This window comes from Anabrus simplex, chromosome 13 (genome assembly GCF_040414725.1).
Source record: "Anabrus simplex isolate iqAnaSimp1 chromosome 13, ASM4041472v1, whole genome shotgun sequence".
Lineage (NCBI taxonomy): Eukaryota > Metazoa > Arthropoda > Insecta > Orthoptera > Tettigoniidae > Anabrus > Anabrus simplex.
In genome coordinates, this window is record NC_090277.1 from 33972624 (window position 1) to 34116802 (window position 144179).

Consider the following 144179-nt stretch of genomic DNA (forward strand, 5'->3'; position numbering starts at 1 on the left):
GTTTTATTCTGCTTCTAACTAATTTATTTATTTTTTCTCCTCTGCAGGTGTCTCCTCATAGTGGGATCAACAACAACAACAACAACGACGTCTGAGCTTGATATTAGTTACTATTTCATCAATTATTAAGGTAAAGAAAAAAAATAGTTTCCTTTTTTTTTCTTGCTTGCTTTTTCTGTTTTATGCTGCTATCAACTAATTTTCCTTTCTTTTTTTCCCCTCTGCAGGACTCTCCTCTGGTGGCGGTAGAAGATTCAGTCTCTGCAGATCTCTCCTCGTGGTTGCAGTTACAAATTCAATCAGAAGTTTATATTTTGAAAAACCTCTGTAGTTTCCTATTCAATAAACTTGATTGTAAAAAAGAAATATGTTCTCTTTTTTTTTCATTCTCCTACTCCTACTTTAGTTAAGAGTACAAGGAATAAAAGGAGAGGCTGCGCAGGATAGTTTGAAAGAAAATCAAACTTTTTGATCATGTAGTGTAGAGTTTTTATTTTTTTCGAAAAAGAAAAAAGATTAAATAAAGGTTTACAATGCACTTTAATATATAAATGATAGAAAATTAACTTACAGTACAATACTAGTTAGTACAATAGTATACAATGTACTTAAACAGCAAGTGTAATTCTATAAGATTCCTTTTTTTTTCATAATTAAATAAATATAATAGTATGCAATGTACTTTAAAAGTATAAATACAGTACAATACATTGAATAAAAGAAACAGCGAGTGAAATGTTTATCTAGTTTGAAATTCTATAAGCTTACATTTTTTTCATTAATTACAGAATGAAACAAAAGTTTCTCTAAAATAAAAAATGATTAAAGTAATCATAGGAGCTTCTCCTCTTATTACTTAATATTCACCTTCAGAGAAAATTACATTATTTTACATACAGAGGGGTAAACTGATGACAAAGTAGAGGAGGTGTTCACAAAAAAAGCAAACCTACTTTGCATGATAGCTATACATTAGTTATACTTCTTTTCTCTGCAAGACTGTAATGTCCAAATGGTAATGTATTAATTTTGTTATCTGTGATGTACCTTTTGTCATCATTAGCTGTGAGTGCTAGTTTGTATTGACGAACCGTGAACACAGAATGAGAATTGGAAGTAATGCACACTTGTAGTTTGGTCACTTGTTCACCTTCATACAGACAACGTCTATACTGATCAATTGTAAGGTGATCGACAACATTTTTTTGACACCCTTAGCTTTACATGTAGGTTTCTCTTTTTCACACAACTTAATAGCATACATCTTTGGTCTCAAACCTACAAATTCTTCAACAATACTTCCACCGTTTTCATCCTTCATCAAACCTATTTCACCTGAATTTTTTTCTTTCAATTTGGAAAGGATTATTTTCATCATAATTTCCTGTATCAAACAAAACTGAATTTTCCTTCATAAACTCATATATATCAAATGAAAAATTGTATATTAAACTGTCGGTGTCAGTGTAGAGTAGTTGTGAGTTTGATTCTGTGTTTCTCAAAATAACGTTGTAGTGAAAATCGTTCATTTTCATTTTTGACAAATCTAAAATTGTAGCACCGAGGTAAACCGGTTGATTGTGATGAATTTGAAGTTTCTTCATTTCGATAACCATACACTGTTCGTCTACTATAATACGACGTTTGAAGTTTGCTCTTGGGATCAACGTACCAGCACCATAACGTCCCTTCCACTGTGTGACCCATCTGACGTCGCGCAGCTTCCTTACGTTCATTAATGAACGACCAAAAATTGCGTTATTCATTAATTTATAGAAACTTTTCTCGAACTCATTTTTTGCTAACTTTCGTTTCTCTGTGTTCAAATCAATGTAGCATTTTAACCATGCGCTCTGATTAAACTGAATCGCTCTGTAAATGTGAGCTACTTTCATACCTAATTCTACACACTGTTTTAATAGCCTATAATGAAGAACATACCGTTCCTTGTTGTAAAGAGTGCTCATTAGTTTCGTAGATTTTTCAGGATACAATGGATAATCGGCATGTTTATCATGAAGTTCTAGCGGGTAGATTAAATCAACTTCTACCATAAACCCAACATCTGCTTCATCTCCTACATTCATAATGTCTAAATTCTCAACGTTTTCGACCCATTGAAAGCCGCCCGTTGGAAGAAACTGTTGCATAGCGAATCCATACAAATTGTTCACGTCAAAGTACATTATGTATGATTCCGGTTTGGACTCATCGTATGTTAACATGTACTTGTTATTTGCTACTGCATGCCGCGTAACGCATTGCACATTACCACCGCGTATGGAGCGTTCGAAAAACTGCAGCATGTCGATATCCTGAAGTAATTCTAGCTGGACAGCTGTTATTTTCTTCATAGCACTCCATGCCATAGACGGTACCGTGTAGAAATGAGCGGCATCAATACCATATGTCTCTTTTCCACTCAATCTAAAGTTTTCAAATACATCGGCCAAGAGTAAAGTATCGATTTTCAAGTAAAGATCAGAATATTCACCCAACGATTTACAGTTAAACTTATTCCAAATAAGCTGAGCAAACGCGTAGTTTTCTTCCGAAACAGTTTCACCCTTTAAAGAGCTAAAGAATGAACTCCTTGACGGTAAACTAGTGTCGTCTAACACCTCCATACTAGTAACATATTCGTATGGAAATATCCCTTTCCGAGAAGCGAGTTTAAACTGTAAATCATCGGTGAAATACCGTCTCGTTACAAGCTTTGACTCGTCACTAAGTAATAGCGACATTTTGTCCAGCGAAAAAGGAATAAAGTTGTAAGTGTCTATAAATCTTAGTTCAACACACTGTCTTTGGTTATAACGTATAAAGTTTGAAAATCCTTTGTATCGTTCCATGTTCACTGCTAATAGTTTAATGTTCGTTCTGTGATTTGTCACAACATCCCCTCCCTTCCTATGCAGTTCTCTAATTATGAAATGACCATCATAGGCTGTCAAATTATGGAATGCTACCGGCAAGATAGAAATTTTACGATACTGTAAGTTACACAATTGATGTGCTGATCCCCTGTAAACACCCGTTAAATGACAATGATCGCGAACTTTAATTTCATTATCTGCAATTTCCTTCTCACATATGTGACATAATGTAGACGAAAGAAATTCATTTTCTTGCTCAACAGTTAATGCTAACATTGGTTTCGTATCAAAATAATAGGGCGCAAGCGTGTCCACCAAGTTATACATCTCATCTACGAACCATTTTACACAATCACTACCTCGATAGAGTTTGAAAGAGCACAAATCTCTGTCAAAACTACAGTGTAAATAATATGCTACGCTGTATGGCACATGTTCGTGAATTGGAGTTGAATGTGAGGTGTCATCACTTGGAAAACAAGTAGACACAGGTTTCAGTATGCATTCTGTGTCAGCATACACAATAAAAGGCACTGGCTCTTTAACCTTATACTCGGTAAAGTACACTAGCCGTTCGCTATCCGAAGGCATTATACTTTTGCCCACCGGAAATTGTATACAGTTATTAGTATGCAAAGCTAATTTTTCCTTATTAGAAAAGTAAGACAAACACCGTCTGCAAATATAAATTCTATTATGGTTCTTCGTAAGAGATGAGCGCACAAGACGTGGAAGATTCTTAATCAAACAAAAGTGATACTTCTCACTGTCGCCAATCTGAAGCATTAGAAGATCTACGATCTTTTCACACGTTTTATGTGAAATGTACAATGGTACAAGAGTAAACTCTTTTTTGTCATCATTCCGTCCTATGCACACCCAGTTGTTCTCGTCATACTGCGCTCCGAATACATTCACGGAGATTTCGTTTTGATCTTCAAATTTTCTCATGTATCTCATTTCCATCGGGATTGGTATATCTTTTAAATTTAAAATTGCATTATAATGTGGATAAGAAGAAATGCGATCTACATGATGTTTAGCTGGAACTAAGCCAGCAACTACACTCCACGCAAAGCAAGCATCTCGTGTGTTCCGCAGATTAATAACTGCTTTCTTGTTTCGAATTGCTGTAGGCAACGTTAGACTAGTTGGCGACTTGCCCACGTGAAAACCTACATTTTTATTAATGTTTATCCGCAATTCGCGAATTCGTAGCAGAGACCATCCCGAATCACGAGCCTCGAACTCTGATAATTTTTTTCAGAATCGGTCTCGTTACATGTTCGTTGTACCATTCTCTTAAATTAGTACCTTCAGTAATTTCAGCGTTCCTTGAATGAAAATAATTGTTATCGATTTTATCGTGAAGGACATGTTGTGTGCAGAGAACGGTATTTACTTTTAATGCTTGTGTCTTGAGTGCTTCCTTCACGTATTTATTAAACCACACGTAAGATTTATCTAGGAACTCTTCGGGGAGTAAGAAATCATTGTTAACATTTACCACCGCTAGTGTGTACACTCTGCGCCGAAAAGCTTCCTCGATTTGTTTACACTGGAAAGCAGACAAATCTTCTATCTGAAAAGTTAGTCCATTAACAGCGCGAGCGTGAAAATAAATTTCTAACATCTGATTACGCATTTCCTCTAGCTCGTTAAGATTTTCAATCAGCTTGAACTGAGCTTCTTCTCGCTCGTCGCTAGGTTCGAACCGATATGAAATTAGTATTGATCCATTTACCTCCCTCATAAACGCGCGAATGCGTTCAAACGCTCTATCAAAATGAGTTTGCATTCTACCCGCATCTTCATCTGTCTGTAAATTAATGTCTAGTTTCCTACGTTTGCTGCTCGAAGGATACTCCATGACTACAAAAAAAAAAATTACGATTTGGTGCTAAATTTTTCAGCAATCTCATGACAAGTCCAGCAGTTGCTGTAGCAACGACTTATCAAGAATGTACAATCCGTCATTACACAGTATAACCATCGAGCTAGGTCACTACCTTCTGCATCGCGTGAACAGTGTACAGCTTCGCTAGGAAACTCCTCCTGAAGCTTCCCTAGCAATGTATTACGGTAATAGGAAATGTTATTTGAATTTTGTGACGAAAAGGAAAATTCAATTTTATAAATTTCTTCGAATGTATTATAGCCAAGAAATAGTAGAAAATGTTCATTACTTGAAAGTTCACTCAAAAGAAATCGCACTACAGCAGCTGTCACTTCCTGCTGGCTTTCATAAGCTTTACTCAGGTTCGTCACATATACTGTATAATTAAAAAGAGAACCCCCTCTGTTCCATAGTTCAATACAATTAGCACTCACTTCTTGTTCTTGTTGTGCGCTCAGTTGTCCCGCTTCATCTTCAACAGGCTGTGAAGTAGCGACCACATCCTCCTCTCGATGTACTTGAAGACGACGACTCTGTATGCTTGGATATGCTTGATGTTCAGTTCCTGGTTTAATCTCAACTTTCTTCCACTTCATCATATTACCACCTCGGACCTGAAAAGAAACACCACATACTATTTTCAATTAACAAAACAATTATGCGAATACGGCGAAAAAAAAAATTACATTAAGAACGAAAATACTCTCTGCATACTTACTTAGTTAAAATAGATGTCGTAACTGATGACATTCTACTGTAGGAAGCACACTTGATGGTAGCCCCTCTCCATGCCTCTGTACATCATTTTCAAGTTGTTTTTTAAAGAATTTATTTCTTCTATTTCTTCTGCTGTAAGTTTTGAGAATTGCGCCGGCAGGAAAACACTCACAGTCTCCTCATCTTCCCCTTCTATATCAACGATTATTTTCCTCCCAAATCTTGTTTCTACCGCTCTCAGCACTTTAACCTTAAATGGATGGTTAAGTTGCAACTCACTTAACTTTCTATTATGAAATTGTGGTGCCTTGGCAATTTTGTTTAATTTCATTAACATATCCATTTTGTTGAAACTGCTATATCTTTTTTAAAATTAACAAACTAAATAAACTTACACTTACCGAAGAGGAAAGAAAAGTAGTAGTAGTAGAGAACTCTTCCCACTAGATGATAGTTTTCATGTTGTGCTCTGCTCCTTAAATACTCCCTGCCACCACCTTCACTCCTCACCAGTAGGCTGGACTTGTCATTAGTTCACCTTCACTCAAAATTACAACCTACAATAAACATCCTGTTCGTGACAGAGATAACCTTCAACAAGTTAGAAAGCGGATCTTGCCTAGTAACAGCTGCACTGTAGCACTCCTTAGTGTTTCCCCCTCACCCCTCTAGTAAGAGAGGAGTGAGGGATCATTTTTTTTTTACATAAACTAACATCCTGTTCAGCTTTCACCAGCAAGTGACCTATTAAAGCAAATCCAGTTGCCACATAGTTACTGTACCTTGCCCACAAGAGTAACCTTTCAAGAAAATTAATTACCTCTTACATAAAGACCTCTGAGTGTGTTGTCCTCATTCTACATGTGGTTGACCCCCTTAGCCAGTGAAAGCTACTCCAGCAAAATCCAGTCACAGCACCTTGCCCCCCCCACACCTTTCAAGAATTAATTACCTCTCACATTAAGACCTTGCAGTATGTGTAGTTAACATTCCACACACGCCTTGCCAAGTGAGAGGCCCCTTCAGGGAGTGAAGCGCACGGGGCATGCGCAGTGGCTGCCGCTGGTCCAGAATTCTTCTATCGAAACTCTGGTCCAGCTTTCTTCTAGGTACTCTACTCCCATCAACGGACGGAGGGACAAAAGACTGACAGAGTTGCGTCATGTCTGAGTTATCTGCAGTTGTACCACGTGGAAGAGTATCCGTTTCTATCCCGTATCGTAACAGGGGACGAATCATGGTGCCAGCATTTCGAGCCCGAGAGGAAACTGCAAAGCCAACAATGGAAACTTCGCAATTCTGCAACGCGAAAAAATCCAAAGCTGTTCATACAACTTCCGGTAAAGTCATGATGACCTTCTCCTTTGATTGTAGGGCACATCTGCTTGTCGACTTCCTTGAGCGTGGAACACCGCTTGCGGCGCGCCATAAAGTCAAAACGCCCCGGAATGCTGTCGGACGGAATCCTCCTGTTGTATGATAATGCTCGCGCCAATCTGGCGAAGGCTACGCTTCAGCGATAAATTGAGAAACAATTCAACTTCCTCCATACAGCCCAGATCTTTCGCCTTGTGATTTTCACATTTATGGTGACGTGAAGAAAGATATTCGTGTACTTCGGCTTCATTCGAACGAAGAAATGCAAGAGTGGGTGCTGTTGTGGATTCGTGAGCCACATGCCTCTTTGTACGTAACTGGAATTGATCGACTCGTCTCTTATTTAGATACATGTATTCACGTTTTTCAAAATTACTTTTGAATAAAACCATTCCATGCTCACGTTGTAGCAGGTGTTCGGTGTTCATTAGACTGAACCTTATATAACGACCTACCTATTTTGCAATTCGTGTAAAATTGCGAAATGTGATATACAATTTTCTTTGAGGGCAGGCTGTAGTCCCTGTTTCCCAGTATCGCGACCACCCATGTTCGAACTATATCACTTTGATTACGGTCCACACATCGAGCAAATGTCCTTCTTGGTATACCAACGCTCACATGTCGACATAGCACGTCGTGCCATCCCGGACGCCCACTACACTGCTTTGAACACACCTCAAATTTTTCCACTCTAGTGCTACAATTTCAACTCTCATTTGAACGTGATGTTCCGCCCTTATGTCTACGAGTGTTATGAATCTTTGTGACTCCTTTTTCTTGTACCATAGAAAGATGAACTTTTGCTCAGAAGTAAAGAACAAGACATTATTTCCAGTTAACTTTGGCAAAAGGTGTCCCCCCGCAAGACAAAATATCGGTTTTACAATTACTGACACACGTATAAGTTAACAAATTCGAAATAACTTTTTTAGCAGCGAGGTAAGTTATTTAAATCGTAATGATATAATTGTATAACACGCAGTTTTGAAGCAACTAACAATTTATTGTTAAAAAACAAAATTACAAAGAATCACAAAACCACAAACTTGCATATCGATTGTAGAAGTACCAAGAGTTGTATTGTGCTGTAATAGCTGCAAATGAGTATTTAACATAATAATAACATAATTTAAAGTCTTTAATTTTTGTTAGATAAAGTGAATCTAAACTGTAGCTTGTCTCTTCTTTTCCAAATGTCATAAATATCTTGAAGACAATTGAATGACCAATCTGCACACTGATTTGAACTCGGAATATCCAGTCTTGATGGTTCTAGATTACGAGACTTTTGCACTCCATTTAATGCTTTTTCGTGAATGAATCTAACAGTTTGGGGTTTACAAATGTGTCAAAATGCAGTCTCAGAATATGCGAGTAAGTGGTCCCTGAAAATCAACTGTAAGAAGACGAAGGTGTTCGTAGGCCGAAAGAACAGAACGAGGAAGAAAAGGAGGAAATGGGTGGTTCAGAAAGAGACTATTTAAGAGGGAGAAAAGTTTTAATATTTGGGGTCATTATTAACAGGAAAGGAGGAAGGGAGGATAATATTAAGTGGGCGACGCAGAGGGGTTGGCGGCTCTTTCAGTTGTCAAGATTTCGGAGAACAAATACCCGGGAATAAATTGTAAGATACAAAGGATGGTGGGCAAAACGTTGATAATAAGCAAAGTACTCTACGGAGCTGAATTGTGGTGTTCGGAGAGAGGAAAGGATACGATAAATCAGATAAGTAGTAAATTTAGCAAAACATTTTTGTGGCTTCCCGAGTGGACAGCTAACGATGGGGCGACAGGAATTTTTGGGGAGTGTATTTTACCAGGCAAAATTGATTTCAAAGAGCATGACGTTGTTCTGAGGGCTGCCTAGTCCTTAGGAGAAGATGCAGAGAGGATCGCAAGGCGAAATAATAGATGTTATAACTTTCCTCCATTTATTCAATCTATGAAAGGTTACCCTATCATATCGCTGAATTGTAGTGATCAGAGACATTTATTGGAAAAAATACCCCAATTCCAACAACAAAACATCGAAAGAAATTATGTTAATCGTATAAAATCCAACTGATAATTATTATTCTTTTCAATGAGTTATGTCCATCATGACTTTCTTGATGTAAATAATAAAGCATGTTGTAAGTAAGTAAGAAATCCTAATGTCCTTTCCATTATCACTTGTGATTTCAGAGTGTATTTTCTACGTAAATTAAATAGTGTAAATTTTATGATTTCTCCTTGGTGAACACACCAAACTATTTATACTCAAATACAAAACACTTAAAATTAAATCTGATCTTCTGGTAGAAAGTTCTTAGTATTGTCCTATTTTACGTAACTTATTGTACACTTTATGTGAATATTGCAAATTAAGAGTTTATGGTACGCTTTCACTATAGATGAAGCACTGAATTGAGATTCTAAAGTTCCAACAAGTGAGAACATGTGATATTACGAGAGCACACTGTCTTCTAAAAGTCTGTCTTTACGTTTAACTATTGTAAAGCGCTAATTTTCCAAGGTTATAAAAATATTAAGTAAGTGAGCTTTTGAATTGAGTTAATGTTCTTTGTCATCAATGACACTGTCTATAAGAATTCTGTTGAAAGTCAGAATTATGTTTCTGAATGAAAGGACACTTATATTACCTGAAATATGTCTTCTTGTTGAGCTCGAATTGATGAATACTGCTCCGCAAACAACAATCTGGAACTCAGCTAACAGCAAGCACCACATTGTTCCATAGTACCACGTCCCTGAAACTATCCCCGTAGTACCAAGTCCACGTTTCACGTTGATCTGCATCAAATCTCCATCGATCTCCGTTGGTCTCCGTCGATCTGCGTCATTCTCCGTCGGTCTATGTCGTTCTCCGTCGTCTAGAGTCGGGATTTCTCACGTTAACAAACCCGTGGCTTTAACACGAGAAAGTCCATCTGACTAGGCCACTGATATAGTGTCCTATGTTGAAACGTGCACCATTTGATTTGTGCTGTTAGAACTGATTATAACTGTCTCAGAAATAATCACCATTCAGTAGATTAGAAATGTGTCGAAGCACTGTTCCTTCTTGTCAGTTGCGATAATTGGAAAATGAGAAAACACACTTCAATGCATAGTTCATCTTTACACTTACAGCACACCGTTCGTATTGTCAGAAGTAACTCTCATTCGAAGCACAGTTCATCATGACTCACTTTCATAGCAAAGAAATAAATAAATAGCTCTCTCTCGTAATATATCGTAAAGTTCCTTCTCACTATCATAGTTCCTCAAGTATTCGTGTACGAATCTTATAATTCACAATGTCACTGAATTACGAAGTATGCGTAATGTATTACGGAATATTCATAGTTCATTATACAGTGTTTTTACACGGATTGTTTCAAATGGTACAGTCTGTTACGATGATTAGCGAAAAGTCTTCATGCACAAGTTAAAGTGTTTAAGGCTTTGATAATACTCAAAATCGCCAATGTGTTGCAAACCTTCACTCAGGATGTTCTAGGTTGAAACAGTTCAAGACCATTACAATTTAAAGTAGTCGTGCTAACTTCACGTGTGTTAACGTTATTCAGACGTAAATCGAGAAATTTGGTAAGTTCAAATATTGGCGAAATATTACAAGTCTTATGACTTCGATGTTGTAAACACGTTAATTTCCGAAGTTCGAATGTCCCTGACGAATTGTAAGTCCAACAATTTATGGATTACTCACTGGTATTCACATAAACCAAGTGTCAACTTGCTGCCGAAATTTATATAAATATTACGACGTTCCAGCAGAATGAACACTGAGTTCGAATTCACTCGTCGCTATCAGCATGACAGGCGATCCAGCTGTGAAAGATTTGAACTGGTTTGCTACGGTCTGGTCGGCTGCTTATATTCTGTAAGTTCAAGGTTACTCGCCACGTCACGAGGAGAAATGTGGTTTCTTTTTCGGTTATATCTCTTGAACGCCTTGATGGAATTTATTGAGATTGACATATGTTTGCCTTAGAACACTAGCTACACGATGAGGTATGTCTGATTTCTGTATCTTCATCGGTTAAAAGGTCATAAACTTTTCCCAGTATATTCGAGAGAAAGGCATACAACATGGGGCACTGACGTCACCCGCAGGTTCATCGCTCGTGACGTGCCCTGTTTGCCACAAGGAACTTCGTATCGAGCTCACATAAGTTGTCGGGCAAATGAACATATATTATTGCCGCCCTCTTCCAAATATTCCGAACTTTAAAATAATGTACCTGGCTAAAACAGTTCCTGGTACAATATGGAAGTGGAAATTGTGAAGAGAGTACTTGATTACTAGATGATATTAAAGAGAAGAGAAGGTGGCATACTGCTGCGAGCTGCTTATCAGCGACAGCTCAAAAGTATATATGGGGAGATTTGGTTGGTGAAGGTCAAAATCCACGAGGAACTGGCTAAGACTAGCGTACATATGGTACGAGGATTGGAATAAAATGGGAAGAAGGTTTTGGAGAATTATTATAAAGAGAGTAAAGGATATCCAAATGCAAAGTGAGATGGAGGAATGTCGGAGGAGAGCGTCCCTAAGTATGTTTAATAGGATAAGCAAAGTAACGAGGACAAGTATTAGTAATATAAATAGAGCTGCGAGAGGAGGTTTATTATGGTTGATGTTGGGTTTATACAAGAACAAGGGATGGATCCGGAAAAGGAAAATACCTTGTGTATACTGTGTGGTGAAGTGAGGGAAGATCTGCATTTGTTAGCAATATGTCAAGTTTGCAAAATGTGAGAGAGAAAATATTGAGTGAGAGTCATCGGGAATTGTTAAAGCAGCCTGGTAATGAACGGAACATTATTGGATGTGTGGTAAAGAGTGGATTAGGATAGGTAATTTAAGTTTGTATTTAAGTGCAGTGAAGGAATTATGTACAAAGAAAATAAAGTGGACATGTGATTAATGCACAAGAGACACATGGACACAGAGGGGAGTTATCGTGTGTGAGTAGGCTACTGCAGTTGTATTAGTGCAATGGTGTAATTATGTTTAATGGTAGTGTACATAGGGGTCTATTATGTTTTGTTTTGTGTTATTGTTTAATATTTTGGATTCCGGGTAAATAAAGAAAGATGAAATGAGACATTGGGGCACTGAGGCTCAGCAAGCATATGGGAGGGAAGCTGGTTGAATCAGCAAATGGTCTTAGATAACGGCAGAGATCTGCACATGACATTGAGACGAGTCAAGACAGCGAACATGCAGCCTTGTCGAGAATCAGTGAAATGTGGTTCAAGAACGGGTTGATGCATTGTTCTAGGTCGTGGCTTGTGAGTCTGGAGTTGGATGACAAGACACGCTGATTCAACCAAGGCTTAACAGGTACATAACATTTGCCGTTTGCCGGATGATCAGTCATGTAACCACTAACCAAGCATTTATTCAATTCATTAATTAATTCATTTATTCAGTTCATTCATAGGTCTGTTGTAAATGGACGATAACTCTGTACAGACTGGCTATATAAATAAATAAAAATGCTTATTCATGAAACTGCAAGATGCAGCACAGCTTAAGAGAATTTTCTGAATTGTACATTTAGTCAGTAAACAAATGGTCTGTCCAACTGTAAGAGTTATACCTACAAATTTTGAGTAGTGACGTTCTTCTTTCTGGCAAAAGGATAAAATGCTTGGGAATTCCATCTTGAAGTACCGGTACGTAAGATAGGTAACGAAATTACTTGCTACATTACACAATTATTAAGAAAAGCACCAGCTTATATAGTTACATATGTTTTTAAATTATTAATTTTCCAAGACATTTTTGGACAATTCCATTAAACTACAGAATGTTCAATACCAAAATAAACAAATCCTACATAAGTACGCAAACTCGATTAGAGCCACATATGTTTATTTATCTAATCCCAGTTTTCCGCCAAATTACATTGGCCTCCATCAGAGCATGTGAAAGTCTGCCTCCGACACTGAGCAAAGAAATTCTTCAAAGAAACGTGGAAGTCACGACCAAACTATCCACGCCCAATCCCACCCCCTCCAACAGTATTCAGGAATCGTCGCGCTGTCCTGTGGTGTGTGGGAGGAAAGATGGTGATCCACCGCCCTCTGTTGGCAGTTTCTTGAGTGCGTCTCACCGTGCCATGGTGGTGTTATGCATATATTTCTTAGGTACAGGTCTCCATGCATTTCATAACAGAAAACTAAGTCCTTCTCTTCGGAAGTATTTTTTTCAGTCAATCACTACTGGTCTGCATTTGGGGCAGTCGTCCAGGTGGCAGATTTTCTATTTGCTTTCCTGGACATTTCTTAAATGATTGAAAATAAATTGGAAATTTATTGAACATCTCCCTTGAAAAGTTATTCCAATCCCTAACTCCTCTTACTATAAATGAATATTTGCCCCAATTTATTTTCTTGAATTTCTACTTTATATTCTGAACATTCCTTCTTTTAAAAACACCACTCAGACGTATTCATCTACTAATGTCATTCCACGCTATCTCTCCACTGACAGTGCGGAACATACCGCTTAGTGGAGCAGAACGTCTCCTTTCTCCAAAGTCTTCCCAACCCAAACTTTGCAACATTTTTGTTACGCTACTCTTTTGTCGGAAATCACCCAGAACAAATCGAGCTGCGTTTCTTTGGATTTTCCAGTTCTTGAATCAGGTAATCCTGGTGAGGGTCTCATACACGGAAACCGTACTTAGTTGTGGTCTTACCAGGTATTTCTATGCCCACTCCTTTACATCCTTATTACAACCCCTAAACACCCTCATAACCATGTGCTGAGATCTGTACCCTTTATTTACAATCCCATTTAAATGAATACCACAATGAAGATCGTTCCTTGTATTATCATCTAGGTACTTACAATGAATCCCACAACGATCTTTCACCGTATCAACGCAGTAATGAAAACTGAGAGGACGTTTCCCGTTGTGAAACTCACAACCTGAATTTTAACCCCATTTATCATGACACCATTGCGTACTGCCCATCTCACAACATTACTGAGTTCATTTAGCAGTTTCTCGCAATCTTGTAACTTATTTATTACTCTGTAGAGAAAACATCATCCACAAATGGTCTTCTATTCGATTCTACTTCTTTACTCATATCATTTATATGTATAAGCAAACATAAAGGTCCAATAATATTGCCTTGAGGAATTCCCTCTTTTCTAGAAATATAACCACCCATCCAGTTATTATTCTGTCTAGTCCAATTGCACTCATTTTTGGCAGTACTCTCCTATGATCCACCCTATCAAATGCCTTAGACAGATCAATGGCAATACAATCCATATAGCCACCTGAATTGAAGATATTTTTCTTTCTTTTATTTATTTGTCTTTAGTAGTGGCGAAGTTAAGACTCATGGTTCTCTCTTACACTTAACCACATCATCGTACAGAAAAATCGTGGAGATATTAGATATGTTAAAATAAACTAATTTGCAATATACATTTCAAATAAATGCAACATAATAATTATAACAATAAGTACATATCATTTGTGAAATTACTGAATTAAATTTAATTAAAATAAGTTAAATTAATTTAAAGAAATTTCACTAAATTATGTACACACACACACACACCGTCAATCACTCATCTACACCGTCGGTTTATGCATCTAAAAGGTACTTTCTGTAGAAAGACCTGAACGTCTCTAGTCAGTTACTGCTGCGGGTGTTATTTGGAACAGAGTTCCATAATCGAGTTCCCGTCGCGATAAATGTTCGGTTAAGCGGATCTAAAGGGAAGGGCAATTGTAGTAACAGAGCGTGTATTGTGCTGGTGAAAAGAGGAACGGTATGTAAAGTTTGATGACAAATACTGGGGAGTATGAACACCAACACGGCTGCATGAAGATTTCTGAGTTCTTAAAATTTCAGCAGGGAAAGTTGCTTATAATAAGGTGTGACATGAATGTCGTAGCGACGCAAATATAAACCTGATGCAGGAATTCACGGTCATTTGTATCTTTCTAATTTGTTCTTTCGTAGCATGTATGAATACAGCATCAGCGAGACCTAACGTTTTCAAAAGCCTGAATTTCATATGTAACGGTGTAACGTTGTGGTGGTATTTCAGAGGTTGGAGTGAGGCACATACTCTGTTAAAGATACGTGTGAGGTGTTCATTCCAATTTAAGTTTTCATTTGTAACAATGCCTAGATTATTTACAGAACTTTCATACGGAATTTTGGTACCACATAGAGTGAGTGATGGGATGTCTATTGTCCAACTATAATAGCTTTTGTCTTGGAGGGATATGTTTGTATAGAGTTTCAAGTCAGCTTCAATTCTACCAGTTGCTGTACGAATATCTCCCAGTTTTGTGTGATAATATATTTGGAGGTCATCCTCATGTATATAATAATTGCAATACTTCAATCGAAATGCTATGTCGTTTATGTACGAAATAAAAAGCAATGGTCTAGGTACAGAACCTTGGGGTACTCATGTGTGTTTCATTGCCCATTGAGAAGTCTTGATATTTATTATGACTCGTTTTCTGCGGTTTGTGAGATAAGAGCTAAAGAGTTGTAAAACCGTCTGATTTAGATGAAGGGATTTTAATTTGGCAGCAATATGTCTATGTTTACGGTATTAAATGCACAACTAAAATGAAGAAAAGTAATGTGACCTTCTGTTCACTCATTGCATATCTAATGCCATGTGAAACCTTCAGTATAATAGTGGTCGTGCTGTGTTCCTTTTTTTAAAGCCGGACTATAATGGGTGAAACAAGGAATAATTGTTGAGGTACTCAGTTAGTTGCCGATGGACTCTCCGTTCGAAGGGTTTGGAGAGAGATAAAAGTATACACAACGGTCGATAGTCTTACAGGGAAACATCTGGAGACATTTTTTGTACTGGATTTATGACTGCATCTTTCCATATCCGTGGATATGTTCCCAAACTGAGGCAGAAATTATATATGAGAGTAATTACTAGGCAAATATTATCTAGAATACGTTTAATGATATTGGAACCGAGCTCGATAGCTACAGTGGCATAAGTGCGGCCAGTATCCAGTATTCGGGAGATAGTGGGTTCGAATCCTACTCTCGGCAGCCATGAAGATGGTTTTCCGTGATTTCCCATTTGCACACCAGGCAAATGCAGGGGCTGTACCTTAATTAAGGCCACAGTCGCTTCCTTCCCTCTCCTAGCCCTTTCCTATCCCATCGTCACCATAAGGTCTATCTCTGTCGGTGCGACGTAAAGCAACTTGTTAAAAAATGATTATGATGGGGAGGTCATCTACTCCAGTGGCATTGGACTTGATCGAGAGTATTTAACGCTTCATATCAGTTTCGTGAACAATACGGAATTTGCGCATTGGGCAATTTGATGGCGGTTAAGTCAGTAATTTATTAATTGTATGAGTTATAATATGTGGTTGGTGCTTAATTTTAACGTCAGAGAAGTGTTTTTTAAGTCATCATGTGATATATTTGGATTACAATGGTTAGGTGCAAGTGTCCCTATTCCCATGGACGAGAACTCCCTCCATGTACTTCGTGCATTCAGATTATTATTGGCCAGCTGTTGGTAGTGAAATAATTCTTTACTTCGGATCACTACCTTAATTTTGTTGCGTTGAGACCGATACTGTTCAATTACATCAGGAGAGCTGCTTCGTCTATATAGCCGATGTATTGAATCTCGATGGGACATCATGCGTTTAACGTAATCAGTTAGCCATGGGGAGGGAGGTCTAGATACTTTAACTCTGGTTCATGCGTCCATGAACGTACGATTTGTTGGTTTTTTATTATTTTTGGTACCTCTCTTATTTGTCTAATTTATGTTATATGCTGTTCTTACCTTAATTGTTTCGGTCTGGTTACTTTTCGTTAATTTATAAGTTTCCTTCGACGTTCAATCATGTCACAGGTTGCACGAATACTGCTTGCCTATTTTTCTTTCCCCTCTTCGCTGCCTTACGTCATTCTTTCTTGCTTATTGATTGGTTGCATCACCTTGACATGACTGTTTACCTCACCTGCAACTTTCTTTCTGATTGGTACCGAAAGTGTATCCTTCCGCCCTTTTCTGTCTTTTCATTGGTCATGTTTGTTATTTGTTTTTAGCCTTTGTTATATTAATTAATTGGAAATGTTTAACATATTATTTCTGGGCTCCACTTCCCTCACTATTTCGTACTTTTTTTTAAGATTTCCATGTACTGGTTTTTAATTATTTTCATTAGTCTTACAGCACTATATTGCGTCCTATCTGGAAATTTCTACAGCGCTATTTTAGGGATACCTCAATCCAGTTCTACAGGAATGCAGCCCTCACTCTCAACAAGATTTCACCGTAATCGCTGCTCCTCGGCAGTCTGAATGGGCTCTTTCCGTCCAGGATGAACTTCGCCACACACACTGAAGCCGGCAGCCTTAGAGCATTAATACTATAGAGTGCGCTTAGCGCCACCTCGTCCATGTTGCGGCTTGAAGCCAACATCTCGATCAGCTGACTGGGGGGTAGTTCGATGCAGAGTCCGAGAGGATATAAGGAAATTGTCAAACAGTGACATTCGAAAAGGCAGCGAAATCGGAATATGTGATGTACCCTGCTTAGCTGTTGTGGTTAAGCGTGATTTACAATAAAAACTGTGGTCATAAATGCGTAATTATGACGGAAATGTTTAAAACCAAGAGACCTACGATAGGATACACCCTCATTATGATCGTATTTTTTTCAAATATTAATCCCCGTGAGTAACACTAATTGTTTAATGTTAACTGTTTATTATAATGTACGAGACAAGTAATTTTTTTCCAATTACCGCATCATATTGGGATTAATAGCTGAAAGGTAACCCCTGAAAGTTGTCCTTAAGGAAGTGTAGCCTAATTTTAAATATTAATGCGACTGACATCTACAATAAACACTTCATAACTTCCAGAAACAACTTTAAAATACTGTATTTACCGTGCTTGGTGTACTTTTGACTGAAATAGGCCTACTTCAAACCAATGCCGAACAACACAAGATGCAAAGAGTGACACATAGCCTACAGGACCTTTATGGAAAGAAAGAACACAGGTATCATACTTCAGTGAACCATACACCACCAACAGATGGCAACAAAAATGAACTCTCCAGGGTAAAGGATAAACAGGCACCATAACAAGAAATATTCACTTATCATAAGTTATAAAAATTCACAATACAGTAGGGTCAACTGCATATCAATTGGCACTGGTTGCAGTACCTATTTATGCCCATGAATCAGGGATCTGTTATAGTTTGCCGCTTCAAAATAATAATAATAATAATAATAATAATAATAATAATAATAATAATAATAATAATAATAATAATAATAATAATAATAATAATAATAATAAAGGGATACATAAAATGCTACACAGGTAAAATTTCACTCCACTGCCACCTAATAAATTAAGCTTAGTTTAAAGCCCAACATAAACTAATGTACATGCCACATTTGAAGTAGGCCTAAAAATAGGAGGTCACATCTGAAGAAAAGAAAACATCCTGCAGCATTCAGTAATGTTGTTCCCAAAGTACAGAAACAAGACATGCCTGTATAAACGTAATTTAAGAATTAATTTCTGTAAAAATCAACCTGACTCATAGTCAGAATGATTAGAGGGAATATGCCTAAAAGTAGAACACTAATATAAATCAGTGAAACCAGCATACCACACCAGCATCCTCTTACATAAGCAACTTGAGTCTATACAAATATTACAGTCACAGGAAGCATAGAAATCCTCATATAGGCCTACACACTCTAACACGTGTATATAGCAAATGCAATAATTATATTATAAAGCCCTCGTACTGTGGATATTCTCTGCTTTCAATGGTTACTGCCATCCCTTTGAACAAAAATTACGGCTGTTCAAGATATCAAATATATTGTTCATGAGCCTAACAAATTTTACAGTCTCCTCACACCCTTGAAACTGAGGAAGATTTAAGTCTCTGTCACAATATGTCATTGCACTTGCAACACTTTCACTGAATGTTTGTGTGGTGAGGTTTACTTTCATGGGTTCCTTCTCCCAGTGAATGTGCCTCTTGGTAAGTTTTGTTCCTAGGTGAAGGCCTCGATACTCTGAAGTTTCTCTAACTCTTCTATGTACCTCCAATCTATGAGATTATTACCCCTGGCAAAAGTTCTCTTAGCTCCTAAAGTATTCCTCACTAATTTTATAGCATGGCAAGCATCCAGAAGAATAAACACTTTAGAATCATTTCAGGAATTTTCAAACCAGTTCACCATATTATTTTCATCAAAAGAAGCTCCCAGACAACGGGCCATGGATAAATTAGAAGCAGGACCATCAAAAGTATGTGACACTACAATTACATTTAGGTCATTTAAAAATTTAAGGCACTCAATCACTAGATTTGCTCTCTCCGAGCCACTTAAACCGTTAATCAAAAAACAACCCACTGGAATTTTCCAGTGTCCATTTAGTGAGACCACCATAAACACTAAAGCCTCCTTGGCTTCTGGTAAATCCTGATCCTCAATTTCAGTACCACAATTCACATAAACAAGAAATTGTTTTCCATCAAATTCAATGTGCTTCCGGATGCACATTTCATCCATCATCAGTGCACACACTAGGGGCTTTCCATTGATAGCCATCTCCTTCCCTTTCAAAATGAGAGCAGTTGCGGCCTCTGAACTGAATCCTGCCTTACCATTCACCGACTGATACCATCTCCGCAGTGTACTTGGATGGGGCAAACCTTAAGTTCAGGAGGATACTCTGCTCTTGTATCACCATCCTTTGTTACATCAGAAGTTGGGCAGCAGCAGGAGAAAGACATTTCTGGAACAATGGAAGTTGAAAGGTGCATTATGCTTTTTCACAAGTTAATTTATGGTATTACATTATTTTTGAAATATTTGTTTAACAGAGATTGTGATACAATAAAAACAAGTTACAGACTTCTAAAGGCTCCAAATTTTATGTATGTATGTCTGTCTGTTAGGTCATCAACCCAGAGACTGGTTGGATCCTCAAATAGCACCACCAAAGGCTAGCAGATATAGGGAAACCGAAAAAAATTATTTATGCTGTTGTTTTCTTACCTCAAGCGTGCAAACAGCATCTTCAGTTATCATAATTTTCTCCTTCAGATGGTTTACTAAGGCTTTCCCATTCTGCAACTGATGAATAGCTCGCCGATACTTCTGCCTTTCCAATTTTAGCTTCTTATGGGATTTATGAATAATTTCCCTGGCAACCTGCATGAAGGTCTGGGCTTTCCTTGGTGACTTTACCATTTCCTCAGTGTAATCACCAAAATAAGATTTTCTGAACACCTTTGTTTTAGGAAGAGACTCATTCTCCTCTTCCTGAGGAACACTGAAAAAATATGAAAATTATAAGGGTCAACAACAAAAATGTCTTACCTATGTGTAATATAGTAACCTGATATGCTGCAATAGATGTTGCAGTTGAACAGTATGTTAAATGTCTTAAACACAAATATTTTACATAAGGATGACAGGACACATTCCTGCATAAATCTATGGAAAATAATAAAAAAAATAAGAAAATCTGCTCACACACAACTTGTTGATGCAACAGGATCCACTTGAAGTTTCCTCTTCACAGGAGGTTTTCTCCTCTTCTCAGCTGGTAAAAGGTGGGGTGGAAATTTGAAAATTGTTGGTCCTGCATTTGACTTCAGTTTAACTCCCACACCAAATGCTTCATTATCAAAACATTCCGGTGAAAAATGCTTAGAGCATAATCTTGAATGCTTTCCAGGCAAGAAATTCTCTCTTCTTAATGCAACTACCCATTGCTTTTTTCTTGTCTCATCAGCAGGAAAACTGAAATCAATAAAAGCACAGTATTCAAAATTGCTGTAACCGGGAAACTGGAACTGTAACCAATAAAATAAATTACATGTAATTGTACGTATTCTACAGACACCTGACAACAACTGTATGAAACCCCTTACATCATCATCTTTACGTAAATATTTACTTACCCTTGAAAGGAAATGCCAGATCCTTTTTTGAAGGTCTCCTTGCATCCATACGCTACGCAATAGTGCACCATCGCTTCATTAACAGTAGCTAAAAGTCACTTTTAAGTACGCTGATCACTATTCTTGCCTATAACACAATGTTCAAAACTCTCGCTCTACCCACCAGTCAGCTGATCGAGATCCTTGCTTCAAGAATGTGACGTCATCAGCCATCTATTGGATATATGATCGAAGCCGGCAGCTTGTTGACGCAATCAACATGTACAAGGCCCTAATTAGGCCAATAATAACGTACGCAGCCCCCGCCTGGGGCTACACTGCTAAGACAAATCTGGATAAGCTGGAGCTAATACAAAACAAATGCATTCGAGCAGCGGCTAGACTCCCGTACGACACGCCAATACGCCAACTACGCTCTATTGCGAAAGTCAGCTCGATAAGGCAACACATTCGAAAGCAAACACTCCGAATGTACAAGAAGTCATGGGGTAGTAAGGTCAACCCACTTGTTAGTGGAATCGGACGCTATGACGTCGACCTATACACAAAATACCCCACGCCGAAACACATTCTGTTCAGCCACAGGGTTGGGGGGCCAAAGCCGCCCTCGCCCCTAAGCTGACACCTACCCACTACACCGCTCCACTTAACACTACGCCCACACACCACACTGCAGCACCTGTATATATGTACATACCTGATCACCTATATCCTAGATTAAGCTATACTAAAAATATTTGCTATGCTATGTTATGTTTTTGCTATGTTATGTTACAGACCTAGCCACCACCGGTAATCAAGCGAGGGAGGATTGAGATAAGAAATACATCTAGACGAAGGCAACTCAGCCTTAATAAGGGACGACCCAATCCACCCCCGCCCCCAGCCAGCGACAAGGGAGTGGACAGATAACCACCCCTGATAATATCATTTAATTATACGATGTACTTGTTTTACAGGACAAGAGAGCGGAAGAGAGCGGCCCGCACTTTAAAGTTTTAAATATTAAATGTATATATGTACAAATTGTTGCAGAGACAAGTGTGTTCCAATAACACCGCATAGAGGGACATCGACAGGCGGAAGAAGATAGCCCCTTGCATTACGTAAGGCTTGGCTTTATTCCCCCCTCTCCAAAAGGAGACTTGGCACCAGGGACTGCTGGCTGCTGGGCAATGGGACGAACCTGTGGCCCAGAGCCCAGACGCTACCAGACCCGAGCCGCACCAGGCAGTGACAAGAAGGACTGATCCCCTCAATAACAGAAAATGGCAAGGAAATGGTTATGTTTGCATGACACATAATCCTAACTAACACAACCTCTGGTCTATCTGCAGCCCACATCCTTGCATGTGCTATCAAAAGAAGTCAGGTTTTACATGTAGGCTCTTTCTTCTTTCTGCCTATGTGGTTTTTCCCTGACCCTTCAATACCATACTTCAACACCATATACCTAACACAATCTCGCCTGGTAACGTGTCTGACATGGAAACAGGCAGATACTCCTTGTATCACTTCCCACTCTACCCAGCTATCTCTTTTCTACTTAGAAATTAATAGCATGTCGGAGGCCATGTAGATTGAGTCGATGGTCACGGCGGGGGAGCGGGCTACGGGGGCCCCCCGTAAAACAAAACAAAAAAAAGCTTGTTGACATGTGTCTCGCTTCACCTTGCTAAAGGCCGTATCTCCGGGCCTGGCTTGCTTATTCGATCTGCGGCATGTCAAGACGAGCGCTATTTCTGCACTACTGAAGCTGGCATAACCGGCGCGTTTAATTCTCTATGGAATTATAGTTATTGTAGCCTGGACATTGTATTTTTCCCGAAGCTGTGATCCAAACTCATGAATTTTGTACTACTTTTGGTCAGCCATGTCTATTTCTCGAAGACGACTATTTTATGTGGCTGGTTTGCCTTTCAAGAATTCCAATAGCACTGCAGTGCGGGACTCTTTAATTGCTGGTCTCATATTTGGAAACCATTATATAATCATAACTCTCTTGTGGATAATTCGGTGCTGTAAAATCTTGCTTAAATTTAGAATCTTTGTTAATTTATTGGTCTTGAGGGCCACTTTTTTACAATTCTTGATAGCTTTAATATCTAGTCATGACTATTTAAGTAAATATCGGTCTAGCTTGGACTAGCCTTCAATATATATGTAATTATTGCAGATACTCTGAATTTTTCTCCGATTTCATAAGACAGTAGTCTTATTTATATTCATTATCTTGTGCACATCCGGTGACCTTTTATCGGCTCATGGATATGTGGACACTGTTCTGACCTTAAAACTTATTTATGGCTAATGTTCAAAATCATTCGAATTATTTATTGTTATTTTTTCAAATTCTAATAAAAATATTGTAACTTCTGATCCCTCTATTCTAATTTCCCGAGAAGCTTGGAAACCCTCTCCGGTCGTTCCTTGTTTTCTCCAAACTCTAAGTTTCGGAGCATGCTTATCGAGGAGACCAAGTAAGAGGGAATTGAACTTTTGTAGCTTAATATCAATATCATCCAGTTTAATTATGTCCTCCCAAGGAGAATTTGAAGTATCCAGTATAAAGTCTCGCACAGGTTTTAGTGGCAATAATGTCATATTACACATCTGGGATATGTTTAGCACTTGCTTCGTTTCAATTGTCTGCTGTAATATGTCAGTATGTAGTCCCCGAATATTAATACATGTTCTTAAGTTGGTAAAAGTCGATATAGAATGTCTTCAAACTCAGTCCCCTACTCTAGGGGGCCTTAGACAACACCAATTAATACCTTTACCGGGGAATAATTTGCCTCCGCGAATATGACTCGGGTCTCGGCTTAACGGAGTGGTCAGATGTGTAAGCTAATTTACAGCTGATATCGTCTCTACAGTATAAAGCTATTCCTCCTCCTCTCCTGTCAACTCTGCCATGCTCGTATAGACGATATCCGTTTAGGTATATCAACCATGCTACTAGGAATGGACTTCCTTAAACAAGTTTCACTCAGTGCGGCAATTTGCACGTTGCTGTCTTGAAGTAGAGCTCTAAGCTCGTCAATATGGCCTAGCCACAAAGGCTGTGAATTTGTATGAATGCAGTTCGAAAAATTGGCTATAGTCACATATCCATTTTCTAGCATGTTACAAGGCGATGGATGGGAAGGGAGCAAGTCCCGGGAGGGTGGGATAGGGGAAAGAACAGGCCCACTGTCTAGCTGAAGGTCATTGCTACAATGTCCGACTCGTTGGCTGAACGGTCAGCGTACTGGCCTTCGGTTCAGAGGGTCTCGGCTTCGATTCCCGGCCGGGTCGGGGATTTTAACCTTAATTGGTTAATTCCAATGGCACGGGGGCTGGGTGTATTTGTTGTCTTCATCATTATTTCATCCTCATCATGACGCGCAGGTCGCTTATGGGAGTCAAATAGAAAGACCTGCTCTGGCGAGTCGAACCCGTCCTGGGATATCCCGGCACTAAAAGCCATACAACATTTCATTTCATTGCCACAATTAGGGGGTGGCATGACGCTACTCTGTAATAAAGGCATTAGCTAGGAGAGAAAGTAGGCCTATGCTTCTTACCTTCGTTTCTCTATAGATGAATCTCCAACTTACACTTGCATTCAAACACACACACAAACAACACAAAAATTAACTGAATTAAGGCACACGCACTATAATAAAACCCTATCCTAGGACTACTATAATATACACTGACTGACAGAGCAAATGCAACACCAAGAAGGAGTGGTCAGAACTTTATGCCAATTGCAGGGTAGACTGATGTCACTGAGGTATGCTCATGATGTGAAATGCGCCGCTGTGCTGCGCACGTAGCGAACGATAAATGGGATACGGCGTTGGCGAATGGCCCACTTCGTACCGTGATTTCTCAGCCAACAGTCATTGTAGAACGTGTTGTCGTGTGCCACAGGACACGTGTATAGCTAAGAATGCCAGGCTGCCGTCAACGGAGGCATTTCCAGCAGACAGACGACTTTACGAGGGGTATGCTGATCGGGCTGAGAAGGGCAGGTTGGTCGCTTCGTCAAATCGCAGCCGATACCCATAGGGATGTGTCCACGGTGCAGCGCCTGTGGCGAAGATGGTTGGCGCAGGGACATGTGGCACGTGCGAGGGGTCCAGGCGCAGCCCGAGTGACGTCAGCACGGGAGGATCGGCGCATCCGCCGCCAAGCGGTGGCAGCCCCGCACGCCACGTCAACCGCCATTCTTGAGCATGTGCAAGACACCCTGGCTGTTCCAATATCGACCAGAACAATTTCCCGTCGATTGGTTGAAGGAGGCCTGCACTCCCGGCGTCCGCTCAGAAGACTACCATTGACTCCACAGCATAGACGTGCACGCCTGGCATGGTGCCGGGCTAGAGCGACTTGGATGAGGGAATGGCGGAACGTCGTGTTCTCCGATGAGTCACGCTTCTGTTCTGTCAGTGATAGTCACCGCAGACGAGTGTGGCGTCGGCGTGGAGAAAGGTCAAATCCGGCAGTAACTGTGGAGCGCCCTACCGCTAGACAACGCGGCATCATGGTTTGGGGCGCTATTGCGTATGATTCCACGTCACCTCTAGTGCGTATTCAAGGCACGTTAAATGCCCACCGCTACGTGCAGTATGTGCTGCGGCCAGTGGCACTCCCGTACCTTCAGGGGCTGCCCAATGCTCTGTTTCAGCAGGATAATGCCCGCCCACACACTGCTCGCATCTCCCAACAGGCTCTACGAGGTGTACAGATGCTTCCGTGGCCAGCGTACTCTCTGGATCTCTCACCAATCGAACACGTGTGGGATCTCATTGGACGCCGTTTGCAAACTCTGCCCCAGCCTCGTACGGACGACCAACTGTGGCAAATGGTTGACAGAGAATGGAGAACCATCCCTCAGGACACCATCCGCACTCTTATTGACTCTGTGCCTCGACGTGTTTCTGCGTGCATCGCCGCTCGCGGTGGTCCTACATCCTACTGAGTCGATGCCGTGCGCATTGTGTAACCTGCATATCGGTTTGAAATAAACATCAATTATTCTTCCGTGCCGACTCTGTTTTTTCCCCAACTTTCATCCCTTTCGAACCACTCCTCCTTGGTGTTGCATTGTCACTGTCAGTCAGTGTAATACAGCCATTGTGGACTAATCAGTTCATCTCAGCACCAAGCCTTTGTAGAGCAGAATCTAGTTCAGGAGGTGTATTTACAAGATATTTTTTGCCGACACTGTCCATTAAAATGACACAGTCATGTTTTGACAAAACTCGCCTGCCCACACATTGCTTAGTTTCCGCATCTGAGTCCCTGTTATTTACAGTTGAGTACTCCTTAGAGCCCGTTCAGCACACCACACTGCGTCTCCCACTGTCCTCCTACGACCTCCAAGTCTGTGACACCTGTTAATGCTGACCATTGTCAGTTCTATTTTCAGTTTCCCTTTCACGGTGTTTAGAACCTTTACAGCAGTATCCTCATTAGGGCACTCACTGACACCGTGAAGAAGACAATAAATTCCTCCTGGAGTATTTCTGTTGATCGTCCAGTATATCGTCTTGCTTGTTAGCTCTCAAGTGAAGTGCTAAGAGTTCTTGCTTAATGGATTCAAGCTCAAGTCTGAAATTCACGTAAATCCGAGTGCAGAGCGTCCAGTTGTTCCGTGTGGTTGGTTGCTTGTTCCAGTCGTCCTGAAACTCATTCATTCCTTCGACTGTACTGCCTTCAGAGTCATGATGTTCACTCAGGACGGTGACGTTACACTTACTCAACTTGCAATAACTAATTGATAGTTAACGTGAGTAATCGGCTGGTGTTAAGCGGTGAACTACACTATGCGCCATTTTACTGTATCCGCTGTGTCTTCTATATCATGCTGGAGTCCTACAAGTTGAACTTCAGTGGAATACCCTTTCTTAAATCCAAAATGCCTCCTATCGAACCAATTATAAATTTCACAAACATGTCTAATATAATCAGAAATAATGCTTTCCCAAAGCTTGCATGCAGTGCATGTCAAACTGGTTGGCCTGTAATTTTCAGCTTTATGTCTATCACCTTCTCCCTTATACACAGCGGCTTCTATAGCAACCTTCCATTCATTTTGTATAACTGCTTCGTGCAAACAATAATGAAATAAGTACTTCACATATGGTATTAATTCTAACCCATTGTTTTTAGTATATCCTCAGAAATCTTATTAATTCAAGCCGCTTTTCTAGTTTTGAACTTTTGTATGTTATAGTAAACGTCGTTCCTGTCATAGGTAAATTTTAATAATTCTTTAATATTAGTCACCTTCTCTATCTGGACGTTATGCTTGTAACCAACAATCTTTACATACTGCTGACTTAACACTTCTGCCTTTTGAAGATCCTCACCTACACACTCCCCTTGTTCATTAATAATTCTTGGAATGTCCTTCTTTTAACCTGTTTCTGCCTTAAAGTACCTATATATACCCATCCATTTTTCATTAAAATTTATATGACTACCAATTATGCTTCCCATCATGTTATCCTTAGCTGACTTATTTGCTAGATTCAATTTCCTGGTAAGGTCATTCAATTTCTCCTTACTTCCACAGCCATTTCTAACTCCTATTTATTTCCATTCTGCACCTCCTTCTTAGTCTCTTTACTTCTCTGTTACAATATAGTGGGTCTTACCATTCTTTACCACCTTTTAGAGGTGAAAACCTGTTTTCACATACCTCAACATTTGCTTTAAACCCATTCCAGAGTCAGTTTACATTATTATTTACTGTTTTTCACCGATCACTTTTCCTTTTTAAGATCTCCCTCATGCCTGTTTTATCAGCCATACGGTACCACTATTTTTAAGAACTTTCTATCACAATTATTTTTAACTACGAGAAAAACAGCTTCTTGATCACTGACACCATATATTACTTCGGTTTCTCTGTAAAGCTCATCTGGCTTTACCAGCACCACGTCCAGAATATTCTTCCCTCTAGTTGTTTCCATCACTTTCTGAATCAGCTGCCCTTCTCATATTATTTGCTATTTGATGTTCATGCTTCCCGTCGTTTGCATTACCTTCAAAATTGACATTGGGTAAATTGAGATCTCCGGGTACAATCACATTCATTTCTATATCGTTTCCCACATAGCTGATTATCCTATAAAATAATTCTGAATCAGCATCAGCACTACCCTTTCCCTGTCTGTACACTCCAAAGACATCATGTTGCCTATTATCTTTGAAATGAGCCTTACACCTAGAATTTAATGTACGTCATCTTTAGCTTTTTCATAGCTTACACATTCTTCTTTCACCAGAATGAATACTCCCTTTTCTTCCATTCCTATCCTTATTTCTACGAAACACACTCCAGTTCCGTGAGAAAATTTCTGCGTCCATTATATCATTTCTCAGCCATGATTCAACTCCTATTACAATATCTGGTAAATATATATATCTATTAAATTAATTAATACTTTTCCTTTCTTTACGATACCACTACAGTTCAACACCAACATTTTATGTCATCCCTACTTGACTTCCAGATCCCTGTGCCCTTATCATCGCTCCCTAGACCTCCCTGTTTCCCTGAATATGTCACTATAACCCTTCTAAACAATTTCCCTAACTTATATGTATCACTGCGGTTCAAGTGAAGTCCATCTGAACGCAGATCCCTATCTCTTAACCGACAATTAGGATCTAGAAATCTCACTCCATTACCCACATACCCACTCCATAGCCTCATTTAAATCCCCAATCCCATTCCAGTCAGTATCACTCCTACATAGTATTCCACTGGTAGCAATCTCTGCTTCCTTTAACTTCACCCATGCTGCATTTACCAGATACCACACATCCCCTCCTATGATGATACTGATACCTGCTTGCCTCACATTGTTGGTACCAATGTGAAACACTACCACCTTCTCCTTTCTTTCCTCCTTCTCTTCTACTTTCCTCAACATCTGAATTAATATTATTCCTGGATAAAACTCTACCTGGTTCCATTTCCTCCACACACTTTCCCCACGTGTCTTTCTTCCCCCAAAGATACGGTTTTAGATCCTTATCATCAACTAGAAACTACGAAATGATAAGTACTTTCTTTAAAGAAATCAGAATACAAGGGTGAATTGAGTTTAATATCAGTGCGTCTTTAAATGTAACCTCAAATCTTTTCAGTCTTAGAACGCACAAGTCCAATGTAAGTCTTTCACTACAGCATACCTATGAAAGCACACTATTAAACAAATTATGACGTTAAAAGGACAGTAGGATGTCAATAATACCGAAGGAGAACAAAATAGTATATTTTTCAAAGGAACAACTAAACTGATCACTCCACTGTCTTAGCCACTGGCAAACATTGGTAATTTATCATAATGCAATGAAAATAATGAACTAAAGACATTCGAATTATATTAAAACTCTCAGTAGCAAAATGTCTGAATTTTAAGTACTTCGAGTCTTTTTCCTCTGGCACTGAAAACTTTCATTGCAAAAATTGACAATGTAATATAATCTTTTACAAATAATTTCACCAGTAATGGCTTAGTACTCTCACAGTAGGTATTCATGTGGAAAAATCCAGTATTTCCATTTGTCTATTAACAGTGTACCACATCCAAGCTTGTGAGCATCTTAAATATACAGGAAACTCCTATCAACAGCCCCTGTTCTCTCAATGCTTCTCGATTTCCATCAAGACAATTTCTGCTCTTTTGACATGGGTTGATCATCTCTAAGCAATAACTTTCGTTTTGAAGAGATCCATGGGGGCTTATTTGAAATGGAATCCCACTCCATACTAATTTCTTCTTCCCTGCTGTCTTAAGCTTCTGATATTGACAGGCCCAATTCTACACGTTGAAAACTAAAACACTGCTACGTGTTAAATGTGATGATTGCGTTAAAAAGTTGTTATATTTCATAATTAGTAAGATTTCACATTGATTTGTATTTCTGGATCTTTGACAAACGAAACACCTACTTGTTTTATGTTACTTTCCTACACTTTCACACTTGTTCTATTACATCTGATGTAAGCAGTAGTTCAAGATTTACTTTTCAGGATCTTTAGGAAACCTAAAGAATGAATCATTTGATATCTTATTGCAGTTGAGCAGTGCACATGTCTCCTTTCTTAAACATCTTCTTCTTTTGTGAATCTTTCTTCAGACAGTTAACTACTGGACAGCCTCCATTATTCACTGTCCTGAGCATCATGCTTAATTTTTTATAGCTTCTCTCTTGTTTGACATCTGTTAATATTTGAAACTTTCTTCTTCCTCTTCCTTTTCCTCCATCTAATCTTCCCTCCGTCACCCTCTGTTGAAGACAATTTCTACATAGTATGTGTCCCAACCAGGATATTTCCCTCGTCCTTTAACTTTTCGTCCGCCGTCCGTTCCTTCTTGCTATTCTTACGTTACTCTCACACGTTATCTCTCCACTTCACTTTTTCCATCCTTCTCGAAAACGATTTTTCAAGACTTTCCAAATATTTTGTTTCTTTATTTCTTTCTTAATGCCTTTGTTTCAGCTCCATATGACACTACACTTGACGTAAATACCAAGTTAATTTAAATTAACAGAAAACCATTCATCCATAATATAATTACTACACGCTTGCTGGCGACGTAGTGTGCTGCAGTTGCATGGATGACAAAAGATAGACGAACTTCGTGGCTGTCGCTGTTCCCAGGTCTGCCGACAGCGCTGCTTTCCTTACCCGCCTCATTTGGTGGCGACGATCAACAGCGTCATACGCTACCGTGATTTCCTGATTTTAGTGATATTTAACCGTGACGTGATCTCAATCAGTGGACCGCTCGTGCTGCTTCTGATCTTGAGAGTGTCTTGAACCTTTTATCAAAATATTTGATAATGTTTTAGTGCTCGTAAGTGTTTGATACCTTTTCCAATTCCTGCCTGGTAGCACTCACTGCTGCTCAGCATGAAAATATCCTAAAACTGATAACACTAGCGATGACGAGGTTTAAGTTATTTTTATGTTCGGAATCAATGGACACAAAAGTTATACTTACAATAATTTGTTTCTGTAAAATAAATCTACAAAAATCCATATTGTTGGCAACCATGGTGATGCTTCTGCCTTCCATTGAATACCGTTACGTCAGCACACGGCTGATCACAGTGACTGGGTAGAAATTTAGAGCTGTTGCTCGTGACTTTTAGGGCCGCTTCACACTAGGCGACAGGAATCGGCTACAGAGTAGCTCAGATAAATTCCGTGTCGCCGTGCGGTAGCTGGTCGCGCTACTCAGTCACCTTCCCCTGCCTAGTGCCAATTTTTTAACGAGTCCTCAGGCAGAAGAGTGTCTCTTGCTGCTCATATTATTGTCGAAAAGAAAGAACGAAAGCTTCGTAGGTTTCATTCACAATCTATGATGTAAGATCGTTTGGAAGAAGGACTTTTCTATAAACTATCCCATAATTTATGTGATAATGGTACCAAGTTTTTTATAGTTACCGGTGCTTCACTTTTTTCTGTAGACTACTGAGAAGACGGTACTATAGTTGTTCGTGCAGTCTCAGTTTGAAAATTGTTGGTTGATTCCCTTCAACCTTCATTTTAAAAGTAAAATCAAGAACGCTCGCAACAAGGTGCCTTATGTATTGTTCTCTCCACAACTTAATTAATAAAAAATTTCCTGCTTGTCCTTGTATGGGCAAAGTCTTCTCCATTATTTTTTTATTCTGCCTGAATTTTTCCCAATCAATTGAGGTCGGCATCGGTCCCAATTGTAAGTAGCGATGTATTTAATATTGCGTGTGGTGTGTATAGACGAACAAAAGTACCCAGTCCCCGAGGCAGTAGCATTAACCATACGAGATTAAAAAATCCCCGACGGAGCAAACGGCCGCGCGGTTTGTGCTACGGAGCTATCATCTTAAATTCGGGAGATAGTCAGTTCGAACTCCACTACAGGTAGTCCTGAAGAAGGTTATCCGTGGTTTCCCATTTTCACACCAGACAAGTGCTAGGGCTATACTTTAATGAAGGGCACAGTCGCTTCCTTCCCACATGTATCCCTTTCCTGTACCCTCGACGCCATTAGACGCATATGTCGGTGCTACCTAAAGCAAAATGTAAAGATATCCCCGGCTCGTTCGAGAATCGAACCCAGGACCCTCTGGACCGAAGGACGCTGTGCTAAGCATACCGGTACAGTCAAACAAGTCGGACAGCAAAATCTCAATTAGATTGAATATTTAATAAACGTGTTGTCACTTATATTTGTAATATTTTAATTACAAAGCTCGTTCCTTTCCTGGAATGTTCTTTCTTTAAAGTCGCTGAAAAACTGTGGCATAATTTCATACCATGTATTTCTCTTCTCAACTTCATTACTATAGCCTATTCGTCAGAGTTTAAGTTCCAGCTGGACGCTGCTCAGTTTATATGATTAAATTATTCATACTGAATGTAACATATTTATTTAGTACAGTTTGTAATATTCTGAAACGGAGTACGCAACGGGAAGGAACTTGAAATGCACAATGACACTGAAGGGTGTTTTGAATGGAACGCAAAGAGGACGAGTAGCTGGGCTACAAAGTCGCCCAGTGTGAAGAGCTCCATTTAAAACAATGTTTCACAAGCACGGGCGGCTGGTCGCCGATTCCAGTCTCCTAGTGTGAAGCGGCCCTTAGATATCACTGAAAATACACAGTTCGTGAAATATCGCCCAACACACTACAGGAATACTGCAGAGAGGTTTGGAATTGAATCCAAGCTTTAGACACGCAATCTAGTGATTAGGAATTGTATACCACCAGCTCTCCTATACTCTGGCCAATATTCTGAATGTGAATTTCTTTCGACCAACGGGATTCGAACCGTGTGAGACCATACATATTTGACGCCTTAACGATCATGGCCACAAGGCGGGCTAATAATAATAATAATAATTATTATAATAATTATAATATATATATAATATATAATATATATATAATATAATTATATTATTATTATTATTATTATTATTATTATTATTATTATTATTATTATTATTATTATTATTATTATTATTATTATTATAATCGCTTACTTACTTCTGTCAGGTGCGGCATCTTATTACCTGCTGCCTTCCCACAACCTCCAGCCACTGTCTGTACGTGTCAGGCCTTACTACAGGAAATGGGAGGAAAAGCACATGCTGCTGCCGAATCCCTTCGACAATGGCACCCATTCCTCAAATTTGAGAACTGTCATGCATGCTCTTATGAGGAAACGAAAATACACAGAATAGCAGTCATCAGATTCCTTTCTCACTGCTAATCTATCATATTTCTAACTTGATACTTAATGAATTTTCTAATAAAATCTTTATTTACTTCACACCACCGCTTTGGTGGAGGTTGAGGCCTGTTCTATGATTCTCTAACGTCGTAGGATATCTGAAATGTTTTATTCAGTGTTAAGTTCATGGAAGCTTTATTCAGTATATCATGCCGAAAACTGTGTATGCCCTGCGCACTGCGGGTGTTCGACCCATGGTTTATACTAAGAAGAAAATAAATCAAGAGCAAGGGAATTGGAGGAAGCTTACCAAATGACCAAGCAAACTTGTATTATGAAGAGTCTCCTGATCCAAACAAAATTCAGGCGTTAGAAGACGGTAATTAAAGCAGAGTATGTGTTATCCATGAAAACAGCAGAAATAGAAGAGATTGAGAAAAAGGTGAGAAAGATTCTTTAAAAATCTGGGGCCCATTAAAGACTGAAAATGCAGGGTTCAGACACAGGTAGAATGAAGTAGCTCTAGAAAAATAAAAGAACTGGGAGAATGTCTCATAGGATCAGGAAGAGGAGAGTGAAGTTCTTTGGTCACATGACGAGGATGAATATGCCAAACTCACGACACAGAGGATGGATATGCCAAACTCACGAAACATACATTTAATCATGTTTACAAGAGTAAGATTGGCAATCAGTGGATGTAAAGTGTAAAGAGAGCGGATATAGTAGAGTCAATAATCAGGCTGAATTACTGTTATCTGAGAAATTTCTTACTGAGTTTACAGAACGCTCCTGACATGGGGCTGTAACAAATCCAAAGTTCGCACGGAAAATATATTATTCTTAGCATAGAAATCATAACTATGTGAGACCAAACGTGATAGACTGGAACATTCAAAATTATCTTCACTTCCCATAATTTTCAATGTCCGGTTGGCTGAATGGTCTCGACCGGACTGGACATTTTAAAACTTAAATGGTTAATTTCCTTATCTCAGGGACAGTGCGACTCACACAATTATACGCAGTTTCCCATACAATACCCACATTACATTATTATTTTTACTGACATGGAGCCTTTCAAATCATTTGCCACTTACTTCACAGTCAAAATTACCGGTACTTAAATTTCTCATCATCACTTATTCCCCCCCCCCGTTTCTATTTCCGTGCGATGTATAATCAATTACTAGAAAGTAACGATTCATGACTGGACTACACTGAGACCAGGACGAGTAGAGAGACCTATTTTGACGATTCCTTAAGTATCACGTTTCAACAGGCACGACGTGAATGTTCTCCGCCACCTACAGCACTGCTGTCGCTGTAAAGGCAAGCAGGCGTGCGTTTTGTCGAGTTAAAGCCGAAATGAGTAAATATTTTTCGATCTCTTTCGGTAGTCGTAACTGCGCGAAGTATCTGGAATTAACATTTCGTGAACTGAATAGTGGAATTATTAAGTATTTGAGGAGTAGGACGTATACTTCGCCTTATGTTCAAAAATACTTTCGCATGTGGATATGCCTACAACTTATGTTCCAGGTTTCAAGTCGGGTTACGATAAACAGTCGAATGGAAAATGACCCTTCTTTTCGGTCACAAAAATCCCACTCAATTGTCCAAAATCACTAGTACCGGTAAAACCCAGAAAAAAATTCGCAGCAAGCTGACTTTTGATCAGCCGCCATTATCGAGATGGGAAGATGAACCAATAGCTTCTTTAAGCAATTCAAAGATGAGTGTAATTCATCACTTTGGTGGATATGTTATTAAACATACAAGCAAAGTGACCGACTGTGCAGCATGAGACGGTCATTTTATGAGTCCTATGTTGACCAAAGCAGAGAAAATAAATTATTATTATTATTATTATTATTATTATTATTATTATTATTATTATTATTATTATTATTATTATTATTATTATTATTATTATTATTATTATTATTATTATTATTTAGGAAGGGTCGACTTGTGCCGGTAACATAATGGAGTACAGATATCTACAAATATTAACAACAGAAATAATTTTAGCATATATATACAATACGGTAAATGTGCATAGATGATATTATCCCTGAACAACTTTTTATCTCCCCGTTTTGGAATCTGCCCTTCAGTATCACCGGAAGTACGGCATGAATCGTCATGCTGTTTGGTGCTACTCAGTGGAAAAGTCATTCCTAGAAACTTTCTCACTATGTGGCAGGTGCTCATTGGTTGGCCTTTTGTAGTTCAACGTAGTTCACTTAAACCGCAATGGTACATATAAGTTAGGAAATTTGTTTGGAAGTTTTATAGGGAGGTACATTCAGGGAAACGGGGTGGTCTAGGGAGCGATTATGGGTAGAGGGATCTGGAAGTCAAATAGGGATGCCATAAAAAATTAGTGCTGAACTGTAGAAGAATTACAAAGAAACGAATAGAATTAAGTATATGTACTTCCTAGATATTGTAATAGGAGTTTAATCATGGCTGAGAAATGATGCAGAAATATTCTCACAGAACTTGAGTGTGTATCGTAGAGATAGGATAGGAATGGTAGGAGGGGGAGTATTCATTCTGGTGAAAGTAGAATTTGTAAACAAGGGAAAACATAAAGATGACGAACATGAAATTATAGATGTAAGACTCATCACTAAAGATAATAGGCAACTTGATGTCTTTGGAATGTAGGCGCTACAGATGGGGAAAGGGTAGCACTGATGCTGATTCAGAATTATTTGACAAGATAATTAGCTATCTGGGAAACGAAATGGAAAGGAACTCGGTTGTAGGGGGTGATCTCAATTTACCAAATGTAATTGGGAAGGTATCCTCGCCGCTAGAAGGGGCTTCCTGACCCGGTCAAATGACCGGAAACAGGCTGTGGATTTTCATTTTCAATTGGAAAGGTAATGCAAATGACAAGAAGCATGAACAACTAAAGGTTAATAAGCTAATATGGGAAGGGCACCTGATTTAAAAAGTGATGGAACCAACTAGAGGGAAGAATATTCTGGATGTGGTGCTGGTGAAACCAGATTTGCTCTATAGAGAAACCGAAGTAAGAGGTAGTATTATTGATCACGATGTTGTTTTAGTTGTAGTTAAAAATAAATATGATAGAAAGGAAGGTATTAAAACTAAGACTATTAGGCAGTACCATATGGCTGATAAGAGAGGTACGGTATGAGTAAGTTTAAAAAAAGTAACTATGATTAAAACGGTAAATAAAATGTACTCTGGGATGGGTTTAAAGCAATTGTTGAGGAATATTAAAACAGGTTTGTACTTTTAAAGGAAAAGACCCACTATATTATAACAGACAAATAAAGAGACTAAGGAGGAGATGCAGGTTGGAAGGAAATAGAGTTAGAAATAGCTGTGGAAGTAAGGAGAAATTGAATTATCTGAATAGGAAGTTGAATCTAGCAAAGAAGCCAGCTAAGGATAACATAAAGCAAGCACAATTGGCAGTCATAAATATTTTTGTCAAAATGGAAGTGTATATATATATAGGGTTCCCATATGTCCTGAAAAGCGGGAATGTCCTGAATTTGAACATGTGTCCCGACGTCGTGGCTGAATTTTTAAAATCACCTAAATGTCCTGAATTTTAAAAATCAGAGCAAATTACTTAAAATTTTGCTCAAATTCTTTTGAAAGGGAATACCCATCTGTTACTTAAAAATATATGCAAACAACATTTAATATTATTTAATTTTGGAGTGGTCTGTAAAGTAAGTATTTTCATTGAAGTATAATTTTTTTGTTATTACTATATTTCATCTTGAACATTAACATCATATAACAAGTGTGTGTCTTGGTAATGGATGGGACAGTTCAATTGGAATACACTTGTTGTAGGAGCAGAAACACGACTGTGTTCCCGTACCACTTATGCATGGGGGCAAGTGCTACCGTGGAGTCATCACCTATGTTTGGAACTTGTCGATATTGGTGTCCTGAATTTCATCCTGAACCTTATGGCAACCTATATATATAGGTACTTTAAGGCAGAAACAAATTCCAAGAGGGACATTCCAGGAATCATGAATGAACAAGGGAAGTGTGTATATGAGGATCTTCGAAATCCAGAAGTATTAAGTCAGCAGTATGTGAAGATTGATGGTTACAAGGATAATGTCCAGATAGAGAAGGTGACTAACACTGAAGTAGTATTCAAATTTACCTATGATAACAATGACATTTACAGTAAGATACAAAAGTTGAAAACTAGAAAAGCAGCTGGAATTGGTAAAGTTTTGTGGAATATACTAAAGACAATGGGTTGGGATATCGTACCATATCTGAAGTACTGTACCGGTACTTATTTGATTATTGTTTGCATGAAGGAGTTATACCTAATGAATGGAGAGTTGCTATAGTAGCCCCTGTGTACAAAAGAAACGGTGATAGACATAAAGCTGAAAATTACAGGCCAGTCAGTTTGACATGCATTGCGTGTAAGCTTTAGGAAAGCATGTTTTCTGATTATATTAGACATGTTAGCAAAATTAATAACTGGTTCAATAGAAGGCAGTTTGTGTATAGGAAAGGTTGTTCCACTGAAGCTCAACTTGTAGGATTCCAGCAAGATATAGAAGATATCCTGGTTTCAGGAGGTCAAATGGTCAGTATCAAGATTTACCTATCTAAGGCATTTGATAGGGTAGATCCACGGGGACTACTGGAAAATGTTTGTAATTGGACTAGACAAAAGTGTGACTGAATTGGTGGCCATATTTCTAGAAAATAGAATTCAGAGAATTAGAGTAGGCAATGCTTTATCTGACGCTGTAATAATTAAGAGGGGAATTCCTCAAGGCAGTATTATTGGGTCTTTATGTTTTCTTATGTATATGAGTGATATTAGTAAAGAAGTGGAATCAGAGATAAGGTTTCTTGCAGATATTCCGTACGGTACAGAGTAATACATAAGTTAGAAGATTGTGAGCAACAGCAAAATGACCTCCATAATTTTTTGAGATGGACGCTAGGCAATGGTGTGATGATAAATTGGGTTAAAAGTCAGGTTGTGAGTTTAACAAATAGGAAAAGTCCCCTCAGATTTAATTACTGCATTGATGGGATGAAAGTTGATTTTGGGAATCATTGTAAGTGTTCGTCACGGCTGCCATCTTTATTCTTACTTACTACAACCCCGTACAAAACAAAAGCATAAATACAAGCGATATGGCTGTTCCAAGTAGCTCCGCTAGATAGCAGGAGCTCATATTTGAAGTACTAAACTAAGTACAGTGAGATTGCATATTCAAATCACATAACGCCGTTAGAGTGTGTACGAGTCCTTTTCTATGCATCTCCAACATCCTCCCCACCCTAGTCTATCTCGAGTGGGATGACCAGCTGGACAGGTCGTGTCACATGGTTTCCGTTCGAGGTGCGAAGAATAACCGTTCTAGTTCTCCCGTCACGTCCTTCGCGTAATTCTTCGACCGGTGCTTTATTCCACATGCGTCTTGGGCGTGTATCCTCTTGTAGTAAAACTACGTCACCGACCCTGATTCTTGAGCCATGCTCTCGGGGCTGGCGAACTTCGTGAAAATTCCGTAATAGTAGCAAATACTCTTTACTCCAACGCTTCCAGAAGTCGTCAGTCATTCGCTGGAGTAGTCTGAAGGTTCTAAGAAGGTCTCGCCTAGGTGGTTATGGTCCAGTAGGTATCCTGGTGAGTCGATCGCCAACGAGGAAGTGTACTGGAGGCAATACACCACCACTGTCATCGTGCTGCGTTAAGGGTCTTGTGTTTAATACAGCTTTAATGCTGATCAAAACAGTCCGTAGCCCTTCATCATCGACAGTGGAACGTCCAAGTGTCTTCCGTAGACATCGCTTGGTGAGGCCGATTAGTCTTTCCCACCATCCTCCCCACCAAGCGGCACGTAAAGCTATGAACTTCCATGTAATACCTTGCTGGGGCATATAGTGGTGTGTCCGTGCCACTGTCAGTTCTCTCCACAAGTCTGTTAACTCTGCGTTCGCTGAATGGAATGTCTGAGCGTTGTCGCTGTAGATCGTGTGTGGTATACCACGTCGGCCTATAAAACTCTGCAAGGCCTGTAGGAATTTTTCTGTTGATATGTCACCGCACAGTTCCAAATGTAAGGCACGCGTTGTTGCACAGGTGAATTATGCAATGTAGGCTTTCTTCATGAGGTTGCCGAAAGTAACGTACAGTGGTCCTGCGAAGTCTAGTCCCGTTACTTCGAATGGTCTGGAAGGACGTAGACGATCCAGGGCAAGTGGTGCTTCTAATTCCGTCGGTCTCCTCCTCTGAACAACTTTACACGGAAGGCAAGTGTGTAAGACCTTCTTGATTGATTGGTGTGCTCGCAAGATCCAGAATTCTGTGCGTAGTTCAGTTAGGATAGCTGGGACACCTAGATGGTGAAGTCTTATGTGAGTTTGTTTTATCAGAAGTTTATAGAAAGCGTGTGAGCCATCCAGAAGTATTGGGTGTTTTTCGTTGCTCGAGATGTCTGCGTGTTGTACCCGTCCGCCTAGTCGGAGGATACCATGTTGTAGAAATGGATTGTAGGGAAAGATCTCCGACGCTGGTGCTAGTGGAAGATTATTCTTCAGGGCTTTCAGTTCAGAAGCAAAGCATTCCTGTTGAACTCGCTTTATCCAGTACGTTCTTGCTTCTTCCATTTCTGAGGCTGTGAATTTGTGACAATACTTGATTTTCTTCTTCAAGCATTTCACGAATCGTAGAATCCACGCAGTAACTCGTAAATATTTCCAGTATGTACTAAATCGTGAGGCAGCAAACAATGGTTCTGGGGTGGGGGTTGCAAGAACATGAGTGGTCTTCCTTTCCTCAGGTAGACTCAGATTAGTGGGGATGACATCTCTGGGCCATGAGTAGGAAGGTCCATTCAACCACGAAGGTCCGTACCACCATGAGTCTGAAGACTCTAGTTGGTGTGCTTGAAGTTCTCTTGAAAGGTGGTCAGCTGGGTTGTTGATTCCGGGACAGTGTCTCCACTGACTGGACGTGGTATGAGTCAAAATTTCAGTCACCCGGTTACAGACAAATGTCTTCCAACGGTTGGGATTACTTATTATCCACCCCAGTGTGACTGTAGAATCGCTCCATAACGTGGCAGGGATGGACGTTACTCCAGTGGCTTCGTAAAAATAATGTAGAAGCCGGAATCCGACCAAGGCTACTAACAATTCGAGCCTGGGAAGGGTCACTTTCTTCACAGGGGACAGTCTGGCCTTGCTGCAGACTAAACGAACAGTGTAAGCGTCGTCGACAAGTGACCGGGCGTACAATGCGGCGCCGTATGTTCTTTCGGAAGCGTCGCAAAACACGTGCAGTGATAAGTCTGTGCCGGAATTTGAAATGGCAATCCATCGTGGTATCCGGATTGGAGAGAGGTACTGTAAGTGCGAGAGCCAATCGTTCCATCGATGGGCGAGATTAGGTGGTAAAGTTTCTTCCCATGCCAGTCCTTGGCACCAAGTATATTGGAAAAGGATTTTGGCAGTGATTGACACGGGTAAAAATAGTCCAAGTGGGTCGTAGCAGCGTGCGGTGGCTTTCAGTAACTTTCGTTTAGTTGCTGGCTGTGTGGATAGTTTTGCAGTGACGTCACTTGGGGTTGTAAAGAGTTCATCTGATTCCGCATTCCAGTCGATACCTAATACTCGTGTCTGCAGTACGACTTCTCGAGTTTCTGCTTTCCAAATGTTCATTAATGGCAAAGAATTCGTGACCCATTTGGAGAGTGTGAGTCGACTGTGGCGCAGGAGGGCTGTTACTTCATAATAAGGAGTATCGATCGTATTGTCGTCTTTTACGCTGGCAGTGAAGTTATCCATAAATGTGCAAGCATCTAGGAGAGGCACTGCCGTGGGATAAGTGTTGTAGTGTAGGCTAGCTAGTTCACGGAGAGTGGCTGAGAGGAGGAACGGGCTACAGGCGAGGCTAAAGGGTAGGCGGGTGAATCGGTACGTTACAACGTCCTCTGTTGTCGTGTAGGTTCCATCTGTAGTAGTTTCGATCTGGTGAGATCTCTATCTTTTTCGTCGATGGCTAGCTGGAGGAACGCCTGGGTACGTCTCATGCGATGGCCTTTCGATGCAATCGAAACCTTAAGAGGGTGCAAAATTTTCGGGTAGGAGATTTGGACCCATGTGGAGGGCATCGTTGAGGGATGGGAATCCTGGTTCTTGAGAGGAAGCGTCGTACACTATTATCCATTCAGTGGCATCTCGTTTCTCCTTCTTGACGGCATGGTGTGGAAGATAAAACATATTTCCAGGGATTGCGGTATCGGAGTCTAGTTCCACTTGCTCTCGAAGCACGTAGTCCAACATTTGCTTGTGATACATGTTCTTGAAGGATTCGTCTTGATGTAGCCGTCTCTGTAGTGTTCGAAACCTTGCCTCGGTTGTTGCCAAATTATCGGACTAGACTGTATCCCGTTTGCGAGGAAGGGACACGACTCTTCGTCCGTCGTGGATGCGGTAATTGTCGTGGAACTCTTGAAGAATAGCAGCATCTGTGTCGTCTAGCTGTCTGTGTTTCGTCTCTCGAATGCCGATTGTCTCCAGGTCCCAAAAACGTCGCATGGAGTTGTCAGATATCTCGTCATTGTTGACGGAGACGTGGTTCGTCATGACATGATTGACAGTGGTACCAGAACGGTTGCCTGTGAGGACGCAACCGAAGATTGTTGGAAGTAGGACTAAGGAGCTGTGGTGGATCTAGTTTCACGATTTTCCAATAATTGTCTGCACCAGTAAGGATTTCAATGGGAAAGTCATCTGCGTCGTTGGTTTCTGGATCAGCGAGTGTCAGATTGCTGTGGTTAAGAGTGACTGCTGGCTGAGATGAATAAGTGTTGGCACTTACGAAAGCTGTGATAGTGACGGCGGTTTTTTTCGAAAATCCGATCAGTTTGAATTGGGTGAGTCGACGTGGCTGAAAAGTATTGCTAGTTGTTTCGAAGGCTGTGACTGCCAGGTCTCAAGAACAGATTACTGGCAGCTGTAGAGTGTCCAATAATGACGTGGAAATAAAAAACTTGATTGACTTCCAGCGTCTAGGAGGCATCGTGTGATTTTGTGTGCCCCTGTTGGTCCTTGTATCTGAACACGGGCTGTCTACAGAAATGAAAAATGGGTGGCCCAATTTCAATCTTTCCGACAGAAGTTGACTGGGATTGGCTCTGGTTTCAGATGGATTCGTGGTGAAGTTGTTTGCATTTAGAACATGACCCTCGTCCCTTCTTGTTGCAGTTCTGGACGCTGTGACCTCGATTGAGGCAGAGAAAGCATATTTTAGAGATTTTCAGCTTCTCCAACCTAGCTTGGGGTAGAACTACTTGTGTGCATGCCTGTGCCCAGTGACCCCTCCTTTCGCAAAAGACACAGAATGGTGTTATTGCGGGCTTGTTCTGCTCCCTCCGAAAATTTTGTGGCCTAGTACTGACTTGGAGAGCAGCTGCTGTAGGTGGGTAAAATGATAGAAGTGCGATGCTGGTCTCTCCCCTGAGTTTCTGACAAGGGAACATCCACAATGGTGAAGTCGCCAATCGCGATGAAACTTACAAAACACATTGAGGTACATGTAAAAACAATGCCAGCATCAATTGTAGGTGCCAACATTCATTAGCGCGTTAACTAAGGGGCCTAAAAGTTGCGACATTTCAAGTTCCGCGCGAACAGCGATGAATTCATCCTGACCAATGCTTAGCCGGAACACTGCTTTGTGCCACACCTCTGCTCCTCCTCCCCTCCGCCCCGCCTGGTTCAGCACCACTCGTTTACCTCTCCCCGCGCTGCCGTCTGCTTAGCTGTCGAACAGAACCTGTGCTACACTGCGTACGCTATCAGCCTTCCTCATAGCTCTCCCTTGGAATTTCCACATTGTATAGGCAGTTTACATTTTATGAAATATTTATGAAAGCGTACACAAAATGGGGGTAGGGGAGTGGACATGAAAAGAAGGTCTGGACCTGTAACCATATTTTGATATCCCGAGGTACAACATCTCATTACATTCATTGCGATCCTCTACCCGGGCACGTAATTTCTTTAAATAAAAGGATACTTAACGTTGTTTCAAGGTGGGTGGTTTATTTTAATAAATTTCATATGTATGCCCACTCTAAATGACACTACCGACAGCTTCAAGGTGTTTCAGAAGTAAATAATAATTTAAGCCTAGGTCGGACGCGGTACCTTATACCACGTTTGTCCACGCCCGATGGTGCTTAACTCGGGGTTGTACCCACGAATTGACAACTCACCGGAATTAGCAGGAATGAAAATATAAAATTTGCATAAAATATGAGTAAATACGTTTAGGTTATTTCTTATCATTATGTGTGAAACGGAACGTGATTTAAAGAATTTCAATAATTATAGTACGTAAAGAAGCAAAATATAGCGCCGGTCTCGTTCCACAGCCAAGCAGCCGGCAAGCGCGAGGAGAAGGGAGGGGAACGTGCCGGGGAGAATCACTTGGGGAGTAAAAGGCGGTGCAGAGGGTGTGTCTCCAGACGGGAAGTGTGTGTGCTGGCTTAGCATTGGCCAGCAGGTATTCATCGCTGATTGCACGGAACTTGAAATGTCGCAACATTTAGGCCCCTTAGTTAACGCGCTAATGAATGTTGGCGCCTAAAGTTGATGCTGGCATTGTTTTTACATGTACCTCAATGTGTTTTCTAAGTTTCATCGCGATCGGCGACTTCACCATTGTGGATGTTCCCTTGTGAGTGCTAAGGGCCGCTTCTACCTCCTCACGAAGAAATTCTATCAGAGACATAATATGACCTTCGGAGATTTTGTTGCGCTTTGCGTGAATTAGCCAACGTGTGCAGATTGCCGCCTGAAAAGCTCGTAAAATCTTCGGGGCAATCACGCGTCCGTAAACATTGATGTCTTCGCCGAGCGCTCTGAGGGCTCGAACTCTACGGTGGCACTCCAGGTATGTCACGTTGAGATCTTCAGGATTCTCTGATAAGGTGGCTGGTAAATTCTCCGGGTAGTTCAAATGAGCCTGAATTGTTTTATCCTTGTCGCCATAACGTTCAGTGAGTAAAGCCTTGACCTGGGCGTACGTTTCTGAATTAAGTGCTATACCATCGACGAGTTGCTTGGGTTCCCCTCGTAGATACCCTCGTAATAACACGTGCTTGCTAATCTCTGGAATCGTGGTGTTGTTGTCAACTGCTGTCACGAACTGTTTTCAGAAACGAGAACAGGACTCTATGTCACCTGTGAATGGCTCATTGTGTATTGTCGGGAGTTTAACTTGTGGAACAACTGGGGGTGGAAGATAATAGCTAGAACTGGGAATGGATGCTGACGCATTTGTCTCTGCTGGTTTCCGTGTAAGAATTTTGTTGGCATGCTGTATAGCTCTTGTTACACTATCGACATAGTTTTCACATGCCTATACATCTGTTTCATAATCTGTGTCGGGTTATTGGTCGTGTATAACATCGTCTGAGAAAACTAATAATTGCAAAGTGTTCTGAAGTCTATCACGAAGATATTCTATTTCGTCATAGTCTGAAGTATTTGTTTTGTCTTTTAAAATATTGACAAAGCGCGTTAAATTTGTTCGCTTTCTTTTCAGAAGGGACAGGTCTCGTATAGACATCGCTGAAGGTGTGACAAACGGGTGATCTCGGTGAAAGTGATCTACAACGGCTGAGGAGGGGGTACAGGTGAACGTGCTGCAGGCAGTGCTTCGTTCCCGTGACAGTAGGTAGTTGGCCGGTAATAGTCCGCCCTGTTTCCAGTAGGTGGCAGCACTAGTCACACAGACCGGCGTGGAATCGTTTTAGAAATATCGATAGTCTTGAAGCATGCAGAAATAATATCTACACCAATGCAATAATGCCGTATAATCCCCATATAGCATGCTACGTTAGTGATTCAGTTCATTATATTCCAGAAGTAATAACTGCTCTACTCATCGTGATCCTGGGTCGAGTGGCGTGATGAAACATTCCTTTTACAGAAGATCCGTGGTTACTTGGTGTGAAAGTTCTCCAAACCTGGAAAGTTCGTGATGAAACGTATCGCAACTTGAACACATGGGTTATTTCGGCACCATAAATGTTGGGAATATCACTAATAAATAAAACACTGAATCACTTTACTTCGTCACGGCTGCCATCTTTATTCTTACTTACTACAACCCAGTACAAAACAAAAGCATAAATACAAGCGATATGGCAGTTCCCAGTAGCTCCGCTAGAGAGCAGGAGCTCATACTTGAAATACTAAACTATGTACAGTGAGATTGCATATTCAAATCACATAACGCCGTTAGAGTGTGTACGAGTCCTTTTCTATTAATTTCAAACAGTAAGTACCTAGATGTTAATGTAAGAAAAGATCTTCATTGGGGTAATCACATAAATATTATTGTAAATAAAGTGTACAGATCTCTGCACATGGTTATGAGGGTGTTTAGGGGGTGCAGTAAGGATGTAAAGGAGAGAGCATGTAAGTCTCTGGTAAGACCCCAAATAGAGTACGGTATGGTTCTAGTGTATGGGACCCTCATCAGGATTACTTGATTCAAGAACTGGAAAAAATCCGAAGAAAAGCAGCTCGATTTGTTCCGGGTGATTTCTGACCAAAGAATTGCATTACAAAAATGTTGCAAAATTTGGGCTGGGAAGACTTGGGAGATAGGAGACGAGCTGCTCGACTAATTGGTATGTTCCGAACTGTCAGTGGAGAGATGGCGTGGAATGGCATCAGTAGACAAATAAGTTTGTGTGGTGTCTTTAAAATTAGGAAAGAACACAATATGAAGATAAAGCTGGAATACAAGAAGACATATAGGGCCAAATATTCGTTTATAGGAAGGGGAGTTAGGGATTGCTATAACTTACCAAGAGTGACGTTCAATACATTTCCAATTTCTTTGCAATCATTTAAGAAGAAGCTAGAAAAACAACTGATTGGGAATCTGCCACCTTGGCGACTGCTCTAAATGCAGATCAGTAGTGATTGATTGATTGATTGATTCATTCATTTATTGATTGATTTAGGTGTGATGATGGAGGTTTAATGCGGTCAGAGAGCTGTGATATTATTATTATTATTATTATTATTATTATTATTATTATTATTATTTAGAAATGTATTTTGATGGACATAGAATTGTATTGTTTTTTCTAGTTGTAGCCATATGTTTGTTTATTCTCATATTTACATTGACGTATTTAATTCAATTTTCACCTTATTTTATATGTATCCAATGAAAACTGCTCTTCCAGCAACGTTTTATTTCAGAAAACATCATTGAAGGTTAACTTCCCATATGTTACAAGTAAGACTCCAAGGAGTAACAATACAGTGTTGCCAAGTTTCAGTGTCACGGCCTTTAGTGTAGTCTGGCCATGGTGTAGTACGTTATGACGTAGGCTACTTTCTCCGTGAACCTAGGACTTGGTGAATGTGTTCGCCATACACCGTGACCGTGTATATAAAAAGTTATACCTAAACAGCTGGTAATTAGAACTTCATATAACGTAGAATACATTGGTAGTATATTCACACTTGTCGATCTGTAAGCTGAACATAAATACACTTTTGTTAATTAGACTGTAGTGCAATGAATGTTCGAACACTGTCAGCAGTGCGATGTTTGAGAGGCTTCATTTGTGTAAAAAAAAAAAAAAAAAAAAAAAAAAAAAAGGCTGCGCATTTGACATTGTGCATGCATTACCAGCAGTCTGTTTCTCATTGTGTAGAATATTTATTTCCTTTGGTTTACTTGTCGTTACACAATGTTTGAGCTGTGATTTATACTCCAGTGATGCTTACTTTGGTGCTCAAATACCGTTATCTGTTTTCTTTAGCATTGCCCAACTTCATACTGGATTTTATTACTACTAAAAGCGATTAGTACCGAGGGTATACTGTATATTGTATGGCCCAAGCGTACCGTAATAGTTTTAAATTTCCAAATAAGGCAAATACCTATATCCGGTTCGGTTTCGAAATGGTAGCGTTGTTGGTTAATATCGAGTTTTTTGTACGTATCGCCATACATAATGCAGTTTTACTCCCACCATTTTTTTTTCTATCTGTGGTTCGTTTCATTACGGAATTGTGGTGTTTCTATTTCCCCTTTTTCTGCAACCTTTCACTGCGAACATCAAACCTTCTCTGCTATCATACGCAGGAATTTTGATTTAGGCCTAACTCTATTTTGACTGTCTGAATGCCAGTTTCTTGTTGATGCCGACATCATATTACGTGAGGTAGTGCGTTACATTCTCACGTTCGTGTAGTTGACTTTGTACAGCAACTGGATGTTCTCGACGCAACCTAATAAACACAATGTCTCTTTCAGATATAATGAATACATACATACATACATACATACATACATACATACATACATACATACATACATTATCATTATCATTATAGACTGTTATCCCTTTCAGCGTTCAGTCTGCAAGCCTCTGAGAATTTACTAAACGTCGCCACAATCCTCGATTTGCAACTAGTGTTGTGGCCTCATTTAGTTCTATACCTCTTATCTTTAAATCGTTAGAAACCGAGTCTAACCATTGTCGTCTTGGTCTCCCCCTACTTCTCTTACCCTCCATAACAGAGTCCATTATTCTCCTAGGTAACCTATCCTCCTCCATTCGCCTCACATGACCCCACCACCGAAGCCGGTTTATGCGTACAGCTTCATCCATCGAGTTCATTCCTAAATTAGCCTTTATCTCCTCATTCCGAGTACCCCCCTGCCATTGTTTGCACCTGTTTGTACCAACAATCATTCTTGCTACTTTCATGTCTGTTACTTCTAACTTATGAATAAGATATCCCGAGTCCACCCAGCTTTCGCTCCCGTAAAGCAAAGTTGGTCTGAAAACAGACCGATGTAAAGATAGTTTCATCTGGGAGCTGACTTACTTCTTACAGAATACTGCTGATCGCAACTGCGAGCTCACTGCATTAGCTTTACTGCACCTTGATTCAATCTCACTTACTATATTACCATCCTGGGAGAACACACAACCCAAATACTTGAAATTATCGACCTGTTCTAGCTTTCTATCACCAATCTGACATTCAATTCTGTTGAATTTCTTACCTACTGACATCAATTTAGTCTTTGAGAGGCTAATTTTCATACCATACTCATTGCACCTATTTTCAAGTTTCAAGATATTAGACTGCAGGCTTTTGGCACAGTCTGCCATTAAGACCACGTCGTCAGCATAGGCCAAACTGCTTACTACATTTCCACCTAACTGAATCCCTCCCTGCCATTTTATACCTTTCAGCAGATGATCCATGTAAACTACGAACAGCAAAGGTGAAAGATTACAGCCTTGTCTAACTCCTGTAAGTACCCTGAATCAAGAACTCATTCTACCATCAATTCTCACTGAAGCCCAATTGTCAACATAAATGCCTTTGATTGATTTTAATAATCTACCTTGAATTTCATAGTCGCCCAGTATGACGAACATCTTTCCCCTCGGTACCCTGTCATATGCTTTCTCTAGATCTACGAAACATCAACACAACTGCGTATTCCTCTCATAGCATTTTTCAATTACCTGGCGCATACTGAAAATTGATCCTGACAGCCTCTCTGTGGTCTGAAACCACACTGGTTTTCATCCAACTTCCTCTCAACAACTGATCGCACCCTCCCTTCCAAGATGCCAGTGAATACTTTGCCTGGTATACTAATCAATGAGATACCTCGATAGTTGTTGCATTCCTTCCTGTTCCCTTACTTTTAGATAGGTGCAATTACTGCTTTTGTCCAATCTGAAGGTACCTTACCAACACTCCACGCTAATTTTACTACTCTATGAAGCCATTTCATCCCTGCCTTCCCACTATACTTCACCATTTCAGGTCTAATTTCATCTATTCCTGCTGCCTTATGACAATGGAGTTTATTTACTATCCTTTCCACTTCCTCAAGCATAATTTCACCAACATCATTTTCCTCCTCCCCATGAGCTTGGCTGTTTGCAACACCACCAGGATGATTTCCTTTTACATTGAGAAGATGTTCAAAATATTCCCTCCACCTCTACAGTGATTCCCTGGGATCTATTATGAGTTCACCTGAATTACTCAAAACACTGTTCTTTTCCTTTTTCTCTCCCTTCCTAAGATTCTTTATTACTGTCCAGAAAGGTTTCCCTGCTGCTTGACCTAGCCTTTCCAGGTTATTACCAAAATCTTCCCATGACTTCTTTTTGGATTCAACAACTATTTGTTTCGCTCTGTTTCTTTCATCTACGTACCAATCCCTGTCTGCCTCGGCCCTTGTTTGGAGCCATTTCTGATAAGCTTTGTTTTTACGTTTACAAGCTGCTCTCACTTCATCATTCCACCAAGATGTTTGCCTTTTCCCATCTTTACACACAGTTGTCCCTAGGCATTCCCTTGCTGTTTCTACTACAGCATCCCTGTATGCCACCCATTCACTTTCTATATCCTGAACCTGCTTACTCTCTACTGTTCGAAACTTCTCACTAATCATATCCATGTACTTCTGTCTAATTTCCTCGTCCTGGAGATTTTCTACCCTTATTCGTTTGCAGACAGATTTCACTTTCTCTACCCTAGGCCTAGAGATACTTTGTTCACTACAGATCAGATAGTGGTCTGTATCGTCGAAAAATCCACAAAAAACTCGTACATTCCTAACAGATTTCCTGAATTCAAAGTCTGTTAAGGTATAGTCTATTGTGGATCTGGTACCCCTAGCCTCCCATGTGTAGCAGTGAATAGCCTAATGCTTGAAGAATGTATTCGTAACAGCTAAACCCATACTAGCACAGAAGTCCAGCAAACGCTTCCCATTCCCATTAGCTTCCATATCTTCCCCACATTTACCAATCACCCTTTCATATCCTTCAGTTCTATTCCCAACTCTTGCATTGAAATAGCCCATTAGCACTATTCTATCCTTGCTGTTGACCCTGACCACGATGTCACTCAATGCTTCATAAAACTTGTCAACTTCATCCTCATCTGCACCCTCACATGGTAAATACACGGACACAATTCTTGTCCTAATTCCTCCCACTGACAAATCTACCCACATCATTCGCTCATTTATGTGCCTAACAGAAACTATGTTGCGTGCAAGGTATTCCTGATAAAGAGCCCTACCCCAGACTCTGCCCTTCTCCTTCTTTTTTTTTTTTTGCTACGGGCTTTACGTCGCTCCGACACAGATAGGTCTTATGGCGACGATGGGATAGGAAAGGCCTAGGAGTTAGAAGGAAGCGGCCGTGGCCTTAATTAAGGTATAGCCCCAGCATTTGCCTGGTGTGAAAATGGGAAACCGCGGAAAACCATCTTCAGGGCTGCCAATAGTGGGATTCGAACCTACTATCTCCCGGATGCAAGCTCACAGCCGCGCGCCTTCCCCTTCTAACACCTGTCAAGTACACTTTATAATCTCCCACCTCTTCCTCATTATCTCCCCTTACCCGAATATCACTTACTCCTAGCACATCCAGATGCATCCTTTTTGCTGACTCAGCCAGTTCTACCTTCTTTCTTCCATAAGCCTCATTAATATTGATAGCTCCCCATCGAATTCCATTTCGTTCGCCAAGTTGTTTCCAAGGAGTCCCCCGCCTGTCAAATGGGAGTGGGACTCCATTACTCCCATAGGTCCGAGGCTTGCTTAAAGTGTTCTGAGCTCGGTAAATTCATGAAGCAGGATGCTGCCCTACTTGCACATAGTCCAAGTGAGGATCTCTCCTCTAACGGATTATGGACCACCGGTGAATTTTATAGTCCTAGCCGCCTGAGCACAAGGAGGGCCACGACTCAGAATATGTCCGAGATGCCCACTCCCATTCCATAGCAACTGGTATCCCGACTCTCGGGACCACTTACTAGGCCACTCAGCCATTGCCCATGGTTCACGAACTAGGACGTGACTACAGTAACCCACAAACATGAACCATGAATATTAATTAGAAAAAAATTGTGGGAATATAACACTTATTAAGTGTGTTTAAAGGATTGTTTTCTTGAAGGTATTCATTGTTGTTTGTGTCATCAGCCCGTGGACTGGTTTGATGCAACCTTACATCACACCCAATCCTCTGCTAACATTTCCATGTAACTACTGCATTCTAAATCTACTCTAATTTATTATTCATATTCGTGTTTTGGTCTACCCCTACCGTTCTTACCACATACATTTCCCTTGTATATTAACTGAACAAATCCTGGGTGTCCTAATATGTGTCATACCATTCTATCTCTTCTTCTCATCAATGTTCACAAAATTGTTTTCCTCTTACCAGTTTTATTCATTATCTCACCATTTGTGATCATATCCACCTTTCTCTCCTGGAGCATTCTTCTGTAGCACCGCATCATGTGGTTATATGAATTAGGTAGTTGTTATCCGTTATGTGAATTGTCCATTTTTATATCTTGAGTGCTACACATATCAAATTTGCATGATTTTTTTTTGTTTAGTCATGTAAAGTCTTCTGTATGTTGTAGGTAAACTAAGTATTGTGCTTGGTTTTGCCAGAATGAAGGAAGTCTATCCTTCAATTTGCTCAAGAAATGCACAAGAACTGAACCAGTAATCCACTAAATAACTCACCACCACACTTGCAGATCGATCTGTTGGGTTATATGAGTACAGTTGAGATGCATCTCGTGAGACATATCTCAGAGGAGGATTAAGACTGAAGTCACTGGCGAGATAGATCATGCTATGTAGATGAATAAAGTTTTTTGTCCGCTAACAAGATGTGTGTCCTTCCGCCTCGTGATTAACTCTCACTGTCAACTGACACCACAGTTGTGTAAACATCTTGTGGTCCTGCTTGATCTTTTACAACTCTTCTATTTCACTTAAGTGGCAAGAAAGGAGAAATTGCCGAGCTTTCATTTCATTTCATTATGAAAATACAAATGTATTGTCTGAACTTCCCAGTATGTGCTTCAGAGAAAATACTGAACTGGGTCATGTGCGACAAATATTGTAAACTTTCAAATACCGAGTTGGTAGTATGATGAATCTAAATAAAAAGGTATTAAATATGAAAATAATGTGAATATAGTGGTAAATTTGTGCTTTGAAATATATCCTTGCATTCTATAACAAAATGTGATGATTGAAACAAAATCTATTGTGCTGTAGCCTTGTTGAGTCTTGGCCTATCATGTGACTGCTGCCCAGCCCGAAACCTTCAGTTCATGAGGAGATGCGTGTTAAGCGCAACAAATTCCTCAGTCATTATTGTTTAGACCGGGGTGATATCTTACCTTTAGATAGCTCTTCAGTAGTTCTCATGTAGGCTTAGTAGACCTCGAACCAGCCCTTACATTCAGATAAGAATACCTGACCTAACTGGTAATCTAACCTGAGTCTCCAGTTAAGTGGCGGACTCGCTACTGCTAGACCGCAGCACGGTCGTGACTTGAAACCATGAGAAAGGTTAGTTGCATTTTGTAAGCAGGAAACTGGTGGAGCAAAACGGAGTTTTGAAATTGGCGCATTGGCAGCGTATATGGTGCCAGATTAGAATGTCTTCAAGCGGTAGCTGAATTATCATCATTAATCATCTTCTGACTGACGTATGAGGTATTTAAAGGGGAAACCAGGGGCTTTCATGTTGGGGTTGCTACCACGAGATCCTTAGCCTAGTCTGGGATTACTTCTACTTATTTGTACCTTTTTTTCATTTTCATCTTTGCTAGATGAACTACTTTGGTTAACTTTTGTTCTTTTCAGACCCTAACAGTATTAGTTTTTCTAGTTCTTGGTTTTCATGTTCTTGCTGTCCCGTCTCATCATTCTTGTAAGGTTTGGACCTCGTCCCTTCTTCCTTTCTTTCTTTTCTCTTTCTTCTGAGTAGAGTTAAGAGAGGATGGTTGCCGAGTCACATTCTTCAATCAATAATTGCTACCACCACCAGAATGAAGGCATGGGCAAAAGAAAAGTAAGGGCCAAGCAGAGTGTGAAAATACTCCCCATATCTCGAACGGAACAAGAGTTGGCTGTAGGGATCTGATAGGGTAGATGAAAGTGAGTAGCTTGGTAACAGTTCAGATTGGATCATAGACTATGAAGTATGTCTGGGAAATGATAGCTAAAATTAGAAAATGGACAAAAGAAAGTAAGACAGAGATACCCTCTTTCCCCTCTCCTGCCATTCCCTGTTCCACCCCCCTCCTCTCCTCAACTTCCCACGGTCCAACTCTACTCTGGTTTGCCAGTCCGAGTTTTACAGCGGCGCTTTTCAACTAGACATCAGCCTCGTAATCTTTGTTTTCATTCTGTTTTGAACTGCAAATTTTATCATAGACATCCGGCAAATAGGGATGGTCTGATTTAAGCTTCATGTGTGTGACATTTATGCTCCAGCCATCAAGATATATTATTCGTGTACCACTTCTGTTTTACTTTTAGCACACGAAGCTCCATTTCTAACAGAGGAACCTTACAAGGATTATTCATTTATTATTTATTTTATGCCATTGTATGTGGTGAAGTTAGGGCTCATGGCCCTCTCTTACGCGTAATCCCAACATACAGAACATAGTCACATAATTTGGAAAAGTAACATTAACAGTCTCGGAAACTACCTAAATTAATGGAGTAATATTATAACATATTATAATTGTTCTTTTCAATGATTAATACTATCTAGCCTCTCTACATCACCTAACAATACCTCTAAACCATACTTGCACTCATACACACTAACATTCATACAAGCTGATCACATATTTAAGAGGAAATCTCAACAAGGCCGTTTAAATGAGACTATTGAAGTGCTATTACGTATACCGACGGAGTGTGTTCCATAGCCTGGCCCCAGACACTAAGAATGAGTGGCTGTATACAGATGAGTGATTGACTGGTATTATAAGGGTAGAAGTCAATCTGGTATTATGTCTGTAGATAGATGAGAGGAAGTGAAAATGTGAGAATAGGTATTCAGGTGTAGATTCGTTCAGAAGTCGAAAAATTAGTGTCGCAGTATGTAGATTTCATAGTTGATCAATTTTCAGCCAGGATAGCTTCTCATAATAGGGGAAATATGTGTCCTAACATTGAAAGAAGATATAAATCATATGCAGGAGTTCATTGCCCTTTGAATTTTCATAGTTTTTTCTGCAGTTGCATCGGTTAATAGGATGTGACAGTAATAATTCATTGGAAAAATGAGAATTTGAATAAGTTTTATTTTCATGCTATGTAGAAGAATGGATTGTTTCATTTCTAGAGGGTGAAGAGATGCATATACCTTTCTGTAGACACTTGTTATATGGTCGTTCCAGTTTAATCAGTTTAATGTGTCATTCAGGACAATGCCTAGGTTTTTTACAGACTTCTGAAAAGGTATGGCTTCACCACAGAGCATGAGATTAGGCTGTTGTGTGATGTTTAGCAAATTTAAAGGCCTACATTGTCCTGTTATGATTGCTTGCGTTTTCTTCGGGTTAATTAATAGGCAGTTCTCTTTTGCATATGAATTAATTGAATTTAAAGTGGAGTTCATTTGGTGTATTGCTTTGCCAATGTCGGGGACTTTGAAGTGTGAGTATATCTGAAGAACATCAGCATAAAGGTGACAATTGCAGTCGTTCACATGGGGAGAAATGTCATTAATATAGATTAAGAATAACAGGTCCAAGAATAGACCCTTGAGGAATGCCAGATAGCATAGTCCTCCATTCTGTAGTCATCATGTTCAACTCAACACGCTGTCTTCTATTTTTGAGGTAGTGAGCCCAAGAGCTGAATAGCAGAATGAGCCATGTGAAGTTTTTGTAACTTAGCTAACAATATGCCTATATTTACAGTGTCAAATGCACTGCTGAAGTCTAAAAGGATAAGTATAGTCAGTTTTCGTTCATCCATAGCCTATCTAATATCATCCGTGATTTTGATTAGTGTTGTTGCAGTACTGTGTCCTTTTTGAAACCAGACTGTAAGGGATCAAGTACAGAATGTTTGTCCAAGTGTTTAACTATTTTTTAATGCATTATCTTCTCCTGAATCTTAGAAAGTGCTGTGAGAATGCAGACAGGTCGGCAGTCAGATGTATTGCTTGCAGGAGAAATTTTTGGGACTGGCACAATCAGTGCATCTTTCCATTTAATTGGGATATTGCTTGAAGTAAGGCAGGTATTAAATAAATGCGTAATAATGGGCAATATTATGTCGATTATGTAAGTCACCAATGAAATGGGAATTTCATCAGCTCCTGTTGCGTGAGATTTAATTGATTTAACTTCCCTTCTAACTCCATGGTCTGAAATGGTATCAAATTCAAATACAGGACGGCCTGGGGATTGTTGCCTTAATATATTGTCAGTTGTGTTTTGTAATGTCGTTGTGTCAGGAGTGAGACGTTCCATGGAGAAATATGTATTTAATTCATCAAGGGACACCTCGGGATCCATATGCTTCGCAAGTGGTTTGCCAGTACCCAGTGACTGAAGTTCTTGCCATGTGAAACCAGTGTTAATGTTTTTGTTTAAATGCTGGCACTAATTAAATTTCTTATTACATATTACAAGCTTAATTTGGTTTCGAAGAACATGGTACTGCTCAAGTACGTCAGCTAGTTGAGTCTGCATATATTCCCGGTGTAGTGCGTCTCGTTCTTTCATCATAGTCTTAACATCAGTAGTCAGCCAAGGACAGGGCAGACATGTTACTCTCACATTACGGTTTGGTGCGTGTTTTTTGTACAATTCATGTAACTTAAATGGGAATTAAATATTTCCACTTTCTCGTCAATGTTGCTCTTTATCATTATGTTATAGCTGGGGCAGAGTTGTGCATCTTGTCTCAGTTGTATTAAATTCATGCTTTTAAGTCTGTAAATGTTACATATTTCATCAGTACCTAGGGACCTGAAGAGAGTATGCTAAGTGTAGGAGCTCATATTTAAATATGTCAGGAACAGATACTTGACCGTAGTGAAGGATTCTTTGGGGGGTTATTTATTATTACTAGGTCTATGGATGTATCTGCAGAAATGGTGCAAGTCTGGACTTGATGGGCAGGTTTAAGGGACAATATAGTCATGTCACAGGATTTAATATTGTTTTGTAGTCGTAAGGCGCCATTGTTCTGGGTTAACATTTTTGTGTTAAAGTCTCCAAAAAGTATCATTTGCTCGTATGATGATAGCAGTCTCAGTAAGCTGTCTTCTAAGTCACGGAAGTCTCGTGCATCAGGAGGCCTGTATACCAAACCTACAAGTATTTTTACAGAATTGAAAAACACCTCTACAAACATATAATCAGGGGCAGTTTTTACAGTAGGAGTAGATGTGTGAACAACTCTCCTCTTGAGCATAGATTTACAATATAGGGCAACCCCACCACCTCGTCTATTCGTCCGATCAAGCCTGTGAATATCATAGCCCGATATGTCAACCATGATATAGATGTTGATTTCCATAGGGAATCTGAAATATTTGTCCTGAATGAGTAAATTTATAATACCAATATAAATGGTCCGTTATTGGACATTATAAATTTTCCAGCTAACTCATTCTAGGTTGCCAGCGTTTCGCCCTCGTGTGCTAGGGTGGGCTCATCAGTTGGTACCTAGCACACCTACCAATACGCTGGCTAGTGCATACCGTGGAGGCCACTGCGTAGGCTAACTAGAGCCACCGGCAGTGCCAGTGCACTACGAGACTTTGTCTCATTATCAAAAATTGATGCCTGCTTGGCAATCAGATGATATAGATGTTGATTCCCATAGGGAATCTGAAATATTTGTCGTGAATGAGTGCACTGGCACTGCCGGTGGCTCTAGTTAGCCTACGCAGTGGCCTCCACGGTATGCACTAGCCAGCGTATTGGTAGGTGTGCTAGGTACCAACTGATGAGCCCACCCTAGCACACGAGGGCGAAACGCTGGCAACCTAGAATGAGTTAGCTGGAAAATTTATAATGTCCAATAACGGACCATTTATATTGGTATTATAAATTTACTCATTCAGGACAAATATTTCAGATTCCCTATGGGAATCAACATCTATATCATCTGATGGCCAAGCAGGCATCAATTTTTGATAATGAGACAAAGTCTCTTAGTGCACTGGCACTGCCGGTGGCTCTAGTTAGCCTACGCAGTGGCCTCCACGGTATGCACTAGCCAGCGTATTGGTAGGTGTGCTAGGTACCAACTGATGAGCCCACCCTAGCACACGAGGGTGAAACGCTGGCAACCTAGAATGAGTTAGCTGGAAAATTTATAATGTCCAATAATGGACCATTTATATTGGTATTATGTCAACCATGCTCGAGGGGATCGAACTACGGAGCCAACTCTCACTTACAGTAGCAATATGAATTGGACTGCCTTCAAGTATCATCTTCATTTCATCAAGGTGAGCAACAGTGGCTAGTCTGTTGACATATGCACACAACAGGGAGTGATTAAATGACTTCAGTTCCTTCTCTAAAATGGTTTGGATAGAATAGGAGGGAAAAAGTGCTGGGATACGCTCGGAGGCAAGCCGTGTCCTTCCAGATGTACGTTCCAGTGACAGGGCTGTGAAGGGTAAGTGAAGGGAGCTCTGTCCTACAGAAGAGTGCTGAGTGGTGAGGGAGGGAGCAAGGAGGAGGACTTTCATTAACACTTCTCAACTCAGGCATGCTAAAGGAATGTAAAACTTGTGGCTTACCTTAATTTCCTCATACATACAGTGACCAGCTGATTCACACAAACCCAGACATTCACAAGTATATCTAATTAAAAATCAATAAACTACATAGAATGCACATGGTTTACATGTTGTTTTCACCATATTGCCTGATTAATTATTGTAATTCCACGAGTGAGTTCATTTGGAATTTCTTGCCGGATATGTGAATAATTATCCTTCCATCTTGGCTGTATGTGTTGCGCAGTCCAGAAATGTCTCGTGCCTTGTTCAAAATGTCCTTTCTCAGCGTAGTGAGGGATTAAGTTTTGAGTAGTTTGGAGCCTTTCAGCTGTCACTTAGCATGCCAAACTTGATCCCACTGGTAGTAGCAGAGGAATTTTATTATAATAGGCCGATTACCCTCAGTCACTATGTTAGCAGTCGATCAACGTTGCCGTTCCAGTCGATGACAGCGATTGATGGGAGTCGATGGACAGTTCGTCTGTCAGTTTATCATAGAAAGTTTTCAATCATTCCATAAATATCCTAATTAGGTGTCTCGCTCACTCCATGCAAAAGGAGACAATTACCCCTACTGTACAGCTCCGCTTCTTCGCTCCGAGCCTCCTGAATTTCTAGTCATTTCTCGATATCAGCTATATTGTCTTTCAGAACCGGGAGTTCAGCACAGCTAGAACTTTGAGTTTTGGAAGTCCACTTGAAGCACAGTCAGAACATCGCTGGGGTAGGTAGCACTGTTGGTGGGAGCAGAAATGGCTTCCTCCAGGCAAGCTTGGAATTGTGCCCTTTGCTTTTCGAAGCCTGTAATTCTTACCTTCACTTCTTTCAGGGTCGTAGTTGCACACATGATGAGTTTGTATCCTAAAATATCAAATTACACTCACTCACGATTACGACTTGTTGGTTTTCTTGTGATTTAGGCAGGTGAATTGCGGATCACACTTACACGCATCTCACAATGTAATGTATCTTATTTCCAAGACATTTGGTTGATCCATTTGAGTGCCGTTTAACATCATATGTGGAAGCCATAAGATATGATGAATGGAACATGTTGTTATATGGAAAATACATTTGGACAATTCCTTGAACTCACGTAAGAATATTTTAATTATTCTTCAATTTTAATACCACTGTATGAATTTGGATCATATACCATTGGAGTGTTTGAACAGCATTATCACCGTCGGTCTGATGATGCACTTTAAAGTGTCAACTTGTACCTATGCACTTATTTTAGTAGTTTTTATATGTCATATCTAATTATTGTCTCTCGGCTGATGATGGACATGTGACTGAAACTAGTACCTCCAAGACAGATATAATTAAATATTTATACAGTAAGGATGTATTGAATAGGTGGACCATTATAGTTCATTCTTTTCTTGTATTTCTTGTAATTGCAATTCGATACAGAACAACATAAAGTTTATGGCTTATGATTACAGCATTGTCTTATCCCTTTAAGTACCTTCAACCAAGAATTTATTTTACCATCAGTTCTCACTGCTGCCCAACTGTCAACATAAATACCATTGATTGCTTTTAATAATGTGCCCTTAATCACATAGTGCCCCCAGTACAGCAAACATGTTTTAAAACAGTACTCTGTCATATGCCTTCTTAAGATCTATGGAACATAAACATTACTGTTAATTCTTCTTGTAACATTTTTCAAACCAGCATGCACTTAAAGTCTGATCCTAATAGCCCCTCTGTGGTCTGTAACCACACTGGTTTTCATCTAACTTACTCTCAACCACTGATCGCACACTTCTGTCCAAAATGCCAGTAAAGACCTTGCCAGGTATACTGATTAGCGAAATACCTTGATAGTTGTTGCAATCCTTCCTGTTCCCTTACTTATAGATAGGTGCAGTTACTGCTTTTGTCCAATCAGAAGGTACGTTAGTAACACTCCATGCTAATCTTATTACTCTATGAAGTCACTTCATCCCTGGCTTCCCACTATATTTCACCAGTTCAGGTCTGATTCCATATATTCCATTAGCTTTATGACGATAGAGTTTAATTTCCAAACTTTTCCACTTCCTCAAGTGTAATTTCACCAACACCATTGTCCTCTCCATAGAAGTGTGGTTGTTTGCAAAGTCACCAGAAAGATTTCCTTTTAACTTGGTAGGATTTTAATAATATTCCTTCCACCTCTACAGTGATTCACTGGGATCTACTATGAGTTCATCTAATTTACTCAAAACACCATTCATTTCCTTTTTTCCCCTCAATTTCTAAGGTTCTTTATTACCTTCCAGATAGGTTTCCCTTCTGCTTGACATAGCCTTTCCAGGTTAATATCAAAATCTTCCCACAACGTCTTCTTGGACCCAGCGGCTGTTTGTAACACTCACTTTCATTCATCTATGTAAAAATCCCTGTCTACATTAGTCCTTATTTAGAACAATTTCTGATATGCCTTCTTTTTAGATTTACATGCTGCTCTCACAATATCATTCAACCACCATGTTCGCTTTTTCCCATCTTTACATTAAGTTCTTCCTTGGCACTCTGTTCCTATTTCTAGTACAGCATCCCTGTATGCCACCCATCCTCTTTCTATATCCTTAATGTGCTTACCATCCAATGTTTGGAACTTTTCACTAATCATATCCTTGTACTTGTGTCTACTTTCCTCACTGTGGAGATTTTATACCCTTATTCCTCTGCAGAGAGATTCCACTTTCTCTATTCTGGGCCTAGTTATACTTAGTTCACAGTGGATCACATAGTGGTCTGTATTATCAAAAAATTCCCGGTAATCTCACACATTCCGAACATATTTCTTTAATTCAAAGTTGGATATTATATGTTCTATTATGGATCCGGTGCCCCTGCCCTCCGGTATGAACCAGTGAATAGTGTTATGCTTGAAGAATGTATTTGTAACTGCTAATGTCAACTGGCACAGAAGTCCAGCAGATAATCCCCATTCCTATTAGATTTCATATCCTCCCCATATTGAAGAGTTTTACTATAACAATAGTAGAAAAGCAGTGCTCAACTCATAAACAGATACTTATAATATGGCGAATTTTTAACACATTACTGTTGAGCATTCACAGTATCAAAGTGAAAGAATAGAAACCTCTCTATTGTGATTTTATCCAAATACGTTAAAATTCAGATGGATAGTTCAGCTCACTAATAAGGAGATTGTGAATAAAGTTAATAAGAGAGGAAAGGTTTGGCAAAAGTAGACCTTAGGTATAAAGATTCATGAGATGCATATTGAGAAACGCAGAACTCGTTCAGCTGATTTCAAAGGTAAATATATAGGGTAGGAATTCGGTATTAGCAGGGAAATGATACAGATCTGAATAGCTAATGGATGTAATAGTTCTGTAGAAATGGGTAGGTAAGCACAGGATAGTGCGTTTTGGAGATCTTTATTAAACTACTCTACAAACCTGGAGGGTAGCACAGGATATGGTGGCATGGAGATCTGTAACAAACTAGTCTACAGACCTAGGGGGAGCCACTTATAGTGAAGTGGCATTGTCACTGGCTTCTCACAAAGATGCTGACGGTTCATTTCCAACCAGTACATATGGTGTGATGTTTGAATTAATAGCCTTGTCTCTATGCTTTGATTTCCATGGGAGACTTAGCTGTGTGGCTGTGATAAAAACGTTGAAAGTAATGGAGAACTACAGGCCCGCTTGGTTACTTGGTTGGTCTATAAATGATGGCCCTAATAATAATATATTTCCTGTGCTTATTTTTCAGTAAAAGACAGTGGAAGTAATTTTTGGCTCATTTTCATGTAAAGACATACGTTGGTTGCTGCGTGAAATGGACCAGAAAAAAGAAGTCAAGGAGGAACCTCTCTGGCTTGAAGTAAGTACGTCCCTTGTAAGTATCATTGTTGATTACTTTATACATACATACTTTATCAGTATAGACTGTTATGCCTTTCAGCATTTAGTCTGCAAGCCTCTGTGAACTTACTAAATGTTGCCACAATCCTCTATTTGCAACTAGTGCTGTAGCCTCATTTAGTTCTATACCTCTTATCTTTAAATCGTTAGAAACCGAGTCTAACCATCATCATCTTTGTCTCCCTCTACTTCTCTAATCCTCCATAACAGAGTCCATTATTCTCCTAGGTAACCTGTCCTCTTCTATTCGCCTTACATGATCCCAACACTGAAGCTGGTTTATGCGTACAGCTTCATCCATCAAGTTCATTCCTAAATTAGCATATATCTCTTCATTCCAAGTACCCTCCTGCCATAGTTCCACCTGTATGTACCAGTAATCATTCCACAACTTTCACGTCTGTTACTTCTAACTTTTGAGTAAGATATCCTGGGTTCACCCAGTTTCCGCTCCCGTAAAGCAAAGTTGGCCTGAAAACAGACTGATGTAAAGATAGTTTCGTCTGGAAACTGACTTTCTTGTTACAGAATACTGTTGATTGCAGCTGCGAGCTTACTGCATTAGCTTTACTACACCTTGATTCGATCTCACTATACTACCATCCTAGGAGAGCACACAACATAGATACTTGAAATTATCAACCTGTTCTAGCTTTGTATCACCAATCTGACATTCAATTCTGTTGAATTTCTTACCTACTGACATCAGTTTAGTCTTCAAAAGACAAATTTTGATACCATACTCATTGCACCTATTTTCAGGTTCCAAGATAGTAGACTGCAGGCTTTCAGCACAATCTGCCATTAAGACCAAGTCGTCAGCATAGGCCAGACTGCTTGCTAAATTTCCACCTAACTGAATCCCTCCCTGTCATTTTATACCTTTCAGCAAATGATGCATGTAAACTAGGAACAACAAAGGTGAAAGATTACAGCCTTGTCTAACCCCTGTAAGTACCCTGAACCAAGAACTCATTCTACCATTAGTTCTCACTGAAGCCCAATTGTCAACATGAATGCTTTTGTTTGATTTTAATAATCTACCTTTAATTCCATAGTCCCACATTATGGCGAACACCTTTTTCCTCGGTACCCTGTCATATGCTTTCTCTAGATCTACAAAATATAAATGCAACTGGCTATTCCTCTGGTAGCATTTTTCAGTTACCTTGCGCATACTGAAAATCTGTTCAAACAGCCCCTCTGTGGTCCCTCTCAACTAACAATCGCACCCTCCCTTCCGAGGTGCCAGTGAATAATGTGCCTGCTATACTAATCAATGAGATACCTCGATAGTTGTTGCAATCCTTCCTGTTCCCTTGCTTATAGATAGGTGCAATTACTGCTTTTGTCTAATCTGAAGGTACCTTACCAACACTCCATGCTAATCTTCCTACTCTATGAAGCCATTTCATCCCTGCCTTTCCACTATACTTCACTATTTCAGTTCTAATTGCATCTATTCCTGCTGCTTTATGTCTTTGGAGGTTAATTACCATCCTTTCCACTTCCTCAAGCGTAATTTCACCAACATAATTTTCGCCCTCCCCAGGAGCTTGGCTGTTCGCAACACCACCAGGAATATTTCCTTTTATGTTGAGAAGTTTTCCAAAATATTCCCTCCACTTCTCCAGAGATTCCCTGGGATCTATCATGAGTTCACCTGAATTACTCAAAACGCTGTTCATTTCCTTTTTCCCTCCCTTCCTAAGATTCTTTATTACTGTCCAGAAAGGTTTCCCTGCTGCTTGTCCTAGCCTTTCCAGGTTATTACCAAAATCTTCCCATGATTTCTTTTTGGATTCAACAACTACTTGTTTCACTCTGTTTCTTTCGTCTATGTACAAATCCCTGTCTGCCTTGGCCCTTGTTTTGAGCCATTTCTGATAAGCCTTGTTTTTACGTTTACAAGCTACTCTCACTTCATCATTCCACCAAGATGTTTGCCTTTTCCCATCTTTACACACAGTTGTTCCTAAACATTTCCTTGCTGTTTCTACTACATCATCCCTGTATGCCACCCATTCTCTTTCTATATCCTGAACCTGCTTACTGTCTACTGTTCGAACCTTCTGACTAATCATATCCATGTACTTGTGTCTAATTTCCTCGTCCTGGAGATTTTCTACCCTTATTCCTTTGCAGACAGATTTCACTTTCTCTATCCTAGGCCTAGTGATACTTAGTTCACTACAGATAGTCTGTTATGGATCTGGTAGCCCTATCTTCTCATGTTTTGCAGTGAATAGCCTTATGCTTAAAGAATGTATTCGTGACTGCTAAACACGTACTAGCTCAGAAGTCCAGCAAATGCTTCCCATTCCCATTAGCTTTACATTTACCAATCACCCTTTCATATCCTTCATTTCAATTTTCCAACTACCACCTGTAGGTGGGGGACGCTGACGAAGAATACACCCACGGTATCCCCTGCCAGTCGTAAGAGGCGACTAAAAGGGGCGACCCAGGGATGATTGTCCTGGAACCATGAAACTACTTGTGATTACTACCACCATGCGGAGAACATCATGGGTCGCTTATACTGGCGCATAGTACCACTATATCAGGTACCAAATAGGTTTGTGATTAGTAGCACACAGGAGCACCGTGCAGTCAGCTTTTGCAGTATCTGTGATTAGCACTACCATATGAGCAGGACCATTGGGATGGTAGCTACCATGGTTCTGCCTTGCCTATGATTAGTACCCACTATATGAGGAACACCACGGGGTAGGGGAAGGTCCCTGTGGTTAGTACTCTTATGTGATGAACACCATAGGTTTGCGTTGCCTGTGGGAAAAACATAGGTCTGTATTATATGTCAAATTTCATAACCTCTAAGTAGTACAATAATGTGTGGAATCCCGTAAGTCTCTGCTACTTTTGATTAGTACCGCAACAGGACAAGTACCATGGTTCAACTTTACTCGCGACCATTGTGAGGGGCCTTAGACCTGAATTTTGGACCTCTTTAGACATCAAGCATACTTGATTAAGGACTGTGCTTTATAAGTGGTCCCTTGGTCAGTAATACTATTATTTATGACTTTTTTGAGTTGGATCCACAGGTCTTTTTTGTTTGTTTCCTGTTTTTTTGTTTTTTTGGGTTCATGTCCATCCATTCATTTTTCATGTCACCTCTTTTTTATTTTGGTGATTGGATTTTTGAACTTTTTGTTGTCATTTCATTGCGTACCATTAGGGGCCAATGACCTCGATGTTAGGCCCCTTTAATCAACAATCATCATCATCATATTTCCAACTCTCGCATTGAAATCGCCCATTAGCACTATTCTATCCTTGTTGTTGACCCTGACCACGATGTCACTCAATGCTTCATAAAACTTGTCAACTTCATCCTCATCTGCACCCTCACATGGTGAATACACTGAGACAATTCTTGTCCTAATTCCTCCAACTGCCAAATCTACCCACATCATTCACTCAATTACATGCCTAACAGAAACTATGTTGCGTGCATTAGTACTCCTGATAAACAGCCTTACCCCATACTGTGCCCTTCCCTTTCTAACACCCATCAAGTACACTTTATAATCTCCTATCTCCTCCTTGTTATCTCCCCTTACCCTCTTTGCTGACACAGCCGGTTCTACTTTCTTTCTTCCATAAGTCCCATTAATATTGATAGTTCCCCATCAAATTCCATTTCGTTCGCCAAGTTGTTTCGAAGGAGTCCCTCGCCTGTCAAATGGGAGTGGGACTCCGTTACTCCCATAGATCCAAGGCTTGCTTAAAATGTTATGAGCTCGGTAAATTCATGAAGCAGGATGCTACCCTACTTACACATAGTCCAAGTGAGGATCTCTCCTCTAACGAGTTATGTACCACCAGTGGATCACATAGTCCTAGCCGCCTGAGAACAAGGAGGGCCATGACTCAGAATATGTCCGAGATGCCCACTACCATTCTATAGCAACTGGTATCCTGACTCTCAGGACCACTTTCTAGGCCACTCAGCCATTGCCCATGGTTCACAAACTAGGACGTGACTACAATAACCCACACCATGAACCATGATTACTTTATAGTAATTGGAATTTAATTGATGTGCAGAACATTTTCAGGCATATAAGTTCTGATGTATTTAATTTGGAATAATTTTCAGTGCATAACAAGAAGCATAAAAACTCCATATTTTAAGTGTTTCTTTGCCAGACGTTTCATTGCACAGCACATCTAGATGGTAGTTTGGTAGGTATGCTGTATGTTGTAGCTGTCAATGGCCATCAGATGGGTGGTGATGGCATGCTGGATGTCATTGATAGTTATTGGAAATAGTGGGTAGTTTTTACATTGGAACCTTGCATTTATGATTTTTCTCCATGCTTTAGAGAATCAGTGCTTCCATCTTACCTACAGGGTCCCAGTAAGATTCCCAGTGTGTTTGAGATATCATGACTTGAAGCTAAGTGCTGATTCAGGATGGATTTCACGTTCTTAATTTCTTAAGAATACACTAGTGACATTTATGTTACTGTTCACGACAGTATTGCTGATGGTGCCTGGTCAAGTTCTTTTCACCTAAAATCATAAAGCGAGAGGATCTAATCCATTATTGCAGTATTGATTATTTTATATCATCTTCTTTCTCACAAACAGATTTACCGCTACTGCTTGCGGTTGTATTGGCAAGTGTATGGGGAGTTTGCTAATTATATTTTCTCATGTTTTCTCTTGATTGAATAGATTTTATCACATTGACAGTCAACTTTGATAATTGGTTTTTCCAATTTATTATACAATGGGCCTGTGTGTTCATGCAGGGAAGTTGTGAGATTTTTCAATTTTTCTAAAAGTTCTTTTTGAACAACTTCTCATGTTGGATTCCCTCTGCTTCTACTCAATTAATTTTTCACCTTTCTTTTATTGATACCAGTAATTTTTTTATGATTGTTTTTACTTCCTAATTTGAAAGTTTGTACTGGCAGGTGAAAGATGTACAGCCATCTCCAGGTGGAGTTATATTAACCTAACTGTGAACCATTCTGTTGCATATTTTTTGGCAATGTTTTCATGAAAAACAAACCAAAATATCCAAAAAATTGTGGAAGCCACTGAAAAACAAAGTTATGAACACCTTTTGGGTGTGAGATGCAGATGATGAATGCATCCACGTATCGTCTGCCTGTTCTAAGGGGTGAATAAAAGGGGCGTCCAACAGATGATGCTTTTAGAACAGTAAGAAAATCTGTGATTTGTACCAATACGTGATGAACACTATGGGTCGACTTTACTTGCAACTAGAACTACTTCATGTGACTGGTTGTGTTCCCTCTTAGAGCAATAATCACTACTGTTGAGGAACTCATACCGTTACAGTCTCCAGCTTGGTCTGTGGTTAGTGTCATTGGGGGAGGATTAACATGGGAGTAGTATCATTATATGAAGAACACCATTACTTTATTTTCTTTTTGGGTGGTACCATAATGTGTAGTACACCGTAGGTCTACGTTGCCTATGATTAATACCACGAAATGAGGAACACCATTGATCTAGCCAGCGTCCATGGTTAGCACTTCTATGTGAGTAGTACCATAATGTGAGGGGTAGCATGGTCCTGTGTTTCTTACAAGTAGTACTCTTACATGAGGAACATCATGGGTCTGTGTTGCCCGCGTTTAGTGCCATTATGTGCGACATACCCCGGGTCTGCATTACCTGTGATTACTGCCGCCATGCAAGGAACGCCATGATTTTTCGTTACATGTGATTAGTACTACTATATGCAGAAACATAATGGTTCTGCTTTACCAGTGATTAGTACTATTATTAGGGGCTGGTGACCTGGAGTTTGGACCCCTTTGGACAACAAGCATCAACTCTGAAAATAAGCAACTGTGAATTGGGTCCACTCATTGTGTTGGATTAATGGTCATTTTCAACCATTTGTTTTAGATTCTAGACAGTGGATACATTTTGAAGTTTCAATTACTATTTCATTTTGTTGCATCTTGTACTGAAAGGAGCTGATGACCTAGCTGTTAGGCCCTATTAAATAACAAACATCATCATCACAGCTTCTTGGTAACACTAACAGCACTTCTGGATGGAGCATTTGGGACAACTTTTGAAATTAGTGTCCTTACAATTATATGTACCCAGTAGTGGTACTTAAAGAATGCCGTAAATATGTCCCGACAACAAAATAAAGTTATGCAACCTAGAAGGATATGCAAACACCTCCAGATTCTCAGTACTGTGTCCAATCCAGCATACTGGGAGTTACTCATCCATTCTATTCATCGGCAAGATGAAGTCCCAACTTGCTGGAATATTGAAATTACCGGAATTATAATAACTATAACTGCAATGCATCAAGGTATGACATGCCTGTTGCAATACTCTTAAGGCTTCATACACCTTTGCCTTTGAGATTGCACAAATAGAGAGATCTAGGAAAGTAATATTCTTATTAAGGAATTTACGTGGCTCATATGTGGTCATTGTGATGGTTGAGTGTTCCATTGAAATGAAAAGGTTACTGTATGCTGCATTTAAAAACCAGAGAATGGCAAAATTACAGACCTCCTCATTTTCCACCATGATATTACAACACTAGAATCACCTGACCTGATTGTTTGGCTGTAGATACTGCAACAGCTGCTTTAATGTTCTTTGAAATCTACAGCAACCTTGTTATTGCTATCTTAATAGAAACAAAGTCCTGCAGGATTTCAGCAGTTTGGTTTTGGAGCAAGTCTAGAGGTTTAGAGTGGTAAGGGAGGCCATGACTTTAGTATGGTAAAAGGATTGTAGTTATTATCAGGTTCACTATTTTGAGAAGAAGCTTGTAAAACAGGGAGAAGTTACATGGAAATCTGCATCATTCTACTCCATGGACTTATAATCCGAGCACATTAGTAATGACTCCAATCTATATAAATAAAATTGTAACAACTGCATATATATACGTTGATTATTTTATCAACATTTTCTTAAGATTCATTTCAGATCTAATAATGATACCTATATGTATTTTAGCTTTGGTGTCTTGCCTGTCATTCTGGCCCTGATTCAGTTCTTGTAACTGGGAAACTACAGGATATATTTGAGCAAAATTTCACATTTAGAATCCTCTTATCCATGGATATCTTTTAAGGTCAATATCATTTCCACATCTGTGTATGGACTGGAGGTTTACACGAAGACTGAAATAGTGATTTTACTCTCCTTTCATTGCTGTCATAATATCAAGGAATACTCTTTGATACTATTTTACAGGAGAACTGTCAAGAGGATTGTTAACTTGTTGAATCTTCTTACTTATAATTTTTAAGGGCTTATTTGCCTCCCTATTTTGGGGATATAAAGAGTCATCAAAACTTCACCTTATTACGAGTGACAGATGATCTGATTCAAGGGCCATAAAAACCAGATAGCAAGCATATGATTCACTACTTGTACTTGTTTTATATATCAAAATGTTAAAACATCGAATTATTAATATACACATGCCACTGGACTTCAGAATGTCTCCAGATAATATGCACTATTGTTTTCATTGTTTAAAATTGTAGTAATCATTTTTTAGTAACCTGTTAGTTTTTTCCTTTTCTATTTTGATTTTTTGTGACATTCTGGTATAAATACGACAAAATATTGTTTTCATCCATGTTTACCATGGCCAATATTTGAACCCGTAAACCTAGTCGTAAGTTATGTAAAATGTTTACGTTTTCATAGCTGTATATCAGCAGATAAGAAAAGGATCGGCCCGTAACATGAGACCCTGCTGACAAAATCTCACTTGCTGTTCTCCTCTTTTGCACCAAATCATTACCCAGATTTGCCACCACCGTCTAATGCTGTTATATAATAATAAAAAATATTATTGCTCATCATTTATTTACTTATTCATTTATTTGATTATTGGATAGAGAATGTCCCTGTGAGGAGGAAGATGCATATTTCTTAATGTTGCTTGTTGCAGATACTTAACGTGCAAAAATTATTTTTGTTATTAATAAAGTTATCCTTAGCAAGACACCTATTTGGCATTTGCTGGAAGTAGGTTGAGAAATGTCTGACACCAAATGGGCACCGAAACTCATCACTCGGTCTTACTTCAAGATAAGTCGTCATGCTTACTGAACATGCATTATCAGGCTTTGTGTTTGTTCTTATTTGTTAAAATTTTAAAAAAATCATGTAAAATTTAATTTTTTCGACAGAATGCCGAATACAAATAGAAAGGCAGTACAGGTTGGCTGTGATGAAGGATGGAGGGCTGGCAACATGGCATTCAGAGGAGGAGTAAGAGAGACACTGTCATCGTCTCTGTCTCTGCATGGCCGAGGGCCTCCTCTAGTGACGACTGCTACAGCATCTATCTTTTACAAATATCCCATAATAAAATATAAAGGTTTGAGAGTGTATTGGTCCCTCTGATATTGCAAAGAGCCAGAAAATTCCTACCTCTAGCAACAAGAATGAACACTCTAATAATGTTCCTATTTCATGACTGTGATGTTCTGTATCACGACCTTTAGCTAGCAGGCTAAGCACAACATTCCTGCATTCATTTTATCTTCAGTATGAAAGCGAGTTAACGTATCTCCCCATAACTTAACAAATTGTGTATGGTAGACCTGGAAAAGGGAAGGTAACTTCATGCTGTGTGTCTGTTGCACACCACTCGAAGTAAGTCTACACATTAATACCAAGCATCCAGGTTTACCGAACACTTGGAGACCCGCTCTCACAATGGGAACCACCCCACACACACTACTAAACAGTACACCTACTCCTTCATGGTGGGTACTGCATGGGTATGGAACTCCTTACTGGACGAGTATGGAGCCAGACTTCAGGCACCTCGATCAAAAACCAGTATAAGAAATATTTACTATCTGTTCAGTTGGGGCTGTTACTAGTGTTAAAATTATTACAATTGTTTGTATAATTATCACTAGCATCATAATTAATAATCATCTTATTAGTATGACATTTGTAATAGAGTTTTAATTATTTTGCAGGATAGTTTTGTTAATAATTATCAACTTACTGTAAATTTGTATTGGTTTCACATATTTGTTAATCTTTGTTTAGTGTAAGAGAAGGCTTCGTGTGCTTAAGTATGCGAAGAAAAATGATTCAAATAATTAAATAAATTCAATAAAAAAATTCCTCAGGTCCACATTTAGCTTCTTTCCCTAGAAATTGGCCCAGCTGTTTTCATTTCATGTGGCCAGGGTTCCCTTTTGTTCTAGGAGGGTTTTGCATGATGTCTAACACAAGTGTTCCAACCTGTTCATTGGTACAGAGGATTTGCATTTCTGTGCGTTTTGTTGTAAAACTCTTTATCCCAACAAAGATTAATGATCTTTTTGGTGACAGTAGCTGATTTTGCATTATTGTCAAGGTTCAGCTTTGCATTAGCTACTCACAAGTACTAGATATATCTATTTGAGGACATACAAATCTGCAATTATGAAATTTGTGGAAGTAGTTTCCATAACTCTATAAGAGCCATACTTTACTTTATTGGCAAGATTAGGATGTTTTTTATAAATGGGTTCATACATGGTTTTAATGTTATGTTCAACACTCTAGTAATTTGTACTTTTATTACAGTTGTGTTACTGTAGTTACATCCTACTTTGTGAATCATGGACAACATGCAGAGTTGCCTAGTAAGTGGTTCTGTGGGGTTGGGATACCAGTTGCTAGAGAATGGGAGTGGGCATCTTGGACATATTCTGAGTCATAGCCCTCCTTGAGTTCAGGCATCTAGGACTATGCAATCCACCTGTAGTCCTTCACCCATTAGAGGAGAGATACTCACTTCGACTATATGTAAGTAACATGCTTCACAGATTTTCTACTGAGCATACTCAGAACATTTTAAGCAAGCCTCAGACCTATGTGAGTAACGGAGTCCCACTCCCTTTTGAGTGTCTCCTTTAAACAAGATTCCAAATGGAAAGGATTTCAAAGGGGAGCTATCAATATTAATGGGGCTTATGGAAGGAAGAAAGAAGAATTAGGCTGAGTCAGCAAAGAGGATGCATCAGGATGTCCTAGCAGTTAATGATATTTGGGTAAGGAGTGATAGCGAAGGAAGAGGAGATTATAATATATACTTGATGGGTGTTTAGAGGGGAAGGGCAGATTATGGGGTAGGACTGTTCATCAGGAATACTATTGCATACAACGTAGTTTCCATTAGGCAGCTACATGAGCAAATGATGTAGGTAGATTTGACAGTTGGTGGAATTGGACAAGAATTGTCTCTCGTGTACTTATCATGTAAGGGGCAGATGAGGATGAAGTTGACAAATTTTATGAAGCATTGATTGACATCATAGTCTGGCTCAATAGCAAGAATAGGATAGTGCAAATGGGTGATTTTAATGCGAGAGTTGGAAATTGACCTGAAGTATATGCAAGGTTGATTGTAAGTGTGGGGGAAGGTATGGAAGCTAATAGGAATGGAAACATTTGCTGGACTTCTGTGCTATTATAAGATTAGCAGTTACAGATACCTTCTTCAAGCATTTTTCTGCTACACATTGGAAGGTAGGTGCATCAGATCCATATATCATAACCGACTGTGAATTCAAGAAATCTGTTAGGAAAGTGTGGGTATTCAGAGAATTTTTTGATTATACAGACCACTATCTGATTTGTAGTGAACTAAGTATCTCTAGGCACAGGATAGAGTAAGTGCAAGCTGTCTTTAGATGAATAAGGGTAGAAAATCTCCAGTATCAGGAAATTAAGAGTATATGGATAAGATTAGTGAGAAGTACCATACAGTGGACAGTAGGCAGGTTCAGGATATACAGGGTATATCTGGAACAATTTTACAAACTTTCAGGGATTATGGAGGATAGTAAATGGATCAGTATGAGGTAAGGAACCATACTCTGGAAACAGTCAAGTCAAATGATATCTGCAAGTTTTGTAACTGGGTACAACTTCATTTGGATAGGTCCCATCAATTGATCACTTCAACTGATCAGCACAGACTGAAGCCTACAGTACCAACATCGCACACTGATCACGTCAGTATGCGGTACGCCAATTTGCATTGGTGTCGTTGAGTTATTATCCTATCCTCTTCAGCTTGTTGGGATTATCTCCTCTATTGTTCTCTTAGGACATGTAGTGTGCAGTACAGTCAGAGGTATGAGACTTATTTTTGCTGTAACTTTTGACTGCCAGCCGCCATGGTATGGTGGATACAGCATTTGTCTACTAATCCCAAGCTAAAAGGGTTCAAACCCAACTGAGGTCAGTGGCTTTTAAGAGGGTTTAAAGGTGACAACCCCATGTCTTTGGCTTCTGGGATGGTAAAGAAATGCAGTGGGATGAAATTCCAACACCTGATCGTATGTTAAGAAATGACAGATGTTAAAAAACTTGGATTATTAATAACTTTTGACTTGAATGTTTCCAGACTAGAGATTTTATCTCAAATTGATCCATTTGCTGTCCTTTATTATCCCTGAAAATTCGTAACATCATCACGGATACAGCATGTAGGAAGATAAAGGGAGGCAGACAGTGATGCTGTAGTAGAAACAGCAATGGAATGCTCAGGAGCAACTGTGTGTAAAAATGGGAAAAAGGAAACATCTTGGTGGCATGATCAAGTGAAAGCAGCTAGTAAACAAAAAAAGAAAGGCATATGAAAATTGGCTCCAAACAATGACTGATGTAGACAGGGAATTGTGCCTAGATGAAAGAAACAGAACAAAATAAATAGTTGTTGAATCAAAGAAGAAGTCATAGGAAGATTTTGGTAATAACCTTCAAAGGCTAGGTGAAGCAGCAGGGAATTATTTCTGGACAGAAATAAAGAATCTTAGTAACAGAGGAAGAAAGGAAATTAATAGTGTTTAGGTCAAATTAGGTGAACTCATACATCCCAGGGAATCACAGGAGAGGTGGAGGGAATATTTTGAAAATCTTGTTAACATAAAAGGAAACCTTACCGCTGATGTCGCAAACAACTGAGCTTATGAGGAAGAGGACAATGATGTTGGTGAATGTACAATTCACTTAAATAAGTGGAAAGCATAGTAAATAAACTAAGTTATCTTAAAGCAGCAGGAATAGGTGAAACTAGACCCAAAATGGTGATCATATTGGAAAGGCAGGGGGAAATTGCTTCGTGGAGTAATAAGATTATCATGGAGTAATAGTAGGGTACCTTCAGATTGGACAAAAGCTGTCACTGCACCTACCTATAGGCTAGGGAACAGGAAGGTTTGCAACAACTACCGAGGTATCTCATTGATCAGTATAAAATGCAAGGTGTTCACTGTCATATTGGAAGTGAGGGTGAGAGGAGGAATCGGGATGAAAACCAGTGTGGTTTCAGAGCACAAGGGGCTGTCAGGATCAGATTTTCATTATGCGCCAGGTAATTGAAAAAAGCTACGATGGTGATAGACAGTTGTAGTTCTAGAGAAGGCATATGCCAGAAGACTGCAGGAAAAGATGTTTGCCATACTGGGGGACTATGGGATTAAGGGTAGATTTTAAAAATCAAATTCAGTGCATTGAGAATTGATGTTGAATGAGTTCTTGGTTGAAGGTACTTGCAGGGGTAAGCCATGGCTGTAATCTTTCAGCTATGGTGTTCATAGTTTACATGGATTTTTCTGTCTAAGATCAGGGTTCAACACAACAGTGTCTTTCAAAGAACATATTGCAATTAAAAGATAGGTTGATCCGACCATTGAGAAACTTCTGCCTATGTAACTTTGAATTGAGCAGCTTTTTATTTCTTTTGTGTTCCTCACATATGAGAAGAAGAATTCCAGGTAAACCTGACAACCTGCATGTTAGCAGGTATTCTAGTACAGAATCACTCCCCAGACAATGTTTCTGCTAGACCTTGCAACCTTAATAAATCAAAAATTATACCATTCGTTACATTTTTTCACAGATATACCGAGGGCTGAGCCATCAGCAAACCTAATATTTTTAAGATAATAAGTTCAGATTTGGGCCTTGTTAGAATATCTCTTTGCAAGTTTTAGGAACATTACAAACTGAATGGTACTATCACAATCGGCAAACTCTTCAACATCCAGATCTCTGCAAGGGTATTAGCTACAGAATTACTGAAAGATTATGTATGTAAGGGAACATTTGTCTTCTATCTCACCCACTCTAAATTCCTGCTACATAATCTATTACCATTGTGGAGGCATTACACTTCCTGTAAATTTACAAGTTTTTCCAGGTATTGTATTTTTCCTCGGTTATGTTCTCTTGGTCTAGAGCAATACCTGGCATGTTTTGTAATGTGAGCAGCATCAAGGAAAGCAAACGCTTTTTGCTCAGAGTCTGCTGGATGGGAAAAACAACACTGGGAATTCAGTCCAACAAACTTTATTCCTCAGGCTATTAGTCCCAACCCCTTCACAACGTTTGACTGTATGATTTTTTTACCTGTCTCTTGCAGTTTTCTCAAATACTGTTTCACCAAATGTTACTCACTTCTTTTACCCTCCACCCACTGGTATTTTCCAGCTCCTGTTCAGTGCTGACACCATAAAGTCTAATACTTTTTTAGCCACTTCATACTCTTCAGTGTCTAAATATCTCTAACCTAAGTCAACATAACCTCAAAACTGTTTATTGTCCCGCACCAAGTCCGTCTTAATAGCCATTTCATCAATGTTCCGAGGATTGGTTCTGAGAGAGGCCAAACCATTTTCTTCTCAAAACCCTTCCCTATTAAACCTGGACTGCCATCAATAGATATTGCCCAAGTACAAAGATAGGTATACTGGGGATATTAATGCACAGTTGATTGGCCTGAAGCCTGACAAGCTCATGGTTCACCTCTTGGAAATAGCAACCCAAAGAACTGAGACCTGAATCACTAGGCTTATAAGTGTACTGAGCGTGAGTGACTGTGTGCGTGGGATACTGTTTGTCTCGTTTCATCCTTACAAGCCATTGTTGAATTAATTTCTAGGTGTTTAAAGGAAATCAGAAACATAATCAAGTAAATAATTACCATGACTCCCAGTACTTTCACTGTGTAAATGGTAAAATGGGTTTAATTACAAACAGAAATTACAAAAAAAAATCTCAGTTCTAATGCAGTAATACATACTTAAGACAAAATGTATCCTTGGTTTAGTTACACTGATTAGTGCAGCCATGTGCTGAACATAGGGCTGGCATTCTTGAATGTGACAATCTAAAATGTAAGTCCAGTCACCATGCACAATCTCCCTCTCAGCTGATCATATGTTCTCTTGCCTCCACAAAGAGCACTGATGTTAGGCATACAGCCCCTCTATGTTATTCTAGCTTCTTGTGGTTCAGATAACCGACAGGAATAATTGTATGGCTCATGATGTTTCATATGAGGTTGGTCTGCACTGATTTTTCTCTGATGATATACTGCTTGCTCATTGAATAGTGTCTTCTGGATTGGTCTAGAACAAGTTTGTCACTTATATTTTGTGTCACAGTCCCATCCTTGAAACAAACGATATGAAAGTGACTGAGATAAGAGCATTGCTAGTAACACCATTCTTAATATAGCCACATCCTGTTGGAAGGGAATGAAATTGATGTTCATGTGGTTGTTCCTTGCGTACATTTCAGTGAACATGAGAAACCGGTCAGAAACAGCACTGTCTGGCTAGGAGAGGAAAACAGTCCTAAACTAACTCACTCTTAATTTCCTTAGCTTGCTTCTTCAGCGACACCTAGCTCTCTATGGCAACTGATGGTAGAGTTGTTTACGATCCTCCCTACCTTCAGGCTGAGCACTTCACGCAAACCAGGAGATATGGACGATACATATTTAGTGGTGATCTGTATTTGCTGGTACAACAGGTGAATAATGACAGTGATAAATTTTGAAGTTCAGAATATTTCTGAATTGATTTTTTTATGGTGAGCAGAATATTTTTCAATATATCTGTACATTTTCCAGATGGATCAGTGTTATTTTAGGAACTCTTATAAAATATAATTCCTCCACACTTCAAAAATATCTCTGAGTGTTCAAACAGGACACTTTTCAATTCCTGAAGATCTTTTTTTGTCATGTTGTTAAGGCACCTCAGCACGGAAATTTTCTGAAAAATGATAATGAAGATTTGAAACTGAAACTGACTCATTTCCTGGGAAATTATGAATTGTTAAGCTCACTCTTTTCGTTGCACCTCTGGCAAACTAATGAGTGTGCAAATTGTCAAAAAATTAGGAGAGCTGAAGGAAGTTGTGATTACTCATGTCAAATGAATTTTTATATTTAATGATCGGTTTTATATGTTAGCCATAAAGAACGAGCTGTAGATATGAGACTTTCGTCAGAGGGTAGACAGTATATAAATCATAAATTCTAGACCAAAACTTTGTAACTACATGTTCCCTAGTTTGTCACTTTCGCTAGTTTGCCATAGTGGGGACGACATGTAATTAAATTTCTAGATGTGATAAAGAATGTGCCTAATATCTTAACTCTTCTACAGGACAACTATGTACTTGCATCAGATGAGATGTATTTGAAGCAAGAAACCCAATCAGAGTTGGCAGAGTCAGGACAAACAAAGGTGAACACATTTGAAGTAATCTAATATTTAGATGACTTTATCTGATTATCAAATTGTGAGCAATCTGCTGAATAGATTTCAGTAAACCACTCTTCATTTTAAAGGGGAAATATGGTATGTATATTGAGATTGCCATCCTTTTGAAATTATGTTTATATGTCTTCATGTAGCAAAATTTTATGCTACCCCCTGGGGATGGTGGACGCAGATGAAGAATACACCAACAGTATCCCCTGACTGTCAAGAGGTGACTAAAACAGGTCCAAGGGGCTCTCAACTTGGGAACATGGCTTGGTGAACATGGGGCCATTAGCTGAGTCCTTGCGTTGCTTCCATTTGTGTCAGGCCCCTCACTTTCACCTATCCTGTTTGACCTCCCTTGGTCAAATCTTGTTCTTTTTCAACCCAGAGAGTATCAGATGATTCAAGGCCTAGGGAGTCTATTATATTCACAACTTCATGGCTATTGTCCTTCATCATCCGGTACTTCATTTTGTTAGCATCCTATCCCTTCCCTTCTCTTTCTTCTCTGTCTTCTACTGTCTGTTGTTGGGCAACATGGACAAAGACAACACCTACATTACCTGCCTGTCATAAGAGGTGACTAAAACAGGTGACCAAGGCATGATGAAATTAGAACCATGAGACTACTTGTGATTAGCACCATTACGTGCGGAACACCATGGGTCAGCATTAATTGTGACTAGTACAACTTTGCGAGGAACCGTAAATTTATTCAAGGAACACTACATGTCTGGGTGTTGTTTGTGATAAGTGTAATCGTGTACATTTAACTGGTTGGTTCTATGGTGTTACCTGTGAGTAGTACAACTTTGTGACAAACACCATGAGTTTACATTGCCTGTGATTACTACCACTATGTGAGGAAAACCAAGGGTCTGCATTGCCTGAGAGTAATACCATTATGTGAGGAACACCATAAATTTCTGCTGCATGTGTGTATTAACATAATGTGTGATGCACCGAGGGTCTATATTTCTAGGGTTTAGTACCACTATGTGAGAAACACCACAGGTTTGGCTGGTGCCCGTGCTTAAAATACTATGTGAGGAACACCATAGGTCTATGTTGCTTGTGAGTTGTACCTTTATGTGTGAGACACCATGCGTTTGTGTTGCCTATGAGTGGTGCGATTGTGTGTTGCATACCATGGGTCTCCATTACCTGTGATTAGTTCCATCACACAAGAAAAACCATGAGTATACCTTACCTGTCATTAGTACCAGTATGGGAGGAACACCATGGTTTTGCTTTACCAGTGATTAGTACCATTATGAGGGCCCAGTGATATGGATTTGGACCCCTTTAATAGGTAACATCCCATAGTTAAGGCATTGTGAGTATGATCCACTGATTGTTTTTTTTCATGATAATTTTTTCTCATTATCTGTTTTAGATTCTAGTCAATGGATACATTTTCAAGTTATAATATTCATCAATCTCGTACCTTTAGGGGCTGGTGACCTAGCTGTTAGGCCCCCTTAAACAACAAACATCATCATCAAATTTAATGCTAGGTAATGTATGGCAGATATTATTGTCCATTGTCCTCTGCATGGCATCTGGTTTCATCACTTCTACTGCTACCTTATCCTAACCACATTCAGGCTACATGCATAGTTATCTTCCTTTTATCATGAGTCAAAAAGCTCCAACCCATTTCTTACAAATGTCGATTCTAGATGTTCATCTTCTTCCTGATCTTTTTTTGCCTAAACCTTTTTCTGTGAAATATTACTTGTAGCAGGCCGTTCTTTTCGTTAGTCCTCATAATGTGGCCCATGTATTCCTGCCACCCTATTTTAATTGTCTTGATGAGATCAGGTTGACAGTTCTTTGTGTTGAGTACCTTCCTATTTTTATTCTGATTCATCCACAAAGCAAGTGGGATTTTACTCCCCTGTCAACTGCCCTGAGGAAGATTTTTTCAAGGTTTTTTTACACCTGGCATATATTGGAGCTGTACATTACTTAATGTCAAGTCTGCTTCCTTCCTAGTCGTAGCCCTTTTCTATCCCATTATCGCCATGAGACCTATCTTTGTCGGAGCACTGTAAAGCAACTTATAAAAAGAAAGTTCTTGAATGTATACCGGGTTTGGAACTGTATGAATTGCATCTGTTTAATTACAACTCAGACAAAATGGATACATGTTATACCAAGATTTACTGTCCATCATGCTAATCACCAGCTTTGTGTACTGCCCATTGCCAATGATGTGGGGGTCGTAGGGTACCTATAGCAGCACCTTTTGTATTCATAGTGGTCTACTGCTGATGAATCACTGGAACAGTCCTGAAGCAGAGGCTCCAAAGTGCTTCCTTCATCTTAGGAATCATGTAAAATGCACAAGGGCTTAAGTCCTTGGATTATGGTGGATGGTACAGCAATTCCCAGTCACATTGACCATACAAAGCAACCACAGTTTGCACTGTTCTTATTCTGAGTCTTGTCATGAAAATGATCCGTGGGTCCTGCAGAAATTGTCGCCGCTTCTTTCTCAAAACAGTTTGCAGGTTGTGTTCCTAAAATGAAGAGTGATACTTCACGTTGACAGTCTGCTGTGGAGGAACATATTGCATTAGGGTAACACCACCAGTGTCGTACCCAAGGATAACCACAACTTTATTATATCTGGGATTGTGATGAAATTTCAACCTTTATGGATACCCATAGTGATGCCATTCATTCAAAGGCATGTCAGTTGTGCTTCATACAGTTTACCTCATTTCTCATCCAGCATAATGATATGGCATAAGGAAACCTCCCCTTAACACTTACAGTGCTCCAAATAGTTACTAGCCATGTTTTATTGTAACCATTTCTGCATTTCCATCAAATCACTCTGAACCCATCGTGATGTAATTTTTCTCATGCCCAGGTGTTCCTTCAGTTGTGAAGCACAGTTGTATTCCCTAATATGGAGTCTTGGGCTACCTCACAAATTGTATGGCTTCTTCTTCACTGGTACTAATACGACCTGACTGATGCATGTATACCATATTTTGACTTTTCACGTTGAATGCTTTTACCACCATGCTACCGTCATGTAAGGCAATGCAGATTCCCTGCAAGCCTGTTGAAGACCTTGATGACACTTTCTTTCTTGTTCGCATTCAATCTTTATCCAACTCCATTGTTCGTGTTTCAAAAATATCGTAGCGATACTCCCTTAGATCGTGTACTAACACTAGGCTGTGTTTCTTTTGCCAGTTCACATCTGCATGTTGTTAGAAGGAGGGTCTACTTGGGTTTCCATTTGTCTCTTTTCATCCTCAAAATACATTGTTGAGTTAATTCCTTGTTTTTTCAAGGAAATCAGAAAGGTAATCAAATAAATAATTACCGTGACTCCCAGTACTTTCTCTGTGTTTACATTAAATTGATTTAATTACAAACAGAAATTACAAAACAGACTTCCGTTATGATACAGTAAGACTTACATTAAATAACTGTACCCTTGGTTTAGTTAAACTGATATGTGCAGCTATATGCTGAACATAGTACTTGCATTTTTGAATGCAACAATCTAACCTTTCAGTTCTGAAAACATACAAGTCCAGTCACCATACACAATCTCCCTCTCAGCAGATTGTAGATTCTCATGCCAGCTCAAAAAATGTCTGCCTTCACAAGGAGTGTTGATGTCAGGCATACAGCTCCTCTATGTTTTTCTAAAATTCATATGAGGTGGCCTGCCCTAATCCATCTCTGGTTAAATCCCGTGTGCTCAATGCCTGATGTCTTCTGGTTGGCCCAAAACAAGTCTATCACTTGTACTTTGTGTCTCGGTCTCATCCTTGACTCTTACGATATGAAAGTGACTGAGATATGAGCAGTATGTAAAATCCAGTAGGAAAGGATGTGGAATCAACATTCATATGGTTGGTCTTTACGTACATTTCATTGAACTTAAGAGACTGGTATGTAACAGCACTCTCTGCCTAGGAGAGGAAAACATTGCAGATTACCTCACTCTTCATTTCCTTAGTTTGTCTCAGCAGTGACACATAGCTCTCTATGGCAGCTGATGGTAGAGCTGTTGAGGATCCTCCCTGCCTTCAGGCTGGGCACTTCACAGACAACAGGAGATATTGGGGATACGTAATTTGTGTTGTGCTGTATTCTCCAGTACAGGATGTGAAAGATAACGGTGATAAATTTTTAGTTCTAAATATTTAATAATTGGATTTTTATGATGAGCAAAATATTTTTCATACATACATACATACATACGTGCATTATTATTATAGACTGTTATGCGTTTCAGCGTTCAGTCTGCAAGCCTCTGAGAATTTACTAAACGTCGCCACAATCCTCGATTTGCAACTAGCGTTGTGGCCTCATTTAGTTCTATACCTCTTATCTTTAAATCTTTAGAAACCAAGTCTAACCATCGTCATCTTGGTCTCCCTCTACTTCTCTTATCCTCCATAGCAGAGTCCATTATTCTCCTAGGTAACCTATCCTCCTCCATTCGCCTCACATGACCGCACCACCGAAGCCGGTTTATGCGTACAGCTTCATCCATCGAGTTCATTCCTAAATTAGCCTTTATCGCCTTATTCCAAGTACCCTCCTGCCATTGTTCCCACCTGTTTTTACCAGCAATCATTCTTGCTACTTTCATGTCTGTTACATCTAACTTATGAATAAGATATCCTGAGTCCACCCAGCTTTCGCTCCCGTAAAGCAAAGTTGGTCTGAAAACAGACCGATGTAAAGATAGTTTCGTCTGGGAGCTGACTTCCTTCTTACAGAATACTGCTGATCGCAACTGCGAGCTCACTGCATTAGCTTTACAACACCTTGATTCAATCTCACTTACTATATTACCATCCTGGGAGAACACACAACCTAAATACTTGAAATTATCGACCTATTCTAGCTTTGTATCACCCATCTGACATTCAAGACATATTTTCAGCTAGATCATGTTCCTGTTTAAAACATTACTCTATTTATCTGTTTACTCAACATTTCTTACTTTGCTTTGCTTATTGGTTTCTTACAGCCTTCTACTGATATTAAGGATGAAATAAGCATAGATGAACCCAAAGTTGGTCAGCTAGTTGCCTGTCTCAAGGAAGAAGACAAGTAAGTACAGTTTAGCTTAATTCGATTTTAAAACCCTAACCCTCGACAATATGGAATTTGATATTTATGGGTTCAGTAGCTCTATCTTTGGACAAGTGGACGAGTGAAGACCTCAAGAACCCAATATTGAGAGTTCAAGGTCAGCACCATCCACATCATTCTTGAATTCTATCACTTGTACTTCACTCACAGTCCTAACTTGTTTGTTCAATCATGGCCTGATAGAAAATCCCACAAAATTAAAGGAACTCTACCCATAGTATCTAGTGATTAGCAGGCTGCCTAGATGTCACCACTTGGTAGCTGAGTCAGTTAAAAGGTTATTAATATTACCATCAGAGTTCTGTTCTCCATATTGTAAAAAGTGTTTTCTGGGGGGGGATCTGGTTGACCATGACCTTGCTCACTGCCATTCTTGCAACATAACCAGTACAGTGAATCAACCTGCTGTGATTAAGACATGTGATTCTGTCTCCTTTCATACCTCTGTACATCTCTGCTTTCTTCTTCGAACTGCATTTCCTTTTATTAGTGACACTTCACAAATATCTTCTTTCTGTGATATCGTCCAGCTCCTAGGCTAAATGGTTAGCATGCTGGCCTTTGGTCACAGGGGTTCCGGGTTCAAATCCCGACAGGCTCAGGAATTTTAACCATCATTGATTAATTTTGCTGGCACGGGGACTGGTTGTATGTATCATCTTCATCCATATTTCATCCTCATTAAGACACGCAGGTCGCCTACGGGGGTCAAATTAATGACCTACATCTGGCGAGCCGAACATGTCCTCGGACACTCTGGGCACTAAAAGCCGTACGTTATTTCATTTTTTTTCTCTGATATCAATTGGTTTTGTCAATGGTTCTTGAAAAGACAACTGGATTTTCTCCCGAGAATTATTTCTGCTGATGAATCATGTTTCACACATTATGGAATTGTAATTTCCTTAACACTGATATCTGGAATGATAAAAAAATCCTGATCATGTTGTTTAGTCACGTTCAGCATAGGTTCTCATTGAATGTGTAGGTAGAAAGCAGGGACAGAATCATTGGGCATTGATACTCCTACTGCATTTGACAGGCCAACAGTACCTGCAGTTCATGACTGAATCGATGCCAGAGGTTCTCAATGACTTTCCTCTCCATATACAAAGAAGTATCTTGTTGCATCATGATTGTGCAACCCTCGCATTTATCTGTTGTGCAGGAGTACTTCGACACAGCTTTTTTCAGGCAATTGAATTGGTTAAAATCATCTATTTCCCTGTGTGTCACGAAGCCTTGAAGTAAATCCCTTTGATATCTATTTTCTAGGGCTTGCTGGGTGGCTCAGACAGTTGACGTATAGACTTCTAACACCAACTTGGTAGGATCGATCCTGGCTGATTTCGGTGATATTTGAATGTGCTCAAATACATCCGGCTCATATTGGTAGATTTACTGGCACGTAAAAGAAATCCTGCAGGGCTAAATTCTGGTACCTCGGCATCTCCGAAAAGTGTAAAAGTAGTTAGTGGGACATAAAGCAATTAACATTATAATTTCACCAGGGGTACGGCCTATCAGTTAATTCAAACTGCTGCTGTTTTAGACTATGCTGTCTTCTAATTAAAAATTACTGAACTATTTGTTGTCCTAAATGTTTTATCTTTTGGGAGTTCCTAGCATCAATTTTGTAGTGATACAACGGTGTTCAGAATCTTTGACTATCATCAATAATGTTCGTGTTTTGAAGTTGGGTTACTCAATCAACATTCAGTTGCTTATTGATAATTATGGATTTTCAACACTGTGATTAATTTGATCCACCAGTTATATGGTTTGATATCAAAACTTTACAGACCTATAAAATTTTAGTTCAAATTATTATTTAAATTACTTTTTTGTTGACTGCCCATTTTTGCAATCATTTAAGAAAAGGCTAGGGAACAACATATAGGGAATCTGCCATGCGGCTGACTGCCTTAAATGCATATCAGTATAGATTGATTGATTGATTGATTGATTGATTGATTGATTGATTGATTGATTGGAGTCCTGGGGGACCTAGTATCTTCAAGCAGTGTGTTATTGAGTGGTCCACATAAGGGAGGAGATCTCCTTCGGGAGAGATATCTAGCGTGTTAGATAGCAGGGAACCGGGTGAGTTGGATGTGTGGTTAGGGGTGCATTGCTTGCATCCGGGAGATAACGGATTTGAACCCCACTGTCGGCAGCCCTGAGGATGGTTTTCCGTGGTATACTATTTTCACACCAGGCAAATGCTAGGGCCGTACTTTAATTAAGGCCATGGCCGCTTCCTTCCTACTACTAGCCCTTTCCTATCCCATCGTCACCACAAGAACTCTCTGTGTCAATGCAACATAAAGTAACTAGCGAAAAAAAAAGGTATGTTTAGTGATACTGATGTAGTTCCCAATAGAAGTAGTGAAAATAATTTCACAGAAAAGGAACTAATAAGGCCTGCAGTGGATATTTATAATGACAGACACGGCAGAGAACTTGCTGTGAAAATTAAGTGGGAATGTAGGGTCAGGGCAATTCAAGGTATGTATATCCTGGGGCTACTACTTCATGTGATAATGGCGAGTGTTAACGAAAAGTACTGGAGATCTGAAAACAACTCTGGCCCTCATAAATTCAAGAAATTTCTTAGTTATGAAATCACCCCATAGGAATGATCTTCCAGAATGCTCTTGTGTGAAAAAGGTAATTAGCAAAACTCACAAATTTTTTATTAGTATCTGTAAGCACTTTAGTAATATTAAGGCGTGGTATGCATTTCTATAACTGGGGTAGACGTTTCTTGGTGAGGGAACTATGTGCAAGTATTAAAGAGTTTGCAGTACCACAGAATATTGTTACGTACATATTATGGAGAGCAGAGGTGAAAAAATGTGTGGGCATGAATGGGTGGATATACAAAAATCAAAGGATGGAATTAAAATTTTAAAATTGGCAGTCTTATTTCTTTTCTTAACCTTTCTCCTTTTTTTCTTTTAAAATATTCCTTTGCCAATAAAATGACAAAATCAGGTACAGTTTTAGCTTTTGAGCTAGAAATACAATCTAGAATAATTAGACAACAATTTTACTAGCTTAGCTTGAAGCTTGCCATTACAATTTTTACCTGAGCACTACTGCTCCATTAAATCAATAGAAGGAGACGGTTCTCCAAATTTCTTTTACACCAGTAGTAAGAGCATCTTTGCTCTATCAATTTACGCTTAGAATTTATTTTCAAAAATTCACATTTTTCAGGCCTATCAAAGGGACAACAAAATTAAATAGTATTCACTGTCTTAACTGCTCAACAGTTTGATACCATTAACATGAAATAAATGGAGTTAAACAGGGGTAACATGTACCCATTGTACATGGCCTTTGGTAAAATCATAAGGTTAAATTACTGGCCCAAAAGCCAAAAATGATAAGGAGGCGAACTCATGTACTCTTAGAAATTTACAGTAAATGCATAAAATCCTATTTGGGCTAATGACCCAATGTTACAGAGGCTAAGCCTGTACTACGGAGGTGACTAGATGGAGAAAAATATTTGTTACAGAAAGTACAAAACAGAAAAGGTTACAAAATCATAGTCACCACAAATCAAGTTGAGAGGAAATATGAGAGGGTACCTCACTCTCTATTCCCTGATTTCGGTTCAGTTCTTTTGGCTCCTTTGAAATTAATATTTGGTGTATGAAATTTATATTTTGGAAAATGGATTTACATTAATAAAGATTTGAAACCTTCCCCTTGAGCCAGCTCTGAAAGACTATCACATTTTAAACTGGATCTGCTATTACCTTGTGCTGGTGGACCTCCCAATGATTTTTGAGTTGCCTCCGCCTCCATTTTGGATACACCTGGTTGGAAATGTGCCAAATTCATAGCACATGGTAAGATTCCAGAAAACTCTGGGCCAAGGGCCCAACACACCCCCAATTCTCATTGGATAATCAAATAAATACCAGAAATTTTTGATTGGCAGAAAAATAAATGTACAATATTTTTCTTTGGCCAACATCTTAAGGCAGGAAGAGATAAACTTGATCACACTGAAAACTAAGTATAAACAATTCAGTTTAGAAAACCTTAACATACAAAATTACTCTTGAATTTTAATAGTTCATCTTCACACCAGAGTGCACAACATGAGTTTATAGTAGCGGCATCTGTTGAGAAATATTCAAACTTCTCGTATTAGTTGTTTGCAAGGTTTATATTTTAGACGACATTCTCCAAGGACCTTAATTTAAATGCGTGGAACGGGTGCACCTCCGGTACAAATATAATTGCGCTTCCATACTCTTAAAAACTAATAGAAGGCACTGAAAGGAGTACAGAAGAACAGAGGAATGAAATTCAGGAAACAAAGCTGGAAAGTAAGGAATTTTAAGTTACCCATTTGCCACAGTCAATCTTTAGGGAGGGAGGGGTTCTGAGATTCCTCTTCGTAAACTGTCAAAGAGTAGTATAAAGCCATTAAATGTCCATATATTGATGGAATCTGATGAGATTGATGTGACAGGAGTGGAATCGTAGGTCATGCTTGAGTGATGATGTGGTAATAGAGAGGTATTTCCAGAAGTTTATACTGTCTATCACAGAAACTGAGGATATAAGATATTGGAGGGGGAAGTTTATTCTGGTGAAGGAAACTTATTGCTGACATGAATGGATTACTGATGAGAGGGATGAAATATTAAGGATGAAATTAGTTTTTGATAACATGAAAGAGGTGGGAATTATTGGAACATATAGGCCTAGAAGAATGGAAATGGACATGGAAATATTTGAGAAACATATAAATTATATTCATGAAAACAATATTAATGACATGGTAATAATTGGGGGAGATCTAAATTTGCTTCACTTTTTCACACTGTTATATCTGTAGCAAGTAAGGCAAACCATGGACAAAGATTATCTGCTAAAATACCAGGCAGCCAGAAGAAAGTACAAGACCATGCTAAGGCAGAAGAGGAAAGAAGCACAGACGATGGGAGGACTGGAAAATGATAAAGGAAGCAGAAGGCCCATACCGAGTGCTATAAAAAGAAGCCACACTTCCCGACAGACATCCCGATGGCAACATAGAAGGAGCACATAAAGCGAGCCCTAACCGCCAAGGATACAAGGCCGACCCTCAATATAAATGATACTCGCATAGTGGAAAATGGCATACGCTTTAGACCAGTGGAAGTAAGGAAAGTAATATCTGCAAGTAATATGCGCAGACCACCTGGTCTAAATGGGATCTGCAATGAACACTTAAAGCTATCATTGCCCTATCTGGACAGAACTCTTTAATACTCTTTAATGTGTGTGTTCAAAGAGGCCATATTCCACTTGACTTGCGCAAATCGTTCATCAAGTTACTGTACAAAGGGAAAGGTGACACAAGCAAACCCGGCTCCTATAGAGGAATAGCACTAGAATCAGGGCCTGTTAATTTGCTAACAAGACTACAGACTCTAAGGCTGAGTACCATAGTTTATCCGCTTCTTCCAGAAGGACAATTTTTCTTTAGACATGGTCAATCCACCTTGAGGGCTGTTGGAAACCTAGTCTCCGAGACCCAAGAGAAGATTAAGGACCATAAGAAGATGTTCGCCATCATCATCGATAAAGAAGTAAGTATAAATAACCACCTAATCGATACTTTATTAATGCCTCAGGCAAAATTGAATAAAATTAAAACTTACAGGACATGTTTCGACCACTTAGTGGTCCTCTTCAGCTGTATAAATAAAGAACTGAAAAGAAAAACATTGACAATAAGCACAAATAAAAGTTCTTTGGAGACTCCTTTGATAAAAATGGAGGTCGTCAGAATAGGTCATCTTGCCTTTCGTTCTTGTTTGGAAAAGATGTTTATTCTGCGCTGTCTAGAGGGTCTGTCTTTGAGCGCGACCTGGTGAAGTAACGATGTGATACAGTTTGACAGTTCATGGAAAGCTCTGGAGAGAAGGGAAGTAGAGTTTCATCGTCATCTAAAATAACATGTGAGGGAGGAGGGAGATTGGGCTGTGCTTCTGCGATGTCGTGTTTGATTATATCTCTTGTTCGTCTAGTCTGTTTCATGTCTACCCATTCTAAGTGTTTGCTAATATTCTCATATAAGATGTTTTTATGCTCGTTGTTTTCGTTGAGATTCTCTTCACCGTTTTCCAATTTATCAAGAACGATGTGGATGTTTTCCAGGTTGTTCATAAGATTACCTTTATTAATCATACAGATAATTTGAAGGTCCTGTTTTATATTGGTGAATTTGTGGTTGGACTCTTTCATATGGGATCCCATGGCAGAGAATCTTTTGTATCTTTCAGCATTGACGTGTTCTTGATATCTAATTGAGAAGTTCCTTCCAGATTGTCCCACGTAAGTTTTTTTACATTGAGCACAAGTCCGCTTATAAATACCCGATTCCTGGAATTCGTCATCTTTAAGTTTATTAGCTTTATTATGACTAAAGAACCTATGTTTCGTGTTGTTGTTTGTAGAGAAGGCTACCTTGGTATTGTGTTTCTTGAATAAGTTGGTGATTTCGTAAATCTTCGGGTTATTAAAGGTGAATTTTACATATCCTTTTTCTTTTTCTGAATGCTGTTTAAGTTTAATTTGTTGTTGGTATTTGCATTTAGTGATGATTTTATTGATGAATTTCAAACTGAAACCATTATGTAGAGCCTGTTGACGAATGAAAGAAAGTTCCTTTTTTCTGTCTGTTTCTGTTAGCGGAATTTCAAAGGCTCTGTTGACGAAACTATAATAAGCTGATTTCTTTTGCGAGATGGGATGTAAAGAATCACTTTTGATTGTAGTCGGGGTAAAAGTGGGTTTCCTGTATATTTTAAATCACCAACTTATTCATGAAACACAATACCAAGGTAGCCTTCTCTACAAACAACAACACGAAACATAGGTTCTTTGGTCATAATAAAGCTAATAAACTTAAAGATGACGAATTCCAGGAATCGGGTATTTATAAGCTGACTTGTGCTCAATGTAAAAAAACTTACGTGGGACAATCTGGAAGGAACTTCTCAATTAGATATCAAGAACACGTCAATGCTGAAAGATACAAAAGATTCTCTGCCATGGGATCCCATATGAAAGAGTCCAACCACAAATTCACCAATATAAAACAGGACCTTCAAATTATCTGTATGATTAATAAAGGTAATCTTATGAACAACCTGGAAAACATCTACATCGTTCTTGATAAATTGGAAAACGGTGAAGAGAATCTCAACGAAAAAAACGAGCATAAAAACATCTTATATGAAAATATTAGCAAATACTTAGAATGGGTAGACATGAAACAGACTAGACGAACAAGAGATATAATCAAACACGACATCGCAGAAGCACAGCCCAATCTCCCTCCTCCCTCACATGTTATTTTAGATGACGATGAAACTCTACTTCCCTTCTCTCCAGAGCTTTCCATGAACTGTCAAACTGTATCACATCGTTACTTCACCAGGTCGCGCTCAAAGACAGACCCTCTAGACAGCGCAGAATAAACATCTTTTCCAAACAAGAACGAAAGGCAAGATGACCTATTCTGACGACCTCCATTTTTATCAAAGGAGTCTCCAAAGAACTTTTATTTGTGCTTATTGTCAATGTTTTTCTTTTCAGTTCTTTATTTATACAGCTGAAGAGGACCACTAAGTGGTCGAAACATGTCCTGTAAGTTTTAATTTTATTCAATTTTGCCTGAGGCATTAATAAAGTATCGATTAGGTGGTTATTTATACTTACTTCTTGATTAAACATCGATACGGTCATGAAATGGACAACTTGTAATCATCATCGATGTCAGCAGAGTGTTTGACTTAGTGAATAGGAGTGCAGATATGGAAAAACTGGATGGAGAACTTAGTAGGACAATCAAAGCTGACAAGCCTTATTACACCAGGCGAGTTGCCATGGGGTTAGAGGCACGCGGGTGTGTGTTTGCATCTGGGAGATAGTGGGTTTGGCAGCCCTGAAGATGATTTTCTGTGGTTTCCCATTTTCACACCAGGCAAATGCTGGGTCTGTACCTTAATTAAAGCCACGGCTGCTTCCAACTCCAAGGCCTTTCCTATCCTATCATCGCCATAAGACCTATCTCTGTCGGTGCGACGTAAAGCTACTAGCAAAAAAAGACTAATTACAAATATACTGGCTGAAAATCAAATACATTTGTGGGATGGGCTATCAAAATCAAATTGGATGAGGCAAACGGTCGGTGTGCTACAGGGCGATCCTTTCAGTCCAGTATTGTTTAACATCTACATGAACGTAGTAGTCAGCAGAGCCAAGGAAGGCGCACCGAACACAAGCATCTACATCTATGCAGGTGATATGGCTCTCACCTCAGAAAACATAGAACTCAACAGAAGGCAATGGAGCTTGTTGCAGAGTGGACAGAAGAACATGACTTGGTGATAAATGGTAGAAAGAGAGAAATTATTGTTTTTAGAAAAGGAAGTAGGCTACAGGGTAGAGAAACTATAACATGCAAAGAACAAGTGCTGGCTCCAAGGAATCACTTTAAGTACCTGGACATCACCAAACAAGTAAACGCATCAGCCTTGACAATCCATATGAGGGTATGTATTTGATTTTCAGCCAGTATATTTGTAATTAGTCTTTTTTTGCTAGTAGCTTTACGTCGCACCGACAGAGATAGGTCTTATGGCGATGATAGGATAGGAAAGGCCTTGGAGTTGGAAGCAGCCGTGGCTTTAATTAAGGTACAGACCCAGCATTTGCCTGGTGTGAAAATGGGAAACCACAGAAAATCATCTTCAGGGCTGCCAAACCCACTATCTCCCAGATGCAAACACACACCCGCGTGCCTCTAACCCCATGGCAACTCGCCTGGTGTAATAAGGCTTGTCAGCTTTGATTGTCCTACTAAGTTCTCCATCCAGTTTTTCCATATCTGCACTCCTATTCACTAAGTCAAACACTCTGCTGACATCGATGATGATTACAAGTTGTCCATTTCATGACCGTATCGATGTTTAATCAAGAAGTAAGTATAAATAACCACCTAATCGATACTTTATTAATGCCTCAGGCAAAATTGAATAAAATTAAAACTTACAGGACATGTTTCGACCACTTAGTGGTCCTCTTCAGCTGTATAAATAAAGAACTGAAAAGAAAAACATTGACAATAAGCACAAATAAAAGTTCTTTGGAGACTCCTTTGATAAAACTTACCGAAGAAGCAACTAAGGGAGGTTGAAAACATAAAAGAGCTACACTTATGTACAGGTGAGGGAAACATTTCTAGTAGAGGACCTGAGGCTACAATTGCTCTTGCCAGCTACAGCTGCATACATGGAGCTCCTACAAGAGTTGCAAATGAAAAGGAATAACATAGACGAAGAATTTTACTCCACCACGGCTATGCAAACCAAAGATGGAATGGGAGCAGAATAACAGCTGAGGCACTTAGTGACACGTTTGGCAACACACTGCTTCAACCACTGAATCTGCAGTCTGAAGACTTTTCACGAGGCAATGGATGAGTTTATTTGCATTTTGTGTGGAAAAGGTGTGAAAAATATCACGTCATGAAATGTACCAGCAAAACAGCATCACTGACACAATACTGTCTAGAATATATTGCAATGTACCTCTATGCCCATTGGGTGCACCTTCCTTATTATCATTATTATTAATAATATAATTATTAAACTTGCTTCAGGTTGAATTGAATGGAACTGCAGGTGATGTTACATCAGTTTGTATCGTCCATTATTGGAATACGCAAACAGTGTTTGGGATTCTCACCAGGAATACCTAATAAAAGAAGTAGATGTTATTCAGAGAAGAGCAGCAAGATTTGTAACACAGGATTCCAGGAGGAGAAGGAATGTATTAGAAAAGTTAAATAAACTTTCTGGGAAGCTTTAACTAAGAGAAGAAAGAGAACTAGTCTTAAGGAATTACATAGACCCTATACAAGAGAGTAGCCGAGGGTATGGATATCCGAGAGTCTTCAGTTGGAGAATAAATATTTCAACATGGCTGACCACAAGTATAAAACGACATGGGGTTCCAGCACAAGTGACTGAGGTAAGTTTTCATAGAATGGGAAGGTAGTGAAAGTGTGGAACAATGTACAAGGGTAAGTAATTTTTTGATTGTTTTCCAAAATCTGTGCAGATATTCAAGAAAAGAATAAACTACATCAGAGAAGTGAAATAAAATATTTGAAGTCATCCAACCTGTGCATATTGTTGCATATAAGGAACCCTGTGAATAAATTATTTCCATCCTTTTGTCTACGGAGAATGAACAGCTACAATAGGGGACTGCCTGTAGGAGTGAAGTACAGTGACGTCCTCTAGGGCCCTCGGACCTGTACGGTAGCTGTGAAAGCTCATCTGGAACTCTGAAAAAGGGTGGAGAAAATGGCTCTGGTTAAGACACAGCAGGTCGTTATGATAATTACCAAAATGGGAAAAATGTAGTGTAATTTAAATCTTATAGCTGTTGTATAGTGTTATTTCATGTGATTTTACATGCTGTATAATAGTTGATTATGTGTATCTGCAGTTGGTATTATGAGGAGGATTTTGTAAATATATACATTTAGTACTGAGCTGTGTGATTAATAGAAAAATTATTACTGTAAATTGTATACCACTACCTTTTAGTAATAATCTTTTTTAATTTGAAAATTAACGCCTAGTAATAATGAAATTTTGGTTATCATTTGCCACCGATGTAGACATCTCATTCGCAGATGAAGTTATTTTGATTTGATCTGATTGGACCATGTTGCATTAGCATGTAAGTCTGTGTTTTAAGGTGTGTAAGCTGTAAAATATGTGGCCACTATTTGAATAGGTTGTGGAGAAAACGGAGAGAAGGAGAGAGCCCTAGGGAGTGTAGCTGTGTAATGTGACTTTATTACTGTAAAAAGATATTATTTGGGATCTGACTATATTTGGGCAACAGTACATTTTAAATTACGTGTCTGTATGGCATGGCTAATATTAAGCGGTAATATGCATTGGATATTGACAACGTTTTCTTATACTCATTTCATATGTAAGTGTGTTCTCGGTATTGCCTGTATGTCTTTTGTATGAAACGGCAAAGCGAACTCTGACGACATCTATCCATGAACAGTACGGACTCCTATCAACAGAGCGCATAACTATCGCCACACTACCGCTTGTGCAGGCTACTTGGGAAAGAGGCTGTCTGCCATTAAAACTGATTGTAGACGGACCCCGGCACCTACGTCTCTGCCTTCATCACCTAAAATGAGCGATAACCTGACAGGAATTGGATAAATCTCTTCTGAGAATCCCCTTTAGGGATCCAACTAAGTTTTGGTTTATTTTTCTACTTGGAATGTAAGATCTTGTAAATACTGTTCTTGTTTGGTGACGGTAACTGCCAGCGGATGGGTTAGTATTTGGGTAAGATGTTATTGTATATCTCTTCATGACTTTCAGTAACTTATTTTATTTTCTTGGTGGTGTTGTATTATACTATATTTATGTGTCATTTTGATTATTGCTGTTGGAATTATGGTAAGATATTGGTATGTGTTCTACTCATATTTTCGGCTTTACTCCACGTTGGTGCCATTTAAATTATATGCCTATTGTTTTCGCCATTAACTTGAATATGCTTTACTTTTCCAAACTTTATTTCCCCTCTCTGATTTATTTTTATTTTATTTTTATTCTGCTCATTCAGTGTGTTTCCTTGTATTATTTCTGTTGGTGCGTGTGTTTTTGCTATTTTAATTATCTGGTGATTTATGGATGTGGTAATCCTGCCCCATGTGCTTGCTGGTTTTCATTCTGACATTCCGTTTTGGTTTATTAATTTTATTTGCGTTTGTTTTGTCTCCGTAATAATATCCGTGTTTGATCTATGCGCTGCGTAATCACCAATTTTGTCAATTTATTATTTTTGCTTCTCAGTTAATATCCTAGTTTTATTATTAATAATTAATTTTAGTCCAGTGAATTTAATGTTCCCCTTTTATACTGATATCTTTCATTTATTTAAAACTTCGCATTAAACACAATATTACTGATGCTATACATATAGAAGTAAATTCTGTGTCGTAAAAATATTTTAAATAGGTTTTACTTCAAGCTTATAATTTTAAAATGTAATATATTCAAGAAGAAGGTCACTAAATATATATTATTGTGTGGGGTTTTGAGCAATACTTGGTGGACGGTTTCTGCCGTTCACTGTCCTTATCCTAACTTCACATTATTGCGTTATCTTATCTCTGCCTTGCACAGTTACGTAAAGAGTGTCATTGTTGTTCTTATCTTTGGCATGCTTCCTTGTTCTTGCTTGTGTCATTGCTTAGGTTATTGTTTTTATCTTCGCATGAGATCAGTTTTGACTCTGTGTGTGTGTGTGTGCGTGCGCGTGCGCGCTCACGCCTTAGGTTATGGGTCTTGCCATGAATCCTAATTTATTGCATATTGATTTAATTGTGTTGATTTACTAATCCGTTGTGTTGATTTGAGATATTATTTTATATTTTTGTGTCTGATATTTTATCTTTTTCTCTATTTTTTGGCTGGTTACATGTTTAATATTTTTCATCTCGATGTACGTATGTTTTATTTTCAAGTAATGGTCTATGGATCCATGTCTCTGTACATATTTTGGGCATGTGATTCCACCACCTGGGATTGCCATAAACCTCTCATGGCTTATCAGCCTGATTACTCGTCCCACATTTTATGTTTGTAGATTAAATGTATTGTTTAAAAACAATTGGATGGGGAAAATTAAGTAAGTTGAGGTGCACCTTACCTAAGTTTGTTTAATAACAGAAAATATCATTTTAAAACTACTATGTTTATTTTAATGTCATCATTTTAATTTTTTAATTTAAAGATTTATCAAATTTTTAATGATCTGTTGAGCTGCTTTAAAATTATCTTTCATTTACAAAACAGTTATAAAATTTTCAAATGTTATTTATTGTAAATTATGTTCAATGTTGATCATCTGTTTCCTTAGGTTTTCAGATTTTCATTGATTTAGCCATTTTGGTTTTAGTATCTTCATTTAATGTAATGTTTTTGTCTAAATTATAAGTTATTTATAGAATACTGGTGTTATTTCTTGACGCATGGCTCAGAATTTACTTATGATCACAGACCTTTTTTGTATGGAGTGGGTTTTCAGTGCAGTTTCCTTGCTTCCACTTCTGTCTTGGTAAGTTATTCATCTGTGATCCTGTGTGTTATATATTGTTTGTGCTCCCCTCCCTTGTTGCGAACGTTGCCCTATGGCATTACTTGTGCGTAACATCATTCTTGTCTACCTCTGGTGGCGTTACAGTAAATGTGCGTCCTCTTCTCTGGGTGTGTTCACTCGGTAAACCTGTGTCATTGTGTAAAGTTTAGCAACTAGATAATAAATCTAAGATAGTAGCTACCAGTCTATATTTATTTACCCACCACCCTGTCAACTCATAACTGTATGAAGTATCAGTTTCGTCATTGGGCTTTGCCTTCGGTACCAATTTTTACTGTTGGCTAAATATCGTAGATTTTTACAATATCCGAAAGTATGCTTTCAATATAACATCGTTAATATGTGTCTATCTACACGTGGTGGTGTTAGGCTGTTTAGATTCCTTGTCTGTGACAGAGTTGCCTCGTTATTTGAAGAAATTGATTTTGGTATCTAGATTGTGTTTGCCTTTGGATTCTGTATTCGATCTTCTTGTCTTACTCATAAAAGGTATTAGTTCTTGGGTTTTTTTATTCTAGGGTTCCTGCGGATACACGTGATAGCTGCGGGATATTGGAAAAAGGAAGTGATCTGATGCGCGATATGCAACCTCATAATGTACGTGACAAACTGCTCTTGTCCCGGTCTGGGAAAAAGCCATTCTGTCGCGTTAGAGAGATGGCATTCTGGTGTAATGAATGTGGTAAGAAGTTTTCGCGCAAAGATTCTCTTCGAGCACATCTCCTCACTCACAGTGGAGAGCAATATTGCTGCAAATTTTGTGGTAAAAAGTTTCGTTCAGGGCGCCATCTCATTAGGCACCACCTCACCCATACCGGAGAGCGTCCATTTTCTTGTAACGAGTGTGGTATTAGGTTTCGTTATAAATACACGTTAAGTAGACATCTGCCCTTGCACACTGGAGAGCGTCGTCAGATATGTATGGAATGTGGTAAGAGGTTTCGTAATAAAGGTGAGCTTCACGCTCACCTGCTTATTCATAGCGGTGCACGTCCGCACGAATGTATGAAGTGCGGCAGAAAGTTTCGCCTAAAGTCAAGGCTTAAGAACCACATGCTTTACCACAGTGGCGAACGTCCCTACGAATGTACTGAATGTTCTAAAACGTTCTGTGTTAAGGCCATGCTTAGAAAGCATATGTTAACGCATAGTGTTCAACGTCCACACAAATGTACAGATTGTGGTAAATCATTCTACCTTGGGAGTATCCTTAAAAGTCACATGTCTACACATACTGATGAACGACCGCACGTTTGTCAGGAATGTAGTAAAAGTTTCCGTCGGTTGAGCCACCTTAAGAGACACGTTTTAAGTCATAGTGCAGAAAGTCCGTACCGCTGTAACCTATGTGGAGAAAGGTTTTGTGAAAATGCTGCTCTAACCAACCACCAGGTAACTCACACTGGAGTGCTACTCTTTCATTGTAACGAGTGTGGTAAAAGCTTTCGATATAAAGCCACGCTAACTAAACACCTGGTCACTCATAATGGAATGCTTCGATTCTTTTGTAACGTATGTGGTAAAAGGTTTCGTGAAAAAGGCACGCTAAATAGACATCTAGTTTCTCATACCGGTGACCATCCATTTCAGTGTTACCAGTGTGGTACGAGGTTTAGTAAAAAAGGCACGCTTAGAAACCATCTGTCAATTCATACAGGAGATCGTCCGCACGAATGTAATGAATGTGGTAAAAAATTTCGTCTTCGGAGCACGCTCAGTAGACACTTGCTCACACATAGCACTCAGTTCCCACACGCCTGTTTTCATTGTGGAAGAAGGTTTCGTGTGAAATATACGCTGAATAATCACCTGCGTAGACATACCGGCAAGCGTCTCAACTGATGTGATGAGTATGGTCATACGTTCTCCCTTAAGTGTTACCTTGAAAGACAACTAGCACTCATGCTTGGATTGTATTGACATTAATGTAATGATTGTGGTCAAAATTTCGTAATTAGTGTACATTTAACAAGCAAGTGTTTACACATGCTAGAGATCACTCACTCTCCTGTCATGAATGCTGAGATGGCACAAATGGATGATGTTCATTCTGCCTGACCTCAACATGACAAGTTCGATCCAGGCTCAGTCTAGTGTTAGTACAAGGTACTCAGATACGTGAGCCTTCTGTCAGTAGAGTTTCTGGTACTAAAATAATTCTTGCGGTAATTAATTTTCGGCATTTTACCATCTCTGGAGCGGTAAAATTAGTTAGTGAGACGCAAAGTCAGTAACATTCCTTTGTTGGTCCAACTCTTGTCTCGTTTCTCTACGGGATCGGGTATAGGTGAGATGCATGTATTGTTTCGGGTTTTTATGAGTTGATGCTCTGGATGAAATCAACTTCATGAGAGGATTTAATAAGATGAAAATTAATGGCATGATATATGATCGCAGGAAAGGAGAGTGTGAAACCCCGTGCTGGCACGTAGACTACTCCTGACGAATAACACCCAGGGGTCTGCTGATGGCTTAACGCCTTCATCAGATAGATAAATCACCATCAGCAGCGTCATATCCCTCACTCCATATAGGCTCTGCAGAGAGTTTTGGAATTTAATCGAGGCTTCCGTCACGCAATCCTGTGATTAGAAATTCTATACCACTACCTCCCACTCCCTGCGCGTCACCATTCTGATGGTTAATTTTTTTCGACTAATAGGACTCGAATCATCTAAACAAAGTGTCAGAAAATTTAGACTTCAACGCTTTAACGGTCATGGCCACCAGGCGGGCTACCTAAAGTCAACAACATTATTATTAAATATTTTACCAGGTTAAATTGTAGTTGACCCCGGACCCCGGTGTTGAAAAATCAAGCCCGTAAACACTGTGTCAAATCCTCAGTGCTGGCGACTCTAATCAGAAATATAAAGTTTACTCCTGCAAACTTGTGCGAGGCGATTTGATTACCCGGCAGAACGTAGGCTTCATAAAGTTTCTCATATAGGAGTTGGTGTTAAGTTTCAGTGCCGTGTTTAACAAGCAAGCTATTGGAAGTGTATTCTTATGTCAAAGGAAAGAACATGAGAGGTTTCGTGGAATGAATAAAATGAACACTCGCTTGTTTCCTCCTGGTTGTTAGAATACAGAACTGCCACTGCATATTTCGTACGGTTACTTTGCAGTTACGGTGTGACCAGTTCTTACGTAGACAACTACTGCATATAATTATTTTTTGTCTAGAAGGGAATTCCAAACGTGAGATTTTCCTTGTGTTTGACACTTTCATGTCTTCTTTTGAATCTATTGGTAGTAGCTGCCAAGTTTTTCTTTTCGGCAGTAATTCTTGCAATTTCATTTATTTATATATTTTGGTAAATGGCTGCTTGATAAAGCAGGCCTGATATTGTCGCTGTCCATAAGACCTTTACTTTGGTCGTGATGCCTGAATATAATATATCTGTTTCTAAACTAGGCTAATAATCCTAGTGTTCAGACATTTTTGATTTGCAAATAGTAATTTCGGCTCTATTCCAGCACGCGCCTCTACAGTGAGTAATACTTCGTTGTATAGTTCTTCAGAAAGTGAGATTTACTTCTTTACATTCATTACGATTGTTGAAAGAAGCCAATACAATTATTTGTGTGATGCAGGTTATTGTGGGTATGTTTCAAAATCCATAAATCCTGTAAAAAGCATGATGTTTCATTTTGTACTTGCGTTCGGTTATTCAGTTTTCTCGTCTGCTTGTTTATCAAGAGAGTGAGAACTTGTCTCCCTCCATCGTGTTTCTATGACTGTCTGCGTATTTATTGCACGAACTTTTACCACATTCTACTAGATATATAGTTTTCGAGTATTGACACTTTAAAGCATGACTTATTTACATTACAAGAATAATGAAATAAACTGGCTCAATATTTAAATGTGAATAATTTGAGATTATAGGAAACGACTAGCACGTTGATTTATTAGACAAATTTGTAGTGTTGTAACACTTTGTTTCTAAGTAAACTTCAATGTAATTTAAATTCGTTCAGTTCTTTTAATTAACTGCGATTGTTTAAGTTTTTAATGTTTTGATTCGATTCAGTTACGTTATATTTTGGATTTGTTAATAAATTAATTATTTAGACCAGTCTGCTTGGTATTATTTCAAGTAGCATATGCCGTAGATTAGGTTCCCTTGTGTACCCTGAGAAGACGAATGCAGTTCTGAGAAAAGAGAAGAGCAGTAAGTATTCATTGTAACGAGGCAGAAACCAGAACCCCAGTTGCCGCCAACTCATGCAGACGAGGAAAGGATCAAATGGTACAGTGCCCCTCCACAAATCAAGGTTAAGGTACTTTCGATAATATTAGCTGATTGCATGAACTGCTTGGAAATCCACCAAGTCAGAAGCAATGGAGAAAAATACGAGGGCGAATGAAAAATTAAGTTACACTAGCGCGCACGCGGTGTGTCTTGACCGTGGCCATTGCGAAGCAAGCTACAGGAAGTGCTGAGACGTCCGATAGGGAGGTTGGTGTCATATCCCGTCATGTGTGTGCAGAGCGGGCTAGGCTATATGGTGCGCCGGCTGTATGTTCATTCCAAGTTGGAGGTTCGTGCAGTGATCAGATTTCTATAGTTTAAACGGCTGATCAGATTTCTATAGTTTAAACGGCTGAGTCGCACGGACATTCATCGTGAAATCACTGCTGTATATGATGAGCGTGCAATGTCTAGCCTAGGTATTGTAAAGTGGTGTAACAGTTTGACGCTGGACTCACGGATCTCACGGACGGATATAGCGAAGGCAGGTCCGCAACATACAGTACCGTTGGAAATGTTTACCGTGGGGATAGGATGATTAGAGAGAATCGGCGCAAAACACAGCAGGAAACAGCCAGAATGCTGAACATTTCGTATGGCAGTGTGTTCTCCATTGTTCAGCAGCACCTTGGATTTCGAAAAATGTGTATAGGGTGGCTCCCACGTCTGCTCATTGATGTTTGAAAAGGACAAAGTTTCCAATCGTCACTGGCAGTTGTACAACGGTATTCTGTGGAGGGCGACGAGTTTCTGTGGCGAATCATCACAGGGGGTGAATAGGCTTGTATTTGAACTGAATACATTTTTGAAAACCGTTTAGCTAAACCTGAGACGAAAGAGTTCCTGTCACATAAGAAAACGGATGAGAGACATATCATTTTTATTGCTCTCCAAAACAACAAATAAGAGCTTTGCTTTCTCAACAGGGATGTACTGAAACGCCACCGACGGATGTCTCACGAGCAGTACATGGTACGCGCTTGTCGGTCGTCATTTGTTCCTCCAACTTTTTAATGGAAGTTGCCGAGTTATTGATGAAGCTGACATTTAATTATATCGTAATCACATGAAAGAAACGGAGAAGGCTGTGATGCCTGACTATTGCAATATTCCTATTTACCAAAATCAAGGTCAGTCCTATTTATACCATCAATTATTTAAGCAGTAGACCTTCCGTAAAATGTGGTTGCATGAGCTTTGTCGGTAGGACCTAAGAAATAAAATTGTGGTTCGTAATATAAAGGTCTGCTCGAAGTAATTTGCAGTTGAAGATGTTGTCATGACTGAAACGTGTAAATAAGCTAATTAGTAGTGATGTCACAGATCTCGAGACAGATTCACCTGTGCTGCGATCTGTGCGACGTTCCAGAAAGTACGACTGTAAGAAGTTGCTAGTTTTAGTCCTTATCTTTTAATCAACACTTGTTTCCTTCCCCATACATTGCCGCCAATTTCCTTCAATTCCGCTTTCAAATCCGCAATCGTCATTGCACATATATTATCTCCTATTTCTTTTTTTTTTGCTAGTTGCTTTAAGTCGCGCCGACACAGATAGGTCTTATGGCGACGATGGGATAGGGAAGGCCTAGGAATTGGAAGGAAGGGGCCGTGGTCTTAATTATGGTACAGCCTCAGCATTTGCCTGGTGTGAAAATGGGAAACCACGGAAAACCATTTTCAGGGCTGCCGACAGTGGGGTTCGAACGTACTATCTCTCGAATACTGGACACTGGCCGCACTTAAGCGACTGCAGCTATCGAGCTCGGTTCCTATTTCTTTGAAGATATCAGCAGAATATGGTAATTCACTTTTTATGCTTTTAAAGTAACAGTACTGATAAAATTTTCATAAATTTAGAAATAATACGTATAAATCTCATGTAAAACAATCGAGAAGCGGAAAGCGCATACCGCCTGTAACAATCACTCTGTCTAGTGGTCAAGTTTTGCGTGATACATCCCTATTTGTGTTACTCAACACAGCAGACACCAAATCAACTACTCGACAAATTTGAACTTTTTCCCATCACATTAATTAAAAAAAGCCCGATTTTTCACTAATCTTCATGTGCGGAACACGAAAATGATAGTAAGAAGTTCGTAAGACGTCACGTCTTTGTGTTGCAGAATTGGCTGGATACATTGAATAAATCAGAATTTTTGATCTATTGAATATTATTTTGTTCCCATGTTTGTATGAAAATTGTCAAGAGTAGCGTATATATGATAGAAATGGTGTATTATTAAGTGACCAGCTATTAAGACTTATAAAAACTACTGTTCGTGCAATAAAATACAGAAAAATACATTATTTTTCATGCGGAAAAATACATTATTTTTCTCTTATAGTAAGTGAACTAGAATCTTTCCTTTGCAGAAACAGCATAGTCGACCATCATCGAAGGATCCCATCTTCCTTGATACTGTTGCTCCATTGTAGCAATGTCTTGGTGATATCGCTCCCCCTGCTCACATACAGCCCCAAGTTCTCGGGAAAGAAGTTCAAATGTGAATGTAAGAAGTGGATCTTCAGTGACTTACGGCCGCCCATTTCTTTGTAGTTTCGCAAACGGTTTCTATGCTCGTAATTCCTTACGGTTAAGTTTGTCTCAAAAATGCTGTCCTTCAAAGGTTTTCTGATTTATGGACTGACAAATATGCCCTGTTTGAATTGAAAGGCTTCTCCAGCATTATATATATCTTTCACAAATTATTTAATTAGCCCCAGTTTAAAATGCAGAGGCGGAAGAATTATTTTTTCACGTCGCACTAGTGGAGGATATTTAATATTATGCTCACTAGGAATACACCCTTTTCTGATAGGCCAGTCCTTCACCACATAATGCCGTGCTGTTGCTCAACTGTCCCACAAACATAAAAACAACAAAATTGGTAAACACACCTTGTAATGCAAGCAACATGGGTGAAGAAAGGGCAAATTTGAAAGAGACCATAAAACAATTCCTGTTTCACTCACGACGCATGCTGTCGATATCATGATGAAAAGAGACCAGTACATCGAAATACTGGAAAAGAGAGTTCTTTGTGAGATGGTGACAGAATTTTTCAGCAAGACTTCGTTTCTTTCCACGCGGTAGAAATATAGATTCTACGCGGCATTGATTCTAACATAATGTGTTAGTTACAATGTTGCTATTTCTATCTAGAAATTATTATGGAGGAGAGATGTGTTCATTGCTGGTACAAACAGGTGGGAACAATGGCAGGAGGGTACTCGGAATGAGGAGATAAAGGCTAATTTAGGAATGAACTCGATGGATGAAGCTGCACACATAAACCGGTTTCGGTGGTGGGGTCATGTGAGGCGAATGGAGGAGGATAGGTTACCTAGGAGAATAATGGGGTCTGCTATGGAGGGTAAGGGAAGTAGAGGGAGACCAAGACGACGATGGTTAGACTCGGTTTCTAACGATTTAAAGATAAGAAGTATAGAACTAAATGATGCCACAACACTAGTTGCAAATCGAGGATTGTGGCGACGTTTAGTAAATTCTCAGAGGCTTGCAGACTGAACGCTGAAAGGCATAACAGTCTATAACGATAATGTATGTATGTATGATGTGTTCATTACGCTTGCCAGAGACCAGCCTACCCACCCCTAGAAGTATTTTAATTACTCGAGTCAGCAGCATAAAATAGAACGTTTTTTGTTGTGTTTACATTAAAACGGGGGAAACGGGGTAGCCTAGGGAGCGGTGATAAGGTAACAGGGAACTGGAAATCAAGTAGGGAGGACACAAAGTGTTAGTGCTCAACAGTAGAATATATTAAAAAAGGAATAGAATTAATTTAATAGATATTGTAATAGAAGTTGAAACATCGATGAGAAATGATACAATGGATGCAGAGATATTCTCACGGAAATGGAGTGTGTATCGTAGAGATAGGACAGGAATGGTAGGAGGGGGAGTATTTATTCTGGTGAAAGAAGAATTTGTAAGCTACGAAAAGTTAAAGATGACAAACATGAAATTCTATGTGTAAGGCTCATCTCTAAAGATAATAGGCAACTTGATGCCTTTGGAGTGTACATACCGGGAAAGGGTAGCGCAGACGCTGATTCAGAATTATTTGAAAAGTTAATCAGCTACATGGAAAACGATAAGGAAAGTAACGTGATTGTAGCGGGTGATCTCAATTCACCAAATGTCAATTGGGAAGGTAATGCAAACGACAGGAAGCATGGCCCACAAATGGCAAATAAGTTAATATGGGAAGGGAATCTGATTCAGAAAGTGATGGAACCAACTAGAGGGAAGAATATTCTGGATGTGGTGCTGCTAAAACCAGATGAGCTCTATAGAGAGACCGAAGTAATAGATGGTATTAGCGATCACGAAGCATTTTTTGTCATAGTTAAAAATAAATGTGAAAGAAAGGAAGATATTAACATTAGGACTATTAGGCAGTACCGTATGGCTGATAGAACAGGCATCAGGGAGTTTTTATAAAGTAACTATGATCTGTGGAAAACGATAAATAAAAATGTAAACAGACTCTGGGATGGGTTTATAGCAATTCTTGAGGAATGTGAAAATAGGTTTGTATCTTTCAAGCTGGTAAGGAATGGTAAAGATCCAATATGTTATAACAGAAAATTAAAGAGGCTAAGAAGGAGGTGCAGTTTGGAAGGAAACAGAGTTAGAAATGGCTGTGGAAGTAAGGTGAAATTGAAGGAACTTACTAGAAAATTGAATCTAGCAAAGAAGTAAGCTAAGGATAACATGATGGCAAGCATAACTGGCGGTCATACAGATTTTAGTATAAAATGGAAAAGTATGTATAGGTACTTTAAGACAGAACAGGTTCCAAAGAGGACATTTCAGGAATCATTAATGAACAAGGGGAGTGCGTATACGAGAATCTTCAAAAGGAAGAAGTATTGAGTCAACAGTATGTAAAGATTGTTAGTTACAAGGATAATGTCCAAATAGAGGAGGTAACTAATACTAAAGAAGTATTCAAATTTATCTATGACAAAAATGACATGTACAGTAAGATAGAATATTTGAAAAGTAGAAAAGCTGCTGGAATTGATAAGGTTTCGGGGGATATACTAAAGACAGTGGGTTTGGATATAGTACCATATCTGAAGTACTTATTTGTTTATTGTTTGCATGAAGGAGCTATACAGTAGTAGCCCCTGTGTATAAAGGAAAGGAGGATAGACATAAAGCTGAAAATTACAGGCCAGTCAGTTTGACATGCATTGCATGTAAGCATTGGGAAAACATTCTTTCTGATCATATTAGACATGTTTGCGAAATTAATCTCTGCTTTGATAGAAGGCAGTTTGGGTTTAGGAGAGGTTATTCGACTGAAGCTCAACTTGTAGGATTCCAGCAAGATATAGCAGATATCCTGGATTCAGGAGGTCAAATAGACTGTATCGCGACTGACCTATCTAAGGCATTTGACAGGGTAGATCATGGGAGACTACTGGCAAAATGAGTGCAAGTGGACTTGAAAAAAATAGTGACCGAATAGGTGGCTTAGTTGCTAGAAAACAGAACGCAGAGTATTACAGTAGGTGAAGCTTTATCTCTAACTGTAACAATTAAGAGGGGAATTCCTCAAGGCAGTATTATTCGAAATTTATGTTTTCTTATATATATATATATATATATATATATATATATATATATATATATATATATATCAATGATATGTGTAAAGAAGTTGGATCAGAGATAAGGGTTTTGCAGATGATGTTATTCACTACAGAGTAATAAATAAGTTACAAGATTGTGAGCAACTGCAAAATTACCTCGATAATGTTGCGAGATGGACAGTAGGCAATGGTATGATGATAAACGGAGATAAAAATCAGGTTGTGAGTTTCACAAATAGGAAGAGTCCTCTCAGTTTTAATTACTGCGTTGATGGGGTGAGAGTTCCCTTTGGGGATCATTAAAGTACCTAGGTCGTAATATAAGGAAAAGTCTTCATTGGGGTAATCACATAAATATGATTGTAAATGAAGGGTACAGATCTCTGCACATGGCTATGAGGGTATTTAGGGGTTGTAGTAAGGATGTAAAGGAGAGGGCATATAAGTCTCTGGTAGGACCCTAACCAGAGTATGTTTCCAGCGCATGGGACACTCATCAGGACTACTTGATTCAAGAACTGGAAAAATCCAAAGAAATGCAGCTCGACTTGTTCAGGGTGCTTTCCGACATGAGTAGCGTTAAAAAGATGTTACAAAAGTTGGGCTGGGTAGACATGGGAGAAAGGAGACGACTGCTAGACTCAGTGGTATGTTCCGAGCTGTCAGTGGAGGGATGGCCTGGAATTACATCAGTAGACGAATGTTTGAGTGGTGTCTTCAAAAGTAGCAAAGATCACAATATGAAGATAAAGTTGGAATTCAAGAGGAAAAATTGGGGCAGATATTCGTTTATAGGAAGGGGAGTTTGGAATAGGAATAACTTACCAAGGGAGATGTTCAATAAGTTTCCAATTTCTTTGCAATCATTTAAGAAAAGGCTAGGAAAACAACAGATAGGGAATCTGCCACCTTGGCGACTGCCCTAAATGCAGATCAGTAGTGATTGATTGAATTTAGTAACAATGAAACAGAGGGAATTTATACACACATTTAAAAATGGTGTTAAATAGTCTTTGCCCAGAAACAAGCAACTGCGACTGCATTTCCGTGTGTCTTGAGCTAATCCTCCTCACTGCAACACGAGCACTGACACAGATGCTTGGTCTCCGCATTCACAGAGTAGAGATACATCCAAACAACCCCATTTGACAAGGTTTTCCTTAGTATGTTTACTTTTATAACCTAAATTAATGATGAATTTCTTCTGTCAAGGATGACGGGCACTGATCAAGATATCGAAGATTAAGACGTCGTTCCCACCAATGAAGAGTCGGAGATTTTGTTACCAACCACTGCAGAAGAAAAAGTGCCAAAGATGCCCGTGAAATTTGAAAGTGTCATGGCGTCGGACGATAACCTTACACTTTCTCAGTTCCTCCTTTAATCTCGACAAGGAGAGAGGAACAGGTCGGTTAGTAGCTGTAATGTATTTTTGAATACCCACGCCAGTCTCTGTCATGAGAAACCCCTGTGGGCGAGGGCAGTAGAATAACACCGACAGAATCCACTGCCTGTCGTAAGAGGTGACTAAAAGGGCCCCCGGTGCTCTGAACTTTGGAACATGCGCTGGCAACTATGGGGCTCTTTTGTTCTACTTACTTGTAGTAGGCTCCTCACTATCATTTATTCTATCCGACCTGCCTTGGTCAACTCTCGTCCTTTCCTACCCCGTCGGTGTTAAGTTTGCGAATCCTAGGAATTCTTTCATTTTCATGCTCTTCGTGGCCCCAGTCTTTCATTGGGTGGTTCTTTTATTTTTCGAAGTGTCGGACATTTTTTCTTCTCCGGTAAGTGTTAATAGAGGATGATTGCCTAGTTGTACTTCCTCTTAAAACAATAATTCCCAACCCAACTCTGTCATGAGAACAGAACGTCCTTCGAGACTGCCATAAGCCTAATTCACACGAGGATAGTTCACTTGAAACCTCTGAACTTTAAGCCAGGACTTTAAATCGGACGGGGAAGGCGCATGCATACTGTCTTTAGAAGACCGCATAAAAAAGCATTCTATTACACTTGTCTGTGAATTTACATTGAGTTTATCGAAGTTGAGGTGCCAGGTGCATGCGTACAGCTAATTTTCGCATTATTATTGCACGAATTAACAAACTGTCTTAAAAATAATTTCTTTATATACTTTTGTATGTCGCACTGACACAGATAGGTTTTTTGGCGACGATAGGATAGCAGAGGGCTAGGAGTTGGAAGGAAGCGGCCGTGGCCTTAATTAAGATACAGTCCTAGCATTTTCCTGGTGTGAAAATGGGAAACCACGGAAAACCATCATCAGGGCTGCCGGCAGTGGGAATCGAACCCACTATATCCCGGATGCAAGCTCACAACTGCGTCCCCCTAACGGCACGGCCAAGTCGCCTGGTAAAAAGAAGTAGAAGGAGAGGGAAACTTAGGTTAAAGAGTGGATTACCAGCAGGGTTTCGCACAGTGCATCTAACAACTTGTTGAAGGAACTGACGGGAGAGGATTTCTTAGCTAATATGAACCATACAGTTTCGTATTGTTCATAAAGTAATGTTCAGGAACTGCAATATTTGGTTTGCATTTCACTTATTATTAGAAGCATTCATTATTACATACCAAGAAATGTACCAAAATTCTCGAGAAAAATGCACGTGGTCTGTTTTCAAGTTGATTTGCCTACAAGTTGGGTTTCGGACGGGGCAAGTACTGGAGTCAAGTCAGTCAGGTGACGGGAAAGTGGACGCAAAAGTTGACGGCTCGGGAACTCAAATTAACTTGCAAGGAAAGTTAGAACTCTCCTGACCTAATCATACGTGGAAAGTTGACTTGCTTAAGTACTTGACTCCAGTAAAATACCCCGTGTGTATTATGCTTTACCTCAGCGCTACTAGTGAAAATTTAAGTGTTACGGGGTTACCCGTGGAATGCAGAGGTGAAAGGAGGTGCGGGCTGGAATGGGTCTAACTACAAAGCCGATATATGAATTAAAATTTCATTAAAAGTTATATTTTCAAAATAGCAAAATTTAACAATTCTCACATAGAATTTCCAACTTTAACCAATAACAACAAGTAACAAGGTACCAGTAACAAATTTAAGTCTAGGAAAGACAATATTGGTAGTACAACAAAACTTTGGCTTCAAGCCTTCACTTTACATTTCCTGAGCTCTGAGCTCACAAACACGTATTTCCCAAAGGGCAGAAAACCCCTAATACTTGGAGCGCTTGCTCCCAACTTTAACCTCAAGCCTCCCAGAAGTTGCCTTACAATACCAGAAAAGAGCAGACGCGCTGTCAATTTTCAAAGCCTATTTAAGGCAATTTCAGATTTTGCAATTAATTGCCATCAAGGCACAAGTTACAGCAATGACACAGGTGTATCTTGTACCTAATCTAGTGGGCCTTAGCAGGAAAAGAACAGATTAAGTAAATGGCCCGGAATACCAAAAGGAATGGAGGCGTATACTTGCACTCCTACATACATATTTTAAAACCTAAAAGGCACTAGGCCGAAGAACCAGGGGCTATTCCAACACTATGGAGGTGACTCGTATAAGAGAAAAAAAAATCAGTTACCAAAACGTAGCCACCTCAAGGCAAAATGAAGGGGAGCTCGAGGGGGTAAAGCACTCTCTATCCCCGAATTACAGTTACAGATTTAAATTTTACATAAGCCTGCTGAATTTACATTTTGAAAGATAGGTTACATCTATGAAAGATTTCGGACAATCCCCGCGGGTTAAACTGCTGAGCTAGCAAGAAATACAGATGTTAACTGGCCATTACCTTTTGAAAAGCTGCTGCCTGATGAAAGAGGCGCTTCCCGCCCCCTGCTATATGTCCATACACTAAGCTAGTTGTTGATGAAGTGGCGAAGAGCCGAGAAAATCAGCAGTTTTTATCCTCTCGGGGAAAGTTCGAGTCCTTTCACGAATAATTAAGACACACCCACAAGATTTTATTGGCTTGTTTAAAGTTACACATCAAAATCGAAGAAGAAAGACATGATTGGTCAAAAATTAATTAAAGAAATTCAGGATTGATTAAGTTCAAAACTGGTGGAAAGAAAGGATTAATATTGCCAACCCATCAATGAACGAACGAAATTTAGTAAGGACAAAAACTTATGAATACAAAATTTCTTCAAGAAATTTCGTTCACTTCACACCAGGGTGCATGATCATAGTTTTTTAATAGAGACATCTATAAGAGAATGTCCACACTTCTTCATCAATAGAAAACAAAACACATTGAAATCCACACAGTATTGACAACTTTGTAATCACCAATTTTACTGTAGTGACATCTTCTGCGAAACTTATGAGTTAATCCAGTTTTTAATGTTCACAGTTTCTCCTGTAGAGGAGGATTTATTGGCGCGAGATTTAAAACTGCGGCGTAGGGGTGTACCGCCCGGTACATTAAGTATTAAACAAAGGACAGTCACTTTTCGTGCGCCACATAGTAGTGCCTCGTGTTACTGACTTTGTGGTGCGTACTCTATACTTATGCCTTTCCGCAGTTAAAATAAAGTAAAGAAATTCTAGAAGACAAGAATATTAGAGTACTAGAATGGCTAGAGATCTCGTCTCATAGAAAACATGTGGGTTATTTTTAAGAGGACGTTCACTAATGTTGACTGTTATTCATTTCAGACTTGTAGCAGATGGACATGTTCCAACAGGAAACGTCTCTGGTTTGAAGTGTAGTATCACGATGATCCGCTCAAACCTTGTAGAATGTAATGCAGCTTATAAAACAAAAAAGAGGACATTTTAGATATTAACCTATTCACGTCATATGTTTAATGTGGTCGCGCGCGTTATTCTGGCGCATGAATCAAATGACGAGTACACCTCGCAATGACGCAGTGCCTCGCTTATCTTCTTATATTAGTTTCCCTTTGCAAGGTAATTTCTAACAATGGACACTGTAGGGAACAAGAGGCGTGTACTGTTGGTAAACAATGCTGTCTATATTTCTGTGTGACACTGGAATTGTTGAATATCAGTTTATTTTCATCTGTACTTATAGTTCCATTTCTATGAGTTTCTATTTGACAGTTGGCTGGAAGTCGGACATTGGTGCCAAACTGTTATGATTACGACACGTAACACAAACGTAAATGTATATAGTGGAATATAAGTCGGAACCAATTATTATTCGTAGCAACATGCATAACTCCCGTAAGATGAACAATAACACCTAACGTATTTAGGATAAGACTATATCATAAAAATAGATCAATGCTCGAACAGATAAAACGCGAAAAAATGAAATGAAATTTCTACTTACCATCTAGAAGAGCTCGCTTTGATAATAGGTTAAATTTCTCTTAAGCAAGGGAAAAATCCTACAAAGAGTGGCGAACAACTTCATGCCCACGCCTTCTGACTATTTCATCCACCACGTAAACTGGGTATTAGAGCTTTGTTTTCTTTCACAAGATCCATGAGATCCCCCCTTTCTTATGCCATCGTGAACCGAAATATTGTTCTCTTTCAACCACTCAATCAACTCATTATCTCTAGCAGTCATTGTTGGTTCTTTGTCAAGAATGATCGAGTGAACTGAGAAAGTACGCGACAAGAACTGAGCACAATAAAGCACACAGCTGATAGCACATGTTTATGGTAAAAACACCGGTGACCGGAAGTGGAGTCTCATGCGCTCCATTGGAGTGATCGGCTGTTTATAAACTCACTTAGCCTCCACCAAAAAGCAGCGCACAATTCTCAAGTCGAAACTCATAAGAAATGAACTAATAGTATTAATTTTGCAGTAGAACTGGCTTCGCGGTAATGTCGATGAGAGGTTGAAAGCGCTTTTTACATGTTTTAGATTTGCGATTATGGTCATAATGTTGTTTTGGAAAATGAATCCGTGCTCGAGGGTAGTGAAAGTTACTGATGTGAGCAGAATATTGTAGAAAGTGAGAGTGAAAGTGCCACGCCAGGTTCTTCCAAACACACGCAGCCGGTGACAAATGGATTGGAATTTGGCGAACAAAGACAATAATCCTGACATATCCATTTTGTTAATACAGTGGGGTTTCAGAAATATTTACGGAAATGTATAGACCGCCCACCGCCCGAAATTGCGATGATTTTACAGTACACGGATCCACTTTTTAAAAATTATTTCAAATGAAACATTTGTACCACAGCCAGCAGTCTCTCAAGGAATGAAGAGTGGGTAAGTCGTAACTTTCAATGGCATGAATACGAAAGCATGTGACAGGTACGCTCAAACTACGAGCGGGCAAATTAAATCTGATTCCACAGACAACAATGTGGCCATTTATTGTGACTTGAATGGTATAAGGAAGATGTAAACTCATGTTGAAGTGCAAGAAACAATAAATGCTTATTTTGTTATCATTTTCCAGTTAATTTGCACAGTCCCGTGTAGTTCCATTTACCTCAGTCCTTCTTCTTATATACCTAAAAATGTCCACCATTCCTCAGTTCCTAGTCTACTCTCTCGGAAAAGCTAGTGACTCGCTATTCTATCCTCTATCACACGGCCACACTTGAGATTTAATTCTTGTGCATTGTTGGATGCGCTTGAGAACGGTTGGCTGTTGAGAGAGCTCTTGCATTATTGTAGTGATAAAGTAGTGAAAACCTATTGAAATAGCTTAATTTTGTGTATATCTGATTCATTTAGTGCTGTTTATAATATAGTGGTGTTTAGTGCTTGTTGGTAGAAATTGGGAGTAGTGAAATTGATTAAAATTTTGTAACAAGTAATTCAGTAGGTCTTCAGTAAATTACGTTTTCTAGGTAAAGTAGGCTAGCTAGGTGTACCTTGTTTCGAATTTAGGTTTAGGAAATACTTTAGGTAATAATATTAACTTTAAAAATATTTGTAAATATCTGTAGGTTCGTTGGTTATACTTACAAAGGCAGATTATCATAACGAATAGTCCGTAATTTCTGCAGCAACTTCTCCGGTATTTTAATACTCAACATGGCTTAGCTGTGTTGATACTGCTACTCGGCTGAAAGTAACGGGAAACTACAGCCGTAACTACCTCCCGAGGACATGCAGCTCTCTCTGTATGAATAATGTACTGATGATGGCTTCCTCCCGGGTAAAATATTCCGGAGGTAAACTAGTCCCCCATTCGGATCTCCGGGTGGGGACTACACGAGAGGGGGCGATCATCAGGAAGAAGGATACTGACATTCTGCGAGTCGGAGCGTGGAATGTTAAAAGTTTGAATCGTTGTGGTAGGTTAGAGAATCTGAAAAGGGAGATGGATAGGCTAAAGTTAGATGTAGTTGGTATAAGTGAAGTACGTTGGCAGGAAGAACAGGATGTTTGGTCAGGCGACTACCGAATTATCAACACGAAATCAAACAGGGGAAATGCAGGAGTTGGTTTAATAATGAATAAGAAAATAGGGCAGCGGATAAGCTACTACGACCAGCATAGCGAAAGAATTATTGTTGTCAAGATAGACACCAAACCAATGCCCACCACAATAGTGCAGGTCTATATGCCTACTAGTTCAGCGGATGATGAAGAAATCGAAAGAATATATGAGGAGATAGACGATTTAATTCAATATGTAAAAGGTGACGAGAATCTAATTGTGATGGGAGACTGGAATGCAGTGGTAGGCCAAGGAAGAGAAGGTAGTAGAGTAGGAGAATTCGGATTGGGACAAAGGAACGAAAGAGGAAGTCGGCTGGTTTAATTCTGCACTGATCATAATTTAGTCCTTGCCAATACTTGGTTCAAACACCACAAACGACGGCTGTATACGTGGACGAGACCTGGAGACACTGGAAGGTATCAAATAGACTTCATTATGATTAGGCAGAGATTCAGAAACCAGGTGTTGGATTGCAAAACTTTCCCAGGAGCAGACGTGGACTCTGACCACAACTTGTTGGTCATGAAATGCCATCTGAAGCTGAAGGAATTGAATAAAGGAAAGAATGCAAAAATATGGGATCTAGACAAGTTGAAAGAAAAGAGTGTGAGAGATTGTTTCAAGGAACATGTTGCACAAGGACTAAATGAAAAGGCTGAAGGAAACACAATAGAGGAAGAGTGGAGAGTCATGAAAAATGAAGTCAGTAGGGCGGCTGAAGAAATGTTAGGAAGGAAGAAAAGATCAACTAAGAATCAGTGGATAACTCAGGAGATACTAGACCTGATTGATCACGAAAATACAAGAATGCTAGAAATGAAGAGGGCAGAAAAGAATACAGGCGATTAAAGAATCAAGTGGATAGAAAGTGCAAGGTAGCTAAGGAAGAATGGCTGAAGGAGAATTGCAAGTATGTCGAAGACTGTATGGTCTTGGGAAAGGTAGATGCTGCATACAGGAAAATCAAGGAAACCTTTGGAGAAAGGAAATCTAGGTGTATGAATATTAAGAGCTCAGATGGAAAGCCACTTCTAGGGAAAGACAAAGTAGAAAGATGGCAGGAGCATATCCAACAGTTGTATCAAGGTAACGATGTGGATAATTTGGTTCTGGAACTTGAAGAGGCTGTTGATGCTGATGAAATGGGAGACCCAATTTTGAGGCCAGAGTTTGACAGAGCTGTGAGTGACCTAAATAGGAACAAGGCACCTGGAATTGATGATATTCCCTCTGAACTACTGACTGCCTTAGGAGAAACCAGCATGGTAAGGTTATTTCATTTAGTGTGCAGGATGTATGAGACAGGAGAAGTCCCATCCGATTTTCGGTAGAATGTTGTTATACCTATTCCCAAGAAAGCCGGTGCTGACAGGTGTGAAAACTACCGCACCATTAGTTTAGTATCTCATGCCTGCAAAATTTTAACACGTATTATTTACAGAAGAATGGAAAAACAAGTTGAAGCTGAGTTGGGAGAAGATCAATTTGGCTTCAGGAGAAATGTAGGAACACGTGAAGCAATCCTGACTTTACGTCTGATCTTAGAGGATCGAATCAAGAAGGACAAGCCCACGTACATGGCATTCGTAGATCTAGAAAAGGCATTCGCTAATGTTGATTGGAACAAGCTATTTATGATTCTGAGGATGATAGGGATCAGATACCGAGAACGAAGAATTATCTACAACCTTTATAAAAATCAGTCTGCAGTGATAAGAATCGAGGGCTTTGAAAAAGAAGCAGCAATCCAGAAAGGAGTGAGGCAAGGCTGCAGTCTGTTCCCTCTCCTTTTCAATGTTTACATAGAACAGGCGGTAAAGGAAATCAAAGAGAAATTTGGAAAGGGAATCACAGTCCAAGGAGAGGAAATAAAAACCTTGAGATATGCCGATGATATTGTTATTCTATCTGACTGCAGAAGATCTCGAGAAGTTGCTGAATGGTATGGATGAAGTCTTGGGTAAGGAATACAAGATGAAAATAAATAAGTCCAAAACAAAAGTAATGGAGTGCAGTCGAACGAAGGCAGGTGATGTAGGAAATATTAGATTAGGAAACGAAGTCTTAAAGGAAGTAGATGAATATTGTTACTTGGGTAGTAAAGTAACTAACGATGGCAGAAGTAAGGAGGACATAAAATGCAGACTAGCACAAGCAAGGAAGAGCTTTCTTAAGAAAAGAAATGTGCTCACTTCAAACATTGATATCGGAATTCGAAAAATGTTTTTGAAGACTTTCGTGTGGAGCGTGGCATTGTATGGAAGTGAAACATGGACGATAACTAGCTCAGAAAGAAGGAGAATAGAAGCTTTTGAAATATGGTGTTACAGAAGAATGCTGAAGGTGAGATGGATAGATAGAATCACGAATGAAGAGATACTGAATCGAATTGGTGAGAGGAGATCGATTTGGCTAAATTTGACGAGAAGAAGAGATAGAATGATAGGACACATCTTAAGACACCCAGGACTTGTTCAGTTGGTTTTTGAAGGAAGTGTAGGTGGTAAGAACGGTAGGGGTAGACCAAGGTATGAATATGACAAACAGATTAGAGCAGATGTAGGATGCAATAGTTACGTAGAAATAAAAAGGTTAGCACAGGATAGGATGGCATGGAGGGCTGCATCAAACCAGTCTATGGACTGATGACTCAAACACAACATCTGTTCAAACTATCGCGAAGGTAATAATTTACTACATTAAAAAAACATGATACGCCTGTAAACTTCCATTTAAAAAGAAGTTAAAGAGATTACACGGTAATAGTTAACAGTCGTTGTATTGTTATTGGTTATTGTCGCTCCTCATATTCAAATATTGCATTGTTGGCTACAGTCGTGAACAAAGGGTGTAGTGTAGTCAAGTAAATATAAATAAAAATCAGCTGACCTTGTATTCCATTCATTTGTACTTCTGAGTAGGTAGTTAAAGTATCCGTAATTTATATTTCGCTCCCTCGATCTTTCAGTATTTATGAGCGGTTAGCTAATAATAATAAAGTTCATATATCCCAGTAATTGCAATTCAAGTCCCTGGAGTAGTAGTAGTAGTTTTGATAGAAATACTTGAAAAATTACTGTAGACAACCTCGTATTTTTCAGTAGGCCTAATTAAGGACACTTTTATTCTCCGTCCCGTGGAGTAGGGAAAATAATAGTAATCCACCAGCTATAATAATCACATAACCACATTTCAGTAGAATTGTAGAATTGTAGTGAAGATAAGGTATAATATATTAGATAGTATCTTGCCAGTTATATTCGTGTTTTTCTTCGTGTACGGCAATCCTTTCGATACTTAAGCATTTAACCAAACGCAGTGTAGTGTAGTGTAGATACATTGTAGTATAGATACAGTACATTTAGATAGTGCCGTATCTTGCCTGCTATATACGTGTGTTATTTTTCGTGTGTATCTGTTAGACCGTAATATTAATAATAATTTGTCTAAGAATTTAGTTTCGTTGGTAATCTTTGAGTACAGTAGTTCTTGCAAATTTCATTTCTGTTGTGCTTAGTTTAGTGACATACGGTACGGTACCAGTATTGTAATTAGGATACGTCTGAAAGTAGTTTAAAATTACTGTAGTGTACTGTACAGTAGTATACGAGTAATATCCTATTAGAATTTAGTGTGATTATTTTATTATTGTAAAATATTTGTGTAGTACTGGTGTAGTAGAGGTATCCTTAGAAACTCTTACTAAAATACTGTTGTTGTAATTAGAATAGGCTTAATTGCAGTTTGGAATTGTGTAGTTCTTGTATAGGCTATTACTTTCGATATTCAGTAATTAACAGCAGTTTTTATCCTGTCAGGGGTTGTAGGATAAAAAAATAGAGCACGACTAAGTAGTATTGTAGTGTAGTCGTATATTAATTACCTAATTGTTGTGTACTATCCCAGACAATATATCCCTCCGTTCATTTATTTTTTGCAAATAAGTTATTTTATTTTTAATTTCATTTTTTCCCCGTAAGGAATGGCTAAGGAGCGCGAGTGTACTTACTGTGGGTGTGGCGAGGCATTGAGGGGTATGAGGGAGGAGTTGGAAAGTTTGAGGGAGATAATTAGGATTCTCACAGAAGACAGGAAGGAAGATAGGACTCCCTCAAACAATGTACAGGTTACAGTAGGTGTACAAGAGGGAGGGGAAGGAAAGGGAGGAGTTGTAGAAGACAGGTGGTCTAATGTTTTAAGGGGAAGGAGATTGCAGGCTAAGGGCTCTATTCAGAATCAGAATTCAGGACAGGTGTCTGTGCGAAATCGGTACGAGTCACTTCAGGTAGAACAACAGAGGGAAGATGAGGGACAGGGAACTGTTGCTGAGATGTGTGGAAGTAGGAGGAAGGGAAAAGGTAGGAAAGGAAAATGTAGAGTAAAGGATAGGAAAAGACAGGTGGAACAGAGTCATGGGAAGGAGAAAAGGGAGGAGGAAGTAGCTTCTGCAGCTATCAGGAAAGATAGCGCTGACCAGGAGGGGAGGGGATCAAACGAGATGGGTAGGGTTGAGGCTCTGGTCATGGGGGATTCCATCGTTAGACACGTGGGGAAAGTGTGTGGAGGAAAGGGTACCAGGGTAGAGTGTTATCCAGGAATTAGGTTGAGGCAGATGTTGAGGAAAGTAGAAGAGAGGGAGGAGGGGAAGGAGAAGGTGGTAGTGTTTCACGTTACTACCAACAACGTAAGGCAAGCTGATATAAGTACCAACATAGTTGGAGATGTGTGGGATTTGGTAAATGCAGCACGGGTGAAGTTTAAGAAAGCGGAGATTGTTATTAGTGGAAAACTGTGTAGAAGGGATACTGACTGGAGGGTGATTGGGGATTTAAATGAGACTATGGAGTGGGTATGTGGGAAACTGGGAGTGAAATTTCTAGATCCTAATGGGTGGGTAGTAGATAGGGATCTGCGCTCAGATGGCCTTCATTAAAACCGCAGTGGTACATATAAGTTAGGTAATTTGTTTGGAAGGGTAATAGGGAGGTACATTCAGGGAAACGGGATGGCCTAGGGAGCGGTGATAAGGGAACAGGGAACTGGAAATCAAGTAGGGATGACATAAAATTGTTAGTGTTGAACTGTAGAGGTATTGTAAGGAAAGGAGTAGAATTAAGTAATTTAATAGATATATATTTACCAGATATTGTAATAGGGGTTGAATCATGGATGAGAAATGATATAATGGATGCAGAAATTTTCTCACGGCACTGGAGTGTGTATCGTAGAGATAGGATAGGAAGGGGGAGGGAGGGGGAGTGTTCATTCTGGTGAAAGAAGAATTTGTAAGCTACGAAAAAGTTAAAGATGAGACACATGAAATTCTAGGTGTAAGGCTCATTTCTAAAGATAATAGGCAACTTGATATATTTGGAGTGTACAGATCGGGAAAGGGTAGCACTGACGCTAATTCGGAATTATATGATAGGATAGTCAGCTATGTGGGAAACGACATGGAAAGAAACGTGATTGTAGCGGGAGATCTGAATTTGCCAGATGTCAATTGGGAAGGAAATGCGAACGACAGGAAGCATGACCACCAAATGGCAAATAAGTTAATATGGGAAGGACAGCTGATTCAGAAAGTGATGGAACCAACCACAGGGAAAAATATCCTGGATATCGTGCTGATAAAACCAGATGAGCTCTATAGGGAAACTGAAGTAATAGATGGTATTAGTGACCATGAAGCTGTTTTTGTGGTAGTTAAAAATAAATGTGATAGAAAGGAAGGTCTTAAAAGTAGGACTGTTAGGCAGTATCATATGGCTGATAAAGCAGGCATGAGGCAGCTTCTAAAAAGTAACTATGATCGGTGGAAAATGGTAAATAAAAATGTAAACAGACTCTGGGATGGGTTTAAAGAAATTGTTGAGGAATGCGAAAACAGGTTTGTACCATTAAGGGTGGTAAGTAATGGTAAAGACCCACCTTATTATAATAGAGAAATAAAGAGACTAAGAAGGAGGTGCAGACTGGAAAGAAATAGAGTTAGAAATGGCTGTGGAAGTAAGGAGAAATTGAAGGAACTTACTAGAAAATTGAATCTAGCAAAGAAGGCAGCTAAGGATAACATGATGGCAAGCATAATTGGCAGTCATACGAATTTTAGTGAAAAATGGAAGGGTATGTATAGGTATTTTAAGGCAGAAACAGGTTCCAAGAAGGACATTCCAGGAGTAATTAATGAAAAAGGGGAGTGTGTATGTGAGGATCTTCAAAAGGCAGAAGTATTCAGTCAGCAATATGTAAAGATTGTTGGTTACAAGGATAATGTCGAGATAGAGGAGGAGACTAAGGCCAAAGAAGTAACAAAATTTACATATGATAACAATGACATTTACAATAAGAAACAAAAGTTGAAAACTAGAAAAGCGGCTGGAATTGATCTGATTTCTGGGGATATACTAAACACAATGGGTTGGGATATAGTACCATATCTGAAGTACTTATTTGATTATTGTTTGGTCGGAGGAGCTATACCAGATGAATGGAGAGTTGCTATAGTAGCCCCTGTGTATAAAGGAAAGGGTGATAGACATAAAGCTGAAAATTACAGGCTAATAAGTTTGACATGCATTGTATGTAAGCTTTGGGAAGGCATTCTTTCTGATTATATTAGACATGTTTGTGAAATTAATAACTGGTTCGATAGAAGGCAATTCGGTTTTAGGAAAGGTTATTCCACTGAAGCTCAACTTGTACGATTCCAGCAAGATGTAGCAGATATCTTGGATTCAGGAGGTCAAATGGACTGTATCGCGATTGACCTGTCTAAAGCATTTGATAGGGTGGATCATGGGAGACTACTGGCAAAAATGAGTGCAATTGGACTAGACAGAAGAGTGACTGAATGGGTTGCTATATATCTAGAAAATAGATCTCAGAGAATTAGAGTAGGTGAAGCTTTATCTGACCGGTAATAATTAAGAGGGGAATTCTTCAAGGCAGTATTATCGGACCTTTATGTTTTCTTATATATATAAATGATATGAGTAAAGGAGTGGAATCGGAGGTAAGGCTTTTTGCGGATGATGTTATTCTCTATAGAGTGATAAATAAGTTACAAGATTGTGAGCAACTGCAACGTGACCTCGAAAATGTTGTGAGATGGACAGCAGGCAATGGTATGTTGACAAACGGGGTTAAAAATCAGGTTGTGAGTTTCACAAATAGGAAAAGTTCTCTCAGTTTTAATTACTGCGTTGATGGGGTGAAAGTTCCTTTTGAGGATCATTGTAAGTATCTAGGTGTTAATATAAGGAAAGATCTTCATTGGGGTAACCACATAAATGGGATTGTAAATAAAGGGTACAGATCTCTGCACATGGTTATGAGGGTGTTTAGGGTTTGTAGTAAGGATGTAAAACAGAGGACATATAAGTCTCTGGTAAGACCCCAACTAGAGTATGGTTCCAGTGTATGGGACCCTCACCAGGATTACCTGATTCAAGAACTGGAAAAAAATGCAAAGAAAAGCAGCTCGATTTGTTCTGGGTGATTTCCGACAAAAGAGTAGCGTTACAAAAATGTTGCAATGTTTGGGTTGGGAAGAATTGAGAGAAAGAAGAAGAGCTGCTCGACTAAGTGGTATGTTCCGAGCTGTCAGCGGAGAGATGGCGTGGAATGACATTAGTAGACGAATAAGTTTGAATGGCGTTTATAAAAGTAGGAAAGATCACAATATGAAGATAAAGTTGGAATTCAAGAGGACAAACTGGGGCAAATATTCATTTATAGGAAGGGGAGTTAGGGACTGGAATAACTTACCGAGGGGGATGTTCAATAAATTTCCAATTTCTATGAAATAATTTAGGAAAATGCTAGGAAAGCAACAGATAGGGAATCTGCCACCTGGGCGACTGCCCTAAATGCAGATCAGAATTGATTGATTGATTGATTGATTGATTGATTGATTGATTGATTGATTGATTGATTGATTGATTGATTGATTGATTGATTGATTGATTGATTGATTGATTGATTGATTGATTGATTGATTGATTGATTGATTGATTGATTGATTGATTGATTGATTGATTGATTGATTGAAAACCAGTCTGCTTTTAGTCCTAGTACAGGAGTGACATTCCTGATCTTCTTCTGGGAACGCTTGCCATGATTGGTGTTGCTCTCTGCTTCTCCTGCCTGAAACATTATATCGCAAGCTGCCGGCCACTTTGGCTGACGGGAAAGAGTTCGGCGAGGGTGAACGAGTCTGGGAGTTTGCCTGGCATCAACGTCGAGATGACAAGAAGCAGGCCGGCTCTTCTACGAAAGTGTGTGGTATTCAGAGGATCACAGCCCACCCATACTGCTGCGTGAGTAGTATAATTGGAGAGTTCGGCCGCCACCTCCACCTCCGGCTTCCAGGGGCCCGCTCCACCTCCTCCTCCCGAGGGGCCTTCCCAGGGGCCTCCTCCACCGCAGCCAGGGGCCTTTTCCCGTGCTGCCAACTTAACCTTACTAGCGCGAGATTTGAATTGGTAAACAAAGCCACGTGCTTTTTTTGACATCCACGTGCTTTTTGACAGACAACAACGCACCGCTAACCTCACTGCTGCCATCTTGACGGGCCTAAACCTTAGTGCAGCCAACTTAACATTACTAGCGCGAGATTTGAATCGGTAAACAAATCCACGTGCTTTTTTGACAGCCACGTGCTTTTTGACAGACAAGAACGCATCGCCAACGTCAGTGCTGTTATCTTGACGGGTCTAAAACTCAGTGCTGCCAACCTAACCACACTAGCGCGGGATTTGAATCGGTAAACAAATCCACGTGCTTTTTTGACAGCTGTCATCTGCCATCTTTAATCAACAGAGCACCGTGCTGCCCTCTTTAGCTACATATCTTTGAAATGTTGTGGCGGATAATTTTAAAAATGCTTTTTGACAGCACCTATCTTTAATCGATAGAGCCCCGTGCTGCACTCTTCAGTTGAAATGTGGTGGCAGGCAATTCCACGTGACAGCAGACATCTTTAATCAAGAGAGAACCGTGCTGCCCTCTTTAGCTACATACCTTTGAAATGTGGTGGCGGCAATTTGAAAAATTCCACGTGCTCTTGTTTTGAAACAAACTCACGTGCTTTTTTGACAGCTGTCATCCGCCATCCTGCATCACAAACCTCAGTGCTGCACTCTTTAGCTACATACTTCTGAAATATGATGGCGGATAATTTTTTAAAAAATCTACAGCAGCCATCTCTCAACGCTAATTGCACAAGATGATGGCTATACATGACTCCTGAATGGTCCTAACGCAAGATGGCTGCTATACATAGGTTCTTATGAGACTCCCTTGGGATGCTTGCGCAAGATGGCGGCTATACATGGCTCCTTATGAGACGCCTTAAGGACGCTTGCGCAAGATGGCGGTTGCTCTTATAAGACGACTTAAGGGTGCATGCGTAAGATGGCTTGAGACGCCCTAAGGATGCTTGCGCAAGATGGCGGACACAAGATGCCGTATATACACGGCTCCTTATGAGACGCCTTAAGGGCCCTTGTACAAGATGGCCGCTGGTCTTATGAAGAAAGCTAGCTTAGAGGCTAACGTGCCGTGCTAGTTCGATTCATTAAATTTGGGGCTTAAATGTAAAATGTTAAATATCTCGAAAACGGTACATCGTATAGCAAAACGGACAAAATTTTTCCGCCCAATACGGAACTTCGCAGTATGAGGAACACGATAGCATAAGAAAAACATAGTCTAATGATGAGATCAACGGTTCTGTTCCTACTTAGGCCCTTTGGCACTTGCTCTGTTTTAGCTTTATTGAAGCAAGTTTTTGTATCATGATCAGGTCTAGCTATGGTAGAGAGTGTAACGTGCCGTGCTGGTTCGATTCATTAAATTTGGGGCTTAAATGCAAAATGTTAAATATCTCGAAAACGGTGCATCGTAGAGCAAAACGGACAAAATGTTTCTGCCTTATAACTAGGTTCGCAGTATGAGGAACATGATAGCATAAGAAAAACATAGTCTAATGATGAGATCAACGGTTCGGTTCCTACTTATGCCCTCTGGCATTTGCTCTGTTTTAGCTTGTACTGAAGCAAGTTTTTGTAACATGATCAGGTCTAGCTATGGTAGAGAACACAACGTGCTATGCTGGTTCGATTCATTAAATTTGGGGCTTAAATGCAAAATGTTAAATATCTTGAAAACGGTACGTCGTAGAGCAAAACGGACAAAATTTTTCTGCCTAATACCCAGGTTTGCTGTATCAGGAATATGATAGCGTAACAAAAGTATAGTTTAATGATGAGATCAACGGTTCGGTTCCTACTTAGGCCCTTTGGCATTAACGGCTATCTAATTCTACAAGATGGGGGCGTCTCTTATGAGACAGCTTAAGGGTGCTCGCTCAAGATGGCTTGAGACGCCTTAGGGATGCTTGCGCTAGATGACGGACACAAGATGGCGGCTATACATAGCTCCTTAGGAGACGGCTTAAGAGCGCTTGTACAAGATGGCTGCTGCTCTTATGAGACGTCCTAGGGGTGCTTGCGCAAGATAACAGCGACAAGATGGTGACTATACATAGCTCCTTATGAGACAGCGTAGGGGTGCTCGCACAAGATGGTGGCTACTCTTATGATGAAAGCTAGCTTAGAGGCTACTGCGCAAGATGGCGGCTGCTGTTAAGCATGCGGTAGAGGGCAATTTGAAATTCCATGTGCTAGCGGCCATCTTTAATCAACAGAGCACCGTGCTGCTATCTTTAGCTACTACCTTTGAAGTGGAGGCGGCAATGGCTACGTGACAGCTGCTATCTTTAATTAACAGAGCACCATGCTGCCATCTTTAGCCACTACCTTAGGTACGTGGTAGCGGGTAATTTGAATAATTTTACGTGCTTTTTAGACAGCGGCCATCTTTAATCAATACAGCATCATGCTGCTATCTTTAGCTACTACCTTTGAAATGTGCTAGCAGGCAATTTGTTACAGCTCTCATCTTTAATCAACAGAGCATCGTGCTGCTATCTTTACAGCACTAAATCTCATACTTTTGAAATGTGGTGGCGGATAATTAAAAGAATTCTTCGTGCTTTTTTGACAGCTATCAGCGGTCATCTTTAAACAATAGCGGTTATACATAAGCTGTTAAGGCCTTTTCCTATGTCAGGGCATTGCTCTATCGAACAAGTTTGAACCTGCATCGCGAAGGCAAGAGTGTGCAGCGATAACATTATTGTGCATGTTTAGACTTGCAAAACTTAACAAGACTAGAATCAAACGCTGTACTCGATACAACATGTGTGTAGAACATTGCTTGATGTGTTCAGAACACTAAATAAGTGATCAAGACTGGAACAGAACACTGTACTCGATACAACATGTGTTTAGAACATGCCAGGGGATACCTGAAGATCAGATTACAAAATAAGTGATTGAAACATAACAAGACTAGAATCAAACACTGTACTCGATGTCGCTAACTTCAACATGTGTTCAGAACATTGATTGATGTGTTCAGAACACAAAATAATTGATCAAGACTAGAATCGAACACTGTACTCGATACAACATGTGTTTAGAACATGTTAGGAGGTACCTTTGTTCTAAGAAGATCAGATTGAAACATAACAAGACTAGAATTGAACACTGTAATCGATGTTATTAACTTCAACATATGATCAGAACACTGTTTTATGTGTTCAGAGCAAAAGTACAATTTCAATGATTTGCTTAGTGTAAAATCAAAAACTATGGAAACACACTGTGCACATATCGCGTAGCTAACTCGCTCAGTAAACGACATTGCAAAACTACAACTTCAATGACTTGCCTAGTGTAAAATTAAAAACACACTGTGCACATACTGCGTAGCCAACTCGTTCTGTAAACGATAGAGCAAAAGTACAACTTCAAATGATTTACCTTCCATCATTCGTCTTGTGCGAAAATCAGTCGAACAAGTTATCGCATAAACATAAAATATCAGTCAATCTGTTAGCATGTGTTACAAGCATGTAGCTCATGCGGAAAGTAAAATTAAACAGAACGCTTAGTGCTATAAGAAATACACCGCTTACATTTAAGTCCCTAGCAGTTGAACAAGTTATCGCATAAACATGTCAAAAAATATCGGTTCGGAAACATATTATTGTTGCAGTCTGTTGGCATGGGTTACAAACATGTAGCTTGTGTAGGAGAGGACTACTATGCAACATGCTGAACCGAAAAAATAATCGTGATAGGGAATGGAACCCAGGGGTTACGTCTTATCATAAGAGCAAAAGGACTCTTCCTCTACCACCTCCTCCTCCTCCTCTTCCTAGGGCTAATGGGCTAAAGAGCTAATGGGCTAAAGGGCTGAAGGGCTAATGGGCTAACGGGCTAAAGGGTGAAAGGGCTCCTCTACTACCTTACCACGCCCTCCTCTTAGAAGGAGTTAGCTGAAGTAGGTACATTTTTAACAGCAGCAACACCCTCATCGATCGCTAAAGAGGGCAGCACGGTGCTCTCTTGATTAAAGATGGCGGATGGCAGCTAACAGAGCTTTTCAAATTGCCCGCTACTACGTGCAATAAAGAGGGCAGCACGGTGTTCAGTTAATTAAAGATGGCGGATGACAGCTGACGAAATTGCCCGCAAGATAGTAGCACGGTGCTCTGTTGATTAAAGATGGCGGATGACAGATGTCAAAAAAGCACGTGGGTTTGTTTCCAAACAAGAGCACGTAGATTTCTTCAAATTGCCGCCACCACATTTCAAAGGTATGTAGCTAAAGGGTGCAGCACTGTGGTTTGTAATACAAGATGGCGGATGACAGCTGCCAAAAAAGCATGCGAGTTTGTTTCTAAACAAGAGCACGTAGATTTTTTCAAATTGCCGCCACTACATTTCAAAGGTATGTAGCTAAAGAGGGCAGCAGGGTGCTCTCTTGGTTAAAGATGGCTGCTGTCACGTGGAATTGCCTGCCACCACATTTCATCTGAAGAGTGCTGCACTGTGCTCTGTCAATTAAAGATGGCTGCTGTCAAAAAGCATTTTTAAAATTATTCGCCACCACATTTCAAAGATATGTAGCTAAAGAGGGCAGCACGGTGCTCTGTTGATTAAAGATGGCGGATGACAACTGTCAAAAAGCACGTGGATTTGTTTACCGATTGAAATCCCTCGCTAGTGTGGTTAAGTTGGCAGCACTGAGGTTTAGGCTCGTCAAGATAGCAGCACTGACGTTAGCGATGCGTTGTTGTCTGTCAAAAAGCACGTGGCTGTCAAAAAAGCGCGTGGATTTGTTTACCGATTCAAATCTCGCGCTAGTAATGTTAAGTTATCAGCACTAAGGTTTAGGCCCGTCAAGATGGCAGCAGTGAGGTTAGCGATGCGTTGTTGTCTGTCAAAAAGCACGTGGCTGTCAAAAAACGCACGTGGCTTTGTTTACCAATTCAAATCTCGCGCTAGTAAGGTTAAGTTGGCCGAACCGGAAAAGGCCCTGGCTGCGGTGGAGGAGGCCCCTGGGAAGGCCCCTTGGGAGGAGGAGGTGGAGCGGGTCCCTGGGAGCCGGAGGTGGAGGTGGCGGCCGAACTCTCCAATTATACTACTTGCGTGAAGCAATTCCTAGCACAACATCTAGAAAATTCGGAAACTACAACTTTGATTTAAGACATTTTTATCATAGTCGCCTGGATCCTTCGAGAAATGTGTCGTAAAAGACTACAAACTGTAATGTTTGTTTCGAAAATGGTTGTCGTATGAGCGTATTAAGATGTAGTAGACTTCATCTATTATACTACAGTCCTTGAGAGCACTACACTCCAAGTACAAACACATTTATTTAGTTTAATAGAAGTCAAGTTTGATATTATTGAAAGAATGCCATCTTCGTTAAACTATAAATTAATGTAAAAGAGGAGCTAAAAGTTTTTAGTTATTCAACACTCGTTTGTTGTAATCTAAGAACATTCCATGTATTTGAAACCAGTTTCGTTCTTTCTAGAGACCATCGTCAGTCAAAATCATAAAGTTAAGGCAAGACATAAATGTTAATAAACATGAAAATTGAAATGGCGTATGACCTTTTGTGCTGGGAGGTCTGAGGACAAGTTCGGCTTGCCAGATGCAAGCCTTTTGATTTGACCCCCTTAGGTGACTTGCACGTCGTGATGAGGATGAAATTATGATGAAGATGACACATACACCCAACACACCATGCCAACGGAGTTAACCAATTATCGTTAAAAATCCCGACCCTATCGGGAATCGAACCCGTGACCACGGGGACCAAAGGTGAGCACGCTAACCATTTAGCCATGGAGCCGGACGATAATAGGTACAATTTATCAAATAAGAGTGTGTTGCTGACATTCGATGCAAGACAAGAGTTGAATGATAAACACTCATCATGATCATATTGTCCGCCTCTGTGGTGTAGTGGTTAGCGTGATTAGCTGCCACCCCCGGAGGCCCGGGTTCGATTCCCGGCTCTGCCACGAAATTTGAAAAGTGGTACGAGGGCTGGAACGGGGACCACTCAGCCTCGGGAGGTCAACTGAGTAGAGGTGGGTTCGATTCCCACCTCAGCCATCCTGGAAGTGGTTTTCCGTGGTTTCCCACTTCTCCTCCAGGAGAATGCCGGGATGGTACCTAACTTAAGGCCACGGCCGCTTCCTTCCCTCTTCCTTGCCTATCCCTTCCAATCTTCCCATCCCTCCACAAGGCCCCTGTTAAGCATAGCAGGTGAGGCCGCCTGGGCGAGGTACTGGTCATACTCCCCAGTTGTATCCACCGACCAAGAGTCTGAAGCTCCAGGGCACTGCCCTTGAGGCGGTAGAGGTGGGATCCCTCGCTAAGTCCGAGGGAAGAACCGAACCTGGAGGGTAAACAGATGATGATGATGATGATGATGATGATGATCATATTAGTTCTAGTGTAAGTTTGAATTATTCTCAACGTCTTCTTCTAATTTGAAGAATGCACGTCTTAGAAGACTAGGACAAACACTTTGCCATCAACATTGTTCTGTTCACACTTATTTTAACGGAACTGAATTCAAGAACAATCTCCCAGTGTTAATATTTCAAGTGTTTAACCCAGTCGTTTAAGAATTGCTATCATCAGATTAGAAGTCGGCTAAATGGCTAAATGGTTAGCATGCTGGCCTTTGGTCACCGGGGTCCTGGGTTCGATTCCCGGCAGGGTCGGGAATTTTAACCATCATTGGTTAATTCCGCTGGCACAGTGGCTGGGTGTATGTTTCGACTTCATCTTCACTTTGTCCTCATCACGACGTGCAGGTCACCGATGGCTGTCAAATCAAAAGAACTGCACCTGGGTGTCCAACCTGTCCGCGGACACTCCTGGCACTAAGAGCCATACACCATTTCATTTCAAATTGGAAAAAAATTGGAGTATTCAAACTTACACTAGAACAAATACGTAGTATAATCATATTGAGTGTTTATCATTCAACTCTTCACTTGTCGTGCATTGAATGTCAACAACACATTCTTATTTTGTAAATGTTATCCATTAATAATGAAGTCTTGCCTTAATTTTATGATTTGGACGGATGATGGTCTCTAACGAGACCAGAACTAGTTTGAAATATATGTAACTTTTTAGGTTACAATAAATGAGTTTTGGATAGCTGGAAACCTATTTAGCTCTTGTTTTACATTATATTGCTCTTCAATATGGAATAATATGAAGCTTCAATCAATCAATCAATCAATCAATCAATCAATCAATCAATCAATCAATCAATCAATCAATCAATCAATCAATCAATCAATCAATCAATCAATACTGATCTGCATTTAGGGCAGTCGCTCAGCTGGCAGATTCCCTATCTGTTGTTTTCCTAGCCTTTTCCTAAATGATTTCAAAGAAATTGGAAATTTATTGAACATCTCCCTTGGTAAGTTATTCCAATTCCTAACTCCCCTTCCTATAAATGAATATTTGCCCCAGTTTGTCCTCTTGAATTCCAACTTTATCTTCATACTGTGAACTTTCCCACTTTTATAAACACCATTCAAACTTATTCGTCTACTAATGTCATTCCACGCCAACTCTCCGCTGACAGCTCGGAACATACCACTTAGTCGAGCAGCTCTTCTTCTTTCTCCCAATTCTTCCCAGCCCAAATTTTGCAACATTTTTCTAACGCTACTCTTTTGTGGGAAATCACCCAGAACAGATCGAGCTGCTTTTCTTTGGATTTTTTCCAGTTCTTGAATCAGGTAACTCTGGTGAGTGTCCCATACGCTGCAGCCATACTCTAGTTGGGGTCTTGCCAGAAACTTATATGCCCTCTCCTTTAGATCCTTACTACTACCCCTAAACACCCTCATAACCATGTGCAGAGATCTGTAGCCTTTATTTACAATCCCATTTATGTGATTACCCCAATGAAGATCTTTCCTTATATATTAACACCTAGATACTTACAATGATCCCCAAAAGGAACTTTCACCCCATCAACGCAGTAATTAAAACTGAGAGGAAAATTCCTATTTGTGAAGCTCACATCCTGTCTTTTAACCCCGTTTATCAACATTCCATTGCCTGCTGTCCATCTCACAACATTGTCGAGGTCACGTTGCAGTTGCTCACAATCTTGTAACTTATTTATTACTCTATAGAGAATAACATCATCCGCAAAAAGCGTTACCTCTGATTCCACTTCTTTACTCATATCATTTATATATATAAGAAAACATAAAGGTCCGGTAATACTGCCTTTAGGAATTCCCCTCTTAATTATTACCGGGTCAGATAAAGCTTCACCTACTCTAATTCTCTGAGATCTATTTTCTATAAATATAGCAATCCATTCAGTCACTCTTTTGTCTAGACCAATTGCACTCATCCTTGCCAGTAATCTCCCATGATCCATCCTATAAAATGCTTTAGACAAATCAATCGCGATACAGTCCATTTGACCTCCTGAATCCAAGATATCTGCTATATCTCGCTGGAATCCTACAAGTTGAGCTTCAGTGGAATAACCTTTCCTAAAACCGAACTGCCTTCTATCGAACCAGTTATTAATTTCGTTCGCAAACATGTTTAATATAATCAGAAAGAATGCCTTCCCAAAGCTTACATACAGTGCATGTCAAACTTACTGGCCTTTGATTTTCAGCTTTATGTCTATCACCCTTTCCTTTATAAACAGGAGCTACGTTAGCAACTCTCCATTCATCTGGTATAGATCCTCCGACCAAACAATAATCGAATAAGTACCTCAGATATGGTACTATATCCCAACCCATTGTGTTTAGTATATCCCCAGAAATCTTATCAATTCCAGCCGCTTTTCTAGTTTTCAACTTTTGTATCTTATTGTAAATGTAATTGTTATCATATTTAAATTTTAATACTTCTTTAGCCTTAGTCCCCTCCTCTATCTGGACATTATCCTTGTAACCATCAATCTTTGCATATTGCTGACTGAATACTTCTGCCTTTTGAAGATCCTTACATACACACTACCCTTGTTCATTAATTATTTCTGGAATGTCCTTCTTGGAACCTGTTTCTTCCTTAAAATACCTATACTACCCTTCTATTTTTCACTAAAATTTGTATGACTGCCAATTATGCTTGCCATCATGTTATCCTTAGCTGCCTTCTTTGCTAGATTCAATTTTCTGGTAAGTTCCTTCAATTTCTCCTTACTTCCACAGCCATTTCTAACCTTATTTCTTTCTTTATTACCTATGATAAATTATAAATTATTCAAAAATGGCTGCAAGATTGATTAAATCCCATTGTATCAAGTAGAGCAAGACTGTAACTGAAAATGAAATTCTTTCGCTTTGACATTATCGCAACCTGATGTACTGTATGCTTTTGGTAAATTCCTTCTTTGTTCCCTCCTCCGATTCTGCCCTGTTACGAGTCGCTCTTCATGTTTCGGGAGGGACAGTGAATATTTCAGGAAGAAGTCTGCATCTAATGGGCAGTGTGTACAATCACCATCATCATAGATATACAGTTCCAGTTTCCCGGGTACTGTTGGCGAGGCTCTTCCATTCTGTTTTATTGAGATACGTTCTCTTCTTTATGATGTCCTCCAGTGTCCTTCCCCGCTCTGCAATGTTCATCCAGTGGGTTATTGGTCTTTCCACCATCCGTTTTCCTGCCACATGTCTCTCCAAGTTAACATATGGTGTCTTTGTTGCCTCCATCCTCATTACATGCCCAGACCACCTCAGTCTGGACACGCTGACCCGATCTAATAATGATGTAACAATTGCAGCTTCCTACCTAATCAATCATTCCTTAACATGTCCACTTTGGTTTATTGAATTGCGGACCTAAGGAACTTCATCTAGAATGCCCGCAACCTTGATGAGTCTTTCTTAGTGAGGGTGCAGGTTTCAGTACCATAGGTTAAGATGGGTATGAAGTACAGACTGAATAACACTAGCTTTGAATTTGTTGGTACTTTGGGATCCCAGAGGAGTGTTCGTACTTGCTGGTGAAAATGAGAGCTCTTCCGCACTCTATTTGACACCTCATTTGTGTCTAGTGTAGATTGATATATTACATTGCCGACATATGTAAAGCTTTCCACATTTTCTAGTGTATGGTTTTCTAGAATGATGTTCGCTGGTCCCTCTCTGTTTATTGCTATCACTACTGTTTTGAGTTCGCTTATCTTGAGATTGATCTCGTCGAACTTAAACTTCCATTCGTTGAGTCTCGGCGGTATTGTTCCTCAGAGTCTCCGCAGATCATAACATTATCAGCGAAGGCCATTGAATTTAGTTCACCAGAGGTATTTTTATGTTCTTCATTATGTCATCAGTAGATATTTTTGGGGTTCGACGCCGCCTCCGCCTCCGGTTCGAGAGGCCTCCTCCTCATTGACCTCTGGCAAGGTTATTGCTATGCTGGCTAAGACTGCATGCTTAACCTCACATCCGCTACCTTGGAGGGGCTTAACCTTACTTTTTACGCGTAAGAGAGCAATCCTACAATCACGGAGGGCCTAACCTCAGTTTTACGGCCAGATGCTCTTCCTGACGCTTAAGAGAGTGAGCTTAACCTCACAGGCGCTATATTGGAGGGACTTAACCTTACTTTTCACGCGGAAGACAGCAAGCCTAACCTCAGAGCCGCCATCTGGGAGGGGCCTAACCTCAGCTTTACGGCCAGATGCCTTTCCGAACGCCATCTTGAGTACTAGGGCAATGGCGATTCTAGCAACGCCATCTTAAGTAGTTGCTCAATGGAGATTAGCTCAAGAGAGAACACATAACTGCACGGAGGAGCCTAACATCAGTTTTACAGCAAGATGCCCATCCCCGACGTCAATTGCACAAGATGGCAGCTATACACAGCTCCTTTAGAGAAGGCTTAAGGGCGCTTGCTCAAGGTGGCTGGTGCTCCTATGAGACGGCCAAGGGCGCATGCGCAAAGATGGTGGCTATGTTTTTCTACAAGATGGCGGCTATACATAGGCTCTTATGAGACGGCTTAAGGGCAGTTGCGCAAGATGGTTGCTATACACAGGTTCTTATGAGATGCCGAAGGGCGCTTGCGCAAGATGGCGGCTCTCTAATTGCGCAAGATGGCTGCTATACATAGGCTCTTATGAGACGACCATGGGCGGTTGCGCAAGATGGCGTCTATCTAATTGCACAAGATGGCTGCTATATATAGGCTCTTATGAAACCTTCAAGAGCACTTGCGCAAGATGGTGGCTATCTATTATCACAAGATGGCTGCTATACGTAGGCTCTTAAGAGACCGCTGAGGTCGCTTGCGCAAGATGGCAGCAATCTAACTGCACAATATGGCTGCTATACATAGTTTCTTATGAGACGGTTTAAGGGCGCTTGCGCATGATGGTTGCTATACTTAGGCTCTAATGAGACGGCCTAGGGACGCTTGCTCTTGATGCTGGCTATGAAATTGCACAAGATGGCTGCTATACATAGGCTCTTATGGGACGGCTTAAGGCGCTTGCCGTCCCATCCTGGCGAAGGGGCAAAAGGGCTCCTTGGCGAAAGGGCACCTCCTCTTAGCAAAACGGCAAAAGGGCACCTCCACCTAGCAAAAGGGAAAAATAGCACATCCTCTCAGCAAAAGGGCAAATGGGCAAAATGAACACTTCCTCCTTATATGTAGGGCAAAAGGGCTACACTTCCTGGAAAAAGGGTATAATGGCTCCTCCTCCAAGCAAAAGGGCAAAAGGGCACTTCCTTATCTGTATAGCAAAAGAGGTCTTCCTCCTGGCAAAAGGGTTAAGGGGCTCCTCCTCCTGGCAAAAGTGTTAAAGAACTCTTTCTTACAGTTACTAAGGTTAGCTCCATTCCTCGTCTTACAGACAGATCCCTTCCTCAATTAAACGTTACATTACAAACAAATATACTTACGTTGTGTAGCGTTGTCCTCGTCACATAAGTTTTTCGATTGAGGAGAAAGCGGTAGGACGAGGAGGCGGTAAGGATAAGTTAATGCTTTTTCAGCATACAAAAATATTGTAGGATCAGCAAATGCTGTATCCCACAAGACAAAACAGTTTCAATTTAGTTACAGAATGCAATTGTAAAAATATAGAATTGACATGCTGTATGTCTTTATCCGACAAGACAAATCATGTTGACTATTAAGCAGAAAACTAATATTGCTACTGTGATATATGTTTCTATTCGTCAAGACACGTTACAATTAGCACACCCTTGAAATTATTATTATTATTATTATTATTATTATTATTATTATTATTATTATTATTATTATTATTATTATTATTATTATTATTATTATTATTATATTATTATTATCATTATTATTACTATTATTGTTATTGTTATGTTTCTATTCGTCAAGACACGTTACAATTAGCACACCCTTGAAATGATTGTAGATCAAGGTTAAAAATGTTTACAAGTAGTGTTTAGAACAGAAAAACTTATAACTCAAAACATTATGGGATTAATCTCTCTGATGACACAAACGCACTTCTATGTAATCAGCGCGCACACACAGATTTGCAAGCGCTGTATCTCTCCGTCCGACATACTTCTTAATCTCTGAAGAAAAAATTATTTTACTACTTTACAGGTGATACTATGAAAAATGTTTAGCCTAAGAGGATGCATTTTTGCGGGATTCGAACACATGCAACAGAAATGATCTATATAGATTTCGAACTCTGATTTACCTCACCACGTCCTCCTCCTCCTAGGGTTAAGTAGCTAAAGGGCTAATGGGCTAGAGGGCTAATGGACTAAAGGGCTCCTGCTCTTCTTACCACGCCCTCTTCCTCCTCCTCCTCCTCCTCCTCCTCCTCCTCCTCCTCCTAGGACTAAGTAGCTAAAGGGCTAAAAGGCTAATGGGCTAAAGAGCTCATCCTCTTCTTACCACGCCCTCCTCCTGCTCATTGTAGGGTTAAGTGGCTAAAGGGCTAATGGGCTAAACGGCAAAAAGGCTCCTCCTCCTCTACCTTACCGAGCCCTCATCCTCCTAGAAGGAGTTAGCTGAAGTTGTACATGTTTAACAGCACCAACACCTTCATCGATTGTTATCTGCATGAACGCTTCCACTTTGCTAGGTGTAGCAAATCTATTGGTAAATGGTTTATCTCTTCTAGCATCAAACTCGCAACGATGTGTAACTACTATTGTTCATCACTTGGCTTCTTCCGATTTTAACTTTTCAACTCTATGTAAACACGCTTATCGATTGTAATGTGCAAGAGCGCTTCTACTTTGTAAGGTATAGAATATTAATCTCTATTTGTAAATGGTTTATCGCTTCTAAATTCAAACTCGCGACGATGTTTAACTTCTATTGTTTATGATCAATGATTATATAAAATGTATCTTACGGTATGTAATCTATTCGTGCTGTGAATATCTGTGGTTATTCTTCAATAAGCAACTGCATTGAATGATCTACCAGACTTATGGTTTTGTTATAGTTCTTCTACTATGAGTAGTTACAACCTAAACTGCTTAACATTTGTATTATTCCTACTACAAGTACGCGGAAAACTGATAACTGCCCCGTCCTAAAAACGAAAAGGTTATCGTGCTAATGATCATGAGTTAAAACTTTGTGTTCAGAACTGAATAAATTCATGCTACACATAACAGGGAAGAAACCGAGGGGTTACGTCTTATCAGAATTACCTAATAAAGAATAAATTCCCCGACCTATTAGTGGTGCACTGAGTTGCATTTTTTCTAACAAAATTCAGTATCTGCTTGATAGCTTTTATATGTTTAGAACACTGAACTTTTCAAGATGGCAGCAGTGAGGTTAGTGATGTTTTATTCTCGGATTTTAAATTGCGCGCTACGACGTGCATAAGGTGGCAGCAATGAGGTTTACCGCCGTGAAGATGGCAGCAGTGAGGTTAGCGATGCTCTATTGTCTTTCAATTGAGGTTAGGGTCCGTCAAGGTGACGGCTGTCAAAAAGCACGTGGCATTGTTTACAAACAAGAGAACGTGGTCGTGACGTCACGCTCACGTGGTATGCTGCGTCAGCACCCGAATTTGAAAATCAACACCTGCGTTGTTAGAACTCGTCAAAAAGCACATATATTTTAAATTTCGCGCCTACGTCGTTAAGTTAGTGCACATAGGTCATGCTGAGATTACAGCGCACACACACGTATGCGATCGTACATTCTAGGGGAAGAAGTTTAGTACGATAGTTGGTTGATGCATGTATAATCGGTAGGTGATGTGTACATGCACTAGCGGTAGAAAATTAAAAACTTACTGCTTCTATGTTCACCAAGACTTGAAAATTCTTACTGCTGCTATTTTCACAAGATTTTTAAACATAGCTATTCTTTGTGCTTTACGTTAGTACACATACGTCATGCTATGATAGCAGCACATATACATGCGATCGTTGTACACTCCAGGGGAAGAAGTTTATTACGATAGTTGATGCATGCATAATCGATAGGTGATGTGTACATGCTCTAGCGGTAGAAAGTAAAACAAACTTACTGCTGCCATGTTCACAAGATTTGAAAATTCTTACTGCTGCTATGTTCACAGGATTTTTAAACATAGCTTTTCTTTGTGCTTTAAGTTAGTGCACATAGGTCATGCTAAGATAGCAGCACATACACATGCGATCGTTGTACACTCTAGCGGAAGAAGTTTAGTACGATAGTCGATGCATGCATAATCGATAAATGATGCGTACAAGCTCTAGCGGTAGACAATAAAACCTACCGCTCCTATGTTCGCGACAGTTTTAAACATCGCTATTTCTACTGCTGCAATGTTCACAAGATTTTTAAACATGGCTATTCTTAGTGCTGCTCTTAACGACGTAGAGCGCGGAACTTAACATCTAAGTGCTTTTGTCGAGTTCTAACCACGTGGGCGTGGATTTTAAACTTCGGGTGCTGACGTAGCACACCACGTGACCGTGGGGTCACGACCACGTGCTATTGTTTGTAAGTAAAGCCATGTGCTTTTTTGACAGGTGTCATCTTGATGGACCCTAACCTCACTTTTAAGGACAATAGAGCATAGCTAACCGCACTGCTGTCATCTTCACGACGCTAAACCTCATTGCTGCCACCTTATGCACGTCGTAGCACGGAATTTAAAATCCAACAACAGAACATCACTAACCTCACTGCTGCCATCTTGAAAAGTGCAGTGTTCCAAACACTAAAAAACTATCAAGCAGATAGGATTTCTGTTAGAAAAATGCAACTCAGTGCACCACTGATAGGTCGGGGATTTTATTCTTTATTAGGTAATTCTGATAAGACGTGACCCCTCGGTTTCTTCCCTGTTATGTGTAGCATACATTTATTCACTTCTGAACACAAAGTTTTAACTCATGATCATTAGCACGGTAACCTTTTTGTTTTTAGGACGAGACAGTTGTCAGTTTTCCGCGCACTTGTAGTAGGATTAATACAAATGTTAAACAGTTTAGGTTGTGACTACTCATAGTAGAAGGACTATAACAAAACCATAAGTTTGGTAGATCATTCAATGCAGTGGTTTATTGAAGGATAACCACAGATATACACAGCACGAAGAGATTACATACCGTAAGATACATTTTAAACAGTCATTGATCATGAACAATAGAACTGAATTTTGAACAGATAAACCATTTATCAATACAGATTAATATTCTATACCTAACAAAGTAGAAGCGCTCTTGCAGATAACAATCGAAAAGCGTGTTCACATATAGTTGCAAAGTTTGAATCGTAAGAAGCCAAGTGTTCAACAATAGAAGTTACACATCGTTGCGAGTTTGAAGTTAGAAGTTACCAATAGATTTGCTACACGTAATAAAGTGGAAGCGTTCATGCAGGTAACAATAAATGAGGGTGTTGGTGCTGTTAAACATGTACAACTTCAGGTAACTCCTTCTGGGAGGAGGGGGGGCGTGGTGAGGTAGAGGTGGAGGTCGAGCACTTTTGACCTTTAGTAAATTAGCCCTTTAGCCCATTAGCCCTTTATCCACTTAGCCCAAGGAGGAGGAGAGTGAAGGCGCGGTAAGAAGAGGAGGAGCCTTAAGCCCATTAGTTCTTTAGCCCTTTAGCTACTTAGGCCTAGAAGGAGGAGGAGGAGGAGGAGGGCGTGTTGATAAGAGGAGGAGCCCTTTACTTTGTTAGCCCTAGGAGGAGGAGGGCGCGGTGAGGTATATCAGAGTTAGAAACCTACACAGATTTTTTCTGTTGCATGTGTTCGAATCAAGCAAAAAATGCATCTCCTTAGGCTAATATTTTTCATAGTATCCCTTGCAAAGTAATAAAATCATTTTATCTGCAGTGATTAAGAAGAAGTATGTCGGAGATATACAACATTTGTAATTCTTTGTATGCGCGCTGATTGCATAGAAGTGCGTTTGTATTAACAGAGAGACTAATCTCGCAATGTTTCGAGTTATAAGCTTTTCTGTTCTAAACACTACTCGTATACATGTTTCGTCTTGTTCTACAATAAATTCTAGTGTGTGCTAATTGTAACTTGTCTTGACGAATAGAAACATATATCACAGTAGCAATAAAAGTTTTCTGTTTAATAATCAACATGTTTTGTCTTGTCGGTTAAAGACATACAGCATGTCAATTCTATATTTTTACAATTGCATTCTGTAACTAAATTGAAACTGTTTTGTCTTGTGGGATACAGCATTTGCCGATCCTACAATATTTTTGCATGCTGAAAAAGCATTACCTTATCCTTACCGCCTCCTTCTCCTACCGCTTTCTCCTCAATTTAAAACTTATGCGACGAGGACAAAGCTACATAAAGAAAGTATATTTGTTTGTAATGTAAGTTTTAATTGAGGAAGGGATCTGTCTGTAAGAGGAGGGATGGAGCTAAATTCAGTAACTGTAAGAAAGAGTCCTTTTACATTTTTACCAGGAGGAGGAGCCCTTTAACCCTTTTTCTAGGAGGAAGACTTCTTTTGCTATACAGATAAGGAAGAGCCATTTTGCTCTTTTGCTCTTTTGCTATGAGGAGGAGCCCTTTCACCCTTTTGCCAGGATGAGTAGCCCGTCCGCCCTACAGATATGGAGGAAATATTATTTTTGCCCATTTGCCCTTTTGCCCTTAGGCTAGGAGGGGGCGACCTTTTGCCATTTTGTTAGGAAGAGTAGCCCTTTTACTCTTTTGCTCTACAGATGAGGAGGAAGTGTTCTTTTTGCTTATTTTCCCTCTTGCTAGGAGGAGGTGCCCTTTTGCGCTTTTGCTATACAGGTAAAGAGGAGGAGGAAGGTGGCTGTGTCCCTTCGGAGGAGAAAGAGGCAATAAGATCCTATATATAGCCGCCATCTTGTGCAGTAGCCCCTGGGCTAGCTTTCTCCATAATAGCCTGTGTATAGCCGCCATCTTGTGCAAGCGCCCTTAAACTGTCTCCTAAGAGCAGCCGCCATCTTGCAAAGTAACCTCTGACCCACGTTCTAGGAGTTAGCCTCATAACAGCCGCCATCTTGCGCAGTATCCTCTAGGCTATCTTTCTCTATATAAGCCTGTATATAGTCACTATCTTGTGCAATCGCCCAAGGTGAGCATCTTTTTCCATAAGAGCCTATGTATTGCCCCAATCTTGCGCAATCGCCCATAGCCGTTTCATAAGAGAAGATGTATAGCCACCATCTTGTGCAGTAGCCTCTAAGCTAGCTTTCTCCATATAAGCCTGTGTATAGCCACCATCCTCTGCAATTGGATAGCCGCCATCTTGCGCAAGCGCCCTTACGCCGTCTCATAAGAGCATATGTACACTGACAGAGCAAATGTCATGGGATAGCGGAGCACTGATGCCCAGGTGTGTTGTCTGTGCATCACACGCCTCCTGTGTCAGCGGCAGTTTAATAGGAAACCTTGTGAGCAGTGGCTGTGCATGTGACATGTGTAACATGGAACGTCGTCGTGGGCTGACGCCGTTTGAACGGGGTATGGTGGTCGGTGCGCGACGGATGAGAAGTGCGATTTCGGAAGTGGTGCGGGAACTCGGCTTCACACAATCAACCGTGTCCAGCGTGTATTGTGAATGGTAGAATGCGGGTTTCACCGTCCACAACACACGAACGACCGGCCGTCCAGCCACCCTAGATGACCGTGACCGGCGACATCCGAGACGGATTGTCAGTAGTGACAGACGGGCAACCGTGCAGCAAATCACGGCTCAATTCAACACAGGCCGTGCTAGACACGTCTCCCAGTGGACAATCCGTAGGACCATGGGTTCTGTGGGGTATGAGAGCCGGCGCCGCACACGGGTGCCACTGTTAACAAAACGTCATCGTGCACAACGACGCGCATTTGTCACCAGTCACCAGGGATGGACACTGGAACAATGGCGTAACGTGATATGGTCGGACGAATCACGATTTCAACCGCACCATGCCGATCGGAGGCACCGTGTATGGCGTAGACCACATGAAGCGATAGATACCGCCTGCCTTGAAGGTGTGGTCCAGGGCGCTGGTGTCTCTGTTATGGTTTGGGGTGCATTTTCCTGGTGTGGAATGTGCCCCCTAGATGTTCTCGAAGAGACTTTGAATGGTACTAGGTATGTTGAGCTGTTCGTAGACTATCTCCATCCATTTAGGCCTTCCAGCGCCCAGACGGTTCTGCGGTGTTTTAAGACGATAACGCACCGTCATATCGCACCCACGTCGCCCGTGAATGGTTCCAGGAACATGCAGCGGAGGTCCAACGACTGCCATGGCCACCCAGAAGCCCCGAAGTGAACCATATCGAGCATATCTAGGATGTCCTGGAACGCAGGCTCCGTGCCGTGGATCCTGTACCCACGAACAGACCAGCCTTGGCAGCCGCTCTGCAAACCAATTCGTGTCAGCTGCGTCTAAAGGACTACCAGGGACTTGTCGACTCACTTCCAAGGCGTCTCACTGCAGTTCGCAGGGATAGAGGAGGCCCCACACGCTATTAGGTGACTATTCCACGACATTTGCTAAGTCAGTGTATAGCAGTCATCTTGTGCAATTAGATAGCCACCATCTTGCGCAAGCGTCCCTAGTACCTCTCATAAGAGCTTATGTATAGCCGCGATCTTGCGCAAGCGCCCTTAAGCCGTCTCATAAGAGCCTATGTATAGCAGCAATCTTGTGCAAATAGATAGCCACCATCTTGCGCAAGCGTCCCTAGGCCGTCTCATAAGAACCTATGTATAGCAGCCATCTTGCGCAAGTGCCCATAAGCCGTCTCATAAGAGCCTATGTATAGCAGCCATCTTGTGCAATTAGATAGCTGCCATCTTGCGCCAGCACCCTCGGCGGTCTCATAAGAGCCTATGTATAGCAGCCATCTAGTGCAATTAGATAACCGCCATCTTGCGCAAGCGCCCATTACCGTCTCTTAAGAGCCTATGTATAGCAACCATATTGTGCAATTAGGTAGCCGGCATCTTGCGCAAGCGCCCTTGGCCGTCTCCTAAGAGTCTATGTGTAGCAGCCATCTTGCGCAATTAGAAAGCCGCCATCTTGAGAAAGCGCCCTTCACCGTCTCATAAGAACTTATGTATAGCAGCCGTCTTGCGCAATCACCCTTAAGCCGTCTCATAAGGGCCTATCTATAGCCGCCATCTTGTAGAATTAGATATCCGCCATCTTACGCAAGCGCCCTTGCCGTCTCATAAGACCAGCAGCCATCTTGCGCAAGCGCTCTTAAGCCGTGTCATAAGGAGCTGCGTATAGCTGCCATCTTCTGCAATTGGCGTCGGGAAGGGAATCTTGACGTAAAACTGAGGTTAGGCTCCTCCTTGCGTTTAGGTGTGCTCTCTTATGCTAATTCCCATTGCCCTACTACTTAAGATGGTGTCGCGAGAATCGCCATTGCCCTACTACTCAAGATGGCGTCCGGAAGGGCATCTGGGTGTAAAACTGAGGTTAGGTCCTCCAAGATAACGGCTCTGAGGTTAGGTTTGCTGTCTTGAGCGTAAAAAGTATGGTTATGTCCCTCCAAGGTAGCGTCTGTGAGGTTAAGCTCGCTCTCTCAGGCCTCAGGAAGGGCATCTGGCCTTAAAATTGAGGTTAGGCCCCCATGAGGTTAGGCTTGCTCACTTACGCGTAAAATGTAAGGTTAAGCCCCTCCAAGATAGCGAATGTGAGGTTAAGCATGCAGTCTTAGCCAGCATAGCAATAACCTTGCCAGAGGTCAATGAGGAGGCGGCCTCTACCGAGAGCCGGAGGCGGAGGCGGCGCCGAACCCCCCAAAAATATCTATTGTCATCTATGACGGTGAAACAATAATGGGGATTGTGCACTGCCTTGCTGGACTCCACTTTTGGTTTGGAACCAGAATGAATGTCCGTCACCGAATCGAACACAGCTGGTACAGTTCTCATACAGCATCTGAATTTTTCCCACCAGTCCCTCTGGCACATTCCTTTTTTTTTTCAGGCCTTCCCATATCTCCTGTCTTCCAATGCTGTCATATGATTTCTCACTGTCAAGGAAAACCATAAACATATTTTGCCTTTTTTCCGAATATTTTTCCTTTAATATAAGAAAACTGGAGGTTAGGTCTGTTGTGAACCTGTTAGGCCTAAAGCCATACTGTTCCTCTTCAAACTGTAGCTCTAAGATGACTCACAATCTGCTCACTAAGATTTTCTCAAGAACATTAATCCCATGAGAAAGGAGTGTTATTCCCCGGTAGTTGGGGCATTTTCGGCGATTTCATTTCTTAAAGAGTGGGATAATGACACTCTTGCTCCAATCAGCAGGTTTCTTGGCATCTTTCCAAACTGCACCGAGCACTCTGTGTAGCCACTGTATACCCTGGACTCCTGCTGCTTTAATCATGCCCGCACTGACTTCATCGATTCCTGGATATTTCCCTTGCGGCATCTTAAGGCTGCTTCTCTTTCTGCCCATGTAATAGTAGTAATAGTAGGTTCCTCTATGCAGGTTTCAACATCTGGATCTTTTGTTCTCTGATCTGGTTTTGTCCTGTTCAATAAGTGATCGAAGTAATTCATCTGAACCACTCTAATATCCTCTCGTTTCCTGGTCAGGTTTCCATTAGGATCCTCAATTGCTTTGATGATTTCAAGTGAATTACTTTTGGTTTTGAACACTCTGAACAATAGCTTCATATTGCCTCTGCTGTCTTTCTTCAGTTTTGAGTAAATTTCTCCCCAGCACTATATCATCTTCTCTTCTACTACTCTCTTAATTCTCAGTTCCTTGTCCAGGTAAACTTGCTCGAGATCTCTGATCTTCCCCTCGTCGCTTACCTGTTCTGGCTTGGATTTCTTTCTATCTCGTTATTTATGTGCTATATTCCTTTCCTTTATTGTGGATCTTACTCCTTCATTCAACCAAGGTGTTTCTTTTTCCCTTACTCTCGCAATTGTCTTCCCGCAAACTTCTATTGCTTCTTTTATCATGTACTTCTAAAATCTTGTCCACTCAACCTCACCACTCTCCACTTTTTCTTTAGGCAGTTCTCCTCTTATACGGTCCTGATAGTTTGTCCTTTTTCCAACCTGTTGTAGTTCCCACACCTTAATGTTACGTAATTTTCTCGTTTTTATCTTTGGAACATTAATGTCTTTCAGATCTACTACTAATAACCGGTAGTCGCTATTGAGGTTCTCACTAGCAATCACCTTAACATCAGTCACACGTCTACTTCTTTCTTTATCTGTAATGATGCAGTCAATGACCGCCTTGCTCTTTCCATCCCAGTTGTAACGGGTAATCTTGTGACTGACTGTTTTGTTGAACCAAACAGTTCCTTATGCAGAAGTTTAGGAGATATTCCCCTTCTGAATTCCTTCTCCCATAGCCATGTGGTCCCATCACCTTCTCAGAGTCATTCCTGTCTGTCCTAAGCTGTGCGTTGAGTTCCCCGTTGATGATTGCCCTCTTTTCATTGATGGTCTCTTCTAGGTCTTCGAAAAACGTGCTCTTGTCACCTTGACTGTATACACTTGCACCAGTGTCAGCTTCTTTTTCCCAAGGTGAACTGTTGCCTTTATAATCCTCTCATAGATGTACTGGATCTCTGTAATATCATCTAACTCTTTAAACAATATCAATCCTACTCCATTTCTCATCTCTCTGTTGTTACCATTCCAGTAGAGGGTATAGATTTTTACTCAACTCACCGGACGAGTTGGCCGTGTGGTTAGGGAAGCGCGGCTGTGAGCGAGCTTGCATCCGGGATATAGGGGATTCGAGCCCCACTGTCGGCAGGCCTGAAGATGGTTTTCCATGGTTTCCCATTTTCACACCAGGCAAATGCTGGGGCTGTACCTTAACTAAGGTCACGGCCGCTTCGTTCCCACACCTAGCCCTTTATATGACATCGTCGCCAAATGACCTATCTGTGTCAGTGCGACGTAAAGCAATTACCAAAATAATGTTCTCAACTCTTTGTTCCCTTTCTTCTTCTTAATGTGTCATCTTCTACCAAAGGTTGGCGGTCAACATGGCGATCTTGAATTTGGATGCAGCGACACGGAACAGAGCCATCGAGTCCAACCCATACCAGTCTACGAGGTTCTTCATCCATAGGGTTCGTCGTCCACCAGGACTCCTACGTCCTTCTATTCTTCCATGTATAACAAGCTGCAGGATTCTGTACTTATCATTCCGCATTATATGACCGAAGTATTCCAGCTTCCACCTTTTAATGGTCAGCATGACTTAAGTCTTCTTTCCAAGTCGATCCAACACCTCGGAATTCCGGATTCTGTCTGTCCACGAAATGTGATGCATCCGTCTGTACACCTGCATTTCGAATGCTTCCAGTCTTTTACAGAGGGCTTGAGTAAGTGTCAAGCCTTCCATTCCGTAAAGTAACGTGGGAAAGACGTAGGCACGGACCAGACGGAGC